The sequence below is a fragment of the Amphiura filiformis genome, chromosome 20 (genome assembly GCF_039555335.1).
Source record: "Amphiura filiformis chromosome 20, Afil_fr2py, whole genome shotgun sequence".
In the NCBI taxonomy this organism is placed as follows: Eukaryota; Metazoa; Echinodermata; class Ophiuroidea; order Amphilepidida; family Amphiuridae; genus Amphiura; species Amphiura filiformis.
Window position 1 is genome coordinate 60,531,678 of NC_092647.1, and position 144,179 is coordinate 60,675,856.

The 144,179-nt window shown below is 37.5% G+C and overlaps 5 protein-coding genes and 1 long non-coding RNA gene across 6 annotated transcripts; 1 reads left to right on the forward strand and 5 right to left on the reverse strand.

The window, feature by feature from the left end:
* Positions 1-3,546: 3,546 nt before the first annotated feature.
* Positions 3,547-17,010, reverse strand: LOC140143071 (carbohydrate sulfotransferase 15-like). The gene is made up of 6 exons (XM_072165121.1): positions 16,806-17,010; positions 11,818-11,925; positions 10,526-10,688; positions 7,592-7,778; positions 6,392-6,536; positions 3,547-3,870 (listed from the first exon to the last, which is right to left on the reverse strand). The coding sequence occupies exons 1-6, from the start codon at positions 16,939-16,941 to the stop codon at positions 3,686-3,688; spliced, it is 924 nt and encodes a 307-aa protein (XP_072021222.1). The 5' UTR covers positions 16,942-17,010; the 3' UTR covers positions 3,547-3,685.
* A 17,817-nt stretch (positions 17,011-34,827) lies between these two features.
* On the reverse strand, positions 34,828-38,005 carry LOC140142499 (uncharacterized). Its single transcript, XR_011857523.1, has 3 exons — positions 37,867-38,005; positions 36,601-36,791; positions 34,828-36,016 (listed from the first exon to the last, which is right to left on the reverse strand). It is a non-coding gene; the product is annotated as an uncharacterized lncRNA (long non-coding RNA).
* Positions 38,006-54,241: 16,236 nt separating this feature from the next.
* Positions 54,242-70,645, reverse strand: LOC140142500 (signal peptidase complex catalytic subunit SEC11A). Its single transcript, XM_072164486.1, has 5 exons — positions 70,496-70,645; positions 61,303-61,412; positions 59,890-60,039; positions 58,838-59,015; positions 54,242-55,074 (listed from the first exon to the last, which is right to left on the reverse strand). The coding sequence occupies exons 1-5, from the start codon at positions 70,544-70,546 to the stop codon at positions 55,024-55,026; spliced, it is 540 nt and encodes a 179-aa protein (XP_072020587.1). The 5' UTR covers positions 70,547-70,645; the 3' UTR covers positions 54,242-55,023.
* A 4,630-nt stretch (positions 70,646-75,275) lies between these two features.
* LOC140142501 (uncharacterized) lies at positions 75,276-101,099 on the reverse strand. The gene is made up of 14 exons (XM_072164487.1): positions 101,010-101,099; positions 98,517-98,710; positions 97,480-97,636; positions 96,777-96,884; positions 95,310-96,155; positions 92,438-92,563; positions 91,017-91,168; positions 89,655-89,839; positions 83,860-84,042; positions 82,324-82,458; positions 80,785-80,920; positions 79,655-79,847; positions 78,659-78,768; positions 75,276-76,501 (listed from the first exon to the last, which is right to left on the reverse strand). The coding sequence occupies exons 1-14, from the start codon at positions 101,056-101,058 to the stop codon at positions 76,265-76,267; spliced, it is 2,811 nt and encodes a 936-aa protein (XP_072020588.1). The 5' UTR covers positions 101,059-101,099; the 3' UTR covers positions 75,276-76,264.
* Positions 101,100-106,260: 5,161 nt separating this feature from the next.
* On the reverse strand, positions 106,261-109,435 carry LOC140142422 (uncharacterized). Its single transcript, XM_072164392.1, has 2 exons — positions 109,380-109,435; positions 106,261-107,638 (listed from the first exon to the last, which is right to left on the reverse strand). The coding sequence occupies exons 1-2, from the start codon at positions 109,433-109,435 to the stop codon at positions 106,261-106,263; spliced, it is 1,434 nt and encodes a 477-aa protein (XP_072020493.1).
* Positions 109,436-140,825: 31,390 nt separating this feature from the next.
* Positions 140,826-142,640, forward strand: LOC140142423 (uncharacterized). Its single transcript, XM_072164393.1, has one exon. The coding sequence runs from the start codon at positions 140,826-140,828 to the stop codon at positions 142,638-142,640; it is 1,815 nt and encodes a 604-aa protein (XP_072020494.1).
* Positions 142,641-144,179: the final 1,539 nt, after the last annotated feature.

A 144,179-nucleotide genomic window follows, 5' to 3' on the forward strand; every position in this document is an offset into this window, starting at 1 on the left:
GATTATAAGATCTGATGCATTCAGGACAAAGTCAAAAATTTTGAAATAAATTCAAATAATAGGCTGATATAAATAGCAAAACTTAATAGAATAGCATTTCGAATAGCTAGAGAAATTTGATTTTCTCATTACAAAGATTTATTATTGGCAATGATATTAGCCTAAATTGACAACATCATTTTTTCAATTGTCGACTTTTGACCTGATATGGGTGTTGGATCAGACCGTGTTGACATAATAACGGTGTCTGTTCTGTCACACAAGATCAGGTGATGGAATGATGTTAGCGATAGCGGTTTGTTTCTGATCCTGGAGTGAACGTAGAAGAACGCCGCCACTGACACCGATAATATATAATTAAAAGTCAAAGAGGGCATGGCGTGTATGTGCAACCCGGATGTGCAAGGACATTCGGGAACTGGAAAACGCCTACGTTACAACATATACAGCCTGTCTCAGAACAAATTGTGCAAGTAAAAGGCGCCCTCTTTGGCAATTAGAAAATACCGCTGTGACATGATGCTTACATCAACGTCAAGGACGCAGTCTTAGTTCTCAAATGCCGTTTATTCTGTTCAATTTGCTTGCTTTAATCTTGAGATATGTTTAATTGACCACGGGTACTATCACAATTGTGCCACTTTTGCTAGGGAAGAGAGCTGTACATGTAAATCAATGATAGCTGACGTGTGCATTACTTTGTCTAATTTCTCTCCCAACAAGTAATTTAATGGCGTTCATTAACCTATAAGTGTGCAATATTTGTTTGTCTTTTAACATGTCTTGAGTGTCAAAAGAACAGTATTTACCATGATGAAATCATTGACATGCAGATGTAGTTAATTTTACAGTAGAATGTGAAATATTTATTTATCTTTTAATCTATTTTAAGTGGAAAAAGAGAATCATTATACCTGTATCATGATAAAACAGTAAAAACAGTAAAAACAATTTTGTGCTGTTGTGTAATTGATGCATTCTTTTGATTTCACGAAGGAGCTCTTGATAAACTTGACATGCTTGAGGCTATCATTGATTTACATGTACAGTCCTCTTCCTTAGTAAAAGTGGCATAATTGTGATTTTACCCTTAAACATATCTCGAGATTAAAACAAGCATATTGAACAGAACAAACGGCATTTGAGAGCTAAGACTACGCCCCTGACGCTGATGTAAAGCATCATGTCACAGCGGTATTTTGTAATTGCGTTTTAACCAGGGGCGTAGCCAGCTTTCTTGGTGGGGGGCAAAATAAAATTTCAGGGGGCACAGACGAAAAAATTACAGTTGCATCATACAATACATAGAGACTGTATGTCTTCGAGCTTCCCGAAAAAGGCCTTATTGGGATGATGTGCGCGCGTAGCGCAAAAAAAAAGGTATTTTACTAATTTTGCCCATTATCCGGCTGAAAAGGGCTTTATTGTTACAATGTTCGCGCATTCGACTCATTATGACGAAGGTGGACTGATTGTCCGTTAGTGAGCGATCTACTAGATATAGTGTGAGTGGACGAGAATTAGGAAAGTTAATTAGCGCCAAATGATTTATATTAATGAATGGGTAAAACAGTCACTTGAAAAGCAAGTTAATATTTGTATGTATTTCATTTTATTTTAGAACTTGTCAACTTTCTGTTAAACACAATACCTATTTATAAACATCTCAAAAAAAGTAACTAACCCCTCTTAAATAATGACCATTATTCAAAAACGGGTGATTGTATTACAAATCTGTAAAATGCGTTGGAAGTAGAATTTATTTCTGCACATTTTGACACCTCATTTGCAGCAATTGACTAAATATTGACGTCACAGCGTACATTTAAATCAATGTAACTCAAGATTTGAAAGTTGCAGTAAATTGAATATAATGAATACAAAACCCACCCAAGTCCATACTGGTCAAATTGAGTTATGCATGGGAAATTGTTGCTATACATAGGCCAGTCATATTTATGAAAGAACAACTCAAATTCATCCGCTGTGTCTATTGAGCATGTGAAAAATAGCATGTATGACAGAACTACCCAAGTCCATGATTTGAGTCTTGTAACACATTGATTGAAATCCAGTATGTATAAAAGTCCACTTGCAACACATTCATTGCTGGAGAGTGACTTTTGAGAAAAAAATGGGTTTAATCAATCAAGGAAAGTGTGTGGTTTATATTACATGGCAGAATGCTTATCAACATTATACATACCTGTGTGCTTTATTTTGTATTATCTTACCAGTGTTAATATCATTCCAACATTGTTGTCTTTGTATATGATTCAAAAAACCACCCAAGTCCAGCATTTAAAATGAACCCCACGAAGTCCCTGAAATACTAATCGTCATACCTAATACAGTTTAACTTTAACTTACCATATTGACCAGGTATATCTAACTGAAAGAATTAAAATGATACACAGGTTTTTTTCTCAAAATCACTTCCCATGGACTTGGGTTGGTTTTGTATTCATGTATTCAATTGTATTGATTTTGTATTCAGTGTAATGGAAGGAAATTTGTGTAATGATATCTGAGTGTTTTTGTATTGTAAAAATGTGTATGTAAGTGCAACTTTCAAATCTGGACCTTACTACATTAAATTGACCGGTAAATTCTGCTTCCAACGCAATTTACGGATTTGCAATACAATAGCCTCTTTTTGAATAATGGCCATTATAAAAGGGGGTTAGTTACTTTTTTTGAGATGTTTATTTTACTAAAAGTACTGTCTTTGCGGTAATATAGTAATTGTACAGAATCTAAAATACGCAATTATTGCAAAGAATATAATACAGTAATCTACAGTAATACATACAAATTCATTATATTTTAAAACTTTTAAACATAAAAGTAGTTGGACTTCTTTTCTCAAAAAGTTTCCAAAAGTGTGAAATAGTTCTTTATAAGATGCCAACAGTATATATATACAAAACGTCATCGTGTTTAGAGAATTTCGTTTCAATTAGTAATGATCGAGTTTCCGGTTCAGACACACCAAATTCCAGACTGAATACGAGGAATGTCCTTCTGATATCAAATAATTTTGATTGATTGAAATTCGCGATATAATACAAATTTGATGGCAAATTATTAAACATTGCCATTTTTTATATTTTAACAGTCCTCGAAGTAAACTAATCTATAGATGAGTTGACTTCTGACGTCAATGCCTGGCAGTATGCGCACGCATCATCACAATTTCCATTGTTTTTTGCCTGGCAGTATGCGCGCGCATCATATATTGTTCAGGGCTCGTGTTTTTAAAACTCCCGCCACATCACAATAAGGCTATTGAACAGTGTAGTGGTTGCATTGTGTTCACTCAAGCATATCGATATACCAGTCCCTTGCCTTGTTGATAAACAATGAGGTCACCTCATCTATAGGTATTTACTTAAGTGTATTCAACTGGGAGGAAAAACCGTCCATCAATTGAAAATGTTGACCTTTCGTGTTAATTAAAGATATACATTTTGCCCAAAAGACGTGTAAATTTGAGGTCTTTGGGGAAAAAATGTATATCTTCATCAATACGAATGTCAATTTTTTTCAATTGATGGAAGGCTTTTCCTCCCAACTACATACACATACACTTTAATTATTATCATTAACTTTACACGGACGATTCGAAACTGCAACCAGCGAATTACACGCCTACATCACTACCAGACTTGAGGCGAACAGGGGATTAGTCATTCCAGAGAAAACGATTATCACCTAATATATCAGCAAGATCGACTAGAGTTGGTTTATAAAATGCCTTTAAAATTTCCCGAGTTTCTTCTAACATAGGACCTTTCTTTTCCTTTCCCTCCGTTGGATTCCCTTGTTTAGTTGAACAAATGGATTTTATTTTATCTGTAGATAGTGGAGCTGTAAAAAAGAAATAAACAGTACAGTGAGTGTTACTTTGGGTTAAGGTGGTAACTACACCCCCTGATAAATTTTTTGACTAATTGTGCATTTTTCTCTAAAAATGTAAAACATTCGTGAGCACTCATTTGAAATATATATTATAGAAGTGAATGTACACGAATTAATGGCAATACTTGCATGTTCTGAAATAATCGATATATCCCTCAAAACGCGTTTTAACAGCTATTCGCCTTTATGCTGTATCCAAAATGTCTCTACCACTGCGCAGAGAGAGGTCGAATACACATTCAACTACGTGTAAACCATAGCACGCATTCTTGATTTGGGGTTTTTGTGTAGAAATTACTGGTTGTACTAAGGCTATGTAGACTTAACTTGCTATATAAGTTATAAATAGTCATCCCTGTAATATTTAGCAAAAACTCGAGGATTTTAAAGCAAAAATAACAACATTGGCCTATATTTTGCGTATGATTTTCCGGGATTTTCCAATTTCACGGACGCGCACTCACATTATTAAACCACAGCAATATCATGTGGGGAATGTTTGCACTTATTTTGGTATCACTGGATAGAAGATACCTACAGCTATACGTTGGTATCAAATATAAACACAGCCAAAAAAGAAAGTCTCCAGTAGTTCCATCCCCATTTAATCAGAGTCTAATGAGTTTATGGCAAAATGATTTATATAATAGTTTTCTATACACTTTCCTTCAAATGTTGATACCAAATTTGATATCAAAAGTTTAATCATCGTGAGCATAGAAACCGTTGTTTGGAAATTCGCGCAATTTTAAAAATGACATAGGAAATTGTATCACGTAGCAGAGCTAGCGTGAGTACCAAGAATTACGTCGCCTGAATAGGCCGGCAGGTTAAAGGTTTACCCATGCATGTCAAAATGCAAATCAAATAACCCGCTCTTTCAATTGTGCGCAGGCAAGTGTGCAATGATTCCTGTACCTGTTGCTTCAGGCCACATAATAAGCTGATACCATGCATTGGATTTTGCGTGGTCAATTCGTAATTTGTCATTTTTTAAATTGCACGAATTTCCAAACAACGGCTCCTATGCTCATGATGATTAAATTTTTTATATCAAATTTGGTATCAACGTTTGAGGGAAAGTGTATAGAAAACTATTATATAAATTATTTTGCCATAAACTCATCAGACTCTGATTAAATGGGGATGGAACTAATGGAGACTTTCTTTTTTGGCTGTGTTTATTAGTATATGACATGTAATATAGAAAACTCGGGGTTTCCCGCTATACAATAATATAGATCAACATGATTCGTACAGCTAAGTATACGATTCGTCTCTCTGCCGAATTCATTTATCGCACTTAGGCGCGATTCGTCCAAATCAAAATTTCAATAACTACGTCGGTGAGTAAGATTTACCATTAATTTTTGGTGGAAATAAAAGATCACCTGAAACGTAATCATAAGCATACAAAAACCCAATTTGCTCAAAATTCTCGATTCGTCACTCTGCCGAATTCATAACGAATTATGTTAAGAAATGAGGTACATTCTAGCGGTACCTCTTTTCCTATCATAAATAACGTACCGCTTGTCTTGAGTCACTGAAATTCCAGTGTAGTAACTAGATTCCCTGCCCCTATAATATACATAACTTTTGTTACCAGTGTGTTATTATTTTTTGAGAAGAATGAAAAAAATAGTCACAAATTTATCAAGGGGTGTAGTACCACCTTAAGAACGCGTTATTTAAGGACTGGTTCAGACCCAGGCATAGCAAGCGGGTGGACAGGTGGACGAACTCTATGGGGCCCGAGGTTCAGGGCCCCAAGCAAAAGTGAAAATGAAATAAAGACTGATAAAGTAGGTGTGAAAAGGGTCCCACCGCTACTGTTTCATACCCTTCTAGCGAATGTTTGTTGACGAATAAAGATATTCGCTAAACATTCGTTACATGATAAAAATCCCTTGAAACATATTGAATAACGAATACTTGTTGCATCGAATATTCTGAGTCGAATATGGAGTATGAATCCACCTTTATGGATCTCAAGGCACACATCATTTTTATTTTGCCAAAACAATTTCCAGAAATAGCTCAAATTGATTAACAGGCCAACTATATAACGGCTCGTACAGATTGCAGATTTACTATGTAAACTGTGTGCATTTCCTCAGACTACTTGAATTTCAAAAATTCCGCTATCTTCCCCAGAGATATTTTGCAAAGATTAAAGGAATTTAAAACTTTTTACGTGATCAGCTTAATTCTGAATGTTTTCAAGAAGTGTTGTGACACATGATAGTGGAATTCAAAATATTGGATATAATGTAAAAGCTTTTTTTTGATCTCAAGTCGTAAAATCTATTAAGCATGTAAGTAGAGATGATACAACTTCGTGTAAAATGTTTTATTTGCCTTTAATACACGGCTTTTTTGATTAATAACTAGCAGTTTAAGTTAGTAAATCTTAAATATCAGGGCAACCATCCTGCCACAAGTAGGGCGCACAAAAATTTTTACTCACAAAGTTCAAGAAACGTATACATTTCCGGTAACATTCCTTCACAGTTGCTATGCCAATCTTCCAATCGGATAAACTTGAGCTGATCACGTGGGAACGCATCCATCCAATCGGTGATGAAGACGGAATAAAAGCCCTTGAACAATTTCTACAATAATCAAATTAAAAAAATCATTACTGAAAACATGAAGATAAATTTAAAGTCTTTGATGAATGATGATTTAAACAATAAGGTATATAGATTAGGAACCGTTAGTTTTTGCTATCGCCTTTGTTCCTAATTAACGAGATAGAGATTGCGTTATTCCACGTGCTGCGTGGACCGTGCGTTTATACGGCGTTCAAAAAGGCGTTCAATTTTGCTAGTCACGAGGGTCAAAAAACGCCTCAAAAGTGCAAATCCTGTTTAGGGTAATAAGTTTTGAAAATCTGTGGTCGCGCTATGAAACTTGCTTGTCCAAAAATGCAAATATGTAAATGATGATTCATTTTAGGGTGTTTGGGTATCACTGAGTAACAATCCTTTTCAGTTAATGGACACAATAATAGTAGCCACCATATTAAGGAGCCGTTTAAACACTTACAGACAGGGGTTAGATTTTCGATTGGGACGTGAACGCGTGGTATGTCAATTCGATGTGAATCAAGATTGGTTGCATCGCACGGTTGTTTGATGGCATGCCGAACTGTATCCATTTTAAACCAAAGTTGAACACTGATGGCGCTATTTATCTCAAATCTTATTTGCATCTTTAGAAGGGGTATACACTTGTATATGGCATTAAAACATCGTAAAAGTGAGTAACACAAAGCAAGGACATTTTCAAGCTACTTTGTATCATGAAATGAAAGGAGTAACTCATTATTAGGCTATATTTAATGAATATATGTAAATAACGCCCTCAATTTGCACACAAATATACAGTTTTTAGAATAGAAATTACCACAAAAAATGCGGAAATATATGAAAAATTTGATAAAAAATCTAGGTTTAAAATAGCCAAACTATTATGTGTATATTAGTGTGATAACTGGTGGTATTGTAAAGGTCTAGAATTGAACATTATGTGAGGTTTTGTTAGAAATACTATAAAATGATCATATCAAACAACCGTGATTGGTAGAATTGATATTTAAAAAAAATCCACGTCACACGTTCAAGCAATGGAAGTAATAGAATTATTTTAAGTAATCGAATCTTACCATCATTGGCCACCTGCCCATTCTAGTTCGACGCCGAGTGTACAGTAGAGAAAAAAACTTAAACACGCATTCGCGCCTAGATAAATCAGCCAAACAGGAATAAAACAAGCGAGTTGTTTTCACAATGCTTTGGTGAAAAAAATCACTAGTACAAGATCTATTTTCGAACATATAATCTGAGTATAGTCTGAAAAAGAAAAAGAAAAATCAATTACCGGATTGTATGCTAATTTGAGGAGATTTTAGGTTCCATTCCGCATCTCAGAACTGTGAACCTTAATTGGGTGCAAATCAAAGACAATCTGACCCAAATCATGCACAAATATGTTCCTTCAAAAATCAGCTGTGGAAAGCGTCACCTTCCCTGGATCGATCACAACATCAAATATCACATGAGGAAGCGTGATAAACTCTTCACCAAGGCCAGAAAATCCAACAACCAAAGTGACTGGTCTGCATTTAGACACCAACGCAATAAAATGAAAAAGATTGCCAATGACACTGAGGACGAGAGTCTTCAACCAGTGTGTATTACCAACAATGACCTATGGTTGTGAAACCTGAACAACAACCAAGTTTTTAGAACAAAACCTCAAGGTAGCACAGCATGCTATGGAGAGAAAAATGCTACATATCACCATACGTGACAAAGTAAAAAATGTGGAAATTAGGGACAAAACAAATGCCAAAGATATCATTGAAAGGATCAAAGAGGCAAAGTGGAGATGGACGGGACACATAGCTCGTAGAGACGACAATAGATGGACAAAGAGGTTAACGGAATGGCAGCCAAGAACAGGAAAGAGGAGAAGGGGAAGACAAAAACGAAGATGGCGTGATGATCTCACATCCTATTTGGGTATAACCTGGGCAAGAGAAGCACAGAACAGAAGTAAATGGAAGCTACTTGAAGAGGGCTACATCCGACAGTGGATGACACAGCCTGTGAGGTGAGGTGAGGCAATACAACTACAAAGCGTATTGATCACACCAGATATATCTACGAGGACGCTGGTGGTAGGAAGGCCTTTGGGTTATCTTCTGGTCGTATATTAAACTTATTCGCACCGAGAACATAGGAGTTTTTCCTTTGAAATCTTATGGCAAACTTTGCACCTCTGATACCGAGAAAGCGCAAACACTCAACCAACAGTTTAAATCTATTTTCAACTGTGAAGACCCATCAAACATCCCCAGCAAAGGTTCATCACCTTTTCCAATCATTTCGAACTTAACCATTGGAGTGGAAGGCGTGGCCAAGCAGTTTGAAGAAATAAAACCACATAAGGCCTGCGGTCCTGACAAACTTCCGGCAAAACTGCTTAAAACAATAGCAATTGAAGTGGCCCGGATATGCAGTTTCTCTTCTAACAGTCTTACGACTAACAAACATCTCTCCAACAACAACATCCTTCTGGCCAACCAACACGGCTTCAGGGAAAAGTTATGAACAGTACCCAACTCCTCGATTCCACTCATCTACTGGGCGTCTACAATCAACCATCGAAGTCAAACGGACCTTGTCCTGCTTGATTTCAGTAAAGCATTCGACAAGGTGCTCCATCGTTGGCTGGCAGTCAAATTGGAGTACTATGGCATCAGTGGTCCCACACTTTATTCCTGAACGGAAGAAAGCAGGCAGTTTCAGTCAATGGCAGCCACTCCAGTTGGGAGGATGTTACATCCGGCGTGCCCGAGGGGTCAGTCTTGGGCCCAGTACTCCTTTTGCTTCATATAAATGACATCAACCAGCATCTTAGCTCACAAATACGTCTCTTCGCGGATGACAATACCTGGGCTGATAACTGGTTAATGAGTTTAAATGTTGACAGATGTGCCATCATGTCCATCACTCTAAAGAAGCCTCCGTCAATATAACATCAAGGGAGAGGATCTTCAAAGAGTAAAAACAGTATGTTTATCTACGAGTGACTATATCAGATGACCTCATCAGCTGGACTACTCACTGTCAGAAGACTGTTTCTAAAGCCAGCCTTACCCTGGGTGTGCTGGGTGAGGAGAACGTTATCTGCTTGCAGCAAAGAGGTGAAGGAGAGAGCTTACCTGTCGCTGGTTCGTCCCCAACTGGAATACAGCGGAGAGGCATAGAACCCGTACACCCAATGTGACATCAACCGAGTGGAACAAGTTCAGCGCCAAGCTGCTCGTTTTGTGCATACAGATTTCCGAAGAACAACCCCGGTAACTCCTCTAGTCCAAAACCAGCAAGCTGCAATGGGATACCCTTCACCCAAGACGTCTTATGAACCAAGCTATCATGTTCTACAAGATTCAATTTCAACTGGTCAACATCAAATTCCCGCCATAACTTAAATGTTCAATTTTTTCAAGCCGTAATAAGCACATCTTCAAATACCAACAACCAAGTTCAAAAGTAGATGCTTATGGATACTCATTTTATCCACGGACGGTCCTAATCTGGAACAGACTTCCTTCAGTTGCAGTTAATGCTCCATCCACCCAGATGTTCTGGTCAGCAGCACTCCCAGTTCTTAGGGAGATACGTCCACCACCCAGCCTCAGAAGTCTCTAATTAGCAGCACAGTATCCGCACCGTTTTTCTGTATAATACACCTGTTTGATGGCACCCGTCCCCTGCGTTTCTTTATTCTGCACCTTGAGTTGACACTGCACCGGCCGAGAGGTCATCGGCACATTTCCCCCTAGTTTAGCCTTCAAGGTTGCTATTTTTGAGTACCGACTGAAGACTGAAGACACATACACAAGTGCATTTTCTGGATCAGATACAACGAACCTTGTTTACTGACGAACGAACCCTGCACGGGGGAGGAGTATGGTGCTGCAACTCAACGACCGCATTAATTGCGCTGGTTAGATTACTTTGGGACTGGAAATGGTCGACAGTGTCGCCTTTGTAGATGACATATTATCAAATTTCCTGTGTTAACTTACCTATCTGTGGGGTTCCTAAATACAGAGATTATTTTACTTTCAGGTACTATCGCACGTATTACATCAGATATAAAGTATGTAGGAGTTGTTGCATCTGTGCATGCGCTGGTAAGAAAGTTCTTCCATAGAACATTGTCCCAGTAAATAGATGGGGAACCATCACCTGTCATTAACAATGAATATAATATTGCGGGTTATGGCAATTATTTTCCTATTTTACATTATATACAGTTTACCATATTTGGTATCCTAATTACAGACAAGAGTCTCCTTTATTGACGTTATAAAGTGAGCGCGCCCTCACAAAATTGAGAAATTCTAACGTACAAAATTCTATGATGAAAAGTAAAATTAATTTGCAGATAACCATATGTGACTGGACACTACGGATGAGCTGTAAAGTCGGCAAATCGTATTTTGAGTTACAGTAGAAAATGTGCGTGAAGGTCGTATTCATATTTACCTCAATTTGGGGCGACAAGTATCTCATCAAGCACTGTTTAAACCAATCAATAATCCTATTGCTGAAGAGGGAAATAAGCTTCTATCTATTTCTATAGAATCCTTAAATAGTTCTTGTCTTTGTTTGCTTTGGCAAAGTATTGTATTTTGTCTGGGTATGTATAACCAACAATTAACAATGAGAGGACATTCCTGAACCTCGTTGACTTGGGGATGATTTGAAATGACCGCCAATTATGACTGTTTGATATTTATTACCAGAAATGAAATAAGGAAAAAGAGACACACGTAGAACCGAAAAAAGGTACAATTTCGTTGAAGGAACAGAGTTCAACAAACCATAACCCCGCTTCTGGATATCGTTTGAAGTCAATGATAAACCAACCATTTTAAAGCTTATGATATATATTTTCTAAACACGAAATAAAACAAAATTGAACGGGGACGACTTTACGGCTGATTCGTGGTGTCCAGTCACATATAAAGAACGTGAGATTTTCCTTAGATTTTATGCTCAATAATATTAAGGAAATGATTTAAGCTGACTACTAACATGAATAATTTGAAAGTCCATATCTCTTACTGTAGATAATGGGCTTCACCACTCCCCCACTCGTAATGGTCGACTTTGACGGTATGTATTACCCGTATAAGGGGATGGGTTATTATTTTATGACTAAATTATGATCTACGACCAGCTTAAGTCATTTTGGTGTAATCACAAGCGTTGTAATATACTATATGCGGTACAACACCTTTCGTAAGACGAGGCTTGATATGCGGGCTTTCATTGTACTGCTTGTCTTTTCCCCATTCATTTATACACATACCAGTTATGAGATGTTTCGCAGCTGTAATATTTCTAGCGACTTTTGATGATAATTTATGGAAATGGTTCAAGTACCCGGACAATGGACTTGGCTTCCTCCTATCTCGACCTGAAAATTTAAGAAAAATAGATTTTAAAACAGTATTCATTGACCAACTCTCTCCAGTCTCGGTCTAAGTCTCTCTCTTCCTAGACATGATTACATGTTCGCAGGTTGACACGGTACATGAAGGTGTGACGTTACAGTGACGTCACTTCAACCACTGTAACCAATTGTTTTTCTAAATAGCTTAAAATTACCCCTAAATAAAACTTGACTCCTTATTGGCAAAGATTCCTTAGACATTTGACTAATATTATTGATAAATAATGTCTCTCTATTCTGTAGAGAGAGAATCACTTTTAAGCTAGAATTTCACATTTTGGCCACAATGACCTTTCTGTGATATTTGAACCCAACTTGGACATTATATGACTGTTATGTGTGCCCGGCTCATGGATACTGGTACTTTGGTTAAAATCGTTATGGTTATAATATATCGTGATTACCGATAATTGACAAATCAATACCAGATATAACAATTGTGTGCCTCAAAATATTCCATAATATTCATTAAAACTTATGTGTTTTCTCATAAGACATAACAATTTTCACTTGTTCTGACATTTATTTCTATTGGTTTGTACATGGAATATTCTAGACATTCAATGGCAAATGATAGTAAACAATCATACATAACACTGGCCAACAAAATTTAACTTTTTTTCTTGTGACTTGGATTTAAGAGTTGTTTTTAACTAATTTGGGGTCGCTGATTTCAAATATGGCATCAGTTTTTCCCTATCAGGTCAAGTTTTTTTTCTATGACAAATGGTGAAATTTCATGAATTACTATTTAGAACACATATGTTTAATAAGCAAGGACAGGATGAGTTATACTTTTTGCCTTTTAAAACTTCCGTGGTCCGGGTACGCGCTGGTGAATTGCGATCGCGTAGGTCGCCTACTACGCGCCGCGCCGAAGACCAATGGGTCAGCCGGCTTGTTGTCAAGTGCGTTGATCAGCCAATCAGCGTGATTGTTTATTGCTTTTGCATTTACGCTCGTGTACGCGATACGCACAGGCACGACCACTTTAATAGCAGACAATCATACCTTCCCATGATGTTTTGCACCACATAATGGAGCTCTGAAACACATGGAATCTTGTATATTTCTACATGATTTATACAATTTAGACAATCCCGCAGACGGAAATTTGTTCCATAAACATGCTAAGGCAAATCTTCTTGCCAAATTAGTGTACATTTATATAGTTGGTATTATTATGTCAATATTTATGCATTTACCTTTTGACTTTGAATTGGGTTCATGTGATTTAGTAACTTTATGGACCCGGGCAATACACCCTCTCATATAAGCGGGGGTATACCATAGAGTGAAAATTTGACGTGATATGCAAAAACTAATGCTATATTTGAAATCAGCGACCCAAAATTACCTAAAAACATCTCTCAAACCAAAGTCACCAAAAACTGTGTTGGGCAGTGATATGATCATGTTTACCACAGGATGAAGTGGCGGCGCATTACAGTATTAACCATATACCCTGCCATATACGCAAGAGAATGATTCTGATTAGTTTGTGCTGAGGTAATGAGCTATATTTAGCAATGATGTAATATGCTGTAATATGCTAATAAGTGGCTGATTATTTTAGAATGGTAACAAATTATATATAAGGCCTGGAGAATAATTACAAATGGGAGCATATTAGAGTTATAACAGGAAACACTGTGAAAAGTATGTTAGCCAGTAGTGGTACAAAAGTTACCATTAATGTGTGAAGTCTTCAATTACTTCGGTTCGCGGTTCTTGTATGTTGGAGAGAAGAAAATACGCCAAAGGTGGTAGTAAAAGCAAATAGTGTTTGATTGTCTTGTCGACACAAAGAAGTGACAAACTGAAATATCTCCATCAACGATCTGTGGTCATAGTGTGTTATCTGGCTGTCAGGTGGAGCAGATAGCTTGCTAAAAAGAGCTTACGGTCAACATAGAAGACCATTTGGAAAACAGCTAGGATAGTGAAAACATAGACTTGGACTTGGACTTAGACTGTGGTAGACCAGGGATTTCAATTGGGTATACAGGATCTTGGTCATTGCCGGATCTTGCATCATCAAAGGAATCTCATCAGAAAGCCAGCCAATCAAAATCTCTAGGCTTAGATAAGTGACCATAACAAAAGGAAATCTTTGTAGTAATATTAAGTTAAATTCTTGTATTATCTAGTATTGGGATCTGATTGACAGCCATACTGCACTAATTAACGTTGAGTGGAGTCGGTAGCAGGTGATTTGGGGTCATTTTAGTGACCGTATAACACAATAAACCGTCCCATTATATTACAATGACTACAGTGGGTGATGTATAGGCATTTTTTTTGAACATGTAAAGCCGTTTTTTGTCACTGTCGCCGCTCGCGCTCCTTTAATCGCGTAGGAAACTTCACGGGTTACATATCGTTATGAACACGACAGAGTGCCGAATACGCAAAATTACTGTTCTGAGTAAACGGCGTTTGAAAATCTTGGTACTATTCCATTGGTCCTACTAAAAATTTGAACATTCGTGAGCACTCATTTGAAATGTATATTATAGAAGTGAATGTACACGAATTATTTACAATACTTGCATGTTCTGAAATGATCGATATATCCCTCAAAACGCGTTTTAACAGCTATTCGGCTTTATGCTGTATCCAAAATGTCTCTACCACTGCGCAGAGAGAGGTCGAATACGCATTCAAATACGTGTAACATGATGCAGTCATGGTCCATGGCAAAGGCGATTCGACCTTTGTGGCATTAAACCCAGTTAACAGGAAATTAATCCAGTAAATCGATTCAGTAAAGCAAATAAGCTCATGCATTCGATCACTAACGGCAACCAGCTTCGGTCGATTACCCCAGCTGCAGCGTGTGTAAACTCTAATTTGCATAGAGGCTGTACGTGAAATTATTGATTGGCTCCAAACAAAGGATTTGAACCGGTGCACGTAATCATGGCGCAGTGCAGTCCATTCAATCAAATGTTGTCATCAACCTATTTGATCGCAGTGCATTGTTATGTGTGTGAGACGAACTGTCGCGGTTGATTGCAATCAAACAAACGATGTCTTACGTATTACTTTGTTCCGTGATGAAAATCGTGATGTTTTATTTAATCACTCTCGAAAAATGTATTTCTTTTGAAGGTCTATTACTTTGTTTTGTGATGAAAATCGTGATGTTTTATTTCATCACGCTTTAAAACAAACGATTTCTCATGCATTACTTTGTTTCGTGATGACAATTTTGATGTTTTATTTCATCACTCACGAAAAATTGATTTCTTATGTATTACTTTGTTTCGGGATGAAAATCGTGATGTTTTATTTCATCATCACGCTCTAAAACAAACGATTTCTTATGCATTATATTTGTTTTGTGATGAAAATCGTGATGTTTTATTTCATCACGCTCTAAACAATAATTATAGTTACATGCATTTCAAGAAAAAATCTTATTAAAACGGTAGGCCCTATGTTGTTTAGAAAAAATGTAGAAAGTGATGATGATGATGATGTCGATGATGATGATGATGATGATGATGATGATGATGATGATGATGATGATGTCTCCAAAAGTGTCCCGGTTTGTTTTTCTTGCCCTAAATCGTGCGTATCTATTAATAAGGCACTTCAATAATCAATAATCAGTCCCGTGACGGCCTCCACTAACTAGCTACTAACTTGGGTTTATGGGCGCTGATATTTCATGTTCACTGTCACTTATTTATCAGAAAAGTGCGACCCTTTGTCAATCATCTACAGTACCCAATTTCGACATACTATATAAGACACTCATCATGATGATTGCCAGAGAATAGTTAAGATGTAGCTTGTACCGTTTTTTTGTGGCATCCTTCAGAAGTGAGCAGTCCGATACCAATATTTTCGGTCAAATCTCCATTCAATTAACACGGGAGTTGGCTAGCTATGCCTTGCCCTCACTCATATTTTACAAAAGTGCGACTATTTCTGAACATCTAACCTAGCTGTAATTTTAGGTCATGTTAGAGAAATATATTTGCTAGAAGTTTGGAGAATACCTAACATATTGGCTGGTTATTTTTCACACAGTGATGTTAACTAGGCAAGTGCCCATTCTTGCAACGTACATCATTTGTAGGGGTCACGCGTCAATGGTGAGAGCACTGTGTATTGTGTATAGGAAAACGGACAGTAACTGCAGTATGAACCATAGCACGCATTGTTGATTTGGGACTTTTGTGTAGAAATAACTGGTTGTCCTAAGGCTATGTAGACCTAACTTGCTATATAAGTTATAAATAGTCATCCCTGTAATATTTAGCAAAAACTCGAGAATTTTACAGCAAAAATAACAATATTGACCTATATTTTACGTATGATTTTCCGGGATTTTCCCATTTCACGGGCGAGCACTCACATTATTAAACCACAGCAATATCATGTGGGGAATGTTTGTCCTTATTTTGGTATCACTGGATAGAAGATACCTACAGCTATACATAGGTATCAAATATATTAGTATAGGACATGTAATATAGAAAATTCGGGGTTTCCCGCTATACAATACTATATATCAACATGATTTGTACAGCTAAGTATACGATTCGTCTCTCTGCCGAATTCATTTATCGCACTTAGGCGCGATTCGTCCAAATCAAAATTTCAATAACTACGTCGGTGAGTAAGATTTACCATTAATATTTGGTGGAAATAAAAGATAACCTGAAACATAATCATAAGCATACAAAAACTCAATTTGCTCAAAATTCTCGATTCGTCACTCTGCCGAATTCATAACGATTAAGGACGGTTGGTAGAAATATACCATTCGATAGTTTGTGAAAGTCATAACTATCATGGTAGCGTAACACATGATACAGAATCCAACTTACCCAGTCGGGCTCGTGTCCACCATCTCGGCTCTTTAAACACCTTGACTATATCTGGATGTTGTACGATTTTATCCCATACGTCGGTCGTTCCACATTTCCCGACACCCGCCAAAATGAAACTAGGTAGACACACCATTTTGTTGTCACGTGATCGTTTCCAACATGGACTTCGAATTCCATCGATGAATTTTACCGGCACGTTATCAAAAACCTGTTGACAAACAATGATGACACTTTATGAACACGGCAGAGTGCCGAATTCGCAAAATTGCTGTTCATAGTAAACGGCGTTTGAAAATCTTGGTACCATTCCATTGGTCCTTCTAAAAATTTAGACCATTCGTGAGCACTCATTTGAAATGTATATTATAGAAGTGAATGCACACGAATTATTTTCAATACATGCATGTTCTGAAAAAATCGATCGATCCCTCAAAACGCGTTTTAATAGTTATTCGGCTTTATGCTGTAACCAAAATGTCGCTACCTCTGCGCAGAGAGTCGTATTCGGGGTCGAATACGCATTCAACTACGTGTAAACCATAGCACGCATCCTTGATTTGGGGCTTTTGTGTAGAAATTACGAGTTGTCCTAAGGCTGTGTAGACTTAACTTGTATTATAAGTTATAAATGTTCATCCCTGTAATATTTAGCAAAAACTCGAGGATTTTAAAGCAGAAATAACAATATTGGCCTATATTTTGCGTATGATTGTCCAATTTCACGGGGGCGCACTCACATTATTAAGCCATAGCGATATCATGTGGGGAATTGTTGTACTTATTTTGGTATCACTGGGTAGAAGATACCTAAAACTATACGTTGGTATCAAATATATCAGTATATGACATTTAATATAGAAAATTCAGTGTTGTCAGCTATACAATACTATAGATCAAACTGATTTGTACAGCTAAGTATACGATTCGTCTCTTTGCCGAATTCATTTATCGCACTTAGGCGCGATGCGTCCAAATCAAAATTTTAATAACTACGTTGGGGATTTACCATTAATATTTGGTGGAAATAAAAGATAACCTGAAACGTAATCACAAGCATACAATAACTCAATTTGCTCAACATTCTCGATTCGTCACTCTGCCGTATTCATAACGATATAATATTTTGCCTTTTTTTTTTTAAATCTCAGCTTAATTTTATAAGCTTATTACTGAAATCATTAGTAACCGTATTATATATCTTATACCGGTATTCTGAAACCAAAGTCAAACAACTCATGGTGAAATCAAATGGCAGCCGATTTCATAGGGCAGAGAAAATTGCAAGGATGGGAGAAAAACTTTGAGAACATTACAATATAATAGTAAAAAAAATGACGCTTGTAATTACAGTCTGATCTATTTAAGGCATATGTCAGGAAATACAAATCCAAATGTAACATGTTTGTATCCACTTTATTTTGATTCAGGCGGTATACATGTAGTTTTTGTAGTGTACTTGCCTCAGGTGCAATTGCATACAATTCAGGCGGTATTTCACCTTTCGTCATATCCTTCACAGAAATCTTCTTTGGACAAACGTTTTGACTCTCATCTCCAAACAATCCTGCGGAATTCCAAACGTCCTTTTTTGACCTGATAGTTGGTGAGGGCACTACGTTATTTAACACCCGGTGTTCAGAGTTTATACTCTTCTTGTTTTGATTGAGTTCTGGAAAATGTCGCATAGGTCTATCATTTCTTGAAACAATCATTTTCCTCAATTTAGCCTGGGAATTTATGTTATGCTTCGTGTGCGCAATAGTTCTATCTTTGGTTGTTGACACATTACCTTGAAGCTGATTTTGTGTAGCATGGTAGAGTTCAATGCATATAAGTAAGGTAATAATGAATAACGATATGGTTCCGATGAGTTTCATACTTCTCTGTAAGTAATAAAACAAAAATATCATAACAAATGGTGAAACAAGAACATAAATGAACAGAAAGTGAACTGAACGGAGCTGGGTTGTTGATATTTATTTGTATATATACATGAAATCCCTCACGTCTAAACGCGACAGTATGAGGAAATCGACATCAGTCTGGAGGTATTGTTCAAATGTTAATTCTGAACAAATTTGAACACCTGCAGATCATGTCCGATGTGTTCAAATTAACAGATATAGAACGAATCCGTACAATATTTGTATCGTCTTCTTTGAAAACATTTTTAGGCGGCATCTGCAGTATATTCTTGTACAAAGAGAATATTCAACCCAAGATAAAGACTTCGGCAAACTAAAACTTGACAATGAGGAGATTTTCCCCTCTTAACAACTTCAGACGAATCCAGGACGCGTCTGCGGTGTTCTGAGAAATGTGCATGTAGGAGGTGACCTTCGTTGACTATTAAAACGAGTTATTACCATAGATCTTTTAAAAGATCCGCTAACTTATGAGTCAATCAATCATCTTGTCGTTTTGCCCATATTCTAGTAGTTGAGCTTACTGCATTATGTGATATAGTTTCACGAAACACAGATCCTGTGAGTGTCAGTTAATTACCACGATCCAAGATTTAAATAAAGGTCTTGACCTAAACATAAATAGCCGCAGTACTCTAGACTTCGCGAAGGTCTTTGACAGAGGTCTTCAAACGCCGATTTCTCTCATAAAGCGCCTTCTGAAGCTAAAACATTATGTCATCAGATCAGAGTTCAAATTTTCAAGTGGACAGAAGACTTTCTCAGTGGCCGACCACAGAAAATGGTCCTTGATGTGCAGATGTAAACACCAGCAAAAGTAATATCAGGTGTACCACAAGATACTGTGCTGGGCTCCTTGTTATATTCTTGTTTAAAACGACTTGCCTGCATCGGTAAGCTCTCAACTACTAAAATGTTTGCAGATGACTGTTTGATGAATTATCGTGAAATGGTTGGTTCTCCTTGGCCATGTTAGCAAGAACTTGGCCATGTTGCTACATCTATCGCTCTCTAGTGAGAGCATTATACATTGTCTGTAACTTTTTTTTATGTTGGGCATATCTAGGCATTAACAGCTGGAATCTAGGAGATAACGCTGACGAAACTTATTCGGTCAGGCACAAGTGACCTGGTGAACGAAGGGGGTCGCCGTAGATAGCTGGTCGGGGTATTTTTACAGGACAGGCAAGTGTAGCCGACGATCGGGCGTTATCCTGATCGGAACCGCCTGTAAACGAGGTCTTTATCATGGATCATCTGCCCCGCCATTACCAGATGAACCACGGGGAGAGCGGAGAGTATTTTTTTTGTCCTCGCACCAAAGGCAAAGACCTTAACCAGTGTGCCACGCTGCTCCACGCTGCTTCTAATCCTTCGTTTGGTTCTCTGTTGCTTTCTAACACATCCTTCACCACCTTTGTTCTGTATTCTGTATTCTTCTGAGTTCAATTATGTCTGAAGGGCTTAATCGTTAATAAATATTATTTCCTCTTTCTCCTTATTTGTGTTATTAACTGTTCTTTTTTCTATCCCTTTATTAAGGTCTTTGCTTCCTCATTATTTAGGGAGCGTTCATTATTTCCACCGGAGGGGGGGCCGGGAGAATACATGGGGGGTCAGATGGTTTTTTGTCAGGCAAAAAGGGGGGTCAGATGGTTTTTAGTTATTGAAAGGGGGGGTCAGATGGTTTTGCATCTCAAAACCCTGGAGCTTCCGGGGCTTCGCCCCTGGACCCCATCTGGAACATTGCCCCTGGACCCCTGACCATTAGATGTACGCTTTGCATGGCGGCCGACACTTTGGTCCTAGTCCGGACTTAAGTTGGGCCTCACCTGTTTTTCCCCTGCCACGGTGTGAATTGACATAAATTTGCACCAAAAGTAAGTAATTTATTATAACATAATATAACATAATGGGTCATTGGGTAGAACATTCCAAAAAATGGAGAAAAATTCTAGATTTTGCTTCTAATTTGCCAAATGTACAATACCAATTTGCTGAAATAGGAGAATTTTGAACCATATTTCATAAATATACATGTACACTGCCATTTTCGTAATAGAGAATTAAGAATAATCAAGCTGCTGCACAGTAATGCTGTGGTCAGACTCTTCTTTGTTCTTTTACAATGAAAAGAGACAACTACACGACCCCAAACCGCTCCCCCAATACACATCCACTATCAAACCCACCCCCCACAGGTGTCATTTCCATACCCTAGTTAAACTACAAAGACTCGCCAACCACTATGCACAGTAAACTTGGGCAATGTATTCAAATACATTATAGAAAAATAACATCATCATCATCATCATCATCATCATCATCATCATCATCATCATCATCATCATAATTATAATAATACTAATTTAGAAATTCACCCTTTAAGAAATTATATTATGGTTGTGTGATGGACAAATGTTCCGTACAAATGTGCAGACACACAAACCACAGCCACCCTAGCCCTATGGATGGGGTGTACATGTCTGTGCGCATGTTTTCTCTCTTTCAAGAGTTAAATGAATTAGAGAGAACTTTCCATGAAAGAAATTTTAAATATTTTTTATGGTCAAAATATTAATTAAAATATGTATAATTATCAATTATTTCATTAACGATAACAGTAATGATTCTGGGAAGTGACAGATAAATCTAAATAATTTTGTGGATATGTTGGATATTATGACAACAAATTTTGAATCAAATTTGAGATCTATTTTGACATTTTTAGATAATCATTTCACATTTTACATGGATCTAATTGGACCTTCTGTGTCCAAGTTTGAGCCGAACCGATTCTGTTTGTGTCCGAGTCCGGCAAAAAGTGGACTTGAGTCCGATCGATACATCACCATAGGCGTAGATCCCCCCAATATTTTGCCAGGGGGATGCTCTATACAATCATCCCCCAATGTTGACGCTTGAATATAGGTGTCTGACCACATATTTGCACATTTTAGCCCCAAAAGTGCAAATTTCCGCGCGCGAAGCGCGCATTTATTCCACTTTTACACCATATTTCATCAATTTAGCTTCAAAATATCAAAAGTTTTCACGAGCTTCACGCGCAAAAGGACCATAGACTTATTTTGTCGCCAAAAGGTGCTGGATTCACTATACTTCAAGAATTTTTTCCAACCCCATTCCCCCCATGTCAAAAAGAAATCTACGCCACTGTACATCACTGATTTATGGTAAGATGTCACAAACTACTTTTTATTCCTTTTAATATACTGATGAAGAAGATTTTGCAACTCATTCATTTTACACCAATTCAAAGGGGCTATGTACTGCACCCAGCATCAACATGTATGAGAAGTTGATGCATACTTACAATTTAAGAGATTGAAAATTAATAACTCAGCTTGATAGTTCATTAAACTTATTTGATTTTTATATTCTGTATGATTGAATTAAATTACAACTTAAAAATTAAATAAATTAGTTTTACAGCCATTTTAGCCTAATTACATAAAATTAATGAATTATAATAATTTTGACCCCAAGTTTCCAAACCTGCCACTTGAAAGATTGTTCTTGGTGCAAAAAAACTATAGTCGTATGGATAATATCACCTGTGGTATTGAAGTGCATGTACATGTACTAGCTGGAGCACAGGGTGGCAGTTTGAACCAAATACTGTGTACATGCATGCGAAATAAATAATATTTTAGAAAAATAGATAAAACAAGTTCAAATACCCTGTGGGGTTCTACCTTCCTTCCTTCCTTCCTTTAAAGTGCAGCCTCAATTATGAGGAAAATTGAAGGTATATGAGGATGTGCCACGATTTTGGGGTCCTTTTCAGCGATTTTGGTATATTGATGGGTGGATATTCACCAATATTTGGAGAAAAGTGCCCAATTACTGCAATTAGGGTACATTTAGGTGCTCTTTGTGAAAAATTGGTATACTGATAGCCCGGTGGCAAAAACAGTAAAGGCATAATTTTTCAGCCTGATATGTGGCAGTGACGTGGTGCGTTGAGGCAGCTGATCCCTGCGCGCATCTATTGCGCGTCATTGCGCGTGTGCATACGTCAGCGCTTTAAGTGTCCACTGGCTACTTGAAGCTGTGCCTATAAATGAAATGCATACTGACATCACTGCTACATGGTGATGAAAAATGGTACAGATGCGAGAAAGTCAGCATTCAAAGGTCTGTGTGGCACATCCCTAGTAACCAAAATTACAAAGACCCCACTCCTCCACAACAATACTTTCTATTTTGGTTGGTGGGGGGGGGGGGGTCATATGATTTTCATGTAGCTTGGAGGGGGGTTATATGGTTTTTATTATCGGAGAAGGGGGGGTCATATAGTTTTCGGCAGTGACTTTCTGTCTGCTCCCGGCCCCCCCTCCGGTAGAAATAATGAACGGTCCCTTAGAGAATAAAAGATAGGATTTTGTCTTTTGCCCGGTCTTTTGCCTATCCAATATCGTGTCATAATGGATAGGCTTGCCAATATTTTGAGTAGTGGATGCCGGCGCAGTGACCTTTTCCCTTCAAATTTTTATTCTATTATCTGGAGTGTCAGTACACTGCCACTTCCTCTGAGGATGTGACCAAAGTAGGTTACTTTCTTGTCACCAACTCTCCAAGCATCTGCCTCCTCACACCAAGATCCTCATGGATGCTTCTGTTTGTTCTTTTCACCTTGCAACTGATGTTCAGCATTCATCTCCAGAACCATGTTCTCACCTGCTTTAGTCATTATAGTTCAGTTCTCCAAGCCATAAAGGAGTACACTCCATACCAGTATCTTGATAAAGTTTCATTTTCAGTTTGTTGCAAGGTTTCGATTATTCCACTATTATTATTCCTTTGGCCATTCCAATCCCGGCTTTGATGTCTGCACTGCAGTGCAAATTGCATTGGATGTTTTCACTGAGCCCAGCTACTTGAAGTGGTTAACCTGTTCAGCTTCTTCCCCATCTGATCTATTGTGATGTTGTACTCTTTTCATTCTGCCTCTGCAACAAGAAGTTTTGTTTTCTTCACATTGAGTTTGGAATTTATGTCTTTGCCAGTTACATCTATCGCTGTTGCCAATCTTTCTATGTCCGCTGATGTTTTGTGACGAAAATAATGGTTGGTGCCTAATTATCGTAATTACAAACACCGGACAAATGGATTTATTTCTGTCTATGCATACGCACTATTCAAGTACCCTCACCAACCCTGTATCCCGGGAAATGTGGCGCACTGGTGATGGGGATTGTAAGTAGATATTATGTAATGAGTTATTAACCGATTGCTGCACTTTATGGGTACGAGCGAATGTATAAATTCCTACAGAGGTCTCAGGTGTCGGAAATGTACTAATGTAATCAGCCTAAGATTACAAACCGCGGGGGTGGGCGGGCATTTCTCGGCATGTCGAAGGGAAGGGGGGAAAGCGATTTTGGCACAAATATTTTGAGCACCTTTTTGATATCACGCCCTACAACGACTTTATTTAAATGGGCAAATGTTCCTGCTCGGTGCGCTCACCACACATGCCAAGACAAATTTCATGTTGTAAATGTTTCCAAAGATGTTTGGCACGTCGAGCGAGTGATGTGAGAATTCACTTCTTGGGGATATCTTGTTCTTCACTATGGGTACTTACTAATAAACGACTGGATGGAGCCATCATGTCACTTCTACTTCTACCATGTCTACGCTGGTTCCTCTCGTCAAAACCTGTTCAGCATCTGGACGATGGTACTGCCGACGAAAGACGGCGTGGTGCAGTTGTAAACTATGTACATGTGCTTGTGCGGTTAAAAAGCCTGGAGAATGTGTATTGAAATAAAATCCTTGATTTCAGTTGTAATGCGTAGATATGTTTGACATAAAAAAACCTGTGAACAATAATTATGAAATGTTTATTTTATTCATTTTACGAAAGATTTCATTCTCAGTGTGAACAAATAATTATAGACAAATCAAATATCACACCAAAGCCAGGTACTGAAGGATCAAGCAGGATCAACCCCCGGATCAACCCAATGAGTATAATATCTTAGGATTAACCTTAGATTATCCAACATGTTATACGCCAATGTATAACGTATAACGTTAGACTATACCATAGTCTATTTGTGATATAATAAAAAATATGTTATTAATCATGATGTACACAATTAAAATATTCAATAAATGGTAAAAAAAGTATTTTATTTGTCATATTAGACTTCTCCGTAATCCACTTGCCCATTGTGCATACTCAGGCTATTGCATTTAACAGTATGCTTTAATTAATTTGTGCACAATCTGATAGATTTTCACATCTGATCTTTTTAGTCACCGTACTCCCTTTGTTAGCTTCCCAAATGGACTACTGACTTTAGATTGCGGTTAACATGCTTAACACGGTTGTCAATGGATGAGATTGTCGGATTTCTGGACTACTAAAATTGGCCATGATGTAATTTAAATGGATCTGGCTTGTGATTGGTCGCCCAGATCTCCTTATGGTTTAAATCCTCCGGGCACCTGCCATTACTATGGTACATAACTAGCTTAACTATACGGCCCTTTGTGTTGGCGGGAACATTAAACTCTCAGTAGGTGCATGAGCGCGTCTTGTACTTCTATTCCAGGCTTTGTGCTTGCGGTTAAATTGGATTGATAAACAAGTATAATCGACAGTGTGTGTGTTAGGGTTAAGTCCCGTTTATAATGCATGCAAAGTACATAGTCAATTTTTAACTCGGGCTTTCGAGATTAATAAACTGGTAGATCGTAAAATCAGAATTGTTCAGTATTGAAGTGCCATTATAATTATGCCATTATGATAATTCGTTATGAACACGGCAGAGTGCCGAATACGCAAAAATTCATGAGCACTCATTTGAAATGTATATCATAGAAGTGAATGTACACGAATTATTGGCAATACTTGCATGTTCTGAAATAATCGATATATGCCCCCAAAACACGTTTTAACAGCTATTCGACTTTATCCCAAATGTCTCTACCACTGCGCAGAAAGGTCGAATACGCATTCAACTAAATTTACGTCTACCATAGCACGCATTCTTGATTTGGGGCTTTTGTGTAGAAATTAGTTGGTTGTCATAAGGCTATGTAGACTTAACTTACTATATAAGTTATAAATAGTCATCCCTGTGACATTTAGTGACAGTAACTACTTACTAGAATTACCAGCATAATTTTGAGTTCAACTGAATGCGTTCACCGTGATTAATAACATGTTTTATTTATCAAAACTCGACTATGGCATAGTCTAGGGAAACTGTTCAAGCGGTCGGTCAGTTTAGGTGTTTTATGCACCTTCCCCTGGTTCTTTTGGTTATAAACTTAAAGCCATGATGACCGACTTTTTGTTTGAGTTTGGTCAGTTTTGAGCCTGGTTGTTTACACCCCTGATTTACACATATCCCAACTTACACCAATTGGATTCTGCCAAACTCATTGTGTTTATAGGACAACAGAGCAAATTGAATTAAAGTAATAATTATGATTTAAACTCTCTCATTGAGCACCATGGTTAGGCGACCAAGATTTTACCTCATTAGTTTGTAGATGACCAGAAAACTTCCTTGATGATATTCAGGCCTGATGATGTTACTGATGATATTTTATAATATTTGGAAAAGAATGAGCGAATTAAAATTGGACCGAAATTGTATTTACGCGATTTAAGCATTCTAATTTCTCGAGTTTTTGAACATACCGTTATGACGCCGTTGTATAGTCGGATATACACCATAATACGGACTTCAAGTTCATATGTTGCCAAAAGTTACTGTCGTATGATTCTGCTGATCATATGAACCAAAACCATAAGCACTATTATTATAGAAGCACACCATTAACATTTGCTGGTAAAATTAACGTGTTAATAAAATCCACACAGCAACTTGTCCAATGAACTTGTTCATTGTGTTCATGATGGTCAGGAATAAAAGAATTCCCTGCTGTGATCAATGAACTCAGACTTCAAGGTTTAATGCACCGACCTCTACCATACACTCAGACCGGTCAGTATATATATATTGTTGTACAAGGCTCACTTAGTCATTATTGAGGTATTGAGTCAAGATGCAAGTATCATTTATGCCTCAAATCACTTATTTATTGTTACATCAGTGCAGAGTAGGTTAGTATCTGTGGGTTGTTATAATAATATTGAAAGTTAGACCAAAGTAGAGTACTATACACCTGATCCGTGAACTTTGTCTTTTTAAAGACAAATTCTTGTTTCAGTAAATGTCAGAAGAAAACTATGATGCTTACTACTGTATTTTTTTCAAACCCTGATGTTAAGCTTAGGTGTGAAATTTAGGCTTCTGATATAAGATTTTCGATTTTCACAGACTTCATGTTGCACCGCGAGGTTTTTAGGGGGTTAACGTTTTTGTTTTTCAAAGTAACATAATTCGCTAACGAAAGATATTTCCCAACTTTCTAAAGCACATCATATGAAGCTATAGACGAATCCAAATACACGCATTCCTACGCCTGACTAGCAGCCTTTAGTTGGGTCCCCGTCGGCTACAATGCATCCAAAATGTGAAATGATTCGGCCTTGGCGGAAATTTTAAACTGCATTCTCCATCACCCGTTTTACACCTTCCGCGAAAACACAAGTAGACAAAAGAATGATTTACGTTTACAACACAAAACAGTTCCAACAGTTGTGCAAATAAAAGCCGCCTTACACCTAGAGAAGGTCGAGGAGGGTTAATAGAATAATACAATAGAGATAATTCCGCAGGTAATCCCGTCGCATCTATTCATAGATGTACAAATGGATGAACAAAAGGACTATGTATGAATAGATGCGACAGGATTACCTCTATTGTATATATTATTCTATTAACCCTCCTCGTCTTCATCTTCTCTAGGTGTTAGGCGGCTTTATTACACAATCAAACGCTCAAAACACCAGGTTGGTGCTAGCGGGAAACCAAAGATGGCCGACCAAATCCTGACCATGACTTGGCTCGTTGGATTCGTCTATATGTCATAGTTTTGTCAGAGTTTCGGTTTTGATTGCATCATTTTTCAATTCCGACTACCAATTTTGTCAAAATCAACTCGCGAATGTACCCATGGATGGATGATTTTGCAAGCCACAATAGAAATATCGATTATTTCTGTTGCTTATAATTATTAGAAATGAAGTACTTGTTGAACATGTTGGCCGTCGCAAGTGAAAAAAGGTGAAATCAAAACGGAAGTTCTGACCAAATTATATATAATATATAGACGCATACGATGTGCCTTACAGAGGTGGAAATGTCTTTCTTCAGCAAACTATATTAGTTTGAAACGCTAAAAAATGAATTCCGAAAAAAGCTCGCAGGCGAACTTAAAGCCGATAAAAAAAAAAATATCGCACTAAAATACACAATAGTGAAAAAATAAATTACATAAAAAATGCAGTAAAATAGATAACGATAATAAGAAAACAAGCTTATAAATATAAGATAAATGCTGAAGTATTTGATTAAATAAATAAATAATAAGCAATAAATAAGCAATTAATCAATCAATCAATCAATAAATAAATAAATACATTAATTAAAATTAAAAAATAAATAAATGAATAAAAATAAATGAATAAATAAATAAATAAATAAATAAATATAACAAGTATTGTTTTTCAGGTGACTAACTTTGGAATTAAAAGTGCTCAAACCCATTACAGGTGAGCGTAAGAAACATAAATAAATAAATAAATAAATAAATAAATAAATAAATAAATAAATAAATAAATAAATAAATAAATAAATAAATAAATTCCATATTATTTTTCAAGATATTATCCTGGAAGAGTGCTCAACAAATAAGAGCAATAATAAAAAGTTCAGCGAGTGAATAATAATAATAATAATAATAATAATAATAATAATAATAATAATAATAATAATAACATTAATAATAATAATAATAACAATAATAATAATAATAATAATACATGTAAAATTTTGAAACAAACATCAAAAATAAAAAATTATGAAATTTACAAAATAAAAAGGAACCTTTGAGAAACATAAATGTTTTATCTTCACCTAATGTGAATACTAAGATGAAATACACAATTTCTTTAACTTTGATAATAAAAGATGTACCCCATGCCATAAAAATAGCAACATGAAGATGATGTTTGTCCAAAATAGGATAGTATGTAAAATGTAAATTAAACCTCTCAACAAAAGTTTGGAAAGTTTTTTCAAGTATCTATATCTCAGATTATTTGTGACATCTTCATATCATGTAGCATATCAATGGGTAGCTACTTTATTTCCCTTTACAATGACACCACATTTGAAACAATCACCTTAATCCCGGCTGAGTACACGTATTGTGAATGTAGTAGGGTCTCAAACAGAATGTGCCAAATTGACCATTATTCTTTGCACAAACAACACTTGCCACTAACCTCGATAGCAGGTGGAAAAACCATACGCAGCCACAACAGCTATGCTGCTCACAGGCCTGGTTATACGTTGCTGTGGGATGGCATTCCATTCTTCAACCAGGATTCGTCGCAGGTTATTCAATATCGTTGCATTGGTTACTCTGGCACGCACAGCACGACCAAGCTGGTTCCACAAGTGTTCAATCGGGTTGAGGTCTGTAGGTAGTTGTTATGGCGAACGTTGTCATCTTGGAGGATTGCAGTAGGTCCCAGATTGATCTGGGATTGCAGCTTGCTGCACAGAATGATGGTCAATTTGGCACATTCCGTTTGAGATCACACTAAAGCAACTTTTAACCCGGGCTTTTAACACTGTTTAAAACGGTCTCTTTTTTTACATAATGAACCATTGTGACTGAACGCAATAACATGTGACGCTATAATTTGGTTCATGTGTAAAACAAATAAGGCTACCCATACCTTTTTACACGTTTGCATTTTGTCAAATATTTTTTAATTTATTAAAAAAAGTATTTAGGGGGGAACTTATAATAAGTTGTGGACCCTATATCTTGCTCATTCACAGTTACCATCATGTTCCAACATGGAAGTGTGTCAAATGCAGATGGAGGAGTTGATCAAAATTGTGTGCCTGTAAATACGAGAAGAAGTGCTTGTGGAGAACTTTTGGCCATCAGAAAATAACAGCAAACTAAACATGAACATACCATTATGTATATAAATTGTTAGAATTAGCACATTTGAGTCACCAAAACTGGAGAGCAATATTCAAAATACTCTTTGGAGCAACTTGTTCAGAAATCAACATACTGGCAAATCCATGTCCAATCCACCCTATAGTAAATTTAAAATGTGTTGATACACTCGAAACATATTAATAATGACCTTCAGGCCTGTTCAATATCATATGGTTTTATGTTGCAATCAAAAGTAGATCGACATACGAGTAAGAACGTTATATTCATTATATGCCGCCTGGCTCCACCCTCCTAATAATTAATCGCATTGCCTTTTTTTAAAACAGTTCTTGTTTGAGATTAATAATATTATCAGTGCTGTTTTGCCAAATGAAACTTAGCTAAAGTATAATTTTTTCAATTTTCAAAGTAAAATTTTGTAAGCTTTGCAATTTTTGAGATGGACCAAAAACATGCAATTTTCATGCGGTTCTCGAGCTGTTCTGTAAAGGTCAGAAAGAATACCTGTGAAAGGTTATAAAGAATAATTAATTTGAGGTTCTTTCAATTTCAGGGATTTTTTTCTTGAGGGTACTACTTACAGGACAGCTAACCTTAAACCTGTCAAACTTTTATGCCGCGGCATGACTTATCAGCCAATGACGAGCCTTGATTGAGTCCATTTGTCTGCAATTCGCTTGCGTCAGGCTGCAGCATGACGCAAGCGGCGCTCAGCGGTATGATAGTATGAAACCAGCATAACAGTGCAGATTATTCACAACAAACTTGTTCAAACATACATTTGATACAGCTATGATGTTATAATGTTAATGATTCTCTCAGTCGCAGCAAAATTCTCTATTTGGTCCATGTCAGACCCCATCTTGAATAATTTTGGAATTAACATGCAAAAGGTGTCATTAACTCCACTGAAAGGGTTCAAAGTCGTGCGAGCACATTCATCCTCCGCAATTCATATAGGCCCAATATGAGGAGCTTCTAAAAACTCTAAACCGCCTTAAGGGATCTAAAATGAGCGTTTATTGCGTTTCGACAGTATTTTTTGTGGGACATGAGAGCACCTCAGACCTATCGAATTGCATGTCTTTCTGATATCAAATAATTTTCATTTTTTGAAAATCACAATATAATACAAATTTTATGACAAATTTTAAAAATTTGATATTTTCAAATTTTGATATATAACAGCCCTCGAAGTAAATTATAATTATATTATTCTTAAAGTGTATGTAGCAGGGAGGAAAAGCCGACGGTCAATTGAAAATTTTGACCTTTCATATTGAAGATATAGATTTTTTCCCAAAAGACCTAATTTTTTTGGTGTTTTGGAAAAAAAATCCATATCTTCAATACGAAAAGTCAAAATTTTCAATTGATGATCGTCGGCATTCATCCACCTACATACACGTTAAGTATAAGTCATCAGATTTATAAAGTTTACTTCGAGTACTGTTAAATATCAAAAATATCAATTTTTAATGATTTGCCATAAAATGTGTATTAAATTGCGAATTTCAAAAAACCAAAATTATTTCATATCAGAATGACATTCTTCGTATTCAGAATGCAATTCGATATGTCTGATGTGCTCTAATGTCCCAAAATAAATACTGTCCAAACGTTCATACCCCAGCCCTTAAGCTTAGTCTGGAAGATCGCCCCAATAATTTTAAAGATAATAAAAATGTTTAAACCTTTGAAAAGCATGACTACATTAAATTGCAATGATAAGGTCAGCTTCCGAAATTCCATAGTTTCAGATCCGCTGACTCCCCAACACCATATCCCAAATAAATGCAAACCTGTCATTTTCAAACAATCCTTTTTTAACTGTTTAATCGTATTTAAAACTCCTGGAATGGTCTCCCAGCTGATCTTAGAAATCCCCAGAACTTTCCTCAATTTAAATTCTGTCTAATTGACTTATATTTTAAAATGTAACTTCCTTGGAGCAAATTATATAGCTGTTTTCGATAAATTCTACATAATGTGTTTTTAGCATATTTTAATCATGTGTATTGTGATGTGCCCTGAGTAATTTAATTTAATTATTTAACTTTGTTTACAAGCTGAAAGTATTTCATGAGATCGGAAACCCCCGTGCACTTGCAAGAGTTTGTGTGTTATGGCATGTTGTGGGGGAATTCCCTTTCATTCATCAGGTGATCAAAACAAACTGAATCAGAGTTATTAATATCATAGGGGATTTTCCATATTACTCAATATTCAGTGCATAGTTGCACCATCAGGAGAAAATCCCTTGTATTGTGAAATGGAGATCATTTTGGAAAGTCCCCCAGGAAGTAAATGTGACAGAATGGTCTATTAATAGATTGTGGGTATAAAAGCTGGAGGCTCGAGTTTGGACTTTACAGAATGTCATATTGTAAACTCCACATGTGTGTGATGGTCTTCGTGCTTCAAAAAAAGTACATTTTAACCAGTTTATATAGCCAATAATTGAGCTATTTTAATACAGCAACGAAGGAGATTGCGAGCACACAAATGTGCTCTTCCTCATCAAAGGATTAAAGTTCTTCTGTCGTATTGCTGGAGTTTGCTGCGAAAACCACACATCTGTCAAATACAGCGGAGCTGTGTGAAAGAACCCTGTTCCCTGGAGAAAGAGCGATTGGTAAAAGAAACACCATTTTTGGAGAAAGCAGCATAAGGAGAAATATTTGGTGAAAGCAGCGCCAGGAGATATATTTTTGAGAAAGCAGCGCAAGAAGATAAGTGATTGGAGAAAGCAGCATCATTTTCGTGTGAGGATTTCATACGCAAGGGTATTTATACACGCAAGTGTACAATTGATGGATTTCGCTGATTTTCGCAGGACAAGTGAATAAGGATACACTGAACAGTTTCATCTGTAGGATTGGTTTGGTTATCAAAGTAAATTTAGGTAGACAAATCCAGTAAATTACTCACGTCTTTAGCTTTCGCCATCTCGGATGATGGCTTTCTCAAAAGTGACTTGGTTCACTGCTTCTCCCGCGGAAAGCGGCTGTAGCCTCATTCCCAGAGTGTGATGGTGCAAGCAGTGAGTCATATACGTGATCTAGAGTGTATGAGCCTCTATGAGCGGGAGAAGCAGTGAACCAAGTCACTTTTGAGAAAGCCATCATCCGAGATGGCGAAAGCTAAAGACGTGAGTAATTTACTGGATTTGTCTACTTAAATTTACTTTGAATAAGGATATATTACATCAGTCGTCCAGAACATTGCAAGAACTCTAGTATCACCAACAAGAAGACCGCTGGTTAAGTTAGAATAAAACTGATTGTGTGATTTTATTGTATATGCAATATTGTTGTTATATGTACAGGGTGTCCCAAAAGTAACTTAACATTGTGAATTGGCCATAACTTGCGTTGTGTTAATAGTGTTGTTACAAAAATTGCACAGTATGTAGATAATTCTTTTAGAAATGTTATGATACCAAACATGCCTATGTGGTCATGACCCTTTGGCATGAAATTTACAGATATCTACCGTACCGTAAAACCCACTTTTATAAACGCAAAATAAGTTTTTTTATTTGAGACGTGATAACACGATGTAACGTGTTATCGTTTTCAAATCTGTTTTGTTAAATTTTTCTATGTTTGTTTGATTGTTTGTTTGTTTGTTTGTATGTTTTCAATATGTAATCTTCATTTTCTGTTTTATCTGGATTTTATATGGAAACTGCTTAAGATCTTTTCTGAGGATTCGATGAACAGTTGTACGCGGTATGTTGTTTTCCATTGAAAGTCGACGTACTGATCGTCTTGGGCTTTTCGCCACCACTCTTCGTATGAAATCGATGTTTGTAGCCGATCTTCCTGTTCTTCCACGTCCTGCCCGAGGTAGATCATGAACAGATCCAGTTGATAGGAATTCCTGCACTAGTTGCTGGATTGAATTTCGGCTGGGTGCATAATTTACATTAACATGTTCCCTAAACTTTGCTTGAGTGAGTGTGTACGACTTTGTCTCGGCAAAGAATCTGAATCCGTTGATCTATAGAAAATTCATCTTCACTTCAACTGTTTTCGCGTCTGGTCCCACGGGACCTGACGCTGATATAGTGTCTGAACTAAATCCCCAGTGAGTTCCAGTGACACATTCTAGAAGTTATCTGTTATAACTCAGCTGAAGATATACATACAGTGTCTGAGACAGAGACGGGCAGCATGCGTACCTGGCCTAGGTCGATGTCAGTGAACTTTCTCCATCCCACCATTTAATAGACTGGCGATATGAAACTAGGCCAAAAAATATATTGTTGTGTTGCCCTCAAGTACACAACAATTTTTGTAACCATATTTTGTGACAGGGATTGGTTTAAAAATATGTTAACCCTTAATAAATTAATAAATGGTGACAGAAAGAGTTTTCAGTTTTAACTGAAAACTGATCAATTAAAAAAAATTAATTAATTAATTAATTAATTAATTAATTAATTAATTAATTAATTAATTAATTAATTAATTAATTAATTAATTAATTAATTAACGAATGAATGAATGAATTAATTAATTGTCATCCAAGGTCAGAGGTCATCAATCAGAGGTCATCCTTGGTCAAAGGTCATATGGGGTCAATGGTGTCAAAAAGTATCTATCAAATTAGAGAAAACACCTGTCGCTGCTATATTACTATTCAAACAGTTTAGGCCTACTAAACTATTCAAACAGTATACAATCAGTTAGACAAATACAATTTGCACATTCACTTAAGTCTTTTTTTTTTATAATTGTTCAGACATAACTCAAGTGCATCTTATATCTCTAATACCACTATAATTGTCAAGATATCAAAACTTTCTTATCATTTTTATATTTAATTACCACTAACTACAATTATTTTTATATGTCGAATAATAAAACGCCATGAGAGTACATATTATACTAGTATTTGATTCCTGATTCTTCAAGTCTGTTTCCATGCCCACAACGCACCCAATCTTCTCTTTGGACCAGACGCATCCCTTTTTAAAGGGATTTTTATTAAGTAAAGTTTAATATTGTCAATATATCCTAATTATAATCTAAAACAGCAGTCACGCTTATGTACGGCCATGTAATCCATGAATGTTCATACCTAAATGTAGCGTGTGCAGTGAGTGAACCAACTCTATTGTTCAGGGGAGCACATCATTCATGTGCTTGAACAAAGAACATATGGGCTTGCTTTTGTGAGTTTGATACACACATGTACAGTCGTACAGTAAGGTCAAGGGGTCATCAATAATGCTGTTTTTGGCATCAGAATAATTCTAAAAGATCATTCTATGTGAATATGTTCTCCATTTTGGTATGAAGTAGGAAATATTTGAGATATGGCAAATTCACAATGTTAAGTTACTTTTGGGACACGCTGTACCAATCATACTTTGTTTTCAATTAAAGACTTAGATTCTGTTAGCTTAATCAAACAGTGTATTTGTGTTGTGCATTCGTGTGAGTTCGGGTAAAAGGTGATTTTGGCCTTGAGTCAGTACTACTCGTAACATTACTAATATTCTCCTAAATGTATATTTGTATTTGTATGTTCATATTTTTGTTCTTTTAGTTTGTTTGATATGTGTATAAGGGACCCCAGTTTGTGGGCCTTGTGCCTGTTCGAGGTTACCCTTTTGCGCCACAAATCGCAGTTTCATGTTTTTGTGCAATAAAGGTAATTTTATTCAAATGTGTTTAGTAACTTTTAAATATAATCTATCGGCCATTACCAAAAAAATATTTAAAGCTTGACACCGTATGAATACGGTGAATGATAAAATGCTATAAAAAACCTTTTCGAAAGAAGACTATCAATATTATTGTAAAATCATAAAATGAGTCTTAGCTATCAAACGCACCATAATGTCTTTGTTTCCACTTGGATATTTTGTATCTGATTTTCAAGACGCACACACTGTTTGATAACAAATCTTGTGAAACACCCTCAGGCTCATCCATTATTTAACAAATGTCCACATTGCCCAGTCTTCTCCCGTTGGTCCCCCGTTTGTGTGACACCTGAGGGCGTATCCATGATTGGCCACAAGACGGAAGAGTTTAAATCGGGATACTTCGCTCGTTTTTGAGTTATTTTCGTAGATGACGATTTCTCCATCGATTCCTTCTTTCATGGTAACTGCAAACGTCCCATAAACGGTTTTAGTTGAGTTTGTAACTCGTGCAAAATGTTCAACGACTGTTTGAGAGAAGAAAAAATGATAATATAATTATGCACTCAAAGAAAATATTTATTGGCTTTACTTTGAGGTGTTCTGTTGCCTCAACTTTTCTGATTATGCCAACGAATTTAGTTTTAAGTAATGCTAACTCAAGATCATTTGATTAATAGATTTAATAGTACTTAATTAAATGGCTTATTTCAACCGCATTGTTTACTTGTAGCAAACTTTATCAAAGAGTAGTTATCATATAATTGTTTGCACTGATTACGAAAATAAAACTTATTAAGCTGAATTCTGTCCTGGAAGTGGTCAAATTTGACAAATTCGAAAGATATTAAGTTGGGTTAACTCATTTTGAATGAGTTGCAACATCTAAATTTGGTTTAGTTGCACCAACGTGGGTGCTGTCTCATATCAACTAAGTTGTTGTATACGTTCTCGGAACTGTCGAAGAATGAATGGCAACAACTTTTCTTTAACTTGCCACATCAAATCAAAATCAAATTAAAATCAAATAAGTAAGTTAAGTTAAGATTGTTTGAGCTTTTTGACTTCAACATGAGATGTTAAAACCAAGAAAAATAATCTATATAATTACCTCATTAAAGGGCTCAGTGCAGGTGTGCACACTATAGTAGCCATAACGGTTTCCGGGATGGTGTCCTAAAAACACAGACTCGTCTATCCTGGCTTTAGCACTGTACCTAATTTCAATATAGTCTGTTTCAGCCATGTTGAAAAGATGATTATTGGTCAAATTTACGAAGAAATCCAACCGATGTTAAATACCTTTTAATTAAAATGAAACAATTAAACCGCTGTGAGTGTGTGTGCAGACAAACTGCAGTAGTGTGAAAAGTCTTTATTTTTCATTCTACGTACACATACAACATGAACTTGAATACTAATTAGATCTGACTCTGGGTAGTTATAGTTGTAAAAAACATTCATTGGTCAAATCTTCGTCAAAGAGTTACAGCTGGTTTGTTAGAGTTGCATTGTAACTGATAATTGTTTCAAATAAAGAAAAATCAAACAAATTATATAAAGCTCATATTGCTTAAATTTCCGCCACTTATTTTGTGGTCGATGGATAGTTATACAAGCAATGTCATGTCGCAGCTACGGGTTCGGCTTGCTCGCCCTTGGTTGCCAACCTATTATGAAGCGGTTTGAGAAGAAAATTTTAGTTTTCACTCCCTGCCAAACCATGGATTGGCTTCGTTACGTGGGCGATACCTTCGTGGTTATTAAGACTGAGAAAATACAAGAGTTCATGGAGCACATCAATAACCCAAACAACAAGTTTCCATCCGGGCGAACAACAAATAATCGTTCCCCGGGAATCGTTCCGTTTCTGGACATGCTGATTACGCGAAAGGAGGGCGGCACTTTCGCAGAACATCTCAAGCTTGTCTACCGGACACAGTATAGACCCCCAGACATTAAGATTGTTAAAAAGGAGAACAAGACTCTCAGCAGAAAGATCAAGGAGTCTATAGCAATCAAGAAAGAATACAGGTTTTTAAGCCTGACTTGAACATATTGTTTGAGCCTGATCACACCATACCAGGACCCGAGTATGTCTTCGCATGGAGTGATCGTTATAAACCTGTTCTGAAAGTGTAAATTGCTATGCCGAATTCGACAGGCTTGTCGTGCGCTAAGAAATGTTGTCTATTAAATTGCTTTATGCACGCTTGACATTTGTCCGCTTCTGTAACATATCGTTCATGTTGTATATACTATGCTTGTTCAATCTGCATTTTGATTATAAATTTCACTGTGTTCTGGTTCGATATTAAAGTCCTTTAATATGTCTTTAATACAAATACAAATATCGCTTACCGTACATATTACTTACCGATAATGCCAACAAGCGTGTTATTATTTGCTTCAATTGCCTCTGACTATTATTATTATTTTTTATACTAGGTTTATAGTACGGCCCAATGCTTTCTCACCAAAACGTTTCACTTACGGTACAAAGGTCATAGCTTTATTCCGTTCAAGTTCCTTGTTTTGTTATTGTTTTGGCAGTACGTGTGTTCTATAGTCAGTTCAGGTATACGGTGGAACATGAACTCATCCAGTAACCATTCTTGTCTCATACACTCTTGGAAAAAAATTCCAAGTCGGACCTACAATAGGTTCTTCTGTATAGAACCTTAAATAGTTTTACCAACAAAGTTTATATAAAGGCCAGAAAGAAGCCTATCAGCAGGCAACAGATTACCCCAATAATGCATGTGACATGCATTGGGGTAATCTGTTGCCTTCACTTTGCTGATTTTGCCAACTTAAAGAAAAGTTGTTACCATTTAAAAGTTCAGGGAGCTATACAACATCTTCGTTGATGTAACACATAGCCAACTCATACAAAATGAATTAACCCAACTTAACATCTTTCGAATTTGCCACTTCCAGGACATAATTCAGTTTTATATGGGGTAAATGGGTGAGAACATGACCTTTTTTAAATGGAATCTTTAGGTGAGAACCGAAACAGCGCCACAGAAACCTCGAAAATCGAATTTCTAGTTCTACATGACTTAAAATTTCTTTGTTTTTTCAAAATAAGTAACAAAATCAGTGATAAATGAAAGTTGCTGTTCAAATTGAACTTGTAAGGGTCTTGGATAACAAATCAAATGGTAAAATTTGGTCGTTATGGGACGTTTGCAGGTACCATGAAAGAAGGAATCGATGGAGAAATTGTCATGTCTACAGCATAGATGTTGAAACGATAGGGTGATAAAATACATCCCTGACGTACTTCTTGGCCAATTGTAAACCAGTCTGAGTCTCCAAACATTCATTTCTTACTGTGGCTTTCTGTACGTCCTTGGTACAAAGATTTTATGAAGTCCACCACATGTGCAAAGAATCCCATTTCCTACATGATGCGACATAACTTTCTATGCTGGATGCAATGAAAAGCCTTGGAGTAGTCTATGAAGCAGAGAAACAGAGGTTGCTGGAACACCACGTTTTCTCCATTAGGATCCTCAGGTTGCCGATCTGATTTCTTGTTCCTCTTCCTTTTCCTGCAATCTGCTTACTCTGGTAGTAACTCAGCTCTCTTTCTAGATGGTTCCGAATTATTCAGCAATGATATGAAGCAATACCTTGCTGGTGTGGTGATGAGAGATTGTTGGCACATTCTCTGGTGTCACCTTTCCTAGCATGCCTAGATAAAGGGAGAAACACTGCCGTTTCCCAATCTTCTGGCCATTCCTTGCTTCTCCAGATCTTATTACATAGTCTATGGATGATGGTAAATCCTCCCACATCAATCTATTTGAGCAATTCTGTCTGTATATTATCAGTCCTGAGTTTCTTTATGGCTTCTTCAACCTCACTCTTCAAGATATCTAGATCGTTATCATAGTTCTCCTGGTATGTTTCTTCAGGTGGAATACTTTCTTCCAATGAAGCATATAACTTCTCACAATACTGTTTCCATTTTGTTTTAATCGCTTCCTCTGTAAGGATGTTGCCACGTCCGTCCTTCACAGCATTGAGCCGGGGCGTTGGTATGCTGGTCAGTAGCTTGATATTTCTGTACATGTCCCGCAGTATATGGGCCAGCCCCCTGAAATGTCCGTGTCGTTGGACAAATACTTTGTTGTCACTCGGCTTTGTCAATACTGCTGTCACTGGCTGTGTTCCTTGTTTTTTGCCAAACATTTCAAAAATACAAAATAACATTATTTTAATGACTTATCCTTCACATCTAAGCAATTTATAAACAATTTTATTTTTAATCATTTCACTAGGACCACTGAATGGCCCTTCAACGCAGCGCCATGCCTTTTGTTTTCTGACATGCGTGATACATTAAATTTTCAATATAGTTACTGCAATACATGATGCGCGGCATTCACCGATTCCTATCCCCATTGACCTGCCGCACAGATTGATGTGCAAAAATTGATGAAATCATCACTCAGAAAAGGCACCACTTTCATAATTTTGCTTTAATATACGGCTTCATTACGGAACGCGTCGTATAGTAATTAATATGATAATTATACCTATTGGCAATTATTTCAACCTACACGTTTTTTAAAACGTGTCGGTTAAAACTTGAGTTCTAGGTAAGGCAATAATGATCAACTTAAATATGACTGAATCGATGAGTTGCAACGAACTAGAACGGGAATAGATGGCAACAAATCGCTCTGTGACCTGCATTATAGCTTGCCTGTTTGGTAATGGATGGTGGCATCATAAATACACATCGCATCGACAGTTGCTGGGATAAACATAATTATTGAATTTTAATAAATTATTGCTTTTATTTGCAATTGATAAAATGTTGCTTTCATGCTGATTTAACTATGGATAGATTTTGAATGCTGACTGACTTTCCATACAACGATGAGAACTCGCTTTATAGTTTCATGGGATAATTTACCAGGACGCCGAATCAGAAACTCGATATACTCTTCCATTTAAGTGTGACAACAGTTTTGAGATCAACAAGATCGACTTTTTATAATATATAAAACGGACAATATCAGTAAATATCTGGAACTCTGCATGTCACCAAGGAGCATCGCGAACAGTATTATTAGCTAGCGGCACTGATATAGACACAAAATTGAACTTGACTTGACGTTCATCACTTTAACTAATACTTAACAGAGGACAATTATAACAACATGGATGACGATCAACTTCATTTCAATCAAACAGATGATGAAGGTAATAAGGACCCTGACACCAAAGTAAGCTTTACATTTTTGTTTTACGTATTCGAATTTATCCTGTTTTTGGTGCTTATACTTGGTAACTTTACCGTCATATGGATCATCAAGAACAACGAGAATCTTCGCAACAAAGCTAACGCCTTTGTATCTTTGTTAGCATCCGCTGATTTATGCTTCGGTATAAGTACAATTTTGCTAACTATGATTGGTTTTATATACCCATGGTATGAAAGTGAAATCGGTTGCAAATTTGGCGGAGCCATCAATACTTTCTTCCCAGCTATGGCTAACGTTACTCTTTGTTTCGTCAGCATCGATAGGATGATATTCGTTAATAAACCTGCTAAATATCAAGAAACTTGTCGCTTTTCAAGAAACGCAATAAGCGTAGCGTATATTCTGGCGCATGCTCTTTGTTTCGCAACCATCCCACCATTGTGGGGCAGGGGTAAATATACCCATTATGAGGGAACTCACACGTGCCTTCTAGACCTATCCTCTGACTCAAGTTATGGATATTTTACCATACTCTTTGGATATCTCTTCCCTTGTATTGTCCTTGTATGTTGTTTCATCCGCATCTTCAGGGCAGCAAGACTTCAATTGATTAAAATCAGATCAGCATCCTTTGCGAAAAGGCAAAGCGCCAGACGTGTACTTCGGGATACCAAACGCGGCTTTCAAAGGACCTCTAAAACTCTTTCACTTATGTTAGTGTTACATTTCATATGTTGGACACCATTTATTGTAGTTCAACTAGCTAGTTTTCACGTAAACAACAACAATGGTTTAGCATTGTATTTATCATGGTTACTGATTCTAGCTAATTCTTCTTTGGAACCGTGGGTGTATGGCATGTACAATCCGGCTTTCCGTAGATCTGCCCGCCGTGGTCTTGCTTTCTTTTACTGTAAACAGCTTAGGAAACTGGGTATATTTAAAAGCAGAATAAGAGTATATCAAGTAAGCCCATATATATAAGTATTGAGAACTTAACATTTTATATACCCGTGTATATATAGGGAAACTCGCATTAAAAATGCTCACTTTGGACACCCACATTCGTTATATATACCCCTTAAATAAATTTAGTAACTCCCCGGAAGAGTATGACTGCCTATTATACCCTTTACTAAACGTTTGCATTGAATATGTTACTGTTTTATGCACTATTTGACCCTTTTTTTTTTTATTAGGGCGAACTTATCCCACATACGGGCGAACTTGTCCCACTTCGCAAATGTGTTTGTTTGTTTTACTCTGTTGCTATTGTAAGTCCTAAGAGTCGGTCGTATGTAGCAAAGACATAAGGCTTTCACATGTGACAATCAGGCCCCTTCAATATCTTAACATTGACATCACTAGGCTAGTCAGAAAAACATTATGTTAAAGTATTTGCACCCAGCAAACACAGAAATGTTATTAAAATGTTTTTTACAAAACGTTTTAACAACATTTAAATGTCGGGTTATATAAAGGTCGTGAAAAACGTTATTTGTAAATATTTTGGGCAAACATTTTTTGCAAAATATTTTTTCAACCCCAAAATAACATTCTGTTTAGAATGATTTGTACCAAGTTTTCAAAAATGTTTTTGGAATGTTATTAAAACGTTTTTATACCCTTTATATCACCCGACATTTAAATGTTTTCTGTAAAACATTTGTGTTTGCTCTGCAGTAAATTACCAACACATGTTATTTAATGTTATGAAAACGTTTTATACCATTAATATACCCTTTATATAACCCGACATTTAAACGTTTTCTGACAACCTTTTATAACCTTTTGCGAATGATGGTTAGGTTTAGCCACTTTGAAAGTGACTCTTGTTACTCTTGGCTATCCCTGCCAGAGGCTCTGTGTCTTGTTCTCCTGTTTTTGCACACCGAGGGAGTCTTGGATTCCTCATCATGGACTGGAGTCTTGCCTTTTTAATAACTCCTTTATGAAAATAACTCATGTTAATTGCTGGTCAATTGAAAATGTTCTATACTTTTAATATTGTGCAATCATTGTATGTGTTTTACTGTATGTTTAATGTTTTTTATCTGGCAAATAAAATGAAATGAAATGAAATGTCGAACACATTTTGTGTTTGCTGGGCAGTCGTCGATTCAATTCTTCCTTCTTTCATTGGAACCTTAGGACTAGAACCAAACTGGCTGCATCACAGTCAACAGTATACGTAAAATTGGGCGAGTAAAATGTGTGTAAACTTACAAGCAACTCTAATGAGATCCGAACTACATGACTTAATTTATTGGAATTTAGAATTTATGCAAAAAGTCAGTCTATCCACTGATATTCTAATCCATAATTATTATAGCATTGTGATGGTATCAAAGGTAAAGCTCATAAATTCTTCTCTATCAAACTTTAAAAATATTGCTATTGGTGTTCCACAGGGCTCAATATTGGGACCCTTATTATTTATAATATTAGTGAATTCATTACCAGAGGCCGTAAGTACCGTAAAATGGGGTAACTTTGGGCACTTTTCAGAGTTTTTAAACCACTGCTTCCAAACAAAACCAATTATATTCCTATTTATCTCTTTTTCATGACATTAGGGTTCCCTTCTACACCTTGAAATTGAAAAAGATTTTTTAATGATTTTGCAAATCAAAAAAATTGATCTTCGCTGTGAATGGGTAAGTTGTTGTTTTTTATGACATTTGACCCCTTGCAAAATTAATCAAGCACACATCCTTGCTCATGATTTTTTCGTAAATTTCGAGGAAATCGGACATGAGGGACTATTATTTCTTCCAAATATAGTTCTTAACAAATTGACACCAAATATGACTAAAAACAATATTGCTTTACGAAAATATGACCATTTGAAAAAATATATTTGACCGACCAAAGTTACCCCGTTGACCGAAGTTGCGGTACCCATTTTACGGTAGTAGTTGTAAGTGTGTGATGTATGCAGATGATACTACTCTTTTAGTAAGCTCATCTGACCCCACTGTTCTGGAAAATAATCTTAATGCAAATTTAAAGAAAATTGCTGACTGGTTTCAGTCTAATCATTTAACTCTAAATACTAAGAAAACTAAGTTGATGTTGTCTGACGAATAAGTTGATGTTGTTTGGAACATTTGATCCACATCTTACTTGGGATGAGCATGTTAGTTATCTTTCTTCAAATGTATTAAAACGTATTGGTGTTATTTGTAGAGTAAAAAGTATCTTCCTTTTAGATCAGTTAAAACACTTGCCCAAGCCCTCGTCTTTCATCGCTTTGACTACTGCAGCTCTGTTTGGTCACATTTTAGTGCTTGTCACAAAAATGAGCTTCAGATTCTACAGAATAGACTTGCCCGTATTTTACTTTCTGCAGACATAAGAACACCAGTTGACAAAATGATGAAAGACCTGGACTTGTTTCAACTTGATAGTAGGTGGGAGAATCAGTAACTTATATTAGTTTTTAAATGTCTAAAGAAGGCGCCTCCACATTATTTGTCATCTCAATTTACTTTCACCTCCACTACACATTCTAAGAACACTCGAAGTCAATCTCATAACAAATTGGTTGTTCCAAGGTGGAAATTATCTTCTGGGCAGAGAACATTTCATTATAGAGCTGCCACTTCATGAAATAGACTTCCTTTTAATCTATGTGCCAATTTGGAATGACTAAGCTTGAATGAGTTCAAGAATGTCTTATTTTGTTTGTGTTTAAGACATCAAGTAACTTATTATAGCCTTCCTCATTAATTTCTTAATTTGAACTTGTTCTATATTTCTATGTTTGTATATTAATTGATGGAATTTTCCTGAATAAATAACGAACAAATAAATAAATAGTATGGTCGTTCCTGACGTTCTACACGCAAAATGTTAATGAATCAATTTTGATGTTATTATAAACGCAATGTCTCATAGATTCAAAATCCACTGAAATCCTACGGAAGTATTTAAGCTTGAAGTGTCGTAGGTATAATAGACACTTCAAGCCATGGCCTGCCGACTTTCGCCAAGAAAGACATGCAATGGTCACTTGAAGCGAGATCCTCTCCAGAGTCCATGCTTGAATGGCTGGCTGTAAAGGTCAAGAATACAACCATCATCAATCAACATATACAAACCTCCACCCGTGCACCTGACTGACACATCATTACCATCTTTTAGTTCTCCATGTCTGTATGCAGGTGATTTCAACTGCCACCACACAGATTGGGGATACTCCATGCAGATGTACACAGGATGGGGAATGCCTTAACAACTGGGCCTCTGCAAACGATCTTACCCTTCTTTACAACCCGAAGGAGCCTGACAGCTTCCATTCCCCGCGCTGGAAAACGGGTTCAAATCCGGATCTCGCCTTCGCAAGCACCTCCTTGGGCCACCAGCTTCCTACACGGCGAGTCCTTGGCAGATTTCCACGATCTCAACACCGACCTATACGCTGATAACATCTCCATCTCTCGTAGCATCAACTACAAGCAAAGCAGTGAAGCACTGGAACTTTCGCATGGCTAACTGCCACTGGTAACAGTTTCAACGGATAACAAACGAGCGGGTCTCAAGGCTACCACGCCCAGACAGTGAAGACCTGGACTCATCATACAAGGCCAACTGCAACCTGCTCATCCATGCAGCAAAGCAGTCAATCCCACGTGGCTACCAGAGGAGCTACATCCCATGCTGGGACGATGAATGTCAAGAGCTGTATGACGATTACATCGAAGCTGAACCAGGTGAGAAGTCACAAGCAACTGCTTCCACACTGCTGTCACGCCTTGATGAGAAGCGCCAAGAACGATGGGCTGAAACTGTTGAGCCAATCGACTTTACTCACTTCTGCCGCAGAGCATGGCACACAGTCAACCAACTAACTGGCCGGGAACTTCATCTCCAACCAAGTGCCCAGTAAGTGCTAACTCCATCGCATGTCAGCTAGTCCAGAATGGCCGTTTCAAGAATCCAGACAGGGATTTCTCAAGATGCGTTGCCAAGGAAGTGGCCAGTCTCTGGTCACACCCATGACACGGAGCTAACCAACCAGTTCACAGTGGAGGAAATGTCAGCAGCTATCAAACTGCTGAAAGCAGGCAAGGCCCCAGGACCTGATATCATACATCCTGAGTTCCTCCTTCATGCTGGCAACGCCGTCACCAACGGGCTACGCCTCTTTCTGTCATTTTCGATGAGCCAATGCAAAATTCCTAAGATCTGGCGCAGGGCCACCGTGATCGCCCTACTGAAGCCGAACAAACCCAAGGATGATCCAAAGAGCTACAGGCCCATTTCATTGCTGTGCATCCCCTACAAACTTCTTGAGCGTCTAATCCATGTACGGATCAACACCATCATTGACCCTCAGCTGCCCCATGAGCAAGCTGGCTTCTGCCAGGGTAGGTCAACTGTGGGCCAAGTGACCCTCCTTACGCAGGACACTGAAGATATATTTGAGAACCAGGAGAAAGCAGGGGCTATCTTTGTGAATTTAACTGCTGCATTTGACACCGTATGGCACAGGGGACTCACTGCAAAGCTACTTCGCATGATACCGGACAGACGTATGGTCCATTACATCCTGAACCTAATCTCAAACCAGAACTTCGTACTAAAGACCAGTGACGGACAGCAAAGCAGACTGGCTCCTTTGCTCAACATCTACATCAACGACCTGCCTGAGACAACATCAAAGAAGTACGGCTACGCAGATGACATAGCCATCCTGGCAACGTACAGGAAATGGTCAAACATCGAGAAGACCCTATCAACATTTTTGCTCGATAACCCTTCGTTGTTAAATGTAACAAGGTAAATCAAAACTTGAACCGAGCCAGGGTCTGAAGAGCAGACTTATGCAAGTTTATGATCCCTGCTTTATTATAATAACATTTTTTTAATCTTCGTCTGTTAAGGATATGCCTGTACTACTGCATTCGGATTGGCTTTATACCGTCATTTTTGTTGGTTGCTGCATATTTGCTAATTAGGTGTCATGCACGTATTGACCAAAAATGTACATTATTAGCAATGGTAACTCGTGCTAAACTTTTGGGCACCCCCCTATGCTCGGGTGTGTCGGGAGATGGTGTCAAATAATTGTTGATAGAAAATGTGCTTTCCATGAGTTTACATTATGGTGCTCATAATGTAGTGCATTTGCCTAAAATGGCGGATTTAAGCAGGCTTTGTAGCTAGGGGACACAATTTCGGACTTTATGCAACATTGTTCTGTTATCACATTTATTGAGGTTTGAGGTGATATTTCCTAAACTTTGTAAGCAATTGGCATTTGTCACAGCTGAATGCACTTGTAATGTACCAGTTTTGAATATGGGAGGAGCTTTTGAGAAAATTTCTCTTCAATTGGTACGTACTCAGGAAGATTGAATGCCCACTGGGGCCAAGTGTTAAAAATTTACTGTACATAAATAAACAGCGTGAGTTCATTGGACAACCAGATCCGCGCAGTTGTATTGCAGCGTAAGTTTATAACATTTGACCCCAGTGGGGACCATTCAAACTTTCTGAGTTCGTACCACTTTGAAGAGCAATATTTTAAGCTCCTCCCATTTAAAAAAAATGGTATATTACAAGTGCATTCAGCTGTGACAAATGAAATGCCAATTGCTGACCAAGTTTAGGATATATCACCTCAAACCCCAATAAAATTGATAATAACAGGACAATATGTTGCATAAAGTCCGAAATTGTGTCCCCACACACAAAGTTCAAATTCAGCCTCCTTAAATTCGCCATTATTGGCAAATGCACTTCATGATGAGCACCATGATGTAAACTCATGGAAAGCACATTTTCTATCAAACATTATATGACACCATCTCCCGACACACCCCAATAATTATTTAACCCGTGCGGTTTATGCAGTCCCCTTTCGGATTAGTCTTGGCACTTCATGAAGAAATATTCGAAACTAAATATAAGTAACTAAGTCTGTATATACTTTTGTTAAATTTCAAATTTGATCATGTTGATTAACAGCTCTCTATTATCAAAGACTTGAACCGTGCACTGCCAGGGTCTGAATAGCAGATTTATGCAAGTTTATGATCCCTGCTTTATTATAATACAATTATTTTAATCTTCGTCTGTTAAGGATATGCGTGTACTTTGTATTCGGATTGGCTTTATACCGTCATTTTTGTTGGTTGCATATTTGCTAATTAGGTGTCATGCATGTATTGATCAAAATTGTACATTATTAGCACTCGTGCTAAACTTTTGGGCACCCCCCTATGCTCCAACATTTAAACTTATTTGAGTGGAATCTTTATTTCTTATACTTGCATGGCTTTTAAGTGCTGGGAAGCAAAGAAGCAAGTTTTAAAGGATGAAACAGAACAAAAAAGTTGTTTGTTTCCCTCGGGATTCGAACCCCAGATCTATCGGGTTCCAAACACACTATCAGCAATCAATAGCCACGAGTGTTTTGCCGGCCCCACCAACAAAACCGTGCGTAGGCCTACATGCTGATTGCGTCGTCGCATCACGTGGGATAGATACATTAAAGATACATGCACAGTGGCTTCGCTTTGTTTCTTAGGGTTAATTATATCTGGTTTGGATCATTGGCCTCGACTTGACAATTGCTTCGTTAAAACTAATTAATTTTACATATGACATCACATACGACATGAAGTACCACAAGAGGAGAAACCTTATAAATAATTCCATTTTTATTTCAAGTGAATCAGTACATCTTAGTAATAGAAACTCAGAATTCTGTGTATTCTTGACCATAATAGGGAAGTACGATCACTAATTACCAATGTTTTAAAACACGTAAGCACAGAATTACCACAAAAGGAACACAGAATGTGCAAAACAGAATAACAGACATATCAAAACCAGCATTCTTGTTCGACATAAATATACCCAAACTGATTTACAACATAAACAGTATTCTATAAAAGGGAATATATAAAATCCCACCATGACCCATGGGCGGTACCATCATGCCAGACCACCAAATGATCAGTTGATGTACCACAATTCTGATCAATATCATCAAAGTTACTATTTGATTTATATTGCTAAATTATTACACATTGAGAAATTCAGAATTTTTCATGTTTTCAAAATCTAAATTTTGAAAATATTTACCAACAAAAATAGGTATTTATTAACAAAACTCTTACAATAACACTATAAACTTTTGGTCCCATGATCTGGTCATTTTATCACAAACTCCTTGGTGTCTGTAAAACTAAGAACTTAAGACCTTTGCTTAAAAAGTTACCTTTTTCAGAGTCTTGGTTAGACCTAAGACATGTAAAACTACGACCTGTAAAAATAAAACATAAGACCTGTAAAGTAAGACCTAGGACCTGTAAAACTAAGACCTGTAAAAATACCTTAATTTTCCTGACTGGCCCTAATCTTGAAAATCTGGAAAAAATAGTTTTTACTATATAGAATACCAACCCTAATTTTAGAAATTCCAGAAAGGTTTTTTTTTCTTCCTGAATTTTTGACATTCTGAAAAGATTTTTTAACAGTTTATCCACACTTTAACTGTTTTAAAACATGAACGAAGTGATACATTAGTCCCAAATCACATCTGTTTAGGCTTTTTATTACTCTAATTCAGCTTATTATGTAATGTTTGGGCTATAATAAAATATCTGCCTGACCGACTGTGTCTTCCACAGAGAGTGAAAGGACATTTTTTTGCCTTACCATATACACATTTGATAACACTAAAAACCCTGGTACATGTATAAAAAAGCAAAATATGAATCCAGTCTGTATTCACAGGAAATACGATTTTACTCACCATATCCCAGAGGAACTTGTTGTAGAAAGCTTTTGTCTAGTGATAATATACTTCTGCTTTGAATATTCTTAATGTATTTCTGATATTGAAATGCCAACTTATACATGCCAGTAATTGCATGAATGATATGTCAATTTTAACTACAGGCTGCTTTAGGATTTAATTTGAATCAGTAGCACATTGAGCATTAGGTATAAGACAAGTAACTTGATACCTCCTCTGGCTCACATTACCAGGACCAAATCTTGAAACATGTAATATTCATCATATTTAATTCTATTTATGGACTTACATTTTTGATGGCTACTCAAATAGGCATCAAAAATTACAGTTGAGCACCAGACCATTTGGCCTGGTTATGCATCTCTAATGAGATGAGATACCATCGCTATCAAAAATAATAAGTCCACATGAACAGATGAGAATATGTTGTTTAATTTATTTATCTACCTGGATGATTGAGAAATCATGGCCATGAATGTTCAGATACTGCCCCAGATGAATCTGAAATAAACAAAACAACCAGTTGGCCAATTGGATTCCAAAAATGCTAATTAGTCCCAAGCATGAAATCATTAGTTGGAGCATTGGCCAGCAGCATATGTTCTGTTCATGTTGATTTAAAAACATGACCATGACAATACAGAATTCTGACAACCAATACCCTGCATTCATTTGCCATAGAGTCATTATAACCAAAGGCAGCTTTGAGAATTGCAATGTTTTGCAGCGTCATAAGATACAATGGGCTATTCCTGTTGAAATCCATACACCCCATATGGAAGACATAATAGAGGAGCGCATGTGGCCGAATGGATTAGGCGCTAGACTCAATCCATAGGTTGCGGGTTCGAACCCCACCTGTGTCAATGTGTTGTGTCCTTGGGCAGGGCACTTTATCCTCATTGCCTACGGGGGGTTGGGTTATGGTGGGGATGGATGTTTGTATAGTTGTTTGTTTCAATGTTGCAATATTGCCGCTGATTAAGCTGCTGGCTCCAAATTGCATTGTTTCTGTTAAGGTGTGTTTAATGTAGAGTTTGAAATAAAACCTTAAAAAAAAAAAAAAAAAAGACATGCCCTTAATCTTCCACACAGGTAATGTGAATTTCAGTTGGGTTACCTTAACGAGCAACTCAATTGAAATATACACCTCTGTGTGGGATATTCAGATAAGTCTTCCATAGGGGGTGTATGTGTTTCAACTGGAATAGCCCAATACAGATAATGTAATCATCTAGAGTATAATCATCACTTCTAGCAGCGCAAATCCAATCTTAATGCTAAAGGCCATTCTATGCACTGAATAAAATACTACTGACAAACAAGTTTTAAAAATATCTTGTTTGTCCTTGAGCATTTGACTTAATCTGCAATTCATCTCAGCACGTTTGTTTCTTCTTAGGACACTCAATCAGTTGAAAACAATTAATCAAGTGTTCTTCCTTGAAGCATACGTCTTGTGTTTGGCTTCTTTGTAAACAACCTGTTTGTGCAATCTGTGAAGGTTCATCATATCCATATGCTTATTATAAAATTAGACATGCTTTTCAATTCTAGTAATTTGCTTTTTGCAAAACAAATTACGTAACCCGACATGAAAAGAACAATCTGCAACAGACCACACATTAAACAGTGCACACATGCATGACCAGAAAAATAGGGATTAAGGGTCCTCTTCAGAAAATGAATGAGAATCACATAAATTCTGTTTAGAGGGGCAAACAAGGACCTGTTTTCAAGAAAAAGGGCTGTTTGTACTCCTCTACTTGGCACGTTTAGGGGTTATTTTAATGATCCCAGGTGCTATTCCACGATGTGTGTTTCCATAACATGTTTTGCATCATGAACATCACCCAAACATAAATATTTGACAATTATGAACAAAAACATCTACAATAAGGGTTTATTTTATCAAAAACCTGTAAGAGTGGTACCTTTCAGATAAAATCTTGCTTAGGGGTATCTTTCAGGTACCATCCTGTTTAGGGGGTAAAATTTGTTGCAAAACCATGCTAAATTCCCGTTTAGGGGTGTTTTTTGCTCAAAAGGGCAAATCCTGTTTAGGGTATTTTTGAAAAGCTCTGGTCACGCTTGTGTACACTGTGAAACTTGAGTGCCTCAGCCTCCCCCGGGTTAAACATTTAGTTGATATCGCAGGTTACACACTATTGATGACGCCATTAACCAAAAAGTTGTTTTCGAGTTATAAGCTGTTTAACCATTCAAATCTTTATTATGTTCTATTTTTTTATATCAGATGTTTTCAACTATTTGGCTTTCTTTTGTCACATTTGATGGCATCTTACATCAAATTAAAAAATCTTTATCATGACTCAAAAAATGAAAATAGACTTCACACCATAGTGTTCTCATTTGGTCCCATCTGCTCACATAATTTTCTTATCAATTCTCGCGTTTCACAATACGATGCGCCGCCAGCAGTTGCTCTTGGCAGTCAAATTTTTGACTCCAGAGTCGACATCGCTGTTCTAGCTGCTATTGAATTTTCACACGAGTGTGATAATAAATATGTTGAAAACAGCTCCACCAGGGATTCCTTGTAATCAATAGATAGAAAATGGATCTACTATAATTGTTGTTTTGGTGTGCATGTGCATTCGCATGTAATATCATTATAATGACATTTAAACCCACAATGATGCATGTTCCTGTATTGTGTTCGTATTACGCGGGCTACGGATGTCGACCTTTTCCCATGATGCACTGCGTATTTTGGCCTCGACCCAGCGACCGCTGAAGGCGCACTGTAATTGTGAAACATGAGAATTGTGATATTATTTTTATACTTTTCTTTATCATTTCAAAAGAATGCTTAACCACATTTCAACAGTTACACCAAGTGTTCAATTTACTCCTTATGTACACTAAGCCAAAAAAGAAACTTAAAATATCAGTGCATTTTGCTTTTGTGTCAGTTGGACAACTGCTTGGTTACTGACATGTGTTTAGAGTAGAGTATAGAGGCCGTCAGCGTGACGTCATATGCCGCCATCTTGTGGGTACACGCTGTGATGGTCGTTCGATCCCGTGCGTGAACATCAAAATCATCGCGTTGACGCGTGATAACAGCTGCGTGGCAAGCTGCGCCCTGCGCGTAGTGTCCGACGCATGAACACACAGATCATTTGTACCCACAAGTTGGCGAAAGGCTGACGACCTCTATTGAGGCAATCCTGTGTGTAATTTTGGTTAATTTTGATGGACAGGATTTTAAGATATGACCTGGAGAAAAATTTTAAGTTTCTTTTTTGTCTTAGTGTATAACAGAAAACATGAACCTTTCCTCGCACAATGTATTTAAAAACTAACAAACAGAGTGAATTTACTGCATGAAAATAAATAAAATTGACCAAACAAAGCTAAACTGACCCAACAGGCATAATCCAATACAATACACAGATAATACTTTAGTTCTGTTTCACAGAACGCTCCCACAAAATTACATGTATGTTAATTCTGATAACATACATGTACCAAATAGTCGGTGTACTTTTATAACGTATGTAATAAAAAACACATACAGACATGTAGGGCTATAACAAATATGCTGCTTCCCAAATAATACTACCCATCCTACTACTACCTGTACTCCCAGACTATAAGACTAAGACTAATCCCTTTATAAATCTTACTATTTTTGAAGACTGGCACATGTATTATTATTAAAAGATTTTTCATTACAATATTTACTTAGGCACCAGAAACAAATTAGTTTGATCTTTCGATCAACCGTCGATGCTTGGTCGATCCTTATTATTTATGCAATAAATTAATTTACTATTGTTAATTGTGATAATATAGTAATTTTGGCCTGTATTGACATTGACCAATATAAATTTAGCATTAATTCTGATTAATTAGTTGATAATTCATTAATAACAAGCATCGAAGCAGCATCGATGATCGATCTAAAGATCGAAATTGCAAACAGGTTCAACTCTACAATTGCAATAAAAATGTCATTGAAATTGTGATGGGCACCTTGTTTGTAACAATCAATCACTGGGAATTGGCTAAATTGGTCAATCAAATAATAACCATGAGAAGTGCTTGTAACAATCAATTACTGGGAATTGGCTACATTGGTCAATCAAATAATAACCATGAGAAGTGCTTGTAACAATCAATTACTGGGAATTGGCTACATTGGTCAAATAATAACCATGAGAAGTGCTTGTAACAATCAATTACTGGGAATTGGCTACATTGGTCAATCAAATAATAACCATGAGAAGTGCTTGTAACAATCAATTACTGGGAATTGGCTACATTGGTCAATCAAATAATAACCATGAGAAGTGCTTGTAACAATCAATTACTGGGAATTGGCTACATTGGTCAAATAATAACCATGAGATGTGTTCCATTTGAAACTAATGATAAGCTGTTTGGACAGCTCTGAAAGCAATCTGTTATTAACTCCATATTAGTCATGTTTAATATTCCATCTTTAACTGGATATCTCCAGTACAAGCTGGAGGGCGAGTTAAGCATAACGGTAGTTCCTCGCTTTGCACCACTGAGGTCCCGGTTCAAGCCCGGCGCTTACGGCCCAAGGACTCATGTGCACTTGGTTTATCCCAATTCCATGCTCGCTCTCGCAGGTTTTCTCCGGGATCTCCGGTTTCCTCCTGTATCGCAAAAAATCGGTGATTAGTTGTTTGGTTATCAAAAACTTCCTTCACCCAATGGAATTTGGGGAGCTGCAGAGATAATTGGTGGATGTTACAATCTAAATGCGGATAGGTGTGTGGTAGAAATCAACATTATTGGTTGCTTGTATACTTGCTTGATTTAGGTTATAATTGGCAAAAACTATTCAGTTGTAGCAGGGCACATCAATTAAGTGTCAACCTACACCCCCATAAAGCCAGTCATGCATTACGAAAATAGCATACATTGTAGATGCAGTGCCCAACTGCGCGCATGTTATCTTATGATTCTATATCAAGTCAAGATGTTAGAAATCTTTGCCAATGATACAAAGTATAGTACAAGTAGAGAATGCACACTGTAAATCCTTTGTTCTAAGGTACTTCTTCAGTTATATAGTAAAGTGACCACACCAATATATGTGGTGTGATCAAGCAAAATCAGTTTGAAGTCGGGCATATTAAATTTTCAGTGTTTTGCATGACCGTATTGCAAAGCTACATTTTGCAGAAAATACCATTGCATTGTACATTTAGTTCCAAAGATATGAACAGTTGAAGTGTTTCCAAAATAATATCTAACAAAAGAAATTATTATCTTCGTTTGGCTATATCTGAAAATCAAAATACCTGAATTCCGACCGAGTTTGCTTGATCACATCCCATATTAGTATTTAGCAGTTAAATATTTAAAAATGGAAAATCTCTCAATGTGAACACACAATGCCACCTGGTATGAACCCTAGCCTACTACAATTACACTAAAACAGAAGAATAAGAAAATAACCCATTCCTAGAAGAGTAGCTTATAGTGATGCTGGCATCAGGGTGCTGGCTGATACTCGGCATCACTGGGCCCAATGCTATTCTCGATGTATTAACACAAATAAACCAAGGCCTGCAAGCACTATATACTGTGGATAGAATGAAAAAGAGAAAGAACAAAATATAATCATTATGAATACAATTTTACTTAACTGTACTATAGTTTGATCAGCTCGTAATCGGCGGACCTTATAACATCGCAGATTAATATCAACAAATTTTATTTGGCCTATACATTATCTACTTTATTGAACATGCAAAATATGGACCGGACAAGTCAACTATATCACTCTTAATGTGGGTGTAGTGGTAAAGCCTAACAATTCCCGCTGATTACGAGCTGATCAAACTATACTTTTAATTTGTTCATGGACAGGGATAATTTACATGCAACTTCATGAATTGATTCATGCTAACAGATTTGCACGATTCAAGTTCATTTTCATAAATTTACATAGTATTAGTAGATACTTCGCAAAATACCATTTCAAGAATCTAGATTGATTCTCACAATTCTCAGATTCAGTTTATTTTTACATAACAAAATCAAAGGGATCAATCAAATGGCAGGATGGCCACAAGAGTGGAGCAAAGTTTAAAAAGAAATATGGCCACCCCTGAACATAATGGTTATTAAAGTATACAATAGACACTCTTTAAAGGAACTAACATGCAGTAGTGATATTATATATATTATTGCTTTGAATCTCTGTAATAAGTCTGTTTCAAATTCCCAATTAGTGTTTGTCAAAGACCTCATGAGGGGGGGTGAGTTGGCGGGGATGCCACGATCCATGCCAAGGGGGGAGGGGGGCGAGCCGAGCGCCAAAGGTGTGACAGAAAGGTGAAGTCACCACAGCAAGCGCGAAGAGAGTGGGTGCTACATGTACATGTACCACTCTAAGGTTGTGTTCAGTGTTCACCCTATAGATAAAAACCCACTTATATAGCACTTTCAGTCCGAAGACCCCAAAGCACTTTTCAAAACAAAATATTTAAAACATCTAAAATATTAAAAACATCTACAGATCTCCAAACAACAACAGAAACAGAACAAAGCAACCTGAGAGCTGGTTGATGGAGATCTGTAGACAACAAAATATTTTAAAGGAGGATTTCGTGATCCTAGTGTCCCCATTTTATGACATTTTTCAGTAGATATCCACTGAAAAACTTACTCCCAAAATTTCAGTTGATTCCGATTTTGCGTTTGTGAGTTATGCATGATTATGTGTATTTCACTGCTCCATAGGCCACTGTTATAATTTAATCTGCAAGAAATTTTTGGTAGCCAGAGGTATCCAGTGGTATAAAAATCTAACCTTTTTTTGAGAAAAGTGGAGGGATGAGGCCCGGGGTTGAGGCTGTGGATCACGAAATGCCCTTTTAAACTACACAACAAAATATAAAGCACCAACCTAAGTTATTCCCACGATCAACCTATAATTCCCAGTTTCCCACCAACCTAAATTCCCACAATATCTTACATAATATCAGATTACGTACATTAACCATATGTAGGTGTACAATTTAACAGCTGCACATTTTACTGAAGACGCAAAAGCAATTACTTCCTGCCCCGATTATTTAGACGTCACCTCTGTCACCGTTCTCAGTGATTTCTACAAGCATCTCATTTCCACAGGTGTAATATCTAACAACCCCACCCAATAAACGCTGGATACACAATACATTCTCATTAAGTCAATTCTTGGAAAGTATTTTACACTATCATCACATCATTATCATTTTAATATACATAATAATTGCTACCGTAATTAAGAGTGAAACTATTAGGTACCGGTATTAAACCTCCTGTTTGTTGAATAGATGAATGTGAACTAAACTATAAAGAAACGCTGTTTTCCATTTACTATTTAACTGCAATCTGTTTCTTTCTCTGTCCATATTGCCGAGTCATGCATTATCTCATTGATGAATGTAAGGAGCACAAATTCTCCTTTTTATGTTTTTGGAAGCGGCAGCCTTTGATTTGTGTTGTTCAGATAGCCATTTTTCAACTTTCGTCCTGTTTCACCAATGTACCTAGCATGAAAATCTAAACTGGAGATTTCGTAGACGGTCCCTGACTGTTTAGTTTTTTTTCTATTTTATCTTTTGGTAACACAAGTGTTTGCCAGAGTGTGCGGCGGGGTTTAAAAGCTGTAGGGACACCTGTTGTTTTAAATGCTCTGAGAAGCTGCTCAGAAGTTCTTCCAAATAAGGTAAAGTTATTGTAAAACCCTTTTTGGAAGTTTTGCTATCCGGTGCGTCCTGTGGAGCTGGTATTTCACGCTACTCCTGGGCTCTAAAAAAAAGGTCCAGTCTCGATAGCCACACTTGTGGAGTGCTCCCTTTATGTGTTTGATTTCCTCAGCTTAACCTCTGGATCCGTAACAATTTCACTCCTATATAACAAAGTCTTGATCACATAATTTGTGTTCTAATGGGTCTAGGAAAGGAAGTAGCCTTTCCCTGCCTCTCTGGTGAACTTAATGGACTGGTGTTATCTTGCGAATTTATATGTTCAGTCAGTGAATTCATTTCAGTTTTTATGACATAGAAAGTGTCATATACATAACAAATTCTCATGCACACTGGATGAGTAGCAGACCTCATAATTGCTTGTGTATAATGGGTAGTATCCATCAAATTGTCACAACATGCGCAGATTTAGATTTATGACGGGAATTAATGATTATGATGCAATAGAACCAATTTAGTTCAAACTTTCGATCGACCATCGATGCTTGGTCAATCCTTATTATTTATGAAATCAATTAATTGACATTGTTAATTGTGATAACATATGAATCTTTGCCTGTATTGATATTGTTCAATATAAATTTACCAGTAACTCCGATTAATTAATTGTTAGTTCATTAATAACAAGCATCGAAGCAGCATCAAAGGTTGATCCAAAGATCAAACAAATTTGCCTTACATAATAGCTCAGCTTCTGAGCCTTGATATGAGTAATCAATAAACGTGCTATGTTATAAACAAAATGTGAAAACCACAACCTATCCTCTCTGAGCTGTTCTAGATGTGCCAGTGAATCACATGGCTGGCAGCGGTCACCAAATATTTCATGAACATAGGAAAGGGGCAGTCTCAGGACCTGTGGTGATCAGAGCGGGGTGTGTTTATGGTGTGACCTAGTCACTTTACTTATGTTATATCATGAGGGCTCTGTAGTTACTAAGTATTTTGCGATCAGAGGGAAGCCGCAGTTACAGGACATCAGAGGGTTTATGGCCTAGTCACTAGACAGGACCATGTCACATCACAAGGGCTCTGATTAAGAGCTAGTTACACTTACACTTAAGGTATGATGGGAATAATTTAGGCATCAGCCTTTTTGACTCCATATCCATTTTCGCTCTTATACCAAAACTTATCAAGCTGAGACTTGAACTGGTTTGTTGTCTTAGCCTCTACCAGTACTACCACTACTTCTGGGAGGTTGTTCCACTCTGAAATTGATCGGACTGAGAAAAAATTCTTCCTGCAGTTGAGGCCCTTCTTCAGTGCTGACGTGTACAACTTGTAGTTGTGTCCTCTACCTCTATGCCTCTGGGTATTCAAGGTGAATAGCTTTGTTGCTGCAATCCCTTCCAGTCCTTTCATGATCTTGAATGTTTCAATTAGATCTCCTCTTAATCTCCTTTTTGCTCCAAACTGTACAGCTTCATCTCTTGTAGTCTTTCTGGGTAGCTCAGATGTCTAGTTACATAAGTGAGCACTTTCTTTTTGTGTTGTGTTTACAATAAAGCATGTGGCTATAGGATATTGGGTTGAGTTCCCCAAGCCATATTCAATACAAATTACTTAGCTAGTGAGCTGTCTTACCTTAAATTTAGGATAGTCATTCATTAGTATAGTGACAATACCAACATAAGGTACAAAACCACGAGCTCTGCCTACAACATCTTTCCTTTCTAGCCACAGCTGTCCTGGTGCATAGAGACCTCGATCATCAACCAAATTGTTATCCCCTTTTGTCAAAAATTTCATTTTTCCTTCTTCCCTGCAAAACAAAACAGGAACATTCAGCAGCAGTTTTAAGAGCTTGTTATCAAAAGGGATGATTAAATCCCATTTTGTACAGTTCAAAGAAAATCTACTTTAAAAAAAAATAAGAATGTTGTTCTTCTTTGAGTAAGTTTATTTTCTGCCCAATAAAAGATACAATGTGTTGACACTTAAAATTGGCTTAATTTCACTTTTGTATTTCCACTGTATTTACTATGCATTTCTATATTTTGCGGACACAAGTGGTTTTGCTTGTATCCCTTTTAGAAACAAACAGATTTGACTAATTTTCAGAAAATGACTTTACCTGAAAATGTTTATTCAAAAATAAGGTGCACCTGAAAAACAATGTCAAATCACACTGAAAACAGAAAACCGCATTTCAAAACCTTTAAAACATTTTGAGGATTTATTTGTTATTTTGTGAGAAAACTGTCAATTTTGAACCATGTGCACATATTTTTAAACAACTCAAATTTTGTTCCACTGCAATTTAAAATAAAATAATCCCATTGATTTAACATTTTCTTGATTTCATTTAATTAAGATCATTCCTATCAGTATTTATTTTACTTCATTTTTCTGGCAAAAACCATAAAAACCGTTTTTGCCAAGTTGCTAAGTGTAAAAAACCATGGTTAAAACCATGGCTTTTTCCACCAGCAGCAAAAACCTGCAAACTCTATAATTGAAGACCAAATTAAAAACACTAGTTTGCATCTGACGTCAGGGGAGGGGCGCGACGTGATTGGTTGCTGACTCACTAGTAATTAAGCAGTACAGCATTTTTGGTCTGGTTGACAGGACGTCATGTTATACGCAAACTAGTCTTTTTAATTCGGTCTTATACAGTCTGTGTTGTCACTTACTTTTCATGTAATCTTAGCACCCTGTGTACGATGGGTATATCTCTGCCCTCGATTTTGAAGACTACGATTTCTCCTACTCTTATGGGATCCTCCTGGTAATTGGTTAGAAATAATAAGTCACCTCTGTGAAATGCTGGCTCCATGCTGCCACTAAGAGAACAAATGTAAGGCAAAGATGACGTTAATTCTCATTACTATTTCACAAACATTTGACTCAACAGGCCATACTTTCTCAGGTAAACAAAGACAAAATTATGGCTGTAGCTGTTTACCACACTTCTAAAAATTAAATTGATTGCAACTAGTAAAACCGATATATAACAGTTTTAATTTGCCAACATAAAAATATGATTATTATCATGTTTTGCCAAATGAAACTTGTAGTAGAGGTGTTTGTTTTTCGTATGCTGTAACAAATAAGCCAACATCTTGTACAACAATTTATTTCAGTTGATGTATTCTAAGTTTTGGAAACATTTCCTAATGATCTAATCTCTTCTATAACCAATAACTGGCTGGGATTTGCAATAATTGAATAGCAGTTGGAGAAATATTGCAAGTCTGTTTGGACTCTATGTGAGTACATTTAATGTGCAAGGATCTTTATGCAATACTTTGATCGGCACAAATTTCAGACTCGTTGATTTTTATTGACTACTCATATAAACTTGGCAGTTGTAGACACTTGGGATATCCCAAAAGTGTGGAACATGTATATAGGATCAATTCTGGGTACCGGTGTATTACTTATCATCGTAAAAATAATGGGGCTTTCACAGCCAAGAGTGAAAATTGTGGCCTACAGGCCTTGCTTCATGCACATGAATTGTCTAAGCACTTCAGCCCATTCATGAGATTAAAAATCACAACACCAGGCTTGGAAAAAAATGGGGAATTCAGGAATCTCAACTGGAAATTTGGTAATTGTAGGGAAATTACATTACATGCTAACTTTTGGATAAAGAAATATATGTAAGAAATAGTGGGAAATCCTGATATGTTGGAGGGAAATGTGTCTATTTTTGTACATTCCTTGGAAATGAAGATTTTACCAGGCCTGCATAGTACCTGCAGGCTATTTGCTTGTCCTGAACCATAGCCTATCACCATACAGTAAAGATACCCAAGAAATACAATGTAGGAAATGGTGAACCACAATCAGGTTTCTCTGCAATGATAATTGTTGAAAGTAGACTGAACTATGACATTGGATATTAGCCCATTTTGGCGTCAATTCTGACTGTTACTAAAAGAATCCTACTTAGGTTAAAGTGAGCCCTGGTCCTGACTAAATTCAGGTGAACCAGGACTTCCTTTTTTCTAAAACTGAGTCCTTGCAGAAAAGCTCTTAATTCATTATACATGTACGGTTTCAGTAAGAATACCACTTATGGATATTGCTTGTCATCTCACCTAAGTACCACGACAATGGGGCTTTCACTACCGGTTACTACCATGAGTCCTTTCCATATCATCAGAGCTGAAGACACTATCATACCAAAATTTAGCACCTGGTAAAATAACTAGAAATACAAACACAAACAATTAGTAAAAATTGAAAATATACAATTTATATGAATATTATGTTTCAATTTTATTCATATCACAGACATGCCAACTTTAAAATCCAGTTTTCAGTATCGGTACTCAGATGACCAAAAAAATGTATTTTGCACCCCAAAACTGTATTTTCAGTGGTAAATTTGTACCTTTTCTACAAATCACCCCCCTCTAAGCTTGCCAAAAATTCTTCCCCCCCCCCATTCAGCTTGCCAAAAATGTCTTCCATCCAATTTTACCCTCAGGGCTCATAATTATTGCACAGCCCCTAAACACCTGCTGTTCTTCTCTCGCAGAAACTGATGGCATGCATGCATGCATGTCTGCAAGTTCAGCTGAGATCATGACTGAGAATTTGAGATCCACTTTCTCACCGTACCTAGACATTTGCTTTTTGTATCTCTGTGCTTGTTGAAGAGATTATAACGTTGTGAAGATAGGACATCCGGGTCCTACTCTGCCATGTTTGGCTGAGTATAAACGGTATCAGTGAACATAGCCTTTTGTGCCTAGATGTAAAATTAGTCATTGTGTAAAGCTGAGTTCATACTCATGGGTTTGGTTATTCATCATCAGACTGAATCAGGGGTCGCGCTAATTGGTCCCAATATTGAAAATAAAATGGAAATAAAAGTAAAATAGGGCCAATAACTACGCATCTAGTCATTTATTTTCAATATTGTGGCCATTTTGACTTCTAAGCCTTCCGAATTCGCACATTTGGAGTACATGCAATCATAAGAAAATGGTCAACTTTGGGCTTGTCGTTTTATATGAAGTCAACCTATAAAATTACTGGGATTCAGCAAAGTTGTAATTGAAGACTAGTAGTCATATAAAAGTGATGTTTTATCAATTTTGAAGGTTGACCACATCGACTTTGGGCCCCCTGAAAATGTTGAATTTGCAATAAATTTCATTTTCGCGAGGGCGCTGTTCGAAATGTAAATAAATTGTGACCTCAATTTTTTGGATATGCATTGTATTTGTCCTATATATAGCATTAGTGACAACAAAAAACAATTAATCTGACAAAAAATGTGAATTTAGGGGGCTAAACTAGCCAGTTTACAAAACATTACATTTTTTCTTGCATATTTAATGACCCCGTGACACAACACGCAATTAAAGAAATTTTTTTTTTTTTACTTTTTGATCAACTGGGCATGCAATTAGTATGTATACAAGGTTTCAGACCTCTCTCTCTCTCTCTTTATTAGGAAGGTACAGGCTCCCAAAGATGAAATTTATTCAAAGGGCAACTTTTGGGTCCAAATTTAGATCCCCCTACTCCAACTTTAAATGGCTGCCATAGAAAATCTGCATATTGAAAATAAAATGGAAATAAAAGTAAATAGGGCCAATAACTACTCATCTAATCATTTATTTTCAATATTGTGGCCAATTTGACTTTTAAGCCTTCCAAATTCGCACATTTGCAGTACATGCAATCATAAGAAAATGGTCAACTTTGGGCTTGTCGTTTTATATGAAGTCAACCTAGACAATTACTGGGACTTAGCAAAGTTGTAATTTAAGACTAGTAGTCATATAAAAGTGATGTTTTATAAATTTTGAAGGTGGACCACATCGACTTTGGGCCCCCCGAAAATGTTGAATTTGCAATAAATGTCATCTTCGTGAGGGCGCTGTTCGAAATGTAAATGAGTTGTGACCTCAATTTTTTGGATATGCATTGTATTTATCCTATAGCATCAGTGACAACAAAAAATAATTAATTTGACAAAAATGTGAATTTAGGGGGCTAAACTTGCCAGTTTACAAAACATTACATTTTTCTTGCATATTTAATGACCCCGTGACACAACACGCAATTACAGAATTTTTTTTTTTTTTACTTTTTGACAAATTGGGCATGCAGTTAGTGTGTATACAAGGTTTCAGACCTCTCTCTCTTTTTATAAAGAAGGCACAGACTCTCAAAGATGAAATTTATTTAAAGGGCAACTTTTTAGTCCAAATTTAGACCCCCCTACTCCAACTTTAAATGGCTGCCACAGAAAATCCGTAAGAGCTACAGACCTCAAATTTGCAGGTTTTTAATTTTTTTACAGGTACAACATATGACTAAAATATAAAGCAAATCTGAGGGGGTCAGGTGGGGAGCCTCCTTGATTTCATATGGAGTGACCCGCATGTAAAAACTTATTCACAGGGCACAAAACAAATTCCGATCATTTCAGACAAAATGTCAAAAATAAATGCTCCAAGAACTATATCAGATCGTTCACTCTGAATACCTATCTCTTGAAACATTGTGCAAGTCAAGGCTCTGCGAATGAAATAGTGTGACAATCACAATTGACTTCACTTGCAAAGTATCTCTCCCTTGTATAAACTGTCACGATCACTGGGGGATTCCCCGGATCACGCTAGACTGCGGAACTCAGTCCTCAATGATAGTCAGTCAGTTATCTTTTGGTCGTTATATGACTATCATTTGAGGACTGAGTTCTTACCATACATCTTCCGAGGTGCAGTTTTAGACAATAGCATGGGATTATTGGGGCAGAGGTTATCTTTTGAATTCTTTCATGACCACTGAAGCATAGTCAAGCCTGTCAAGGACACTTGGCGTGAATTGAAAGACCATGTCACTCTCCACAAAAGAATGTCAAAGGTCACCCGACACCAATTTGGTGTACTGCCGCGCCTCGGAAAATGATGTTTAAGGTTTAGGACTAGGATCACGCATGCACAAATTTTTACTACTTGGGCGACCACTATCGGTATAGTTTTATACCATATAATTAGTAAATCATAATTTTCATGTCATGCTGCGTAAAAATGGAGTTTTCTCAACACAAAAAAGTCACCTTTGCATTCCTTATTGATTGCAATATAGGATAAAATAGCAGTAAATTAGCGGCACATGGTGAGATCTGGGGTGTTGAATTCTGCACCTTTTTACATTAAAAATACACATAAACATAGTCACGTTGTGTGATCATAATTTTTCAGAACTTTGCCAGTTTTGAAGGGTTTGATTCAGGTTTAGGAGGTGAAAGGTTAGAATTAGGGTTAGGACTACGTTTTCGATAATTAAGGGGTTGTTTGGAATGACAGGTGAGTCAGGGGTCAAAAACAAAATTTTTACTTTTTTGACCTCAGCACATGTGTATGTATGATCTGCCATACAAAAATTGAAAAACAATACCTCAAAGTATCATTTTTAATGTTTTTGTCATAATCACGCTTTTCTACAAATTTCATCTGTTTGTACCGGGGGCGTGTCTGTTGCCAGGTAGGCCTACATCACAGCATCGACACACGCTACAACCTTGAATAATAATACAGAATTGTGACGTTATATTCTTCTTAACCTATCTTAGAACTGCCTATTATTTCAATTGTTATACTGTTCTGGTTGGTTTATTGCATATACTGTATAGAAATTATGCAATATGACGTCGAGCATGACAGAGTCACCTTCATTCAAATAAAATTCAGGTACCCGTAAGGTACCACGGAGCAATTCGCACGATAATACAATAAAACAGATGAAAGGTATGAATGGTTGTGGAATCGAATTGCAGACCTGTCCCTCTGTCACCTTAGAACTGCATCTCGTAGGCAATGGTAGGTAATAAACCAACCGGAACGGTATAACAATTGAAATAACAGCATGTCTTGGTCTCAATTCAAGATGTGCAATTTGGACACACCTACTGCTATTGATTTATACTTCAACAGTTCCTCAAAGCTATATCAGAAAAGCCACTATCTCATTGTTCATTGGCCCGCAGTATGATACCGCCTGGGCACTCAACTTTAGAATTGATGGGTATATGTGCCTACAAGCGTCGCGAAGGAGGCGCATATCAGTACAAAACGTTGGGGTTTTTTTTATAAATAAAAAGGGTCATTATGTACAATCAATATGAAAAAGGGGTCATTGGGTATAATATTTTGATAACTGAAGGTGCCTGGTCATCGGGTATAGTCGGCTTCAAAAGAGGGGCATATATTGACAGGCACATACCGTCACCTCTAAAGTTGATGCCCCCCCCCCGGTGCTCGCATTATATTTTTTTCATGGATCGGCTTTTAAAACTCCCACACATCACAATAAGGCTATTGAAAAGTGTATAGAATAGCTAATGATAGACCGGTCCCTGCGATTAGTCGCGGACCCGAGCGACAATATAGTAAACACATCGAGTTTATAACACAAGTGACAGAAGTCGTGAATTATGGAGGGTTTCATTGAACTTCTACCAGCAAAATATGGAATAATACTAACACAAGACACCAATCGAGATGATGATACCAGCCATACTGGAAGGCTTGTATTTGACCTTCTTATGAATCCAATTTCGTGGCGAGAAGTTAAAAAGGTAATGTATATTTCAAGAAATTTGGGTTCAAAAATTCAGTGGCTCGTATCATCAATTCCGTAAATATGGCGATAGAGGCACAACTTGACAATAAACTGAACTCTTTAAACGTAAAGGACGCACTGGATACACATAAATTTGTGTTTCCTTGCTGGCGGAATAGTTGCAAAACTCTTTTTTGTCAAAAAAGTTGGACAATTTATGAATTATGATTGGCAAAATAGCGAAAGGAAATAGACTTTTCCAACCATGTAAAACTACACTGGGTTGTTGACATGGTCGACATACATTAAGGCATATGCATGTTCCTAAAGTAGGAGGTAAATGTACTATAATTAATTGTTTAAAGTGCTCAACATACCAGCAAAAAGTCATAGGGTCATCAGAGTACAGGGACTTTGTGAAATACTGGGTACAAAAAAAAAGTGCGTGAGCCGATATGCAACATCAAATATAAAAGCCGATTTACATAATTTCCCATGACCTTACAGAAGTGATCGTGCTCAAATATAAAACTATAGAGTTTGGTCCTTGATATGCACCATCAATTGTGTACTTGTGATCAATATTGCTAGGCAAACAATCACAGCAAACATGCCAAAATCCTCCCATTTCTCCTCCAATTACACACATATAAACCCATCCCTTAAGGGTTAGCGTTCTAAATAAAAAGCTCCACTAACTTTTACATGATGAACAAATAGGACTGGATTGTAAAAAACAACCCCTAGTTTTTGGGTTTGCACCCCCATATTTTGGATTTTCTTGGGGTTCAGAGGTTTTGCAAAAATTATGAGGCTAAAATTGGGGGGGGCAAGCATTTTTGGCAGCCAGGGGGGGGCAATTTTGGCAAGTCAAAAAGGAGGGGGGGGCAAGTGATTTTGAGCACACATTCATAAATGGCATGTTCAAAACTAAATGCTCGAAACAGGCTTAAGAAAATAGTATGCCTATGGAAACTTTTAAATTTTACTGCTTGCTACAAATACAATTTTTACGTTTGGAAATTATACCCTGGGAGGCTCATAATTATTGCACAGCCCTTTGCTCATTCTATTTTGTTGATGTAAAATGCATAATATCCATCCCATGTCCAACATATCGTAACCTTTAATATTTAAATAGTGGGTGATGTTTCCAGAGTTGGACTCGGACCCTTAAAATTCCCATTGGACCCCTTATATTTGACTTTTGGAGGGCTGAATGAGTCCAACAAAAAACATTTGGACCCCTTAATATTTGAAGCCAGCGCTACCCCTGGTCTGGACTGAATCATTGTCGTACAATTGCACAAGGTTTGTGTGTAGGCCTAATTTTAGTAAACGTTGACCGCCAAGAGGGTGACAGTGAATCATGGGCATGCAAATATGATGGCAATTTAGTACGCTGATGAGTGCGATTCAGTTTTCTGCAAAAGCGATTGAGTATTTGGTCTTTAGAAATGACCAACGATCTTGTGTGTACTCAAGTGGTTTTATTATAGTGTCCTGACAAGATACATTTGTATTGGTTTGATCAAGCATTGAAATGCTTTCAACTTTTGTACCGGTACTGGATCGTTCAAGCATGCTTGGTAAAAACGGATACTATGGGCATGGCCAGAGTTATAGCCATACGGTCCAGTTTCACACACAAAATCTGAAACTACATGTAGCTTAGTGAGAAAAACCTGAAAAAGCACCAGATTGCAGACGAAAAAGGCCCAAAACAGGCTGAAAATTTATAAATAAAAACGCGGGAATTTGGACTTACAAACAGTGTTGGAAATAGCTGGTATCGCATAGCAAAATGCTACACAATTTTAGTTGCTACATAATTTTGGAGTTGAGTAGGCTGAGCATTTTTATGCCATAGACAAATGCTGGTTTCATACTTTCTTGCCGCTTTGAAGATGGATTTTATTTCACTGCACAGTCGCACCCGAAACGCTAGCGGTGACCAGCGGCAAGCAGATATTTGTTTGAGCATATTCTCTAACGCAAATCTTTGATTTGGGCATCCGTGAGCATTGCAAATTTGTTGCTAGTAGCCTAGTGTTTCTCGAGCAAGCCGATATATCGATCACTCCACCGCTTTGCCACGGCGGCAGCACCGCTGGGTCTGGAGTAAACGTTGAACAACTGGATACAATGACAACGTATGGAAAAATATATTTTTGTAAACAATTTGAGGTCATTATCAAATTGATATTTTGTACAATTTGTACAGCTATCGAATCTACCCTATCACAAGCAAACTTACCTGTATGTAAAAAGTGCCCTTAAATACTGGACATCGCCAATATATTTATGACAAATTTGTGTCCAGAACACGAAAAGTGTCCAGACCTCACGCTTGCTCTCTCGGCTACAACAATGGCGTAAAGCAGATGACGTATTTACCAACTCTGATGATGCCTAATGACCTGACCTTGACACAAGTTGTCAGACCGATGAGTTACATAGGTTTGATCCACCAGTCCCTTTACTGCTAATACGCACGGTCATTTTATTCCGCCATGTTTATTGTTTCGAGATCGGGGCCAAGGAACTTAGGCTACACAGTACACAACGTGCACAGCTCTGACAATTTCCCACAATGCCTTGCGCATTTCCAGAAGAAGGCCTGGCGATTTCCCACATTTCCGTAAAATTGTAAACAACGCCTGACGCTTCGATAGGGAAAATGGAGATAGCGAAGTCGCATTTTACATCAAACAGCTGCAAGAGTAAAACGTTCTGAAGGATCGGTAATGATTAACAGCTAGTCTGGTGTATTTGAAGTTCATATTGAAGTTTGTGACTTCGTATGTTATGTGCAATAGATATTACAGGAAGCTTAAATTGGCACGCTGTTCTGCAATTTGTCTGTCGCTTATGAAAATGTATGGGAGTTCTGGACATGTCACACCGGAAGTGTGACATGACCTCGCTGGACATAGGTCTGGAGTAGACTGCGGAACTCAGTCCTCAATGATAGTCAGTCATTTATCTTTTGGTCGTTATATGACTATCATTTGAGGGACTGAGTTGTTATAATATCTTCCGAGGTGCAATTTCAGAAAATAGCTGGGGATTAGTGGGGCAGAGGTTATCTATTGAAAGACCATGTGAACTCTCGACAAAAGAATGCATGCATGTCAGGTCATCGACACCAATTTGGTGTTTGTTATGACACCAATTTGGTGTTTGTTTACCCCTCGAAATATGTACCTTAAGTCTGTGTCTAGGTCTGGAGTTGAATTCAAATCAACTTGGAGCGGTGCCGCTCTGATGTATGAGAACAAAATACAATTTTGGAGCAGTGCCGGTGCCGAGCGGCAAGAGTGGCTTTCAGACTCAGAGTCATGCCGCTGCTGCTCACTCATGCACTGAACGTCACGTCAGCGGCAAGCAGCAGAAAGTATGAACAGATGAAACCAGCATTATTACACACTGAAGTATGTGAATGTACAAAGAGAAAAGAAATGAAAGCAAATTTTGCTACGCATAAAAAAGTGCTTAATTCCAACACTGCTCACAAAAAAAGGCTAAAACCTGAAAAGTGGCGTCTGTTCATGTTTGATCGAAAAATCTATCTTTTATGCACGACGACACGAGAGTTATGTGTGCATAAGATAGAACTTACGGCTATTTGAAAACGCATCTGAATAGCGTTGATAATTTTTATAACGCAAGTAAAAAACATTCTTCCTAATGTCACTTTTGGCTACAATTTTCCTGGACTAACATAATGTATCTTCGGATTCAAGGTTGCTTACTTTTAGAGAAAAAATACATCTTTGAAGTACATTCTGGAGATGTTTTAGGTCACAGCAGTGCGATGCTCCGAGCAATGATCATGGCCGATTTACTGTCACCGATGTACACGCTTAGAGACGACCTTTTTCAATTGGGTACATCCGGTCATAATCAGTCACAGTCACTGATCAGTGGTCACAGTACATGCGCAGTGTAGACGGCTGGTGGAATAAGCACGTGCGGAGTTCAGGATTGGCAAAGCAGCGACTTAGTAGCCCAAAAGGATGACTTTTGAAGATTTTCCACACTACAATTTCCTGTCCAATAGACACCAATTGATGGTTAAGAAAGTAATTGAGCAACTTTTCAAATCTGGCGTAGGCAATTTATGGTATTTTGCTATCCCATAGATACCAATGTATGAATTTTAAAACAATCGATCGACTTTTTAATTTATTTGACTCGCGATTTGGGCTAACATTTTTGGCAACACTGCTGGAGGTCAGTGGGTGCATATACAGCAGAAACACGGCGTTGATCGAAGCCGTTCGGATATTGACGTTTTTCGTAAGTAGGCCTACATGTATGAAAATTTAAGAAAATATTATAGTACAGTGTGTCGGTAATATGTCACGAACTATTTCATGATATTTTGGAGACAACAACTAACTTGAGGAAGAAGTTTTTATTCATATGCATGAAATTGTACTCTGTATGGCAACTGCGTACATGTATCACACGTACATGTAAACAAGTACGTTACATACGATAACATCCTTGCAAGTTCTAACTTTCGTATCACAAGCTATCGGTTGTTCATACGAAAGTTAGAACATTTCGAACAAGTTCATGTCTTGGACATGGAGAGCAGAATTCAACAGACTTGTCATCAGAACTAACATCACTTCCAGGTCAAATAACTGCTCTTTACTTCAGCAGAATAAGCTTCTTAATTTTTATAGCACTTACCTGGCGTTTGTTCATACGCCTAACTTCGTCTAAGAAGTCTAAAGCCCCCATTTTATTTAATTATTTAGCATACAAAATGTACATTTACAATCCATACGGTTAAATTGTTCACGTTTCTTGTTTTCTTGTTTATGGAACGTTTCTAGAAACTGTGCTTCTATTCTCAAACTCAACACTTATTGTTATAAATAGATAGGACACCTGTCAATATTTTCACAATGTTAAGTGCAAATCAAACAAAGTATTATTTTTATGTTATATTGGACCAATTTGTCCTGCCCTTAATTTTCAATCAATAAAATAACAACAAGCATAAAATAAAAACACCGTATTTTTGGACCAAGTATCGAATGCCAAATCGTACAAAAGTAATGATGATGGTCTTTCACACAGTCTTACTTTAGGGGCTGTCATATTCTTGGTGGGGGGGGTCATGAATATACTGGGAGGGGTCATAGAATTTTTAGACCAAATAATAGGGGGGTTATAATTTTTTAACACTAAAAATAGGGGGGTTATAGAATTATTAAGGGCACGCATTCTTTTAATTTAACAATCAAAATGTGCGCACAATCTTTCGTTTATTGGCCTAAATGCAAAACTTTTGCACGCTCCACGCGCCTTCTTTACACGCACGAGCAAATTTTAATGCACTCCGCACACTTTCTTCACTCTAAAGTTTTGGCGCGCTCCTAGGCTTTGTCCCGGCAATGAATAATTTGTCTTGACTCAGCGGAAGTGTGTGTGTGTGTGGGGGGGGTCATAAAATTTTCACCCAAGATAGGGGGTCTTAAAATTTGTTTGCCCACGATGGGGGGGGGGGGGGGTATAAAAAAATTTACTCCGGTCACCAGACGTAGGTATATTCATCTCAGATATTCATGACCCCCCTGCAAGAAAATGACATCCCCCTTATGGCAGGTCCCGTGTGACGAGTTGAAAAAAAAAAATGTAGGGCCTATTATATAGGGAGTGTTCATACTTTGGTAGGGTGGGGTGGAAAAGATGGATCCTCGGACATCAAAATTGTTTTGATCTCCCCTAAAAAGGATTGGTTTTTTTTATCCCCATTTTTATGGTGTAAATTTTTTTGACCCCACTTTTAGTAGTCCTGAAAAGACCAACATACTTTTCAGTCATTGTAGTCACAGACAAACAATTTAAATAGGCCTACAGAGGCTCCAGAAAATTTACAATATGGGGGGGGGGGTGGGGCAATGGCACCTGGCCCTAGGGCCCAATGGTACTACTTTCCCCGGCCCCCAAAATATTTGGGGCTGCCCCACATGACACGTTTGTACCGGAATGTTTATTTTGCATGGCAGGCCAACAGGCAGTGGCGTAGATTTCTTTTTGACATTGGGGGGATCGGGTTGGAAAAAATTTCTTGAAATATAGTGAATTCGGCACCTTTTGGCAACAAAATAAGTTTATGGTACAAATGCGCGCGAAAGAAGCTAAACTGATGAAATATTGTGCAAAAGTGGAATCAATTCGGGCTTTTGGCTAAAATGGCCAAATATGAGATTAATTTGGTCAGAAACCCACATACAGGCGTCAACATTGGGGATGATTGTATGGACCACCCCCTGGCAAAATATTGGGGGATTTACCTCCCCCCATGGGATCTATTCTATATTCTACGCCTATGCCAACATGTCAGGTTACGGCCCATTTTGACATGGTTATAAAAAGACATTTTGCAGCGGAGGTGGGGGGGGGGGGCAGCGCAGGGCAGGGGGGATAAAATTTCCAAATGGTGTATCACTGAACCCGCCCAAAATTGTTTCCACCTTCTCAGCCTGCCAAACAATTTGTTCCCCTCTCAACTACACAAATGCCAAATTTTTGGAAAACCATAGTACATGTAGACCTGAAAAGGCTCTGAAATTTCAAGAACCCTTTTCTCTAGAGGGTTCTATTATACCGAGGACATCCAAGAACCCCTGGGCAAGAACCCTTTTTTCTATATATAGGCTATAAGGCCCCCCCCCCAAAAAAAAAAAAGGATGTTTGCTTGCCCTCAACTGACCGAATTCCTAATTTTGGAAATCATATTTTTTCTATTTACTGTATAAATGAATACCGACCTTATTTTTGGAAATTCCTGAAAGTTTTTTTTTTCAAATTTTTGCATTCTGAAGATGTAAAAAAAAGTATCTTAGAGCTTGTGTTAAACATTTTAGTTGTTTTGTAATGTTAGTCGATTCATTTTGACACCAAGATTGTCTGATTTTTTATATTTTGAGCCTTAATTAATACAAACAGCAGAGTTTGCTAGTAATTGGAAAAAAAAAAAGAAGAAAAAAAAAATCCAGACCGACCGACCCAATTTTTTAAATTCATTCGAGGGCAAGCAAACAATTTTTTTTTGGCCTAAGAGTGTAGCTAAAGGGAGCTAAATACATGTGTGCCAAAATCGCTTGCCTCCCCTCCATTTTGGCTTGGGAGGAACTTGCCGAAGGGTTGCAAAATTCCCGTGAATTTGAAAGCGGTAACTTTCCATGAAATGGGAATTTTGACCCCTCTTTTGGTTTCCGTGGCGTAACTATGTGGGCTGGGGGAAGTGCCATTTTTGCTACGGTACAACCATTTTGTCTGATACCCATATAGTATAAATCCAACATAGTCTAAACCCACATGGTCTTTAACAAATATATCCAATAACCATTTTGCCCAATAACCATTTAGACAAATTACCATTTAGTTCCATACCCATTTGATCTAATAAACCATTTTAATCTAAAAATCATTTGGTCTTATACCATCTGGTCTAACCATTTCAACTAACACCCATTTGGTCTAACAACCATTTAGTCTAACAACCATCTTTAAACCAATTGTTCTACTAACCAATTGGTCTAAAAACAGTCTAATTGCCATCAAAATTTATTAGACCAAGTGGTTATTAGACTAAATGGTTGATAGATTAAATGATCATTAGACCAAATGAAAATAGACTTAATGGTCATTGGACTAAATGATTATTAGACTAAGTGGTTATTAACCTATTTGGTAATACACCAAATGGTGTTAGACCGTGATTAAACAAAATTGCAGAAGACCATGTGGCAATAAACCATGTGCACTGGCCCATCAAATAACAAAATTTGCCTTCATTTTCAGCTAAAATTACTAAGTCTGACAGAACAAAAAATGATGGTTCCCTCTAAATTGCTTCCCCCCAACACTGGGGATGTGCCCCCATGAAATGTTGGATTTCTTTTCAAAATGAAGTCCTAATTGAAGCCATTTAATGCACATTTTTATCCCATTGTTGGTTATAGCAGAACACACCTCAAAATATGAGTCTCAATAGACTTCCACTACACGGGGGGGGGGGCATTTTTTAAAAGTCCCTACCGGAAAAGCTGGTGAGAGTAGCTTTCTTCTTGTTCTTTCTACATTTAGACAAGTTGCGACAGGACACAGAAGTTGTAGGTCTGAAGACACAAAACTACATCTTGTTTTGTTTACAAAGTTTTATTTACAAAGTTAGCTGATGGTTTTTGTACAAACAATTGAACATGAAAATGAACTTCGACAAATCTCCCCACAAAAATACATGTACGTACCACATCTTGCAAAACCAGCTCAACAAACATCTTCAGCATTTTTAAAAAATGTTGTTTCAAATGGGGCAAATTATCTGAAAGCACCAAGAACTTTAACAAATACAAGAACGTGCAGTTCTATGGACCACTGCAACACACAATCTTTACTTATAATATCCAAACTAGTTGAGAAATGCACTACACAGCCCAACAAAGTTATAGTCTGTTTTAGAATCACATTTAGTACAGCTTGTTGTTTTTATCATTTTTTTGTATGGTTTGCTGTTGTTGTCCTTATAGTTTATTTGGTTGCCAGGAGTAAAATGACCATGGTGATTTGTCTATCCATTTAGAAGATTCTCATTGAATTGATTTTAATTAAATGGATAAATAGGTTATTCCAGTTGAAATCCATTTACTGTACATGGGAGACATGACCTTAATCTTCCACACAGGGCATGTGAATTTCAAAAGACGTTACCTGAATGAGTGGCTCTATTTGAAATCTACACCACCACCCAGTGTGGGAGATCAAGGTCATGTGTTCCATAGGTGGTGTATGGATTTCAACTGGAGTAGTCCGATATGCATGACCATTAGGACTTCCACTGGGCAAAACCAGTTGTGTTAGACGCACTGACAATTCCAAATCAGTTCCTTCAGGTTGCATGTTTGTTCCACAACACTTACTTTAGCAAATTCTTTTGTAGTTGTGCTATTCATTTAGCTATAATCATTTTTGCACATGTCTCCTTTGATATTATATGTCTCTTGCATGTCAAATACTTATGTTAAACCTTGTGAGCTTTTGTGTGTCCTTTTTAATATACTTAAATTATTAATAACTGTTTGTCACTCATAAGTCAGAATTGTCTGTTTACCAGTGGCGGCACCACAGGGGGAAAAATTACCCCCAGTTAAAACTCAAAATTACGAAAAAAATTCACTTTTAGCTGCAATTTTGATATAAAATTGGATCGATTGAGCCCATATTTATTGGTCGAGCTATGAGTGTTAGAATATTGGACGAGACTTAGTCGAGTCCAATATTTTAAAACTCATAGCGAGACCAAAAAATATTGGGTGTAAAGCATCCAATTTTATCATTATTATGTTTTGGATCCAATATTTTTACACACTTGGATTCACCAAAACATAATAATGCGCAAAATTGGTTGATTTTTGCCCCTCCAACTGCTGGTCATTACATTCATGTGATGATGTGAGTGTGACATAAACTAAACCTGAAACTTAGTAAATCAGCCACACAAACTGGAATAAAAGTTAAGTGCAACTCCCATACATTTCTTATATTCAATGTGGCTGATGGGTGCAACTAATAAGTTATATGGGCCATTGGAGCATGTCATTCCATAAAACATTGACAATGACACACTTTAAGATAACAACTGAAACATTACTTTCATGATTCATGATTATGGTCACAGGCCAATTCCAAATACACATCAAAGTCACCACCTTACTTTTTCCTAAAAGTCTCACTCTATTCAACAATCACACGGTCATCTCAAAACGAGATTCTTCCCGCAAAGTGTGTGTTGATGTGTGCGTACGCCTGTCAAACATGTGCTTCAATTGCCGTGTACGCTTTGCAAAAAACCTTCCTGCGCATTGCTAGTAGAAAAGTGAGAAACAAGAATGCACTTTTTCCGCATACGTTTGCAAGGACCTCATTTTGGTAGCAAAATGGCGGATCCGTTTTGGTAGCAAAATGGCGGATCCGTGCAAAGGGTGAATGATGGCAAATGGGCAAATCATATACGAAGAGTTCACATTCAAAACATGATATACGCCATTTTATAAACTTTTTGCATTAAGACCACCAACGTCTGCCCTATAATGCTAGCTATACATGTATAAATTGACTCTATATTTAAAAAATCCAATCTATATTTTTAATATTATGACCAAAAACAGAACATAATTTTTCTTATTATGTTCCTCATATTTGTTTATACCGCAAATCAAGAAAACTGGATATCACTCTTTGCTTTTGAACTCTTCATATCATTATGACAATTTTATTGCCCTAACATTTAATTTGATACATGTAACGACCATGCATCATTCCACATCATTTGGTAATTCAGTTGCCATACAGATGAATGGTACTAACTGAATTTGAAATTACCAAGTACCAACACAATTACTATTGTTCGGTAATTCCTTTAGTCTATGGTAATTCATAACTCCCTCAATCATCGTCATCATCAGCATCAGCAGGAGCATCATCCTCATCAGCATCTTCCATAGGCTCTGCCCCATCATCACCTGCCTCGGCCTCATCAGCGCCTGCCTCGGCCTCATCAGCACCCGCATCTTCATCAAATTCATCTTCATCATCCTCTTCAATGATAGCGGCTCTCTTCTTCTTCCTTGATACTGTCTCCTCAGAGTCATTCTTACGCTTTCTTGAACTGTCGTCCGAATCCTGTTGATATAAAAGCATATGTAAACTGTGTAAATGGGAATTTATAAATTAAGTTAACATCATGTTGGCACCACCTTATTGGGTGTATTGTTGAATGATCTACATCATTTACAGATTTCGTTATGAATTCGGCAGAGTGACGAATCGAGAATTTTGAGCAAATTGAGTTATTGTATGCTTGTGATTATGTTTCAGGTTATCTTTTATTTCCACTAAAAATTAATTGTAAGTCTTACTCTCAAACATAGTTATTGAAATTTTGATTTGGACGAATCGTGCCTAAGTGCGATAAATGAATTCGGCAAAGAAACGAATCGTATATTTAGCTGTACAAATTAGGTTGATCTATAGTATTGTATAGCTGAAAACCCTGAATTTTCTATATTAAATGTCATATACTGACACATTTGATACCAACATATAGTTGTAGGTATCTTCTACCCAGTGATACCAAAATAAGTACAAACATTCCCCACATGATATCGCTATGGCTTAATAATGTGAGTGCGCCCCCGTGAAATTGGAAAATCATACGCAAAATAGAGGCCAATATTGTTATTTCTGCTTTAAAATCATTGAGTTTTTGCTAAATATTACAGGGATGACTATTTATAACTTAAAATACAAGTTAAGTCTACATAGCCTTAGGACAACCAGTAATTTCTGCACAAAAGCCCCAAATCAAGGATGCGTGCTATGGTTTACATGTAGTTGAATGCGTATTCGACTCCGAATACGACTCTCTGCGCAGTGGTAGAGACATTTTGGATACAGCGTAAAGCCGAATAGCTGTTAAAATGCATTTTGAGGGATCGATCGATTGTTTCAGAACATGCAAGTATTACAAATAATTCGTGTCCATTCATTTCTATAATATACATTTATAAATTTAGAAGGACCAATGGAATGGTACCAAGATTTTCAAACGCCGTTTACTAAGAACAACAATTTTTCTTATTTTTTGCTAATTACGAAAAAAAAATCATAAATCAAATCTAACTCAGCATCATATCGTTATGAATTCGGCAGACGGCCGAATCCGGATTCGTCTTTTGGTAAATTCATTCTACGCATGCATTACTTTTGAATTTGAGAACAAGGGATCAATGCTGTACATGATAGAGGGCAGCATGTCAATTTTTTTAACGGAGATCAGATGATAAGTATTCAAAAGAGGGCGACATACAGGGTTAGCTAACGGTGACTCACAGTACGGTCAAAGACGATAACCGTTAAAAAATCGATATGCCGCCCTCTATAGGTAAAGCATTGATCCCTTGTTCTCTAATTCAAAAGTAATGCATGCCAAAAATGAATTTACCAAAAGCCAAATCCGGATTCGGCCGTCTGCCGAATTCATAACGATATATAGAATATTATTGTAAGAGCCAAAATAAATATCAGTGGGCTTCACCCCCCCCCTCCGAAAGTTTGACGGGCTCCCCCCCTCCGAAAGTTTGACGACCGCCCTTACCCCGGGTATGATGGTAGGGCTTGTTCTTTTTTTGCTAAAATTAGTGCAAAGGATGGTCCCACAACTACAGCCTGTCTCATAATGCCATGTTGGATTTTGCAGTGGCAGATTTGAATCGCACCCTACCTTAATCCTACGTGGGGTATACACACACGTAGAAAGGTGGCTTGCCCGTACACGGAAGACACAACCTGATAAAGAAACTTATTTACATCTGCCACTACAAAATCCAACATGGCATTACTCTCAACTTGAGACTATAGACATTTGGTGGTAAATTGGTGCATTTTGGCGCACAAAAAAAATGTTTAAGGGACAAAATCAAAACTTCCGGTTGCTATTATTCTAAACAATGGAATTAGGGTTTTGATTAGGATTAGGCATAGGGTTAGGATTAGGGTTAGAGTTAGGATTAGATTACACGAAATAATTACATGAAGGATCGACCCTCCTTCCTATTCCTGGTAAGGATTTTTTGTTTTGGCGCACACAAAAAATGTTTAAGGGACAAAATCAAAACTTCCGGTTGCTATTATTCTAAACAATGGAAACCTGACAGAACCAGCGGTTGACCGCCGCTCGAGTTTTGATTTCATCCCTAAGGGGTTGCAACCACCACTTTTTGGTAGACAAGTTAATGTATATACACCTTATACATTAGTGCTCAATGATTTCATTCTTACCCCTTCATCTTCACTATCTAATGTGGTTGTCTTAGCCTTCATCAGCTTGTCCTCTTTCTCTGAATCACCTTCATCATCCTCATCATCTGAAGAGTAGATGTTAAACCGATCTAACAGGTACAACACAAGAGGACAAAGATCAAAGTGGTGGAGTTATTTTTCAAGACATATATCTTGGGTTGAATATGTTGTTTGAGAGAGGCCAGCATTTCTAAATAAAGAATACGACATAGTTAAGGCGACGGAAAAAACAAACCTTGTTTTATCATGGGATCGACCAACCCAGATTTTCCATTTTAGAGATTTGACAACAATTTTGCTGTATGCATGTCAAATCAACAGTTTTTGACCAAAAGTGGACTAAGCATGAAGTTGTATGCAAAATCAGCTGTTTTTGGCAAAAAGTTGACTTATTTTCACTGCAAAACAAACATGCAAAACGACGGAAAACATTACAAATTTTTTAATTTTTTAATTTAGATTTTGGTGAATTTAAAGAGTAATTTAAAACACCCCCCCCCCCGAAGAAAAAAAAAATAACAAAAGCACCTTCGACTGACTGACCCTACTTGAAAAGTCTGTCCGCCCTTCAACAGGTTTTTTTCGTCGCCATATTTTATTTTTTTTGCTTTTGATTTTTGATATGTTACAAGGTCAAGGTACTTTCTTTGTTTTCGCTCATTGGCTTTTGACATGTTGGTTTCAAATGGTACAGTTAACTCAACATAGTGGATGTAACTTTAATGCTTAATGAACAAAATAAAATAATTATGTTTGACACATTTGACACAAGTTTCAATCCCGTACAGCCATACTGTGCTGTTAGCAATGAATGTAACTTTGGTTTAGCCTCGAAGTACTTTACTAAGGCATAAAAATGTTTGATTGGTGTAACCCTACCGATCCTAAAAAAATGCTGACCAATACCTTGTTATTATTTTCCAGTATTTTATCAAATCACACACTTTTTCTGATCATTCAAAATACGAAACTTACCTCTACCCCCCATCGGTCCACCTCCTTTTTTATAACCTTTCTTGATGGCTGATAAGCTAAATGAATTCTCGTCATCTTCATCAAAATCTGGCTCCAGATATGATGCACTCAAACCACGAGAATGTGATTTCTCCCGTACCCTCCTCTGTTGGTTTTCTCGCCTCACAGCTGCCCTGAGACGTTCTTCCTCCCTCTGTATTATTGAAAATAAAAGTTTGGATGTTAGTATATGCTACATGCAGCACTATAATGACTATACATATGGTAGGCCATACTTATTGACATCTCTCCTTCCTATTCCTGGTAAGGATTTTTTTGTTTGGCCAATTTTAGCAGTGAGTGAAGTTTGTGACACAGGGACTTCGCACAAATTTTTTTCTTCTTTGGAGACCTTGCCCCAATTCTTTGAAGTGTTGGGCCAATCTCTACCTCAGTGGCTTGATTGGCTTATGGCTCCCTCTGACGGATGGAGTACTCTTTTGGTTCATTTACTCATCCTAAATGTACTATGAGGAGACTGTAAACCTAAACTTAATCCAAAGATATTACTAATTAAATTAAAAATTTCATTTTTAAAAATCATTTGGGCTGTCAATACCCCATCATGGTTCCAGCATTAAATCATGCTCCAGGTGCCAATACACTATCAACCACATTACCAAAATTGCCACTTTTCAGGAAATTTCCTGATTTCAGGAAATTTTAAAGAAAAGTTACTGATTTCAGTAAATATTCGCTCTACCCTTGGAAAAGAGTATTTTCAGGATTTTTCCATATTTTTCAGGAAATTCAAACAACATCAAGTGGCATCTCTGATTACCATGTGCCCAATAATAAATCTATGCGAAATCACACTATAGTGTGTCTCCTTTAAAGTTGATAGTAATGCCATGTTGCATAATTTCGAATCAGTGTGTTTACGCGGTTGCATCGCCAGCGTATGGACACATCACCTTTCTATGTGTGTGTATACGCCACACTGGATTCAAATCTCCTACTGCGTAATCCAACATGGTGTTACTCTCAACTTGAGAGCCCAGACAAGACTATAATCTACACCATACTGACAATTTCAAATTTGATGAAAAGAATCCAAATCCCAAAATAAACCAATCCCACTACTAACTAACCTTTATCATCGTGGCTCTTTCTGATTCTGGATCCTTGCCAGCTATAGGAAGCACTCTAATCTTCTGTGTTTTAGAACATCTATCAGCTAATGATAATGTCATCTTTCTATGTGTTGCACTGTCTGTGGAATGTGGCCTGAAAATATAAAAATATTGACAACATGATGCAGTGCTCAAATGAATGAAATTTTGGTTGGTACGGGTTTAAAATACAGTCAAGTATTTCTATGAAAAAAGGAATAAATATAAAATCACTAATCACTCCAATTGCCCCTGCTGGTCCCCTATTAATAGAGCTGTCAACAGGGTGTGAAAAATGTGACCACATGTTCCATAATAACATTATTACATAACAGTTGGTTTAAGCACTGTGGTTTATTATTGGGGTGGGTCTGGCCAGTTGGGGGAAAAATTGGCCAAAGGGGGTAATCATCATTAATTGCCACTAATTGTGCTTGGTTTTATATCTTTTTTTCATATGTAACAAAATCCAACTATACTTGTAACTGGCATTAAAATCTCTACTTTGGTGATCTGTGGCTCTATCAAAACTCTCTGAAAATGGTAATATATCAGTGATTTCTTCATCATTAGTTCAAAGGAAGTTGATCTGAATTTACCATATGGTTGAATGACTTTGACCACTACTGCCCATGAAATTATGCTGCTATGCCAATCCTTTTTGATGTGAGAGCCACAAATAAGCATTTGAATGCCCCAAATGAATTCACTTTGGCTTACATAATCCAAACAAAACACCTTTCAGCCCTAATATTTCACAGGTTCAAAAAGAAAAATATACACAGGCTTTCTACTGATACCAAAATCTGCACTTTGATATATAAAAAAAAAGGATGAGGCTGAGGATCGGAATATGGGCCTTTAAATAACATCAATTTTCAAGTCGGAGAAATGTGTGCCAGGGGCCTATTTTAGGGGGTCTCATATTTGCCATGAGGGGCATCCCAGAATTTTTTAAACTGATTATTGAGAACACTTATCCAAACATGTTAAATTGCCAAAATATGGTTAAAATTTGCTGACACCCATTTTCAGCCTTTTTCACATGGTATCTGTTTCACTCAGATGATCTCTCTTAAAACACTATATAGATATATTAATTTCTTCAATTTCTTGGTAAGTAAAAATGGTGATGGGTAGTTATGAAGTACAACTGGTCCAATCTAAGCTACCTACTTACTTGATCAATAAGTTAATCCCAAGTACACATACATACCTGCATACATGTAAGCTGCATTGTGGGGTTTATACATACAAACGTTGTGGGGTTTAGTGTATGTACGTAAGAAACGACATTATGTACTTACCAGAGTGACGTTAAGGGACTAAATTCACATACAAATCAACATTACAGGGTGTTTTGACCGTAAATGGCATCTAGAGGGGGTAGGTATACTTATAAGCATGGTTATGGATATCACCGCATAACATTTACATATGTCTTTATGGGGTGAAAAAGTGTATGTCTATACACCATAAAGTCGCTTTCTACGTACAAATACACCTAGCATTACTTACCTGTATGTGAGTTTTGTGCTGAATACTGCTTGTCCTTGTAGACCAGTACCTTGTCTAATAAACAAGTGATTGTGATCACCTTGGATTTGTGTTCTATATACATCAAAGATTTCTGTACCTAAATGTAATGACATGCTGGGTGGTGCAATCAAAAAGACAAAAACAAATTAATTACTTAAAGTACTGCAATAAAATGTAATAATGCACGAATATACTTTTAAATGTATATTTATATCAATTTATTTTCTATTAATGTATATGCATGTACATGTATAACATACCCTACTAAAACTTTGTTTCAAAATTTTTTCGTTTCCACAGACTGTGAGAATCAACTCAGATAACATGAAGTTTTGGTTTTAATAGTTGAAGAACATTCAAGGCTACTATTATACATTGACAAATTAAAACTATTTTACATACATTTTACGAATTCCTTAAGATTTCCCAAACGGGAATATATACGATATCTCTGGAAGGAAAAGGTCAAACAAGCATCAAAAAGAGTATTTTTACCCACACTATAATGTCATGCCAATAACTCAATTTCAGCCAGAGGTGGATGTAAGGCCTTTTGCAATACTGATTGGAGGAATTTTTGACTATTAAACTGGTTAACATTTTGTGTGGGGTGGGATACAAGTTCAATTATTGGTACAAGAGAGATTTTCACAAATGTGACATGATCAAGGGGAATGAGTCACATGGCGACCCTGGTCAAAAATGAGTTTTACACATGTTTCTAAAAAGGACATTTAGAACTTTTAGAAACTGAAAACCCCATGTTGATACAACTTTTCTTTGCAAAGTTATGTCAATTTATCAATCACTGAAAACAGTATAAAACAAAAGAATTTTAATACTTTCTTTGCTAATATCTCAAAATCAACATGGAGTTTTCACTTTCTGAAAGCTCTAAACGTCCTCTAAAAGAAACAATGTAAAACTCATTTTCGACCAGGATCGACATGTGACTCATTCCTCTTGATTATGTCACAAATTAAGTTATAATATTCTATGTACATTCAGCAACAAAGCGTCACAAAACAGTCACAATGGCAACTGAATGAACACAGCATGGTGAACGTCTTCGTTCCTATAATGCATGATTGGCAATGCACCCACAGGGAAGCTATGGGGCGCAGTAGATGGGTGCAATATACATGTACATGTTAAAAGTAGTGCATTATTGTGTTCATTTATTTGCCATCTGCAGTTAGGAGAGTTCTGACTCTGCCACATTTGAGAATGATTCTGAATGAAGGAGACAATCATGTATCTCCAGATTTTTTCACCACACACCCAGTAAACTAGTATACATGTGTTTCTTTGCATCATGGAGTTCATGTGCTGCATATGATACCTTTGCAATGCTTATGGAAGACACTCAGCATTCACTTTGAGGTTGTTGCCGAAAAAGTACTGACGATGAACTATTTTGCTCCCCTGCATGGCAAACCAATATGGCTGATTTTCCACATGCATTATATGTACTGGGTTATGTGGAGTTCCCTGTTTTGTTCAAGCATATCTTACCTTCCATCTGACCATCTAACTATTCTAGCATTAGATTCCTTTCCAATCTCGTTGCCATCGTCATCCATCTTACGTCGCCATCTTATTGTGTTCTCAACTTTGAGCTTTAACCTTGTTCTACCCTCCTCATCTAAGATTTCATCTTCTTCAATCTCATCTTCATAGTATTGAGAATCAAACGGCCTGCAAAAATCAGATAAAATATGGTCATTTATCAGCTACTGGAGTTGAGCCGGAAACTTTCCAAGATCCTGTCACTGACGACAGGGGGTGTTGGGTCTGGAGGGGTAATGTAATTCACGAGACAATGTTCCACCAAGAAGAAAAGAGGAATAAAATCAATGCTGCTCTTCTTGAGTCAACACAGTACCATGTTAAATCAATAATATTTTTTTTTACAATTACATTACATATTTACACCATTATTACATGGTCTCATGAACACAAGCCACCACTGATGAAGTCTAACTTGATTTGGACTAGGATGGTTTTAGGGAAAATGGCTCAGAGGTTGGTCCACATATGGAAATAGTTTATTGGGTCACTCAGCAATTAGGCATATAAAAAAGTTTTAGTCAAGCAGGGATGTGTCTGGGATAAAAACATTAGCCAAGAACCACATCCAAAAAGAGAAAACCCCTATCACACTAGCTTCTTGTTATTCACTGCGTGGCCTTGAGTATGAGGTAAAATTATGTACACAAATAATGTGTAGCAATGCTAATGGAACAACCCAAAAGATCTATGACATTAGGGAGGGAGGTGCTTAAAATATTTCTTATATATGACCCATCATTTTGAAACACAGCAGTTGTCGTCAAAACTGGACTTCCAGATTGCAAATGACACCTCATCCATTGATGTCGCATGTAGAATGGTGATTTTATGTGACAAATTTAGATCAAAATCCTTATTATTTGCTTTATTTTTTAAAACCTATTTTCTCCATTATCTTTAAGGGCTGGGGTATGAACGTTTGGACAGTATTTATTTTGGGACATTAGAGCACATCAGACATATCGAATTGCATTCTGAATACGAAGAATGTCATTCTGATATCAAATAATTTTGATTTTTGAAATTAGCAATTTAATACACATTTTATGGCAAATCATTAAAATTGATATTTTTGATATTTAACAGTACTTGAAGTAAAATTTATAAATCTGATGATTTATACTTAAAGTGTATGTAGGTGGGATGAAAAGCCGACGATCAATTGAAAATTTTGACCATTCAGATTGAAGATATGGATTTTTTCCCCAAAACACCAAAAAAAAAAAATTAGGTCTTTTTGGGAAAAAATCCATATCTTCAATATGAAAGGTCAAAATTTTCAATTGACCGTCCGGCTTTTCCTCCTGCTACATACACTTTAAGAATATATCATTAGATTTATATAATTTACTTCGAGGACTGTTATATATCAAAAATTTGAAAAATATCAAATTTTTATAATTTGTCGTAAAATTTGTATTATATTGTGATTTTCAAAAAATGAAAATTATTTGATATCAGAAAGACATGCTTCGTATTCAGAATGCAATTCGATAGGTCTGAGGTGCTCTCATGTCCCACAAAAAATACTGTTGAAATGCAATAAACGCTCATTTTAGATCCCTTAAGTGTGGATTTCCGACAACTGCCATGTTTCAATGTGATGGGTCACATATGCTCTTAAAAACTAAAGTTATTTAGACCATCTTCTGGTTTACAAACATGGGAGGTGGGGTTCAGATATGAAACAAAACTAGTAACTTTTATTACAGGACATCATCGATCTTTTGTTTTATGGGTTGTTCCCTAAAACATACATTTTCAAATAAAACTTATCTTAAATTATCTTACAGCAAAAATTTCAAGTGAATGAACACAGTGTGATGAATGGCTGCACTTTTGCAACTCATCCATCACATAGCATCCACAGGAGGTTACTGGACGCAGCAGACACATGCAATTACATGCATATCTAAAATGACACACTGTATTTACATTCACTTCTTCTTACTATAGCTTTATACGGCATTATTATTATTATTACTTATAATCTTTATTCAGGGTAGGCCCGAATCAGCTAACCGCTGGTCTTACCCGGGGCCCTGCAATAATACATATATACAAATTTAAAACAACATATCATAAAATATTTAACTTCAACCACCATATCAACATGACATATCAACTCATATTATAACAACAATATAATAAACTCAATATATTGAGACAACCTGCATAAGCACCATACAAAATACAAATTAGTGCTGTTTAAGGGGGTACTACACCCATTGCATTTTTTTTTTTTTGCATTTTGTGAAGAAATGAGAAAAAAAAATGGACAAAGTGGTATGCAAAATGAAGGGGCAAATCTTCTTGTTATATTGGTGGCATCGGTATGAATGTAGCTTACATGCTTTTGAAGATAGAAGCCAAAAGGAGGTACATCACTCATGCTTTAAATTCACTTCATTTTGGAAAGCTTGCTATCAACGGATTTCGTTAAAATTTTGGATACGTGTTGCCAACGCATTAGAGAAATAATGTTGATATGTAAAATGGGAATAAGTGGTTCCTGATGGCTTCATGAACTTGGTGATTTTCAGAGCTCCACATCTATCAAAAACGAACTGGTTAAAATGCTTCTATTTTCAATGTTGAGCTATATTTTGTATTTGTAACTAGCGACATTATTTCACTGAAACTTACTTAAGCCATAGGTAACAGGTTACCACAACCATACTACAGCAATGTTGAAAAAATTGCATTTCTCGTCACCTATACCCACCATATTCGATAAGACTCGTAAGCTTAGATTTGCTAATTTTGGTAACTATTTTGTCGTTATTTTCTAATCCATTTCAACTAGGAACTCCAAAATTGATACAGTGATATAATATTTTAAGTGGATTCATATATTTTGTGTCTTACCTATCATTGTCGCTATCCAAGGCAAAAAAAAGCAAATATATTCCATAGAATTCTGCACTCGCCACGGTATCCGAATTTTGACACGCGAATTTTGACTACATCACCCGTGCGTTATAATTACTTTTATAACGAGCTGTCTCCGGCTGGTTATAACCAGTTGCCGTGTTTTATGCATGTATATATTTAGGTATTTTTAAGCTCAAATTCTGGCGTATGGCAATCCCAATACGGAGCCATGGAGTATGAAAAAAAAAATTGGACAAGCCAAGACGGGCCGGGGAAAGGAATTTGGGAAAATTGGGCAGATCGAAGGGGGGAAAGCGATGTTTGGTGCACATTAAATGGGACACGACTGATTTTTGAATAACACGCACTTTTGGAAGTCACGTCACGGGTAGGCCTATGCCTACAGTATTACGCAGTAAAAATCATGAAAAATTTCCTGCATGTTATCCGCACGCCACGTAGGCCCATACGCTCGCATTTAGACATTCCCATCTATACAATTTTAAAGGCCTATCCAGTAATCCCAGCAAAGTGTGAAAAATTAAAATTAATTATAATGTCTAAAAGTGAAGGATACCCGGTAAGTCATTTAAATTGTCATTTGGTATTTTTGAAATGTAATATTTGGCACATAGGATCCTATCAGCAGTAGGCCAATTGATGTAGGTGGCCTATCATAGGCTTAGCTAGTTTTATTTGTGTAAAATGTCTGATGATTTTTTTCTCGGGATGAGATTTTGTCTTTAGTACTCGGGTTTGGCTAATAAACCACTAATACTATAACAACAAACAAAGACAACAATGGCGAATATGGCCGGGGAAGGAAAGAGGAATGCAAGAGGTAAGAAATTTCAGTTGGTAGGCCTACACCATTTGGAAATCCCCCAGTGGGCCCCTTATCATGCTTATTGAATATTTTGGTAGTGTTATGACCCCGGGCTAACTTTTATTTTTCCGTGTTATGTACGCCTAATTATTAAATTGCGGAATTGTAGGCCTATACTCGTGCTTTACACCGCTGATTCAGTTTATATTATCGCAAATCGCCATCTGGGGCGGTGAATTGCTTTCCCCATGCCAACAAATCTTTGCCCTCCCCACTTTGACATGCCAACCCCTCTATCGACATACCAAAACATTATCCCCCTACACCTACATGGCAGCCGGTATTCAGTTTTAGGCAGCAGGCCGAGCCTAAGGGGCAAGCCGCAAGTTTTGGCACGTAAGCGAGTATATTATTGCAAAAACCAAGTATTTATATACCGGGGTATAATAGGTCTACTATTATTTAATATGTTCACGTTCTCTACGGCCTACCATTTAAAATGTCTACAATTGCGGAATTGTTCAAATGTCTTAAATTGCGGAATTGAGCAAATTTTTCATACGTCCAGTGCCGTAGGCCCATACATAAGGGGGCAATGGGGGGAAGCTACCCCCACCCCCTGTGGGAAGTCCGCCCCCCCCTTGGATGCGGTCGCCCTGAAGAATTTTACTAGTCTTTTGTACTTTTGAGCCTATTTTGTTTCACAAATTCCCCTTGAATGAGGGTTTCCCCTTTCACCCTTTGCCCCCCTTAAAAAAATTCCTAGCTACGCCCATGATCCCCCCCATGACGCCACTTCACGGGAGGGAAGAGGCACAACATACATTTCTTGATTTTATCAGGGATTTTACCAAGAGAAGGTGCTAGGCGTACATGCTCATATTTGAATCTGGCAACACGAGAACTTTGAACTTCTGCGGTAGTCTTGTAGCCGTCCGGCCCTGTTCAGTTTTATACACGCATTTGAATAGGAATTGTTTTATGCGCACTTACTTAATGTTTATGGAGCACATTTTCTTCATTAGTTTGTCAAGTTGATGTCAAATGTTCTATTCTATATTATTTGGCAATAGTGTTTTTTTGCCTACAGTATGTCCAAACATGGTCCAATGTTGTAATTTGTTGTTTTTGATCGCAAAGGTCGGATATTTTTTATTCCCGATTTAACTGTGCACCGCCGAGGGCTTCCATAAGGTGCAGAATTCGCTAAAGTTTGACGGTAATTTTGCCTTTTTTGACACTAAAACGCATTCGATCCTTAATTTTATTTCAACAAAATTTTTGATTAGGTAGCATGATGAGGCGGCCGCTACCAACTTTTTTACCAAATTTAAAGAATTATTCTCAAATGTCTGACCTGTGTGTTTCCTATTGGTAATACAAATTGACGTGTCAGCCCTAGTAGGCAGGTCGATTTTGGACCGTAGCGAGTCTAATACGTACTGTATGTGAATATCGATGAATGTTAGAAACCGCAGAACCCGGTTGTGAAGAAGACTACGTGGATCGTATAAGCGTCCTTACCAACCAGCCAACTTTAAGACAAATGGGTGAAAAAGGACACTCTTTCACGATGTTTTTTCATATTTTTTTTATTTCACATGATTCGTGCATATATCGCCTAGCTATATATGAAAAAATATTTTTTTAGACCAATCAAACCAATATATGGGTGTAGTACGCCCTTAAAGTGATGTCTCTTATACATCTCCTTAAAAGAATGCAAATTTAGAGAATTTCTAACACATAGATCAATATGGTTCCATACTTTAACACCACTATAACTAAAAGAATGTTTAAAACACTCGATTTAACCATTATTGAGTGGTGGAAGAGCTAGCTGACCAGAAGTAGCTTGTCTTGTATTACGATCATGGTTATCACTTACAAAATTGAACTTCGTAGATAAGTACTGCGGTGCTAGATTATGCAAAGATTTATATACCATAAATGCCTAAGACATGCTCATATCTATATAAAATTTACAAAAAAAGCCTTTCACCCATCACATGCACATTTTTGTTGACAAGTCACATACCTGGCTTCAACACTGAGAAAGTTTGGCAGCTTTACAAAATGCATTTCATCTCCTAGATTGGTTGTTAGCTTTGGTAGTTCAACATCTATTCTAGTTTCTTGAGGTTCAGGTTCTTCTTGCTCTTGTTCTCCATCTTCACCTGGTTCCCTCTGTTCTGCTGGCTTCTCTTCATCCTCATCATCACCCTGTGTGAGATAATATGAACAGAGGAAGGACAGTCGATAACCAGAAACTAAATATAACACAAGACTTTACCAGATCATCTCTTCATCCTCATCATCACCCTATGACTTAATAAGAATGGAGGTCAACAACCACAAACCAAATATGCAAATGTAATAAACTAGATTGGCTTCTCTCTTCATCCCATCATCACCCTATAACTTAATAAGAATGGAGGCAGGGCCGTTCCGACCATTAGGCCAGGTAAAAGGTGGTCGCCTAGGGCGGCAAACACAGAGGGGCGCAAAAAAGGCCAAATAGAAAAAACGGGAATGGAGAAAGAAAAGGGGAGAAAAAATGAGGGCGGATAAAAAGAAATAATGGGAGGAAAATAAAAAGGGGGCGAAAAGAGAAACAGAAAACAGGGCGGAAAAGGAAAAGGGGGACCTGAGAAAAAGAAAAGAAACGGGGCACAGAAAAGGAAAGAATTTTTTTTTTTTTTTTTCCCTCCAAAAAAGAAATCTACGCCACTGAGGAAAACGGTCGTGGGCAGTATAGGCCAAAAAGCATAACAAAGTAAATGCGAAGTGTAGACGGCTGATTGGAATTAGTCTATATGAGTTAATATGAATGGAGGAATCACAGAGCACAAAGCAAATATAACTTGACAATCGGTAATGTGTTAGACTCAGGTGTGGGAGTCCTTGACGGTACGAGTTACGAGTTCAGCCCTCCAGTGTCTTATCTGTGCTTAAGAATATTTTCATAGCTTAAAATTCCCTGGACAAGGAACTTACTGCTAATTGTCATGTCTACACATACAGAAACCTGATCCTGGTTGCGATGGTTATATATGTAGGCTGATTAAGGTTCTACGCTTATATACAGCTGTGTCCCTGAAAAATGCTCAATGGTTTGTAAAGTGTGTGTGTTTAAAGCCTGTGCATAAAAGCTCTATAAATTACCGTATTTTCTTCTTTTCATAACATTGAACAAAATTAAAGCTCACTTGCATTCCATTGTACAATGTAGGTGATTCTGTCTGAGAAATATTGTATATCAGACTAGCACTACAAGTCACTGTTAAGAAAATTGAAATAAAGTTCACCTTCATTTTAATACCTCATCATTTGAAAGTGTTTATGATTTTTGAAAAAATTTGAAATTAAAATATCTACTTGATCATAAACAATTCCTTACCCCTTCTCTCAGCACCCTGTCTACACCATCATCCTCCTCCTCATCATCCTTATCCTGTGTTCCTGTAAGCTGACCCACTACATCATCTAAGTCATCATCATCATCTGAGATGTCATCAGCATCACCAAATAGATCCTCTTGTGTAGCTTCAGCTAAGTAAGAGAAAAATAAACCATCCAATAAACAAAACATGTGACATGATCAAGGGGAATGAGTCAGATGTTGCTAATATTGTTATTGAGATATTGGCAAAAACAGTGTTCAAATTCTTTTGTTTTATGTTGTTTTCAGCCATTGGTAAACTGCTCATAACTCGGTAACCAGATGTCCGATTTTGATGGGGTTTGCATCAAAATGTAACATTTTGTAAACTACTAGAAGATGATGTAAAAAACCTTATAATTGAAAATTGCTGATATGTTACTCATTCCCCTTGATCATGTCACATATTTACACTAAATGCTCCCTCCGATTTTCACAAATTACAATCTCCATTATTCAATTATCAATAATCAAATTTACAATAACAGATATTACATGTTTTTCAGAATGTTTGCTTTTTTGAGAGCAACATTAGTTTGTTGAGTGCTTAATTATCTTCAAGTTAACATCTGCGGCCTGTACACTTTTGTCAACGTGTATGTGTGCCTGTCTATCTATGCAGCGTGTATGACCATATGAGTATATGATATCCAATAATTTTAATTTCAGTACTATTTCAATTTCAGTACTACAGCTGAGAGTTGATATTACCCAAATGTCTAAGTTTCCCGCTACCACCAAACCCAACATCGGTCAGCATTGAAGACCAGTGGATGCTGGTCGCAGGCCACCAACCTCCACAATTTAAGTCATGAGAACTTTGTTTAAAAAATCACTCTTCTCGATATTGACATTACCACTGTCTGCTAAGATCTTCAGAAGTATGGTAAATCTTGCATGAATGATTTTTAAAAAGGCCAGTTATAGTATTTTTCTTTATATGTACTTGTAACAGTGCAGAATGTTGATGGGGGATCCATACTTTTTTGTAGGATATTCTTGTTTGGGAAATCCAGATAAATTGCCAAGTCATTCCCATTAATTTTGTTAGGATAAAGAAATTTGTTTATGAATGGGGAGACGGCAATAAAAGTCAGGTGCGGGAGAAATCTTTCTCTCAGTCTCTCTCTCACTCACGATATCACCGAACGAACGCAACATGCGTTCGCTCTACATTGCTGTATGCTTTTGATGTGTATGTATTTACAGTATGAAGAAATAAATTATCACTACCAAACCAAGTTCCTGTTTGTCAGAACTTTTATATTATTACCAGTTAGCCTACCGCATCTACATACCCTAACAATGGTGGTATTCGTCCACGCTAGTAACATACTTAAGTTTACAATTTCATAATTCATTAGTACCACAAAACATACCTAAATTGGCATTGTCATCCTCCCCAGCAGCCTCGGAGCCTGAGTCTTTGTCTTCATCATCATCACTACCGGCAGCAACTCTCTTCTTTCTTCTTCTACCAATCTCCTCTTCACTGTCACTGTCATCTGATGATGAGATAAAATATCATACATGTCACAATCACACATTCAAATTGATATTAAGTTACTGTAGAGATTCATCAGGTTTGTTATTGTTCAAATAATTACAGATTGTTTTTACAAAACCAATAGATTGTGGTGAATAGATGGTAATAACTCACCAGCTGACGTTTCACCCGTCTTGTGACACGGATGATTACGAATCAAGAGTTAATCATCTGTTACAAGATGAAAAGACTTATGAAAAACTGGAATCAGATCCAACGCCTAAATACAAAAGACAGCTCATTGGTATACTATCAAGACTAAAGAAAGAAAAGAAAATCGATGATAAGCAATACAAAAAGCTATACCCAACTGCTGATAATGTTCCGCGATTGTATTGTACAAACAAAATACACAAAGAGGGCAACCCCGTTCGCCCAATTGTAGATTATACCGGTACAATCGGCTATGAAACATCTAGAGAGTTGGCAGATATCCTTGCGCCGCTGGTTGGAAATAGTGTTCATCATGTAAAGAATTCTAAACAGCTCGCGGAGGACATGGCAAGTGTATTCATTGAGGAAGATGAAATCTTTAATAGCCACGACGTTGTGAGTCTGTTTACCAACACACCCATTGATCAAACCATCGGCATCATTGAGGACAGACTTAAACAAGACACGGAATTAAAGAACAGGACAAACTTAGATGTGACAGACATCGTTGAATTACTCAAGTTCATTCTCACAACTACCTATTTCTTATTCCGAGGTGATGTGTATCGGCAAAAATTGGGCTGCTATGGGTTCTCCAGTAAGTCCACTGACGGCAAATCTGTTCATGGAATGGCTTGAAGAGAAAGCAATTGCGCCGCCCCCTTACTTGCAAGCAAGTACTATGGAAAAGGTATGTTGATGACGCTTTTAGAGATAATCAATAAAGATGGTGTTGAAGACTTGACAAACCATCTCAATCAGATCGACCCAACGAAAAGTATCAAATTCACCTATGACCAAGAAGAACAGGGTCAGATCCCCTTTCTTGATACCCTAATTGTGCGTAAGGAGGATGGTTCAGTGAAGCTATTAGTGTACAGGAAAAAATCACATACGGACCAATATCTCAATTTCACTTCACATCACCCTCTCCACCAAAAGTTGGGGGTGGTTCGCACTCTACTGGACAGAAAGGATAAGATAGTAACAGAAGAGAAAGACAGAGAACAGGAAGAAAATAAGATTAAGACAGCTCTGAAAAATTGTGGCTATCCGGATTGGACAATCGAAAAGGTCAAAGATCAGATGGAAAAGAAACCAACCAACAAGAAATCAAATAAGAAACACAACAACACCGACACCCCAAAGAAAAGAAACCTTGCAGTCATACCATACGTGCAGGGTTTGTCAGAAAGAATTCAAAGAATCTACAAGAAATATGACATTACCACGGCCATGAAACCACATACAACTCTGAGACGTCTATTGGTACACCCAAAAGATAAAAGGGAAGTTGTGGATACAGCCAATTGTGTATACAAAATTCCTTGTAGTGGCTGTAAGTCAACTTATATAGGTGAAACAGGTAGACAATTTAGCATTAGACTGTCTGAACATAAAAAGGACGTGGACAGAGCTTGTTCTAGAAAATACACCAGATCAGAACGCAAAGTTTCTGAGAGCGAACAAAATAAGTCAGCTGTTGCTGACCATGCAGCAAGAAGCAATCATTTAATTAACTGGGAGGAGTCGAGAGTCATTGATAAGGAGGAGGTACGTATCAAGCGATGGATAAAGGAATCCATATGGATAAGGAGGAGAGGAATGAGCAACACCATGAACAGAGACGAGGGCACATACAACCTGAGCAATCTCTACAACCCTCTGCTACAAAGCGACTCAAGAACTGGCAACACCAGGTCGTACAGTAGCAGAGCTTCATCACAACTCTGAAGAAATCCGACTGAACAAGACGGATGAAACGTCAGCTGGTGAGTTATTACCATCTATTCACCACAATCTATTGGTTTTGTAAAAACAATCTGTAATTATTTGATATTAAGTTAATTTTGTTCTGTTTATTTGGCATAAAAGGTATCTCTTCACAATTCACTAAAGTAAATCATATTCAGGGTTGTACACATACGCCACTCATCCAAGTACACCATTTTAGGGCAGGTTTCTATTTTCTGTCAGTCAGGTCAGGAGTAAAATTTAGACCTGTTACTGCAAAGGGCACCTTTAGTCAGCCAGACTATTTCTGAGGTATTGGTGATTAAAATGTGCTAAACATGAAGAAAAAATTCACTTGTTTTTTTCCATATCTTCATATGGAAACCACTATGTATGATATAATTTTAAAGCTTATTTCAATGTCTGCCAATTTAACATTAAACTTCCATTTCCAAAATATTACCTTTTGCTGTAATTTTTGATTTGATTGGTAATACAAAAATGCCATTTGTGAGACCTGATTTATGTAATTGAGCTATTAACTTGTTTGAATTTTTGTCCTAAACAGTTTAGCCCTGATTACATTCAACTGTCAATGGCCTGGCTGAAATTGTTTGTGTAACAAAATTAAAACTTAAATGATTGTTTTTCTACCAATTTCTACCTCTATGAATATTTTGAACTTACTTTCAGTCATTTATAATCATTATATTAGAACTAGTTAAAAGGATAGTCACAAAGTTATTTTGCCACTGCATTCAATTCAGTATACACCAAAGTTCTAAATTTCATCCATCATTTCAAGTTTTATTACATACCTGAAGCTTTTTGCTGTTGTTGCTCCTCCTCATCACCGGATCCCTGCTTGCTTCCAGCTTCCTCTCCCGATTGCTCAGCTCTCTCCTCCTCATCCCCTGAACCTTGCACTCTTTCTTCATCACCAGATGCCTGTTGCCTCTCCTCATCATCAGAGGCCTGTTTTCTTTCCTCATCGCCAGAAGCATGTTCCCTCTCTTCATCACCAGATGCATGTTCTCGCTCCTCATCACCAGAAACTTGTTCTCGTTCTTCATCACCTGAGCCACCTTCCCTTTCTTCATCCCCAGATGCTTGCATTGGTTCTTCATCCCCAGATCCTTGCTCCTTCTCTTCTTCTTCCCCGGAAGCAGCAGCTTCCTCTTCCCCAGATCCTTCAGCAACACCTTCCTCTCCCCCAGATTGTTCATCCCTGGCTTCTTCGTCGCCAGATTGCATAGCACCGCCTTCATCACCAGACCCTTCACCTGATTGCACGGCACCACCTTCATCACCAGACCCATCATGCTCCATCTCTTCTTCTCCAGAGTGTTGGGCAGCTTCTTCCTCATCTCCTGAATGTTGAGCAGCTTCTTGCTCATTTCCTGAGTGCTCCATGGCTTCTTCATCTCCTGATTGCTGCTCTGCACCACTCTCATGCTGCTCATCACCACTCTCATGATGCTCATCACCACTCTCATGCTGCTCTGCACCACTCTCATGCTGCTCTGCACCACTCTCATGATGCTCATCACCACTCTCATGATGCTCATCACCACTCTCATGCTGCTCTGCACCACTCTCATGTTCCTCTTCGTCTCTCTCCTCTTGGTCGGATCCTTGTTGTTCTTCCCCTCCAGATTGGGCTTCTGAAATTGAAATTGCAAGACATTGTTAGTGACTTGATATGGCAAAACAGCTTAACTCGATATTTTAACTTTTTGAAATGCATTTCTGGTTAATAGGGGGCGCTCTTTTTTATTTCTAACAGTCTTGGCTAACACATTCACACCATCAAAGATAGTTTGACGCATCACAGCCTAATTTTGCAATTTTTACCAATTTAATGTGGCTAAACAAATTATCAAGCACAGCTGGTGAGCTGTGACAAGTATACAAGAGGTTTATTTAATCAATAATTGACAGTTGAACTATGATAATCCCTATTCAATCCTGTGTAAGGCAGGAAACTAATTAGTATAATATTCAGACTAGCAATTTGGCAAAAATATCAATGTATCATTTACAAAATTATCCATATCTTGAAAAGTATTGATGCTATGTATATGATTTTGGTATCATTTTTGAAGCTTATTTTCCTGTGCTTACATTTTTATTCAAATTATGAAATGTCAAAAATGCGACTTGTTCCTGGTTTTGTTGGAACGGATCACATATGTAAGGCAAATAGTGTCATTGTCGATACTACAGGTTGTAAAGTAAGTAACAAAACATAGGTTAAGAATCCAAAATCCTTTTCAAATTGTCACCTTCTTCAGATTGTCTCTCTTCGTCATCATCTGCGTGTTCACCTCCGTCGACCTCTGAACCCTCTTGATCTCCTTCTCCACCTGACTCCTGCTCACCTCTCTCTGAACCTTTGAAAATCAATATATACAACTAGATAAGTGACACACACATGCTTGCGTTTAGGATTTATCAAATTAAACAAAGTCCAGGCTTTCACATATCCTTTGAGTGGCACTAGTTGCAGCTTGCTGTAAGATGTGCATGAACATAATACAATGGTAAACAATGATTTACAAGGTTTGACAAGCTATGTTTGACAAGTTATGTGGTATGATTTTGCAAATTTATACCAAATTTATGAAAATTGAAATGATAAAAAACAACAACAAAACTTAGAACAACAACGCTTAGAAAAGGGCACTTCAATTTTTTTTTTATTAAACTGGCTTGGTATATATGGGTCCCTTCATAAACAAGCAATCATACCAAAACATATTTCAGCAGTGAGCCCTACAACTGTAATAGGACAAGGTGGTTTGGTCAAAAAATGACATCTTTTTTGTTGTACATTGGGCTATTCCAGTTGAAATCCATACACCCCTATGGAAGACATGACCTCCCATTTCAAACAGAGTTACCCATTCATTTGAAATGTGGGGGAGATTAATTTAATGTCATGTCTTCCATAGGGGTTATGGGTTTCAACTGAAACAGCCCAGTTACCTTCTTCTTGTTCTCCCCCTGACTGAGCTTCTTCAACCTCTGCATCGGATGGCTGTCCTTCTGCATCTGATGCTTGTCCTTCTCCCTCCTCTTCCTCTGCTTGTTCTTCCTCTTCTCCCTCATTCTCTTCCTCACCTCCTGAACCTCCCTCTACATTCTTAAAATATAAAAACATGTTATTTTAGTTTTTGAACTTAGTGGTATTAATGAAAGGATGCAACAGGTAACATGAGATTTTGGATTGACATTGAATGGCATACAAGAAGTTGGGTAACTACGGTGCAGTCAGCACAATAAATAAGGTAGCAGTGCATGAATCATAACCCCTATAGCCAAAGTGAGGGTCGATTTAGAAAAGCAAGGTGATATAATGACTGCAAGGATGTGTTCTTTAATTAGAAATATCAGTAACGCTATTTAATACCAGCGCATAATGTTCTCAAAGAAGTTTGCCTCTTTTGATGTGTTATGACCTTCCCACACGGTGTGTTTACAGTGTATCACAAGTATGCATTCGACTAAGATTTCGACCACAATAATAAAACATTATTATGAAGAGACACCTTATTATTAAATCTCAGATTTTGTCAAAAATAAAGCATATTAGACTTAGATTTTTGTATTGTATCTTAGTTCATCAAAATACATTACAGTAAAGTAAAAATCTAGATTTCTAGACAAAATTGAGAGTGTGCTCGTGAGAAAATGTTACAATATAGGCTATAGCTTTAGGTTTAACTCTATTTACTGTTTTGAAGGCAACTCGGTCATTGATAGGGGCATTGACCACTAGGGAGGCCTAACCATTGATTACAATGAGGTGATTATTACCTCGTCATCTGAGCCAGGTTCCCCTTCACCTGGTGAATTGATAGGGACATTGACCACTAAGGATTTGGAGGCCTAACCATTGATCACAATGAGGTGATTATTACCTCGCCATCTGAGCCAGGTTCCCTTCACCTGGTGAATTGATAGGACATTGACCACTAAGGATTTGGAGGCCTAACCATTGATCACAATGAGGTGATTATTACCTCGTCATCTGAGCCCCCTTCACCTGCTTCCTCTACATCTGATTGTTGTTGCTCCCCTTCATCAGACTGGGCCTGATTATCATCAGACTGGGCCTGGTTATCATCAGACTGGGCTTGATTATCATCAGATTCCTGATTGGCTTCTCCATCAGATGCTACCTCCTCTTGGCCTTCATTCTCTTCATCTGATTGGGCTGTAGAAGGGTATTGATTTAAAGCTTAATTTTAAGCATGTAACACGTTTGGCAATTCTGTGGCTGAATGTGTTTTGGGGATCCATAAATTCAAACAAAGTTTAAAATTCAAACAATTTTATTCTTACTGTGTACCGGTACCCGTAGTCCGTACCTGGGTCACCAATTCACAAATTAAAATAAATGCTATGAAGAATTGCAAGATTACTAGTGGAAGCAGTGTTTGATTTACCAGAAAAAAGTTACTTGCATTAATTTGTGCAGATAACATAGAAGAGCTAGCGTCACAGAAATGCTTACAAACTCACACTGGTCGACACTCCAACAGAGATGCAAGATAGCTAGACTTTCATCTTTCTAATACCATGCTTTTTAGGTTTACCTGCCCATCCCTATCCGAACACTAGAAAAGGGCTTGATTTAGTGGACTTGCACAAATTTTCAGCAGGCTCCTGTATTCCCTGTCACCCGATCTCCCGTATGAATTTGGTGTCATTTGGATTGAAACTGACAGGGCTACATCATGCTGGTGAAAACAACCAAGTGCCGGTGAAAACAACTTACTTCATGTCAGAGTCTTAGCCAGAAATCAGAAACCACCCATCCAAGCAGACAACAAAATTTGACCCTCAAATATAAAACAACTTGTCTATACCCATGGAAGGGTCACTACGGTCAAATATGTCCTGATTTGGCCTTTACATGTCACTCTGAATTAGTCTCAAGTTCATATAACCTTAAAATCATCTGTTTTAGAGCTATCACATCTGTAAAATCCATTAAATCCACCCGTCTAAAATTAGATTAGGCCGTCTTGAAGACAGGTGGACGCATGGCTAGCTAAGACCTTGCTTCATGTACTTTGCACTTGCGCAGATCAATCAAATTAGCAGACAATGGTGGGTGGCTGACAGTCATTTAATGCGGCAACAGCCAATAGCGTAAACAAAACAGACAATATGACGGCAACACTGCCTGAACGTTGCCGGTGGACGCCCAGAGCCGAGGTGCGTTTTTAGCTCTATTGGACCCGTTACAGACAAAAAAATGCACAAAAAATATTTCCCAGTGCAATGTATGTACCGTACACATTTTCACATGAAAATAAATAATTCAAAATGAATGTGAAGAAAACATTACCAGAACTCGGACCACTTGCGTGGCAGGCTAAGATACTAACCGTTACACCACATTATACATTGATTCACATGGGGGAAATTTTCAGTATTAAATACATGTATATCATCTAAAGTTAATTTTTTATTACTTCCGTGGTCCGGGTATGTGCTAGTGAATTGCGATCGCGTAGAAGTGACAAAGTCGCCTACTATGCGCCACGCCGACGACCAATGGGTCAACCGGCTTGTTGTCAAGTCAGTTGATCAGCCAATCAGCGTGATTGGTTATTTCTTCTGTGTACGCTCGTCTACGCTTGGCGCACAGCTCGGACCACGGAAGTAATAAAGAATTAACTTTACAATGTCATGAATGTAGAAACACTTCATTCGCTGGTATCGTTTCAGGCGGTGGTACTGAAGGTGGACCGGACGATATCAATTCAATATTTTGCCACATTTTAATGAAAACAATTAACACTGAAGACACCCTGTGGCACCTGCTACAACTTGAGAATAAGTCCTCAAACGTTCGAAATTTGTAGTTACTACAATTATTATTATTACAGGACATTTCTATAGCGCTCTACAGATAACACAGCGCTTTTGCTCCAACACAAAATACACAAGAAAAAACTAAATAAAAACAACAAGAAACTACTGATTTGGAAAAAGATACGTCTTCAGAAGACGTTTAAAACTGGCTCTCTCCTATTTATACTTATAGTGGGAATTCCAATTGAATGAACGCAGCTTTCAATAGCATGACGAATATTTGCGTACACTCCGCGATATACGCCAGCATGTGCAACTATGCGTGAGCAACGTACGAGGAAATGAATCTAACCATGCCAACGCACTCGTGATTGGTTAGCATTGTTTCCAAGGTCGTGCGTTCGCGTTGTAGTTTGAAATACGCGATATATGATCGCGGTTGGATCGAGTACAGCTACTGAAAGCTGCGTTCATTCAATTGGAATTCCCACTATAGTGTTATGAATGAAACCGAGACCAGGCTTCCGAATTCAACAACTTTGAGTTGGACCAATATAATTATGGGTATTTTGACAATAATACAACAAAGTTGTAAAAACCTTAACGGATTAAATAGTAGCTAAGGATCTTCTCTACATGAAACCTGAAAATCAAAATAATAAAACAATGAAAAAATCGTGAAATTCTACCTTTTTGTTCTTCGTCGCTGTCGCTACCGAACAATCCAGTGTCAGCCATGCTAAATAATAATTTTACTCAAGGCTGTCATTCCTATCTTTTGTTACTGCATTTTTGAATAGACTCCACCGCATGCTGTACCGGCACAGAAAAAAAAAATCAAGATATTAAGGGGCCGGTCACCCATAAAATTGCCACCATTGGGGCCATAAAATTTGTTTAAAAAAATAAAAAATTGGTAATTGGACATTCCTCGTATCCAGAATGCAATTTGGGTGATGTGCTCTCAGGTCTCACAAAAAATACTGTGCATAAAGGGGAGAAATAGGCCTACAGGGTGTCCCTAAAAAAAGCGGCACCTCGTTCCGCCCTCTCTTTTTCTCCTATTTCAGAAAAGTTGATCAAGTATATGTTTATTTATTTATCTTATTCATATTTTTCCATGTTGGTATGTAAAGAAGCCTTTACCCGTTAGCTTTAATCCCGGGCTTTATTAAACCGAAACAATGATTTCAATCGGATCATAACTTTCGAAGATATGCCCTTGTACGGTACCCGTTTTTCACTCTGTCCGCAGATGAGGCTTGGCTACATCAAAGATTAAATGGAAAAAAGGTTAATAAAAAGGTTAATGAGATGGAAAGATGTGTGATAAAGGTTTTAACAGAATTAGATTTTCAAAGGTGCGCAAACGCAACGCAATTGATGCTGTGATGTGCCCTGAGTAATTTAATTTGATGATTTATCTTTGTTTACAAAGTTACATGTGTGATGACATTTTGGGGGAATTCCCCTCTCAAATTGAGCAAAACAAGTTGAATCATATCTAATTTGGAATATTTGGAAACCCCCTGAAAATGATGTAATGGGATTCCCCTCAGGAAGTGATGTAATGGGATTTCCCCTCAGGAAGTGATGTAATGAGAAAGGTTAATGTTATAAGGCTTGGGAATTTCCAAGTTCTCATCATGTGTATTAATACTGGGGATTTCCCAGGGCCTGATATATAAGAAAAGGTAAACATATTTCTTCACAGTTTATAGTGTTGATCTGGGCTAGCTAGCTAATATGCTTACAGTCCAATTCCTTCAAAGAAAGGAAATTGCAAACCAGAAATATTTTATGTAGTCAAAGTACTACTATTTACCAGTGTTGTCGGAGAAGATCTAGAATACGTCAAAGAACGTTATTCTTCCAAGAAAGGAATATATTCTTCTGCCGATTTGAAGTCTGGTTAAAGGAGCAACACAACTGTCAAAATAAGTGGGGACAACTGCATCGCAGTCCTGCTTCCTGAAGATATTGTGTGAAAGGTGGAAATAGCACCAAGTTTGGAGAAAGCAGCGCAAGGAGTTAAATTTGGAGAACTGCGCAAGGAGTTTAGCATAGGAGAACAGCGCAAGGAGTTTAGTATAGGAGAACTGCGCAAGGAGTATAAACGTGTTTGGAGAACACCATTTTCGTATAAGGATTTTATACGCAAGGATTTATCAATGCAAGTGTACAAAGGACTTCACTGATTTTCGCAGGACAAGTGAATAAGGATATTACATCAGTCGTCCAGAACATTGCAAGAACTTTATGATCACCAAGAAGAAGAATGCTGGCTAAGTGCTAAATAGTTAAAGAGTGATTATATTTGATTATTACGTATGTGCATTTGTTGTCATATATTGTACCAATCATAACTGTCTTTCAATTAAAGACTTAGATTTTATTAGCTTAATCAAACAGTGTATTTGTGTTGTGCATTCGTGTTAATTTGGGTAAAAGGTGATTTTGGCCTTGAGTCAAGTACGACTCGTAACAATGAAATGAGGATAGGGCTGAAACCTGTATTCGTCAAGGAGGCAACCAGGTAGAGGGCAGAGCAGCACAGTAAACTCACTTCAAAAGAACCAAAGACAAACAAAACAGCCCTTTTCAGGGCTACCCTTTATTCCAAAAAGAGAAATGACTTATGTTGTCAATAAAAAGAAAGCAAGAAACAATAAAGTAAGAAAGTAAGAAACATAATAAAACAAAAAGGCATAAAATAACCGAGAAAAACATAAGTAATTGCAAGTATAGTAAAAGAAGTCCCATCCCACATCAATTTCGCCCAAATTAATAACACTTAACAAAATCCATAACCATAAGCCCACCGGTAAAGGCCATTCCCTAAAATAAAGTTGTTATTTTATAAAGTTATCATCGAGGAATGTTTTATATTCATGCATGGTATATGCACTTTTCAATATTTGAAATATAGCCAAACCTCCTCCGTGGACAGAGTGAAAAACTGATACATTTCTTTAAAGGGCATATTTTCAAAAGTTATGAGCCGATTGAAATAATTGTTTCGGCTTATTAAAGCTAACGGGTAAAGACTTCTTTACATACCAACATATAAACTTGATCAACTTTTCTGAAATAGTAGAAAAGAGGGCGCAATGAGGGGCCTCTTTTTTTTCTTCACGGCAGTGAAATGATGCCACTTGCCCCAACATCTCATATGCACAGTTTATCCCTTACATGCCATGTGTCTTGAATAGCTTGTAGCCCACCAACCTTGTGGTTAAGAGTCTAGGAAATTATTCCTAATATCGCATACCCTAGTTTGTATGCCTTTATCTAATCCTGCCCTACATGACAGGGACTAAATTATCCCTTAAATTTGGTGATGAGTTGTTGAGTGTAGTAATTGAGTAGCCTTTTTTTTATAAACATGTTTGTAATTGGCTTATAGGCATCACATGCTGACAATACACATAACTGATTGGTTAATCAAAGCTAGGTAGGCAGTTCATGGTCAGTATACTGAATGTTTACTTTGTGATTAGGTCTATCTGTATTGAAAACTACACAATGGGCTAGTACTTCAGAAAACTACATGGCACAAAACTAAGTCCATTATCTATAGTTAATTGAATGTTTATTGACTCTTGTAATAACCCAGCAATGTGTGTATAAACCTGTATGATATATTTTCTGTTACAAAATATTAATTGGTGTTAAGTATGAGACAAATATCCCTGACAAAAGCTAGCAAGACCAAGACTATTTGTTTACATAGATTGCATCTGTATAGAAAATCATATTCAACAAATTTAAGATATTGCCAACATGTAATAATAGTGGACATTTTGATACAATTTTCTTCGTAGTTATAGCCAAATTTGTTTCCTGTGGGTGGCTTTAAAAATTGTTTTCCAAAAGTTAAGCCTCATATCACTTATTTATTTTCGTATTAAAGTGCAAAAGTATGTTAATAGATATGAATATTAAATGTTAGACCAAAGTAGCTCAAAGTACTATCTGAGAATATATACATTGTATAATAATCACAGGTATAAAAGTCGCAGGTACTATACACCTGATCCGTGACTTGTCTTTTTTTGAAGACAACTTCTTGTTTATGGGACATCCTGTATTATAGAAATGAATAAAATAAATAAATAAAATAAATGAATAAATAGGCCTATGCCTAAATAAATCAAAAGATAAATAAAAAATATGAATTATTCAAAATAAATAAATAAATAAATAAATAAATAAATAAATAAATAAATAAATAAATATATAAATAAATAAATAAATAAAGAAAGAAATAAAGAAATAAATAAAGAAAGAAAGAAAGAAAGAAAGAAAGAAAGAAAGAAAGAAAGAAAGAAAGAAAGAAAGAAAGAAAGAAAGAAAGAAAGAAAGAAAGAAAGAAAGAAAGAAAGAAAGAAAGATGTACATTAAATAAATATAAAAAATAAGATACATTGTAGATAAATAATGAGATACTTTTAATAAATAAATAAATAAATAAATAAATAAATAAATAAATAAATAAATAAATATAAACACAGATATTATTACATTTCACCTGAAGATCGCTTTGGCGTGAAACACCGTGTTGTGAAATGTGATACTTCTACTTCTTAAATAAATAAATAAATAAATAAATAAACAAATATCAGAATTAGGACATTCCTCGTATTCAGAACACAAGTTTGGTGTGTCTCATGTGCTCTCAGGTGTCACACAAAATACTGTGCAACCGAATCGTATAATAGAGAAATATAGAAATGAATTAAAAAATAATAATGAATAAATAAATAAATTGATAAATAAATAAATAAATAAATAAATAAATAAATAAATAAATAAATAAATAAATAAATAAATAAATAAATAAATAATAGATAAATAAAACAAATAGATAATAACTAAACTAAATAACTAACTTACTAAATAAATAGATATAAATAAATAAATAAATAAATAAATAAATAAATAAATAAATAAATAAATAAATAAATAAATAAATAAATAAATAAATAAATAAATTGTTATGTCCCTCCAATATATTCCACAATATTTATTAAAAGTTATGTATTTTGTCATAAAACATTAGTTTTCACTTGTTTTGATATTTATCTCCATTTGTTTGAATTTGGAATATTCTGGAGATTCATAGAATATTCTAGAATGCTAATGATTAAAGTGAACAAGAAATTTATATCTAGTAATGCGTAGAAGTTTCTGGAACATAATAGAATCGATTTATAGAATGGTAAGTATATCAGATATAGTGCTGGCACTATATCAATAATCATGGTACAGCTAGTACACAATGAATCTAATTGGTTTGTGTTGAGGTAATGTGTTATTTTTAGAACTGATGTATACAGACTAATGAGTCTGATTGGCTTCTGGTGATGCATGGAAATAAGAGAATAAGATTATTCTCTTATTTCCATGGGTGATGTAATGGTCTATTTTAGGAAATAATGTAATGTGCCATATATGGGATGATCAAATGTTGTAATATGCCATAAATAGTTAAAATTGTTCTGGAAAGATAAGAAATGATAAACCGTATAAATCTTGGATGGGAAATGATCTTGAGAAGCTGTATGAAGTTCTAAGAGGGTACTCGGTGTTAGCCAGTATTGGTACAAAGTTACAATAATTGAAGTCTTCAAACGTCGGTTCGCAGTTCTTTTGTGTTGGAGAGAATAAAATACGTCAAAGGCCGTAGTAGAGCTAATAGTGCTCGATTGTTCTGTCGACTTAAAGAAGAGACAGACTGAAATATCTCCATCATCGAACTGTTGTATTTTGCTGCACTTGCTGGACATATAGTGTGTTATCTGTCTGTCAAGTGGAGCAGAAAACATAGAAGACAATTTGGAAAGCACTAGCATAGCAGCTAGGATAGCGAAAACATACTAGTCATCAGGAGGTTGGACTGAGATTGTGGTAAACCATCTTGAGTCGGAGTCGAGAACTTTAACATTCATGTCCTTCAGAAGTGAGGTGAGCCCCTACAGGGGAAGAAGGTCTTTTATGTTCAGTGAGGCGCTTGCGGAGCGGTCTTTCAGTTTCGCCCACATACTGGGACTCACAGTTGTTACAAGTAATCCCATATATAACACACGACCGGTCGCACTTCTTGGGCTTATCCTTGGGAGCCACCAGCATACGTCTAATGGTGTTGGTAGGCTTGACATGAACTTGAACGCCAGCTTTGCGTATGGTACGACTAAGTCCTTCGGTGACACCCTGTATGTAGGGGATGGTGATACTGCCTACCGGGGCGGTGTAATCCGGCCTTCTGGGTTTGGGAGTGATCTTATTACTCGCGAGCGAGTCCCAGACCTGCTTAGTGTACCCACAAATTGAGAGTGACTGTTGGATGTGATCTAGTTCCTTATTCAGAGTTTCATTATCCGAAGAGATGGTGTGAGCGCGATGTTTCAGAGTACGAATGACTCCCAGCTTGTGTTGAAGTGGTTGGTTGCTGTCAAAATGGAGGTACTGGTCTGTATGAGCATGGACATATTCTCTTATTTCCATGGTATGAGTACTTTTGCGATACACGCTAAAGCTTAAACTCCCATTCTCGTTCTTGTGAATCAATGTGTCCAACATAGCAATGCGAGAGTCTTGTTCATGTTCAACAGAGAATTTGATCGCTGGGTGAATCGAGTTCAGGTGATCAGTGAAGCTGTCAACAACCGATCTCTTGAGTATCACCATGGTATCATCGACATAGCGACCATAGAACACTGGAGGCGTGGGGAATGATGACAGCGCCAGTTCTTCAAAATGTTCCATAAAAAGGTTGGCTATGATGGGGCTAACAGGAGACCCCATCGCAGCGCCCTCACATTGCGAGTAGAATGCGCCATTATGGATGAAATATGTGGTCTTGAGGCACACCCCCAACAAGTCCGAAATCTGTTGCGGCGTCAAACTAGTGCGTTCAGGCAATGAGGTATCATTCGTTAACAGATCATGAATAATACGAAGGCTTTCGTCAACGGGCACACTGGTAAAAAGAGCGGTAACGTCGTACGATAGCAGACACTCATCATCGGCGACAATAATGTTAGAAAGTTTGTCCACAAGATCAGCACTGTTCTTCAAGTGCCTGTCAGTTTTTCCTACTAAAGGAGCGAGGAGGTCCGCCACATATTTCGCAGAGTTGTAAGTGATAGAGCCACAGCTGGCAACAATTGGGCGAATGGGGCACGAAGCCTTGTGGATCTTGGGCAATCCGTAAAATTTCGGTACATCAGACGAAGTTGGATACAGTCTACGGTACGTGGGTACATTAATAGCACCACTGTCTCTCAAGGATTGCAACACACTAACAAGTTGTTTGCTGTACGAGGAAGTAGGGTCATTGAAACGGTAAATCTTATTTATCTGAACCTGACCCTCCTTAAGCCTACGTTTCCATTTGAACTTCTTTCTTTCTTTTTAGTTTCTTCTACATGGGCCAATTTTGTTCCATTTAAAAAATTCTACTGCTAAGCTTGCGATTTTCCGTTGACCATGCTTTTTTATTTATTCAATCCCGTTCCCGTTATTTTCTAAATCTGTCCTTTCTTACATTTCCCTTTTAGCTTCTTTTTTTATTTGCTGCATATCTTGTGATTTTCCGTTTTCATGTTATTTATTTAATTCTGTCCTCAGTTTAATAGCCTTTTTATTTAAATTTCCTGATCTTATTATAGCTTTTTTCTTACATTTCCTGAAGAGTTTCTTTCTTTCCTTCATTAGCCTATTTTATTCCCGTTTTCATTTTGTGACTAACTATAACCCACATACTCGTACAGCCTGTTTGTCCTCATTTTGTTTTCTTTTTTATTTATAGTAGGCCTACCTCTTCATGTTGTTTGTACTTTTCGCCCAGTTATAAATCCGCGTTCAGCAAGTCATCATCACGACACTTGTAAACAAACCGTGCTCGAATTTGATTGACAGATGACGTCAGACGCGATAAATTGTTTTTTATCTTTGTCTTTCATTATAGTAACTGATTACTTTTTTTGTTTACCTAGTATAGCAACGGACCACATTTTCACTGATTTTGAGGCCAATTCTTGACCGTTTTCAACCAAATTTTCGCATTACCGTCTCGGTATATTCCTCGATCTCCCGTATGAATTTGGTGACATTTTGGATCGAAACTGACGGAGCCTTTATGTGCATACATAGATAGATACATACATACAACATTCCCCTATTTATAGTAAGATTGGTGAAGAGCGGATGATATAAATCTAGTATTATAATTAAAGACCGAATTAAAAAGACTAATTTGCGTCTGACGACATGACAAAGGCGCGTGATTGGTTGCTGACCTGCGCAGTATGGCATTTTTGGTCTGATTGACAGGACGTCATACGCAATCTAGTCTTTTAATTCGGTCTTCAATTATAGGTTCAAATGTCGTTGCTGAAGACATCATGGCAGAGAAGAGTACTGGGGCAAGAAACAATCTTGCTTGACTGCATTTTGGTAATAAGGTAGATGATACAGCTTGATCTTATACACTAGCCATCATGAAACTGACGAACAATGAGGTGAGGAATTTATCACGGCAACCAAATTTTACCATGATCTTCACAGTCCTTCGCGGCTGAACGTGTCAAATGCTTTAGTCAAGTCTACAAATTTGACACTTTTCTTCAAGTTTGTAAGCTGCAAAGTTCATATCAATAGTACCGCGATTTTGTCTAAAAGCCACATTGACTCTAAGTAGGTGCAGCAGCAAGAGATGAATTGGCATATACCTGGGGCAGACGTCTGATATCCTCATCTTTGATGGAGGAAAGTTGATTGAGAATCTTGAAATGCGCTACACGTCTTCTGCGAATCTCACAAATTTTGCTATTAGTGTAGTACCATCAGCAGTCAGGAGAGATGAGGTACCAGAGGGTTGTGATCCATATACCGCTTTGATTGCATCACAGAATAGCTTTTGAGTTTTTGGTATTTGCATACTTCTGGCTTTCCTTAGCTTTACGTTTGAGACCGATATTGTTTCATCGTTCAGAGTTTAGAAATTTTAGAAAAGGCGGCCTTCTTTGAGGATGAAGATTATTGTTGTCACTTACATATTCTCTGAGGAGGCGATGTTTCTCGTCCAGAAGCTTTTTGATTTCTTCATCATTTTTATCAAACCAATCTTGATGTCTGCGTTTGATACAGTCATGAACTTTTTTGTGCTGCGGAGTAGGTAGTATTCCTGAAAACTGACCAATCTTCCTCAATGTCAACTGAATCTCGGGTTAGGGATTCCAAACGGCTATCCAAAGTTTTGGTAAAATAATGTCAAAGACCCCTGTCCTTTAAAGTTCTTTAAGCCAAAGATGGAGCCATCTTGCCTTTTGGGCGTCTGGGAGGCTGAATCCGGATGTTGAGTTTGAGATGGTAAGATGGATGATCGGCCCAGCATTCAGCTCCACTCATGGATTTTGTAATATGCGAATCTTGGCTATCTCTCTTCCTAACAGTCAATCAGATGCCAGTGTCTTGATGTGGTATGCATCCAAGATATTTTCGTGCGATTGATAGTTTCAGACTGAATTGATGATGAGTAAAGCATGAGCTATCATGCCAAGTTTGAAGAAGTAAAAGATCATTGATGTTGCATTTTCCAATACCATTTTTGCGGGCAGGTTTGCATTAACCAAACTCAAACCCTAACTTAGGGGTGAGGGTACAGCTGGATTACAAGCTCAACTGGGGAGAAAATGTAGCAAACACAGTTAATAAAGCAAATCGGACATTGGGTTTCCTCAGAAGAAACTTGTGGTTTTGTCCGGGGGAAGGGAAGTCTACTGCATATGCATCCAGTCCTAGAGTACGCCAGTTGTGCGTGGGACCCATACAGAGCAGGACTAATAAACAAACCTGAAAGTGAAAAGAGAAAAGCTTTAAAATATTGCACAGGGGACTACCAAAAAGAAAACAGTATCACTCAAATGTTAGAAGATCTCGGATGGGACACTCTAGATGTCAGAAAGGAAAGAAATCGTTTAACGATGTTTTACAAAATTCAAAACGAGATGGTTGCAGTCTGATATTCAAACCTGTTCTGCTGCGGGGTTAAGAAGAAATCACCACCTCCATGTTGATATTATATTCCATTCATCAAGAAGCATGTCTATAAAAACTCATTTGTCCCAAGAACTAGCAAAGCATTAAATTCCCTTACTCAAACCACTATCAGCCTCATCTTTAAATATAGTTTCAAGAAGAAAAACCTCTAGCATGCCAGTCACCAAATAGTCTGTAGCGATTTGTGGTTTTATCGCCCTGCTGACTGCACCTTCAGAAGGTTCGTTCAGGCCAACAACACCATTCCAGGCCTCGTGATCTGTGCCGATATTCTGACATTGAAGTCCCCAAGAATGACGAGCTTGTGTGTAGAACCTAAGTCTGCATAGAGCTCATCCTTGACATCATATGGATTTATAGTAGTCATGGTTGGTATAAACGCACTATGATCTAGACAGATTTCTTTGCAGATGGGAGCTTCAAGGTCATCAGTCATTAATACCATTTTGGGAGACTTGAAAGTTTCTTGAAATGGTGAGATTTAATTGCAAAGCCAGAATCTGCGACGCTCAGCTTATCACGACCACTCCAAACGGCCGAAGGTGTAGCCAGTACAAACCCGTACAATAATAACGACATCTCGAAACTGCCAACTAAGCTCACTAAGGCTATACGTATATCGGGTCTGTTTGAATATCCAGTGTCCATTAAAGTGTGGATATTTCACGCACCAACTGCGATCGGTGTATAACTTTTAACTTTCTTATTGTTTCGACCACTGAGGTGGGGATTCCAGTCATCTACGGTAGGCTAACCAGTGTTATCCTTAGATGGAGCAGACAATGTTTAGGGCTTTTTCTATACGCTACACTAGCTTGAACCTGAAATCACGAAGAAGTGTCCCAAGGAAAGTTAAACAGATTTGAAACCTTCAGGTGGTCACAAAACAACCCGGTCATAACAAACTCGAAGAACAAAAAGAATCTCGTTTGTTTCTGTGACCTGGACTTTTGACCTTACATCTCAATGAGCCACCAAGATCCCATGAATAACTCATTTTCAATGTCAGCTAAATTTAATGTCGGGATCATAAGGCCCTTCACAATTGATTCCAAGTTTACTGTTCAAGATTTTTAAAATAGGATGAGGTGACTTTTAATTATTAATTATTAATTATCTATTATTTTCTTTATTTAGTAATCAATATCACAACCAATTATCAACCTGTTTTGACGGGAGTCGGCATTTAATTATTTTATTAATATGCTTACTTTTACACATTGATGCAGTTATAAGGTGCAGTTATGCTGTTTGTTTATTCATCATTATTGTTGATGTGATTCATATGTTAGAAAGTAGCAAGTAAAAGTCATTAAAAGTTATTTTAAAGGAGAAAATCCAAAATAAAAATAAAATAATTAAATATTTTGCAATTTTCAATTTTGGACGCGGGCGGTTAACAGTAAACTAAGAATTTAGTGTGAAGGGCCTAAATTGAGAATTGATTGTGAAAAGCCTAATGAGCACCGTACCAATGCAATGATAAATATACGATGATTCCCCTGGAGGCTCTATATGTGGGTCGTTAAGGGAGCCAGTGACGATCATGATATATGAGCGCATGACGCTTAAGTATGTTTCCCTTGAGGGGGTATACAACGCCAGATCCGCGTCAGATACTGTACATGCATATTATGATGACTGAGTGAGTGAGATACAAGATCTTACAAGGAACTAGAGGTTCTGTCATATCTGGAGCAAATATGGGAGTGAAACATAAATTGATGGAATGTTGGCTATAAATATCCAATACCTTCTGAGCTCCCATATCAAATGTCAGTTTTCATTACCCGTTGGATTGAAGAATGAAAATGGCATAGCTTATTATGGTTGCATGTGTCTGAGAAATTGGCACAGGACGTGAGTGACAGCAGTCATGGCAGTGGATCCAGGATTTGAAGAATGGTCAACTTATAGAGGTTGAGGCTAAATTGGGTTAAAACGGATTGATTGAGAGGTGTGTGTGTGTGGGGGGGGGCTAGGCTGTGGGGCATATTGTGAGTGTGTTTGTTTTCACCTTTGTGATGATATCCTGAGACAGGAAAGAGGTTTGCTTTATGCACACATCAAATATATAACAGCACAATAAAAGATGTTTCGTGCATTTGTGTGTAGTGGCTGATTTAGGGTGGGTGAGTGGGTGGAGTGTTATAGAGCGGACCAATTTGAAAGTTTTCAAAATTTATATAATACGAATGTGACTCTATGGGGCGATGTTTGAGTTAGCATTAGTTTTCCTACATTAGTGGAACAAATGTTTTTTGGCATCCTTTTACACCTCAAAGAATTAACTAGATTCAATTTTTTCTAGGCCACCAGTGGTCGAAGGTCATACATAATTATGTATGTATGACATTTTGACCTATTTGACCGTTTTATTCCTGAACTAACACCGTCTGATGAGCATGATGAGAGGAATAATTTGAGATTATACCACATAATCCCGGCACATAATAGGTTTCCGGGATGGGACTACTTAAAAGTTTCGGCCCATTGTGACCTTCGACCCCTCGTAGGAACCACAGGGGCATATAAGGGGGGGCACTTCAATATGAAATGGATCTAGGTGTAGGGCTGGCACTTTAGCAGTAAGGGGCATTCGGTGAGAGCAAAATGTAAAAAATATGGGGTCATTGGGTGAGAGCATGATTTTTGGCATTCAGGTGAGACCAAATGTAAAAAATATGGGGTCATTGGGTGAGAACATGACTTTTGGAACCTTTGGGTGAGAGCCGAAACAGCGTCAAAAAACCTCCAAAATCAAAATTTTAGTTCAAAAAGGCTTCAAATTTCTTTGTTTTTTCAAAAATAGGTAACAAAATCAGTAATAAATGAAAGTTGTTGTTCAAATTGAAAAGTAAGGGTCTTTGGGTGACAGATCAAATGGAAAAATAAGGGGTCTTCGGGTGACAGAACATGTGTTCGTAAAAAAATATGGGGTCTTTGGGTGAGAGCGACGCTGAAAAGGGGGTCTTAACAGCCCTACATACGGGTCACCTCCAAAGTGGGAGTGCCCCCCCCGGGGCATATAATCCATTCCCTGGGCTGATCTCGTGTGCATGAAATGTCCCCTAAGTTACTCTTCACAATTGTTGAGTAGAATGAGACCTTACCAAAAAGTGAGGTTATATAATAATATTGTTTATTGGAGAACACTTTCAAAACAGTGACACACGCTAAAAGCAGTGCATTACAACTTAAGAGCAAGATATACAATAGGATACATGAACATCCCAAATATAAAAATAAATAAGCAATACATTGATACAGTATATAGGGTGCACAACTTATAAGTTCCCCCTAATGCTTTTTGAAAGAAATCGAAAACTATTTAACGAAATGTAAAATTGTAAAAAGTTATGAGTAACCTTATTTGTTTTACAAAATCTGTATTGTTTTAGAGTTGCCTCCCTTGGACTCAGATGCAACTTTTAACACTGTTAAAAACGGTGTCTTTTGTTTACATAATGAACCATTGTGACCACACGCAATGACGCGTTCACGCGTGACACTATAATTTGGACCATATGTGTAAAACAAATCAGACTACCAATACCATTTTACACGTTTGCATTTCGTCAAATATTTTACGATTTATTTTTAAAAGTATTTAGGGGGGAACTTATAAGTTGTGGACCCTATATTACAGAGTTAAATCGTAAGAAGTTCAGTTCTATATACCCATGCACGTTTAAGATACGATTTGCGATGATTTGCGTCACAACTTATCTTGACACCCTTAAAAGAGTCACCGAGCATTAGATGGAGCTTGGTGTCAGGGTCTCCAGTAGAATAATTATATTGCATCTATATCCATTCTATAAACCAAAACTATTTAAACCACGTGAATTATAAGCCTTATCAGTGTAAATGGCACGTTTGTGACATTCATTTACGCCACAGATCACATCAAGTTGTCATACTTGTCACATTTTAATCATGCCCTACTTCATGATACTATAATGCTAAATTAGTCTCATTCCCCATCCCATAGTTCTATTATCTCCATTCGAGAATCGTAACCCAAAGGTTGACCTCGAATTGTGGAGTATGAGTTTTTGTACCAAACATTTCAAATATCATTTTATGAATGAACACGTATTAATTGTGTCCAGACAGATGAGTATTAAATGTTTGAGATAATAGCATAGTCTGAGGCCAGGAAGGTGAGGATGTATAATATGGGCAAAATTCATTCGGTGAGTAGTCACAAACAATGCCCACGACTTTTGATACATATTTTTAACACATTCGTGTTCGTCAACTATAGCTTTATTCTCTGCCGCCTTCGCTGCACACCGGTTTCACCAAATAGTTATCGATAGCGGTTTTCATCGTCCTGCTGACTACACCTTCAGAAGGTTCGTTCACGCCAACAACACCATTCCAGGCTTCATGATCTGTGCCGACATTCATTATGTGTTATGTGGAGTGAGTGGAATTACACTGATGGTGGAGGAGAATACTAGCTTTATCAGATGGTATAATTCTATCAAGCATAGAGAATTTGCGAAATTCAGTTCAAAAGCACAAACTTCAACGTCTAGAGAATTATAGACGATGTATTCAAAACCACTCTGACATTAAAGTCTCTAGAAGTCAAAGTGAACGCGAAAATCTACAGTGAGCCGTAAATGTTGAACGAAAATACGTCAATTTAAGAACAATTACCCTCTTTTGTATTATCTCGTTAAAAGATCAATTATTGGAGACCTAATTTGGTTTGGATAAAAGCATGCAATATGTTGTTGAAAATTACTGATTGAATTAGGTTAACATAATTTTCTGTTCCAAACGTCAAGCTTGGTATACACTTTTGGTGTGTGCTCATGACGTACACATATTCAGTTTGCGAATTTTTTTTAATAACTTCAACGGCAAGAGGGGATTAAGGTCCCGTATAAATGGTCTGTTATTACTGGAGCGAGAAGTGTAGCATACTTCTGGAAGAGTAAAGTAGGTGCATATATTCTTAAATAGAACATGTCATTGGTTGATCATTTTAACACAAATAAATTTCGTGTGATTTGCTTGCATTTCTCCAGTTTAATATCATACTTGACCATCTTAGTTTAAAAATGGCGAATTGTTACGCGCTTCGGGCGAAATAGGTTCCAAAAGGTTATTCTGGGAACGATACACGATAATTCGTTTCACGGATTTTACACCAACATTCATCTCACCAATGTCATGATGAAAGTTACGCCACTAGTGTCCCCACTTATGAAATCCTATACAAGTCACGGGATCAAAGAGGGCCCGTAATCCGGGCTGTAATCCCGTATGTTCATGATACCCCTGGGCCCGTTATGGCTCTCGGCTGCCCTGTTCGCCATCTACCGCATTAATTTCAGTACACATGTAATTCACTCGGTTAAAAAAGACCCAGTTCTTCTTTCCCATCGAATAACAGCATAGATGTTGCGGACTGGTCGTTGTACACAGCAGGATATGCAAGAATCCGGCTCATGAGGTATGAAAATCAATGGAGACAATATAAATTGGAGCACTCCTTTCAAACACTCGCATGGTGAACGGGGGTGAATGTATCACAATAACACTTGCATTCTTAAAGTGTAGTAAATGAAAAGATAAAAATAAAGCTAGCGAGGGTTATAGAAGTTAGAAAAATCAGTAGTATTATTATTCTTTATTATATGCTTTTCATTTCTTTTTAAAATAGAAATTATATGGAGATGATTTCTTTTGCTTCTAATATTTCATTTCTCATATTGCATACAAATACAATATAATGCAGAAAGGGAATCTCAGATGGAAAAAATTATTCAAATAAAGCGGACATCGCCGTCAACCTGGTAAACCACTTCACCAAGATGTGTTCGACTATTGTTGGACGTAGCTCTCTTCGTGCCCTTTTATTCTATCGCTTGTATTTCTTATCCAAGTTGGACCCACGTAGGCAGTCATCCCGCCACTTCCGCTTCTGTCTTCATCTTGATCTTGGTTGTCTTTCTTTAAGACCTCCATTTCGCTTCTTTGAGTTTCACCATAATGTCTTTGCCTTGTTTCAACAAGTCTTTATCAATATTCTTAATTTTATATATTAAGGTAATGTGTAGCACCTTCACATTAGGCGGAGGCGCCGTATTCAACGTTAGCTTTGGATATTTAATTATTTTCTTCATTTTCCATCCGACTTACCCGGGTGAAAATTAAAGAAAATAATTGAATATCAAAGCTAACGCTAAATATGGCGCCTCTGCCTAATGATTTCCATTGCTCTTTGGACTGTTTGTACCTTCTGTTCCAGGTACTTGGTTGAGGTTTATGTTTCGGCCCCATATATCACATTGGTTATACATTCTGCTTCTCATGTCAATTGGAAACCTTATTCACATAGAATGTCCTTGAATATACCAAAGAAAACCCAACCTGCCTTTATTCTTACACATTTAAAAATATGGGGTCAAATATGCACCGACTAAAAATAAATTGACCCCATTTCATTGCAAACATCCACTTTTGGGGTTCTTTTTGGCCCCGTGCGGGGTCAAATTCGACTACAAAAGTGGTTGTTTGCAATGAAACGGGATCAATTTATTTTTAGCCGGTGCATATTTGACCCTGTATTTTTAAGAGTGTATCAGGATTTCTTCAATGACGTTGTCCTCCACTTTCACTGTTTCGATAAGATATTTATACCCATTCACCATCATTTTTCATCGGTAATGCCGCCTTCTACTAATGTACAATAGAGTTTGCTGATATGGTTTGCTATATGTAGCTTTGCCCTTGTATGTTCAGTCCAATCTTTTTACTTCTTTTGTTTCGATCCTTTAACAGGACCTCCAAGTCATTTACTGCTGCTATGATCGAAGCTACATCGTCTGCAAATCTGAGACCTGTTAGAATCCCGCCATCTAGATTGACCCTCCTCTGCTGTAGGTCCAGCTATGTATTCGATGGCTGTGGTAGGCTTGGGGATATGCTAAATTTGAATTGTTTTGGAAACATCATGTTCAATGTGGATTTTGATTGTGGCGTTTGTGTAATTGTCTCCAAGAATTTGGACATATCCTTCATCGACTCCAACTATAACTACGTATATGAAAAAGCTGCGTCGGCAATGTGAAGTTAGACGGACGACATCATTATTTCAAGTAAATTCACTTGAGATCAATGTTCAGCGAAGTTCACCGGAGACCTTTATATCCTTTGCATAAAATCCTCACACGGATGACTTTCGCCAAAATGGCTCGTCACCTTTCACACAATTTCTTCAGGAAAACAGGCCTGCCTTGGATCCGCCTGTTTCCACTTACATTGACATATGTGTTGTTTCATAAACCAGACTTCAGCAAGTCGTCAGAAGAATATAATATAAATTCTTTCTTGGAAGAGGAACGTACGTATACGTTGAACGTATTCTAGATCTTCTCCGATATTCCTGACTAGTAGCACATTGACTACATAAAATATTTCTGGTTCGCAATTTCCTTCCTTTGAAGGCATATGGACTGTAAGCACACCAACGAGCCCACAACAACACAAAATTATGAAGATTTGGCTTATATACCTTTGGTTCTTCTGAAGTGAGTTTACTGTGCTGCTCTGCCCTCTACCTGGTTGCCTCCTTGGCGACAGGTTTCAGCCCTGGTCCTCATTGCATCAATTGCGTTGCGTACCATCATTGTGCGCCGGATACTTGTGAATGTATTCAGTAATACGTTTGCGAAGATCTTGGATTTTGCCACAAAGGAAAAAAATCAAGTGGTGTGAGGTCTGGTGATCGTGCAGGCTACTCCACAGCATGAGTCATCCCAACCACTCTGTTTGCTATCCGTGGACAGAGTGAAAAACGGGTACTTTTATTCAAAAGGGCATATCTTCAAAAGTTCTGAGCCGATTGAAATAATTGTTTTGGTTTATTAAAGCTAACGATTAAAGGTTTCTTTACATACCAAAATATATTTAATCAACTTTTCAGAAATAGGAGAAAAAGAGGGCGCAATGAGAGGCCTCTTTTTTTGAGACACCCTGTACAATAAATTGAACGGTTACATACATTTGATAAGGAAATGGACTTCGGAAAGAAGATCATTAATAGAATTCGAGTCAAGCTCGGTCTGCAAACAATAATGTTGGCACCTTCTAGCAAGGTCACGACTTCATTATAATAAAGATATGCTATCTAAATATGAATTGGACACATGCTATTCTGCTTTAATAATCCTTACTAAATGGATAAATATACAACAAAAGATGAACCAAAATGTCATAGATGGATACAAAATCACCCCAGCTTGCGTGGGCAAATAATTAATGGAAGGGTATTTTCATGAATACAAATTTGGGCCAAAATAATCGTCACAACAATTCTGTTAGTGAACATAATCCGATAGTCTAGTCTAGTAACTACAGGTCCTACAAGAACTCTGTTCAGAGTGGGCTATATATTTATATTCACGCATCACACAACTAAGAGCCTGACTAAGCATTATACGAAGTTCGTCAACTGATTTCGGCACTTAACCTATTTGAAAACACATAATAAAAATAGTAGATACTGATGACTCTACAAATGAGACATTTATCTAAGCCGGCGCAATTTTAGACGCCTACATAATTGAGCTTTAGGTGATTATATGAATGTTTAAGCGCATTTTATATCAACATCTATTTCATTTGGCACTTGAACAAATAAAGTGAATTAGACGTAGCTATGTGGTTTGAACTTACCATTTAGTAAATAGTACAGCCTTTAGTATAATTCATTATTTCTGAACTTCTTATTTCTTGTATTTTGTAAGTTGATGAGATCAAAGAAGAATGGAGTTAATATACAGATGACACGATCTTAATGATGAGCGCCACACAAGTTGTGACGTTAAATTAGTATTAATAGGCAGAGAATAATGGGTATTGAAGGGCCAAGATTACGTAAACATATAGTTAGGTGAAAAAGTTCAATTTGGTGACCACTCTCTGGCTAGTAAGGTTTGACGATTGATTCGACTTCTATGGACCATTTAGAAAAAAAAATAGCCACCATGTCCCTCGCGAAAATCCCTGCATTTTTCGCTAGAGGCCAAAATCCAAAATGGCCGCCGCCACCATTTTGAAAATTTAAGGTTTGAACCAGAGCACCTATAATCATGCACAAAGACACTTTTTCGGATATGTCGAGTAAAAGGATTACGATTCTGACAGTAGTTTGACATTACGGCACCATCTTGAAAAATTTAGTTTTGAACAAGAGGACCTAAAATCGTGTAAAAAGACACTTTTTTGGATAAGTCGACCACAAGGATTTCAAATTTGACGTTACTTTGACATTACGAACTCATATTTATCCAGAAATCCAAGAAATCTTGAAAAAAAAAGTTTTGAACCAGATTACCTAAAATCGTGTACAAAGACACTTTTTCCGGTAAGTCGACCCCAAGAAATCCGAATCTGACATTAATTTGACGTTATAACATAATTTTTGCCCAAAAATCCAAGATGGCCCCTATTTGGTAGAGCGTAAATGTGATTTTTGAATGAGAGCAGAAGCATAAGTGTGTCATTTCCGCCTTATCTGGGGTTCATGTCTCTTATATGGGGTTTAAACTGCCTTATCTTGGGTTTACATCCCTTATCTAGGGATAAGGCACCTTATCTGTGGTTTAGATGGCCTTATCCTGGGTTTACGTTCCTTACCTGTGGCTAAGATGCCTTAACCTTAGCATATCGCAGTCTAAACCAAGATAAGGCATATAAACCTCAAAATGGTGGCGGCGGCCATTTTGGATTTTGGCCCCTAGCGAAAAATGCCGGGATTTTCACGAGGGACATGGTGGCTATTTTTTTTCTAAATGGTCCATAGAAGTCGAATCAATCGTTAAACCTTACTAGCCAGAGAGTGGTCACCAAATTGAACTTTATCAAATAACAGTTTGCTGCATTCTTGTTGGGAAGTGATTTTTGGATGTATTATATCAACTACCGATAGTCAGGGGCGTAGCCAGCTTCTTGGTGGGGGGGGGCAAAATAAAATTTCGGGGCACAGACGAAAACAATTGCAGTTGCATCAAACGATACATAGAGACTGTATGTCTTCGTGCTTTTTGAAAAAGGCTTTATTGTGATGATATGCGAGCTCAGCGCGAAAAAATGGTATTTTACACTATTTTCGCCCATTATCCGGCTGAAAAGGGCTTTATTCTTACAATGTGCGCGCGTAGAGCGGAAAATTTTTGTATTTTACACTATTTTGGCCCTGAAATTTGCTAGAAAAGGGGCTCCTTGTCCTTTTTCTTTTCCTTTGCCATGTTTGCCCTCCTGATTTTCTCTTTCATTTTTTTGTCAGAGGGGCACTTTTTCTTTCATTTTTTTTTGTCGGGGGGGGGGGACACTCTGCCCCACCGCTGGCTACGCTACTGCCGATAGTGAAGAATGCAATCAAAATGGTCATAGTCATAGACATGGACCAAAACACACGAGAAAAAATAGATAATATTATATAGTGTGCGAAATGAAGTTTAAAATTTACTCTAACTTCCACGGCAACTTCATGAATTTCTCAGATTTACTTCAACGCGAGCATCTGATAGCGTCTTGTCGCTTAAACTCGGGACATGTGTAAATCGCATACGTAAGCATTCAAGCTACCGTCACTGCACCTCGTTGTCCACTTCCAATGCCCTCCCTCTCCTCCTCCCTACCCCTTTCTGACCAGACACAACCAATGACATGTTCTATATGAAATATATGCACCTACTATACTCTTCCAGAAGTATGCTACACTGCTCGCTCGTGTAAGAACAAACCATTTATACGGGAACTTAATCCCCTTGCCGTTAAGTTATTAAACAACTTCATTTCGCAAACTGAATATTTGTACGTCATGAGAACACACAAAACTATATATCAAGCTTCACGTTTGGAACAGAAAATTATTTTAACCTAATTCAATCAGCAATTTTAACAACATTAAATAGCGTGGTTTTTACCAAACCAAGATTTCAAATAATTGGTCTTTTAACTAGATAATACATAAGGGGTAATTATGTGAGGAAAATATGGAAACTGTTGTTCTTATTTTCGTTCATGATTTACAGCTTACTATAGATTTTCATGTTCCCTTCGACTTCTAGGGGTTTTAATGGCAGAGTGGTTTTGAATACATAATACTTTATAATCCTATAGACGTTGAAGTTTGTGTTTTTGAACTACATTTCGCAAACTCTCTATTGACTGCCAAATAATACACCAGTCAAAAATGCATTGCAAAGAATGTCTCAAAAAGCGTTTGCCTCAGATCGAATGAAATGATAGCTGCCGCGATATGTTGTTCATTATAGTTGTTAAAATAAAGTCTTAAATATAGGCTACTAGTGTAAAAATACTTTTCCAGTCATATTGAAAAATAAAAAAAAAAGTGGCCACGTGTGAACAAAATGGGGTCATTGAGTGGTAGATGAAAATCTGAATCTGAATGTGAATCAGATTTGCAGTAAAAATAGGGGCTGTGATCATGACCATGATGATGCATGCCCGGCCACAACACACCCAGAAGAAAATATAACGGATGTTTGTTTTGTTTATTCCACCCAAGTGTAATAAGGGAGCTGTTAGCAAAGGTAAATCTTTCGTTTGCTTCGATCCCACAAAGTAACGAGTGAAACAGTGGAAATACTAGAGGGTTACTTTACATCGGTTTGTAAATGTTGAATGATCCTTATGCATCTCAGAGGAAATTACGAGTACAATATTTACTTTAAAATCACTACACTTGCTTAATCGTTGTGAATTGTTTTCCAAGTAGTATATAATTTAATCTAATTAAAGAAGCTGATGTGTTTGCCTACACCTTTTAATTATTAAACCGTAGACAAATTTGAAAATAATTCTAACAGAAATTATTATAATTTATTCACATTTGTATTTGTTTAAAACAGTCTCACGGCTATATCTTTAATTTGCCTTGTAAAGGAACACGCCGAGGGTTTTAATTCCTACATAACTGACTGATAAAAAGAAAATGCGCATTTCCCCTTTTAAGGATGATTGATGAATACTATTATCAAAAATAGATGTTGGTTCCTTGCTATTCCTCATGATTTACGCCAATTGTATAGGAATTTTTTCTCCCATAAGCGTCATCAAATTACTAGAATAATGTACGCTTGGGATTACGGTGGTAATGTAGTTAGATGTAAAAACCCTCTAAACATATCATGGTATTATGCTCCCTACTAAAACGTCATTTACATGTAAATTGGCCAACTATTCGGTTATACTAAAAGAAATATTGTTTTGATAATTAAGTCTTGATTCGTTTAATAATGAACAGTTTTTTCTATACAGTTGTATAGAAACAGGTTTGAGCGATATGCATGAATGATGAAATTACGATAATCGTGGCGAGAAAAATGTTTCGATAAAATAATGTCGCCATAAGTTTAATGTTGTACGTTCTCTGAGGAAGAGAAATACATTTCAATTCACAATGGCACATTAACTAAATGTGGTTACTGTCGCAAGGGATATCTTGACACCTGCAAACAAATTATATCAGAGCCAAGAGAGTGGTCGACATGTCATAATTTTCTTCATTTTCTAAAAAATGTTGGTGCTTTAAATTCAATATTGAAATTATGCAAGATCGACTGGGATTGGCTTAGTACTATTAGTATTTGCCTAAAATGGTTTATTTACATGTTGAGGCCTCTCGGTTTTTAGAATTGTCAATACATTACATTTTCACAATCTGAAATTTTGTTGACTCGGGGATAATAAGACGTATGTCCTTTACCTGCTCTGTGTATGATTGCCTGTGATTTGCATGAGGATTTACGAGGAGTGAATGAGTACTGATAGAGCATACACAGGAGCTAATGGACATACGTCTTTTTGTCGTTGAGCCATCCCCGGGGTGCCATCGGATTGAACCTCTGTGTGTAAGTTCGCATGCCTACCTTTTACCCCCAAATATGGTGGCTGTTAGTACAAATAAAGCGAAATAAAGATAACTTTGCGGAAGGCCTCGTAGAGTTCAATATCATCTAGATATGCAGTCATGAATTCCCCGTGATGCTACTGCTGAAATAAACCGTCAAACTTTCTTTATGAAAATTAGAATTTTCGGCATTTTTGCTACAGAGCCAACTGGTTGTTGTCTACTGTTTTATTGTATGATACTCATTTTCTGGGCCTGCGGGATCAAGGGGCCAAAATGTTTTCAAAGTTTTAAAATGCCATTGAAACTATTGCTTGAACACTTCTAAATTCCGACAATGTTGTCATTGGGAATAATGGTTAATCCTCTAGGGGTTTCGTAGAAAAGAACTTCAAAGTAAATGACAGTTTGTCAATTTGCACTCGCAACTTGTTTCAAATTTGACAAAAGATAAACGTAATAGTGTTCTAACGAGACTCCAAGCTATCGTTGTGGGGCAAGTATTATACAGAATCCTGTGATATGCATTCTTTAGTACGCGCGCCATCATCTGCCATGCATATCTTTTGTGTTTAATGAGCACGGCAAAACCGAAAGGTAATCGAGCAGTGGATGGTTACAGAGTAATGATTGTTTAAGTGAATAGGATGAGTTGTATAAAATATGTGAAGTTTTTGAGGCACCAAATGCAAATGCTTGAATTATACATCAACATCTACATAAATACTCAACAAAGTTGCATAAAAGCAATATCTAGATGAGTCAATCTAGAAAGAAAGAAAATAGTTGGTACACCTTGAGATTATGTCGCTCCAATAGTTCGGTGAAATTTATATAACTATGTAAGTGCAAACCTTCCCCTCTCCCCTTCCTTTACCTATTTCCCTCAATCAATGTTGGGGAAACGACTGGAGAGCCCAATGGTAAAATTATTCTCATCAACATTGAATGGGGGAAAGGGGTGGCAATTTGCATATAGTATGCCACAGTGTGCCAACATTATTTTTCTTGATTGTAGCTATAGAAAAAATGTGCGAAGCAATATCAAAGAAAATTAAATGAATGCGATTTCTACAAGTAGCAATTTTATATATGTGATATCTATACACAAAATAGCTCTCAAATTACTTTCGCTACAAGAGCACTCTGAATATATTTAATAAGAAAGAAAGAACAGTTATTAAACATTTTCAAAAAATTAAATTTTTTTACAATATTGAATAAGACAACCAATAAACACAAATCACAACCAGCAGACAACCCAACTATGCCGGCGTGGGATTTGAACTCACAACCAGCAGACAACCCAACTATGCCGGCGCGGGATTTGAACTCACAACCAGCAGACAACCCAACTATGCCGGCGTGGGATTTGAACTCACAACCAGCAGACAACCCAACTATGCCGGCGCGGGATTTGAACTCACAACCAGCAGACAACCCAACTATGCCGGCGCGGGATTTGAACTCACAACCAGCAGACAACCCAACTATGCCGGCGCGGGATTTGAACTCACAACCAGCAGACAACCCAACTATGCCGGCGAGGGATTTGAACTCACAACCAGCAGACAACCCAACTATGCCGGCGCGGGATTTGAACTCACAACCAGCAGACAACCCAACTATGCCGGCGCGGGATTTGAACTCACAACCAGCAGACAACCCAACTATGCCGGCGCGGGATTTGAACAAGACAACCAATAAACACAAATCACAACCAGCAGACAACCCAACTATGCCGGCGCGGGATTTGAACTCACAACCAGCAGACAACCCAACTATGCCGGCGAGGGATTTGAACTCACAACCAGCAGACAACCCAACTATGCCGGCGCGGGATTTGAACTCACAACCAGCAGACAACCCAACTATGCCGGCGCGGGATTTGAACTCACAACCAGCAGACAACCCAACTATGCCGGCGCGGGATTTGAACTCACAACCAGCAGACAACCCAACTATGCCGGCGCGGGATTTGAACTCACAACCAGCAGACAACCCAACTATGCCGGCGCGGGATTTGAACTCACAACCAGCAGACAACCCAACTATGCCGGCGCGGGATTTGAACAAGACAACCAATAAACACAAATCACAACCAGCAGACAACCCAACTATGCCGGCGAGGGATTTGAACAAGACAACCAATTAACACAAATCACAACCAGCAGACAACCCAACTATGCCGGCGAGGGATTGGAACTCACAACCAGCAGACAACCCAATTATGCTGCGCGGGATTTGAACTCACAACCAGCAGACAACCCAACTATGCTGCGCGGGATTTGAACTCACAACCAGCAGACAACCCAACTATGCCGGCGAGGGATTTGAACTCACAACCAGCAGACAACCCAACTATGCCGGCGAGGGATTTGAACTCACAACCAGCAGACAACCCAACTATGCTGCGCGGGATTTGAACTCACAACCAGCAGACAACCCAACTATGCCGGCGCGGGATTTGAACTCACAACCAGCAGACAACCCAACTATGCCGGCGCGGGATTTGAACAAGACAACCAATAAACACAAATCACAACCAGCAGACAACCCAACTATGCCGGCGCGGGATTTGAACTCACAACCAGCAGACAACCCAACTATGCCGGCGAGGGATTTGAACTCACAACCAGCAGACAACCCAACTATGCCGGCGAGGGATTTGAACTCACAACCAGCAGACAACCCAACTATGCCGGCGAGGGATTTGAACTCACAACCAGCAGACAACCCAACTATGCTGCGCGGGATTTGAACTCACAACCAGCAGACAACCCAACTATGCCGGCGCGGGATTTGAACTCACAACCAGCAGACAACCCAACTATGCTGCGCGGGATTTGAACTCACAACCAGCAGACAACCCAACTATGCCGGCGCGGGATTTGAACTCACAACCAGCAGACAACCCAACTATGCTGCGCGGGATTTGAACTCACAACCAGCAGACAACCCAACTATGCTGCGCGGGATTTGAACTCACAACCAGCAGACAACCCAACTATGCCGGCGAGGGATTTGAACTCACAACCAGCAGACAACCCAACTATGCCGGCGAGGGATTTGAACTCACAACCAGCAGACAACCCAACTATGCTGCGCGGGATTTGAACTCACAACCAGCAGACAACCCAACTATGCCGGCGCGGGATTTGAACTCACAACCAGCAGACAACCCAACTATGCCGGCGCGGGATTTGAACTCACAACCAGCAGACAACCCAACTATGCCGGCGCGGGATTTGAACTCACAACCAGCAGACAACCCAACTATGCCGGCGAGGATTTGAACTCACAACCAGCAGACAACCCAACTATGCCGGCGCGGGATTTGAACTCACAACCAGCAGACAACCCAACTATGCCGGCGAGGGATTTGAACTCACAACCAGCAGACAACCCAACTATGCCGGCGAGGGATTTGAACTCACAACCAGCAGACAACCCAACTATGCCGGCGCGGGATTTGAACAAGACAACCAATAAACACAAATCACAACCAGCACACAACCCAACTATGCCGGCGCGGGATTTGAACAAGACAACCAATAAACACAAATCACAACCAGCAGACAATTCAACTATGCCGGCGCGGGATTTGAACAAGACAACCAATAAACACAATTCACAACCAGCAGACAACCCAACTATGCCGGCGCGGGATTTGAACAAGACAACCAATAAACACAAATCACAACCAGCAGACAACCCAACTATGCCGGCGCGGGATTTGAACTCACAACCAGCAGACAACCCAACTATGCCGGCGAGGGATTTGAACTCACAACCAGCAGACAACCCAACTATGCCGGCGAGGGATTTGAACTCACAACCAGCAGACAACCCAACTATGCCGGCGCGGGATTTGAACAAGACAACCAATAAACACAAATCACAACCAGCAGACAACCCAACTATGCCGGCGCAGGATTTGAACTCACAACCAGCAGACAACCCAACTATGCCGGCGCGGGATTTGAACAAGATTATAAAAAGCTTGTTTTGCCAAAAGAAACAAGAAATTCTTGCTGGCGAGTTATAAGTTTCATTGAATACATCATGGATGTGCCTAGAATGTGTCAATCTTGACCTGTAGGGACAACAGTTCAGTAAAAGGCTGAAAATAGCCAAATTTGTTTCCTGTATGTGGCTTAAAAATCTAAATGCAAAATGAGGTTTTCTATAGAGTCAAGACGTAGGTATCGTTGTTCTTTAAATCACTTATGTATCGTCAAGTCAGTGCACAGTAGGTTCTTGTTTCTACTCATATCAAAACAGCTGGAAAATATACAACTAAAACATTTGGAAACATAATTGTTTTAGTGGTATGCCTTAATCTAAAATAGAACATAAAAATTCGGAGAAATAACATCTCTTTAATTGGAACAAGCTTGACTGGTAATAAAAACACATGAAAGTGTCACACATTTTCCCACATACAGGGTGTCCCAAAAGAAAGAGGCCCCTCATTGTACCCTCTTTTTCTCCTATTTCTGAAAAGTAGATTACATATATTTTGGTATGTAAAGAAACCTTTAACCGTTAGCTTTAATAAACCAAAACAATTATTTCAATCGGCTCACACCTTTTGAAGATATGCCCTTTTGAATAAAAGTACCCGTTTTTCACTCTGTCCACGGATAGCAAACAGAGTGGTTGGGATGGCTCATGCTGTGGAGTAGCCTGCACGATCACCAGACTTCACACCATTTGATTTTTTTCCTTTCTGGCAAAATCTAAGATCTTCGCAAACGTATTACTGAATGCATTCGCAAGTATCCGGCGCACAAGGATGGTACGCAACGCAATAGAGAGTTCCCGTGTTTTCAAGCGGAACGGACTACAATAGTGTTTATAACGTGATTCGAACCACCGTATTCCTCATTCCTTTGATTTGGTCAATGACCCTATTGGTGCTACATTCTACAAAATAACATTTGCTAATTATTGCGCGAGTGTTGGTATTCTGAAAATTGTAAACGGAGTTTAGGTTTCCCTCCAAGATGGCGGGTAACCCAAAACACGGGAACTCTCTATTGATGCAATGAGGACCAGGGCTGAAACCTGTATTCGCCAAGGAGGCCACCAGGTAGAGGGCAGAGCAGCACAGTAAACTCACTTCAGAAGAACCAAAGACAAACCAAACAGCCTTTTAGGGCTACCTTTTATCCTAAAAAGAGAAATGACTTATGTTGTAAATAAAAGAAAGAAAGCAAGAAACAACAAAGTAAGAAAGTAAGAAACATAATAAAACAAAAAGGCATAAATAACCAAGAAAAAATGAGTAATTGCAAGTAAAGGAAAAGAAGTCCCATTCGGCATCCATTTTACCCACAAATTAATGACACTATTAACAAAATCCATTGCCCATAAATCCAACGGTAAAGCCCATTCCATAAATAAAGTTATTTTATAAAGTTATCATTGAGGAATGTTTGATATTCATGCATGGTATGTGTACTCCTTTTCAATCTTTGAAGTAGCCAAACCTCCGTGGACAGAGTGAAAAACGGGTACATTTCTTTAAAAGAGCATATCTTTAAAAGTTGTGAGCCGATTAATATAATTGTTTTGGTTTATTATAGCTAACGACTCAAGGTTTTTTTACATACCAAAATATATTTCATCAACTTTTCAGAAATAGGAGAAAGAGAGGGCGCAATGAGGGGCCTCTTTTTTTTTGGAAACCCTGTACATTATCATGATATGTGCACAGCCAGTGGTTTTACATAATATCCATTGTGCATTATTTTCCTTCCATAATTGAAAGTATATGCTCGATCGGAAGTCTTGTTTTTTTTGTTTTCTTGATTCTTGTAGATAATTAAGCGTTCGATTAGATTTCTTTTCATTATTTTCTTGGGCCTTGTAAGTTATTAAACGCTCTATTAATTCTGTATTGTTTTCTTGTCTCATTTTCCCGCTTCAGTGCCATTTTTTCCTCTAAGACTGTCATTGTAGTAAGCAATTTCAACACTGAATAATTTTGCTACTTAACTAAAAGAACATTTATTCTATTATTCTGGGGTGTGTGTGCTTGTGTTTATTATATCGGTAGGGGTGGGTGCGTGGTTGTGGTGCTGTTACTTTGAATTTTATTTGACCAGTAAAACAGCTCTTTGAAAATGTCCAGTGTATTTTTCCTAGGCTCAGCCTTAACACTTGTCACTTCGTCTCATAATCGGGTGGTAGCTCTGTCGAACTCTGTCCGTGGCCGACCCACATTTAACAGAATTAAACTCGAGCAAAGATATTGAAACCTTTTTATAATTCCATAAATGCAGCATTTGTCTTACAAATGTATTCTAATATTCGAGTGAGTTTTCAACATTAACAACCCACACATGCTATTATTTGTTGTTTTGCATATAAAAAAATAAGTGGGAACATAATTACCCTTTGACTACTAACTATTACACAATTGTGGTTATTTTTCTCATATTTTATTCTCTCGACTGTTGTTGCATATTGGTTCATATTGGTTACATTATCGAGAAAAAAAGAACTTGAGTGACGAATGTTGCAACATTCGTAATCGTACTACCGTATGTTAAGATGTTACAATAGTTACTAGTTATTGGTAAGCACGCTGAAAGTAGAGCAATATTATTCGATTTTGTTAACTGGCAAAACAAGTTAGTCAAAGTGGTTCCATAAACTTTTGATTTCGATTTGGATTGTCTTCGAATTATTCAATTGCTAAGGTGAAATTTATAGTTAAATGCAAAGCATTCAAAATAGCGGTAGTATTCAATTGATGCATTTTGTTTGGCTCAATCGGTGTGTGGGTGTGTGCCAAATGGGGATGTGGCGATAAGCTGTTATATTAGGATATGTACAATACAATGACACAGAAAATGGTTAGGAAATGTTCATATAAAATGCAAAATGTTTTGTTCATTTGTAGATACATACATGTATGCTCACATATTATCATGTAATATCTTGACCTCTCAAGGCGTGGAATATACAATATACAAGGCGTGACATACAATGTTGCATATTCATCGGTTAATTTTGACATACGGAGAACACTGAAAAGGAGTACAAGCGATATCTGACACATTGAGAGAGCAGAGTTGTGCTACACCATTGTGAACTACCTTTCCCGCGGGACTCCTCGCGCAGGTATTTATCATGCTTTTAAAAAGGCCCATTCAGTGATTTGCTCATCCGAACGATCGTAAAAATCATCAAAATTCAGATTTTGGTACCTTTGTCATTGTTATAGATGTGCTAGCATAGCCTGTGAGTAGTTCACCTGAAAGCCGTGTATTTAAGACAAAATAACACATTTTACACAAATCTGTAATTTAGATACTGACAGTATGTAAATTACCTACATGTATTTGAATGTGGCTTCAACTTCGTCAGTACTGCTGTTTTCTTCGTTTTTTGCCGAAATTTGTCATTTTATAAATACCAAATGACAATTTGAATGACTTATCCTTCACTTTTAAGCAATTTATAAACAATTTTAATTTTTTTACACTTGCGCTGGGATCACTGAATATGGAAAGGAAAAAACGATTGTCTCATAAACAATCTATGCACAGTTTCTACCTCGATACACCTGAGCACACAATTTCGTCCAAGCTAGCAGTGAATTGTCTCAACACAGTCTTTTATTACACTACACGGTTGAGCTTTGTGAGATTCTAGCTGGAAAATAGGCCTCTTTGATTGTTTTTCTCAAAACCTTAAGTGTTTCCTTTATCCAATCAGATTTTTGTTTATTTCGAACCAAACCTAACCTCAAGTGTTCCTTACAATATTTTTCAAATTTTATGTCATTAAATGCAAAAGCACACTTATATTGTCCATATAAACATCTCAAAAAAGTAACTAATCCCCCTTAAATAATGAATTCATTTCTGCGCATTTTGACACCTCATTTGATACGATAGCCCAGAAAACAATAAAACACCGGCCAATTTAATGTAGTGAGGTCCAGATTTGAAAGTTGCACTTACATACAAGTTTTTACGATACAAAAACACTCAGATATCATTACACAGATTTCCTTCCATTACACTGAATACAAAATCGATACAATTTACTGCAACTTTCAAATCTTGGGTTACATTGATTTAAATGTACGCTGTGACGTCAATATTTAGTCAATTGCTACAAATGAGGTGTCAAAATGTGCAGAAATAAATTCTGCTTCCAACGCATTTTACAGATTTGTAATACAATCACCCGTTTTTGAATAATGGTCATTATTTTAGGGGGGTTAGTTACTTTGTTTTAGATGTTTACATGATATACTAGCGCCATTAGAAAGAACAATGGGCAGTTCTCTTTAAATTGCAAATATTGTGCAAAAAGTTATTATTTTCGCCTGTTTTGACATACGGTTGTATTCAATGAACTATGAAGAGCGCTTACAAATTGATATGTGTGATGTGTTAAAGTGGGGAATGAGACTTGTCAATAGGTTAGGTATGACTGTGAACTATGAGCGACTTGACGAATTTTGAACTATCACGCTAAACAGACATCCAATTGCTAATGCAGAGGTTTGGAGGATTTCACGGCCGTAAAGATACAATACGCCAAAATAATTTGAGATGTAATAACAATTGCTAATGCAGAGGTTTGGGGGGATTTCATGGCCGTAAAGATACAATACGCCAAAATAATTTGAGATGTAATAACATTGAATCAATAAAATAAACATTGCCAAAATAGATTAATATTATTGAATCTATATCATTTCAACAAACAAAGTATTATCATACTGTGAAAGGCACTTGGGTGACATTCATTTCCGCCATAGATCACATCAGGTTATTCCTGTCACATATCAATCTATATTTGTCCTATTTCATGAGACTATGAACCAAATTGGTCTCATTCCTATAGTTATATTGCCTCCATTCAACGATCGTAGCTCACAAGTATGTTGACCTCGAATCAAGGATTATGAGTTTTTGTACCCAACAGTTTCAAATTTATTGAATGAACAAAATGGTTACAGAAGTGTGCCTTGACAGAGGAGCTTGTTTTTAAGATACTACTATGAGGCTCGCATAGGATTCGCCACGGTAAGGTTAATAACATGGTAAGATGATTCATAAAATGATATAGATCTTGCAGTGCTTATATATTTACGTTTCGCCACCGGAAGATTGCAATTTTGATACTTTTCAGCATTTCACATTTCAGCATTTTGTGTGTTATGTACGAGCAAGCAACCCCAAGAAAATCCCAAGTGACCCTTCACATGGAATCCTGATCTTGCCTATCTCTCTTTTCTTGCTGCATATCGTCAAAGAACTTTTGTAACGCTTTATCTTTCTGCCATTTAATGTTACTTTTTTTTCAACACAAGTATTGTTTAAAAGTTATTATCACAATAAAATCAATTGATACATTTTCGTCAACGATACACGATTCAGAATTTATGAAGTCATCCACAATTCATACTTGATCGTTCATAAGAACCGTTGGAATGCGTTATTCTTTTATTAAATCTCCATTATACAGGTAACACAACTTCTAAGTTCCCCCTAATACTTTTTAAAGTAAGTCGAAAAATATTTTACGAAATCTGAAAATGTAAAATGATATGTATAGCCCTGTTTGTTTTACCCCTGTGGACCAATTTATAGCGTCACACATCATTGCATTCAGTCACAATGGTTAATTATGTAAGAAAAGAGGCCGTTTTAAATGTTGCACCTGAGCCCATAGCACAAGTTCTAAGTTCCCCCTAAATCCTTTTTAAAATAAACCGAAAAATATTTAACGAAATGCAAACTTGTAAAAAGACATGTGTAGCCTTATTTGTTTTACACCTATGGAACAAATTATAGCGTCACACGTCATTGCGTTCAGTCACAATGGTTCATTATGTAAAAACCAGACCGTTTAAACTGTGTTAAAAGCTGCATCTGTAGGAGTCAACTCTCAAACAATTCAGCAGGCCAGGCCTATTCATGTTCTTGTTCAACAACTTTTCCTATACCTTTGTACAGGCGCCAATCGTTGTTAATCCGCAATGAATACACAATTTGCCAGTAGCGTATACGCAAACGCAAGTTATAGGAAGCGCGTATACGCGATACGCGTCAGAAATTTGCCATACCTGGAACTTGTGTTCGCTACATGTTGTTTTCATTATTTTGGAGGAAGCGGCTAAATATTGTTCTTTTATTCTGTAGTTCTTTTCCTGCTATCAACAGGAAAGTATCGACCGTCTTGTGTTTAGTGACAATGACTAAACTGGTCATTCTTCATGAAATAATCGTGTGAATTAAACGATCCTGAGCTTGTTTTCGTTGTTGAAAGGGATTCGATCATGTTTCGCCGTTGTTCATCATCGATTAACAATTCGCGTCTGGCGCGTCTGCGTGGTTTACTTCGCGAGGGCAGCTAAAGCTAAAGCTGCCCTCGCGAAGTAAACCACGCAGACAACGCAAACGCATCGTTGTTAGTCAGTGATGAACAACGGTGAAACATGATTGAATCCCTAATTACAGAAAACCTGACTGCTATGGGCTCAGGTGCAAGTTTTAAAACGGCCTCTTTTCTTACATAATTAACCATTGTGACTGAACGTAATGATGTGTGACGCTATAAATTGGTCCACAGGGGTAAAACAAACAAGGCTATACATATCTTTTTACATTTTCAGATTTCGTAAAATATTTTTCGACTTACCCCCGGTACTTTAAAAAGTATTAGGGGGGAACTTAGAAGTTGTGTTACCTGTATATCACGGTATGAAATTGCACACTTCCATTCCATTGTCAAAGCACAACTGGAAAAGGCGAGCAAGAGGAGAAGCAAGCTCTGGAACATGCATTCTGAGTACAAGCGCTGGGATATCACCAGGACCGGATGCTGTGTTGGTATCTAGCTACCAATCTATCTATTAGTATCTGTTTCACCTTACTGGACTAGAACACCATGTTCGAACAGTTTGCAGAAGTCCTAGGATAGAAATGAGGGACTGCTGTTTTTATCTTCAGGGATAGTCGATTCTTCATTGAGTAGTGATGAAAAACATTCAGCGCGCATGTGATCTAAGCAGTGCCGGCGCTACGGGGGACAAGGGGGTGGGAGGGGGGGGCATTCCTTCCCAATGTTTTTCTTGCCCCCCAGTTTTCCCCCACTTTCAAGGTAAAAACCCCAAATTACACATATTTCCCCTTTTTGTAGCAATTTTGGACAAACTTTGTTGTTTTGGCCCCCCTGAAATTCACGTTGTCCCCATGCCCACCCCCGAAAAAAATTCCTGGTGCCTCCACTGCATGTAAGTTGGGCCATCTGCTTTAAGAGCTAGGATTTCTCGATTGCCTTTCTTCCCTGCTAATCGTCTGGTCATCCACCACTATCATTTGGAGCCAGGCTATTTTGTTATGGCATTCACAACACGTTTTTAGATATATGTAATAAACATTATTGGACTCGATTTTCATCTTTTTAGATTTTAGAAGTGGAAAGTCTATCTCTATTCAAGATTCTTATCCTTTCATCCTACCCACAGGGGAAATAAGAACTTAATAATAGCAATAATAACTGTATGAAGAAATTCATATCATTTACTTGGTACCGTGAAATTTATACTCATTTAAATTGCTGTTTGAATAATTCAGCATCTTTGAGATAAGTATTTCATCATCGTAAGAGAAGCACTAGAATATAAATGGTGCGAATATTTGTTGCTTGTAAAGTTACGTCTACAGATGGGGTGTTCTTGTGTCCCGGATGTGTAAATGTCCCGGTTGAATGTGGGGGTGTTGTTAATGGGGGTAATGAGGTGGTTGGTTTGTGTGTAAAGTTGGCATCCTTTTTGAACTTGTCAGGGGCGTGCAGTGTGGCATCGTAACACTGACAACCTAAATTAGAAAGCCCAACTAAAACCTGGTCAAAGTGGTGCATATTTGGTCTAGTTAAATCTAGTCGATCGACTAGTTTAGGAAAGTCACTCGACTAGCTTTTTCCTAGTCGGTCTTGCTTGACTAGTTTTGTTCAACTTGCTTTACGGCTAGTCAAGGCAGCTCGACTAGTTTATACTATTCGCTCGACTAATGACTGGGTAAAAGCTAGTCCAGATGGGCACTAACTTTTTCCTAGTCAGTCATGCTCGACTTAAGCAACTGCCACCCTGATGTGGCAGTGACGTCAGTGCGCATTTCATTGGGCGCAGCTACAAATCGCTAGCCAGACTGACTAGTTTTAAGCTAGTCAAGCACAGGGCCGGATTTACCATTGGGCCAGATGGGGCCCGGGCCCAGGGCCCCAGATTTTGTGGCCCAAAAATTGCCCTGTGCATCTTCCTTTTTAGCCCCAAACCACCATGTTTTTGGCCAAAATGGTAAAAATGGAAAAATAAAGCAAAATTGCCCTTCATTTTGACCTAAAATAGTCTCAAATTTGAGGTTTTTTTTCTAAATTTTCTAAATTAATATTATATTCTAATATCATATTTCTTTTTTAATTTCAAAAGCCTAGGAATGTATATTTACTTTATTTATTTATTTTATTTATTTATTTATTACACTTTATCACTGGCACAGAATTACAAAAAATATATAATATTGCACATAAGTTACATCAAAAATTACACAATATCATGAAAGGAGCAAAATTTGTTTTAAAAGTCCAGTGAATGGCTGGAGCGAACAGGTACCAAGCACCTCTAAGACCGCCCCACCAAATCCAAGAAAGAAGGGAAGGGAAAAATAAATTAGAAGGGGGAAAATGCAGGTTAAGTTGCGTTTGCTTGCCTGGAAATTTAGTATTACTTTACAATCACTACACTTGTTTCCAATTTGTATTGAATTAAATCTAATTTAAGAAACCGAACTGTTGCTTAGTTATTCAACCGAGAGTTCATTCTAACATTCACAGAAATACATGTAATTATATACTTTTATATTATATGCATATACTCGTATTTTCCCATTTGCGTTTCTTTAGAACAGTCTCACGGCTATATCTTTAATTTGCCTTGTAAAGAGACACACCGAGGATTTTAATTCTTATATAACTGCCTGATAAAAAGATAATGCGTATTTCCCCTTTTAAATATGATTGATGAATACTATTAGATGTAGCTTCATTGCTATTCCTTACGCCGTTGGTATAGTAATGTTATTCTATCATAAGCGTCATCAAATTACTCGTGAGATTACGCTGGTAATGTGGTTATATGTAAAACCCTCAAAACCAAAAAAAAAGCATTGAACTACAGATACCAAAACGATATTTACAAAAAAAATGGTCTGTTATGGTGAAAAAACTTATTTTAGTAAGTCTGGTTTTTCTATAGAGTAGAAACAGGTTAATGGGATATCTGGGATGAAGTCCAGAAAATGGAAAATTCTGATGACTTAGCGACAAAAAGACATATGGCCACCTGCTTTGTGTGTGATTGGCTGTGATTTGCATGATGATTTACGAGGAGTGAATGAGTACTAGCAAAGCAATTATACACAGGAGCTAAAGGACATACGTCTTTTTGTCGTTGGACCATGCAAGTGAGCTTCTGTGCGTAAGCTCTCATGCCTACATTTTACTCCAAAATGGTGGTTGTTGGTATAAATAATTTTGTGGAAGGCTTAGAGTTCAGTATCATTTATGAATGAATTGCCCTTATTGATGCTACTGCTGAAAAAAATTCGTCGAACTTGAAATCAACTTAAAATTTTCTTCAAATAAGAGCTACATTGTGAACTTGATGTTGTCTACTGCTTTGTCGTATGATACACAATGTCTGTGCCTGCGGGATCAAGGGGCCAAAATGGTCTCAAAGTTTTAAAATGCCATTGAAACTATTGCTTGAACACTTCTAAATTCCGACAATGTTGTCATTGGAAATAATGGCTAATCCTCTAGGGGTTTCGTAGAAAAGAACTTCAAAGTAAATGACAGTTTGTCTAGTTACACTCACAGCTTGTTTCAAATTTAACAAAAGGTATACGTAATAGTCTTCTAACGAGACTCCAAGCTATCGTTGTGGGGAAAGTATTATACAGAATCCTGTGATATGCATTCTTTAGTACGCCATCAGAGGTACGCCATCATCTGCCATGCATATCTTATCTGTTTAATGAGCACCGCAAAACCGAAAGGTAATCGCGGAGTGAATGGTTACAGAGTAATGATTGTTTTAAAAGTGAATAGGATGAGTTGTATAAAATATGTGAAGTTTTTGAGGCACCAAATGCAAATGCTTGAATTATACATCAACATCTACATAAATATTCAACAAAGTTGCATAGAAGCATGAGGCAATCTACAATCAAAGAAAGAAAATAGTTGGCACACCTTAAGAATATGTTGGAACTCTTCATTGCCGCTCCAATAGTTCGGTGAAATGTGTATAACTATAAGTGCAAACCTTCCCCTTTCCCCTTCCTTTACCTATTTCCCTCAATCAATGTTGGGGAAACGACTGGAGAGCCAGTGGTAAAAGTGCTCTCATCAACATTGAATGGGGGAAAGGGGTAGCAATTTGCATATAGTATGCCACAGTGTGCCAACATTATTTTTCTTGATTGTAGCTATAGAAAAAATTTGCGTAACAATATCAAAGAAAATAAAATGAATGCGATTTCTACAAGTAGCGATTTTATATACCGTATGTGATTTCTACACACAAAATGGCTCCCAAATCACTTTTTAAATCCAAAAATACAAATTTTAAAAATGAATTTACGATAGCTGTACATTGTACCCTTGACTACTTTTAAAGTAAAGTTGGTAATGCCCAGCAAACACAAAACGTTTTCGACATAATTCGCAAAAGGTTGTCAGAACACGTTTAAATATCGGGTTATATAAAGGGTATATTAAGGTTAGCCGAGAGTTTTTCATGCGCTTGATTTCAGAGGGCGTAAGTTCATAACAGAAACAGCCATGCAGAAAATGAACAAGCGTACCGGGACGTAGGCCTACTTACAATAGAATATCGATCCACGGTCAAGACATGAAAAGGCTATGAAACTTGGCTTAGCTCGTGCCCGGAGCTCGGATGCCGGGGGGGGGGGCACAAGCCGTTTTCGGCAATTTTCACAAGGATTTTATAAATTTTTAAATTGATTGGGGGCACTTTGTCAAGCTACGCCCTGGAAAATGTGTTGATTTTGAATTTATAGCCTTGATATCTTTGATGAAATCAATGCTGCTATTCCCCTGATTACAATGTAAGGGTAGGCAACAACAACAATATCAAAAAGCAATTATTTGTAAATCGAATTTGGGATGAAAATCAACAGACAAATTTCTGAATTATATAAAGTGAAAAACAATCAATCACGACTGCACTCAGCGAATCAATCAAATAAAACTAAAAAGAAAGGAGCAAGAAAGAATAAAGAAATAGTGAAAAGAGAAAGAAAGAGAGAAAAGAAAATGAACGAAAAAGAAAGAAAGAAAGAAATGAAAAAAAAAGAAATGAAAAAAGAAAGGGAGAAAGAAAAGAGGAAAGAAAGGAAGTAAAAATGAGAAAAGAGAAAAAAAAAAGAAAATTCAGCCACACGGAGACTCGAACCCACAAAAATATTTCATATTAGATTCCCAGTCCAACGCCCTATCCACTCGGCCATAGATCCGCTTATGCAATTAACAGTTCTCAAAGCGGATGATATAACTATAATTGGATGCAATTACATATGATTACAATCGCGTCCGCATTATGGCTCTTAGAATAAACACGCATGTCGGCGCTGAAATTTTTAACGAACTGATGGAGGAAAACCTCGTTTTTTGCAAAACTAGCTTCAATTTGGAGTGAAAATCAAATGGAATAGCAATTGGCAGAATGTTGAGAAATAATGTAGGTATTCAGATGTATAAATTAACGTCTCGTAATCAAGATATCGATAATTTCACAAACCAGCTTTTTCTCAAGCAAATTCTCCAAAATTTTCCCCAAAACGGGCTTTTAAAATTTAATCGGTACTGTATTTGGTTCTTCCCCATGGCAACATTATTTCTTTGATCGATTTGTAATACAATACGAAAAAGAAGAAAACAATCGCTCGGTGTGGATTTATACGGAGCGCACATTTGAAAAAAAACTCATGGAACGTGTTTTTGATCTTGTGAACATGGTGGGTAAAAATGCTTTAAACGAAGGATTTTCACATTTATTCTAATAATTTGTATATAACACACACAAAATGTTAAGCTACATCCAATGCACCAACATTTCACTCGCTGCGATATTTGATTACTGAGAAAACTCTGTTTTAGAGAACAACTTTATACGTCTTTTATACGTTTTTTATACGTCTCTTTGTGTAACCTTAAGGGTATAAAACGTTTTCATAACATTAAAACACATATTTTGAAAATCTACTGCTCAGCGAACACAAAATGCTTTACAGAAAACGTTTAAATGGGTGCAAATATTTTAACATAACACTTAAAAGTGTTGACAAAATATTTGGCAAAAATGTTTGCAAAAATAGTTTACATCAACATTTTGAAAACATTTTAAGATATTGTTTTAGTGTGTTTTCATACAAAAAGTTTTAAAACGTTTTTATGACCTTTATATAACCCGACATTTGAATGTTATTAAAACGTTTTTACCTAAACCAAAATCCATAATATAATTTATTTAAAACGTTTTTAAAACGTTTTTGTGTTTGCTGGGTGGGCATACGCATCCTTTACATGACCATTACGGAACGAATGTTGGCTAAAAGAGGAAACTGAATATAATTAATAAGAAAGAAAGAACAGTTTAAAAATCAAAAATTGTTACAATTGAATAAGACAAGCACAAATTACAACCAGCAGACAACTTGAAAAGAGTAAGGGATTATGCCGGCGCGGGATTCGAACCCACGACCTTTCGATTACTAATCCCTATTCCAGAAAAATACAGAACTATTTTTTTGGATTATAAATAGCTTGTTTTGCTAAAAAAAAACATAGCTAAATCTTAATCCTTTTCTTAGTTCTTACTGGCAATACAAGTCAAATTTTAATAGTTTTGTAATTTAAGTAAAAATTTGAGTTTGCAATTTGAGAGAAAAATTTGAGATTAGTCTTAGTACAAGTCTCTGGGCTTGATGATGGTCACAACATAAAAAACACCCTTAATTTTAAAACACGAGTTTTTGGCCCTTATTTTAAAACATTGGTCAAATAAAATACAAAGTAACAGCACCACAACCACGCACCCCACACACCGATATAATACACACACGCACCCCCACACACCGAATAATAGAATAAATTTTCTTTAGTTAAGTTGCAAAATTATTCAGTGTTAAAATTGCCTACTACAGTGACAGTCTTACAGGGAAAAATTACGGCGAAGTGGGAAATTGAGACAAGAAAACAAAACAAATTTAATAGAGCGCTTAATAAATTAGATTTAATAGAGCGCTTAATAACTTACAAGGGCTAAGAAAATAATAAAGAAATCTAATCGAACGCTTAATTATTAAAAAATAATTATCCTAACATCAGCAAAGAAGAACGTGATGCTATCAACAGTCTCAAACATAATTCCAACTTGATCATCAAGGAAGCCGACAAGGGAGCTGCTATTGTCATCATGGATGTGGAGGATTATCTTTCAGAGTGTCATCGCCAACTTAATGATGCTACATATTACAAGCCTCTTCCTAAAGATCCTACGGCTGTGTTTGCTCGTAAAGTTACAGCAGCGGTTAAGGATGCTCGTTCTGCAGGCATCATTGATGATGATATGCAGTCTGTGCTTACTCCCAACCAACCTAGACCGGGCCGTTTTTATGTTCTCCCAAAGATCCATAAGAGATATGATTCTTTTCCAGTAGGAAGACCGATCATAAGCGGATGTGGTACAGCTACAGAAAAGATTTCTCTTTTCGTTGATCAGCATCTAAAGCCTTATGTCAAGACCCTGCCATCCTATGTGGAGGATGATAACGACTTCTTGCGGAAGCTAGTTCAGATCAACGAACAACATGGTCCTCTTCCTGATGATGCTATCCTGTGTACTATGGACGTCACTGCATTGTACACAAACATTCCTACTAACGAGTTCATTGCAGCTTGTCAGCACTATTTGTCCCAGCAGCACTCAACTACTGAAGTGGAGGTGCTTAGCAGATTTATGGAGCTCACTCTTACTCAAAATAACTTTGAACTTGCTGGAAAACATTATATCCAGGTTCTTGGCACTGCCATTGGCACCTGCATGGCTCCTTCTGGGGCCTGTCTATTTATGGGTCGCTTAGAGGAGAACTTCCTCTCTGTTGCTACCAAAAAGCCTCTTATTTGGCTGAGGTACATCGATGATGTATTCTTGATTTGGACACATGGAGAAGAAGAACTTGACAAGTTCATCGCTCACTGCAACACAAGACATCCGACCATCAAATTTACGGCTGAACGATCTTGCAACTCCATTTCATTTTTAGATGTTATGGTTGGCCTTCAAAATGGATTTCTTGAAACAGACCTCTACTCCAAACCAACTGACACACACCAGTATCTTCTGTGGTCGTCTTGTCATCCTAAACATACAAAGCAGAGCCTCCCCTATGGTCTTGCTTTTAGATTACGTCGCATTTGTTCTTCTGATGATGTTCTCGCCACAAGAGTTGACCAACTGAAACAACACCTCCTAGATAGAGGATACCCAGCAAAGGTCATTCAGAAACAAATCCAGAAAGCCATTGATGTTCCTAGATCGGAAGCATTGGAACCCCGTCAAACTAGTGAGAGCAAGGGTGATGAACGCATACCATTCGTCATGACATATGACCCTTCGCATTCTTCAATTGCTTCTATCATCAAGAAGTACCTCCCCATTCTTCATTCTTCAAATCGTTGCAAAGCAGCTATCTCTGAACCGCCTATGGTAGCATTTAGACGGCCACGGAACATCAAAGATGCTATAGTCAGATCGGCCATGAAACCAACTTCTCAGGTCCAGTCGAGAGGGTTCCAGCCATGTAACAAGTGTGCGGCATGCGAACACAAACACAATACATGCTGTACACAGCACACAGTCTCAAGTCAAGATTTTTCGAGCTATGTTACTGGTCAACATTTTAACATCAATCACCCCCTTAATTGTCTGTCGACTAACGTGATTTATCTCATCAATTGCAAGAAGTGCGGACAACAATATGTTGGCGAGACCAAACGTGCCTTGAAAACTAGATTACTGGAGCATTGTGGGGACACAAAACATAACAGAGACAAACCGGTGGCCAGGCATTTCAACAAGCCAAACCACACTTGTGATGACATACAGATCATGGCCATTGATAGACCCAGTAGCACTAACTATTTCCACAGACTAGCTCTTGAGTCTAAATGGATCAACATTTTACAGACTTCTGCTCCTCTGGGTATGAATGTTAAAAGTCATCGTTAAACAAATTTTCTTTGGTCAGTTATTCTGGTCCTCCCTCATTGTTTTCTTCAATCTTTTGTTTGTTGCAAAATCGGACCACCTTGGTATCTCTGGTACCCCGCTGTATGGTCTGGGAGGCGGAGCCGACGCGTGGAGACGTTGGTACGTCCTGGATGTCCCACCTAGGCGGGCTGTACAGTTTCGGGTATCGGATGGTACCAACAGTGGTCCTTTATTTTTTGTTAGGCCTTTGGCTTTTCAAAATTTTCCCTTCTCTTTGATATATTACTGTTTGTTTATCTTTTGACTAGAATGGCTGACCATAGATTTGCGTTTTCCCTTTTTGACCTGGTTGGCCTGCTATACTTGCACATGCCTGTTTTTCTCACCTAATTGATTTTTCCCTTGTATGTTCTTATTATCATTCTAATTTCTTTTCATTCTATGCTTGTCACTTTCTTTTGCTGTCTTTCTCATTTAATCTCTTGCAGTGCTAGCTACTAGTGCTACTTGTTTTAACCTTGCAAAAGGGATGTTTTATGCTCCCGAAACGTCGGTTGTTTTGTCTTTTTAACCCTAAATTTTGGATGTTGTTGTACATATTAAACAGTTTTTAACGCTTAATTATTAACAAGAATCAAGAAAACAAGACATCCGATCGAGCCTGAGTATCAAGCATATCCTTTCAATTATGGAAGGAAAATAATGCGTAATGGAGATTATGTACAAACTTGTAATGTACACAACAAAATCCACTGGCTGTGCACATATTATCATGATATGTCTGTGGGAAAATGTGTGACACTTTCATGTGTTTTATTGCCACAGATAGGCAAGCTTGTTCCAATTAAAGAGGCGTGGTCCGAATTTGTATGTTCTATTTTAGATTAAGGCATACCACTAAAACAATTATGTTTCTAAATTTGTTATTGTATTGCTCCAGCGGTTTTGATACCCGGGTTTTGATATGAGTAGCAACAAGAAACGTAAAAAAGACAAACTCACGGATCTGTTGTACATTATAGTTTTTTTGGTTTAATTTTCCATTTTCATATATAACCAACTCTGCACAGATTTGACGAGCGGAGGAGGGAAGTATTTCATTGGTAGAACACCAGCGCAGTCACATTTGGAGCCTTATTTCACCCTTATGGTGCTGTGTTAAAGTGGGGAATGAGACTTGTCAATAGGGTAGGTATGACTGTGAACTATGAGCGACTTGACGAATTTTGAAATGTCACGCTAAACAGTCATCCAATTGCTAATGCAGAGGTTTGGAGGATTTCATGGCCGTAAAGATACAATACGCCAAAATAATTTGAGATGTAATAACAATTGCTAATGCAGAGGTTTGGGGGGGATTTTATGGCCGTAAAGATACAATACGCCAAAATAATTTGAGATGTAATAACATTGAATCAATAAAATAAACATTGCCAAAATAGATTAATATTATTGAATCTATATCATTTCAACAAACAAAGTATTATCATACTGCGAAAGGCACTTGGGTGACATTCATTTCCGCCACAGATCACATCAGGTTGTCATACTTGTCAC

What these genes read in the sequence shown, in the direction of transcription:
- LOC140143071 (XM_072165121.1), bottom strand. Translation starts at nt 16,941, where the DNA reads ATGGTGTGTCTACCTAGTTTCATTTTGGCGGGTGTCGGGAAATGTGGA. An exon ending in GTGGACACGAGCCCGACTGG is followed by an intron (nt 11,926 to 16,805) that starts GTAAGTTGGATT and finishes TTAAATTTTCAG; the next exon opens with GTCGAGATAGGAGGAAGCCA. An exon ending in TGGGCAGGTGGCCAATGATG is followed by an intron (nt 6,537 to 7,591) that starts GTAAGATTCGAT and finishes TGATTATTGTAG; the next exon opens with AAATTGTTCAAGGGCTTTTA.
- LOC140142500 (XM_072164486.1), bottom strand. Translation starts at nt 70,546, where the DNA reads ATGGGGGCTTTAGACTTCTTAGACGAAGTTAGGCGTATGAACAAACGC. An exon ending in GGCGTATGAACAAACGCCAG is followed by an intron (nt 61,413 to 70,495) that starts GTAAGTGCTATA and finishes TTGTATTTCTAG; the next exon opens with TTATTTTACCAGGTGCTAAA. An exon ending in ATGACTATCCTAAATTTAAG is followed by an intron (nt 55,075 to 58,837) that starts GTAAGACAGCTC and finishes TTCTATCCACAG; the next exon opens with TATATAGTGCTTGCAGGCCT.
- LOC140142501 (XM_072164487.1), bottom strand. Translation starts at nt 101,058, where the DNA reads ATGGCTGACACTGGATTGTTCGGTAGCGACAGCGACGAAGAACAAAAA. An exon ending in ACAACAGCAAAAAGCTTCAG is followed by an intron (nt 92,564 to 95,309) that starts GTATGTAATAAA and finishes TCTCATCATCAG; the next exon opens with ATGACAGTGACAGTGAAGAG. An exon ending in ACAGGGTGCTGAGAGAAGGG is followed by an intron (nt 89,840 to 91,016) that starts GTAAGGAATTGT and finishes TATCTCACACAG; the next exon opens with GGTGATGATGAGGATGAAGA.
- LOC140142422 (XM_072164392.1), bottom strand. Translation starts at nt 109,435, where the DNA reads ATGATGAAGAAATCAAAAAGCTTCTGGACGAGAAACATCGCCTCCTCA. An exon ending in ATCGCCTCCTCAGAGAATAT is followed by an intron (nt 107,639 to 109,379) that starts GTAAGTGACAAC and finishes TTCCTCGTACAG; the next exon opens with CAAACAACTTGTTAGTGTGT.
- LOC140142423 (XM_072164393.1), top strand. Translation starts at nt 140,826, where the DNA reads ATGGATGTGGAGGATTATCTTTCAGAGTGTCATCGCCAACTTAATGAT.